The 121,896-nt window shown below is 50.9% G+C and overlaps 4 protein-coding genes and 2 long non-coding RNA genes across 14 annotated transcripts; all 6 read right to left on the minus strand.

Moving 5' to 3' along the window:
* Window positions 1-8,165: 8,165 nt before the first annotated feature.
* On the minus strand, window positions 8,166-35,099 carry LOC114017150 (uncharacterized). 4 transcript variants are annotated; one of them, XR_008734273.1, is made up of 5 exons: window positions 34,419-35,099; window positions 33,812-34,321; window positions 14,838-14,910; window positions 14,280-14,415; window positions 8,166-13,374 (listed from the first exon to the last, which is right to left on the minus strand). It is a non-coding gene; the product is annotated as an uncharacterized LOC114017150 (long non-coding RNA). The 4 variants fall into 4 exon arrangements; XR_008734274.1 differs by having other exon boundaries at window positions 33,812-34,338; XR_008734272.1 differs by having other exon boundaries at window positions 33,812-33,916; window positions 34,026-35,096.
* A 2,255-nt stretch (window positions 35,100-37,354) lies between these two features.
* On the minus strand, window positions 37,355-47,139 carry LOC129736990 (uncharacterized). Its single transcript, XR_008734275.1, has 3 exons — window positions 46,762-47,139; window positions 40,198-40,245; window positions 37,355-37,468 (listed from the first exon to the last, which is right to left on the minus strand). It is a non-coding gene; the product is annotated as an uncharacterized LOC129736990 (long non-coding RNA).
* A 12,171-nt stretch (window positions 47,140-59,310) lies between these two features.
* Window positions 59,311-79,602, minus strand: MYBL2 (MYB proto-oncogene like 2). 3 transcript variants are annotated; one of them, XM_055722315.1, is made up of 15 exons: window positions 78,951-79,602; window positions 78,308-78,386; window positions 73,039-73,132; window positions 71,802-71,873; window positions 71,326-71,418; window positions 69,384-69,604; window positions 69,067-69,223; window positions 68,025-68,291; window positions 66,372-66,758; window positions 64,608-64,747; window positions 63,538-63,637; window positions 62,800-62,913; window positions 62,118-62,234; window positions 61,747-61,893; window positions 59,311-60,078 (listed from the first exon to the last, which is right to left on the minus strand). In XM_055722315.1, the coding sequence occupies exons 4-15, from the start codon at window positions 71,856-71,858 to the stop codon at window positions 59,950-59,952; spliced, it is 1,929 nt and encodes a 642-aa protein (XP_055578290.1). In that variant the 5' UTR covers window positions 71,859-71,873; window positions 73,039-73,132; window positions 78,308-78,386; window positions 78,951-79,602; the 3' UTR covers window positions 59,311-59,949. The 3 variants fall into 3 exon arrangements, with proteins under 3 accessions (XP_055578290.1, XP_055578288.1, XP_055578289.1); XM_055722313.1 differs by lacking the exons at window positions 78,308-78,386; window positions 78,951-79,602 and adding an exon at window positions 77,273-77,865; XM_055722314.1 differs by lacking the exons at window positions 78,308-78,386; window positions 78,951-79,602 and adding an exon at window positions 73,799-73,936.
* Window positions 79,603-79,740: 138 nt separating this feature from the next.
* Window positions 79,741-90,345, minus strand: IFT52 (intraflagellar transport 52). Of its 3 annotated transcripts, XM_055722316.1 has the most exons (13): window positions 90,092-90,345; window positions 88,652-88,739; window positions 88,260-88,389; window positions 87,295-87,370; window positions 87,135-87,206; window positions 86,141-86,267; window positions 85,119-85,205; window positions 84,359-84,427; window positions 83,468-83,622; window positions 82,348-82,435; window positions 81,088-81,196; window positions 80,441-80,586; window positions 79,741-79,852 (listed from the first exon to the last, which is right to left on the minus strand). In XM_055722316.1, exons 1-13 carry the CDS (start codon window positions 90,208-90,210, stop codon window positions 79,805-79,807), a joined length of 1,314 nt encoding a protein of 437 aa, XP_055578291.1. In that variant the 5' UTR covers window positions 90,211-90,345; the 3' UTR covers window positions 79,741-79,804. The 3 variants fall into 3 exon arrangements, with proteins under 3 accessions (XP_055578291.1, XP_055578292.1, XP_027667815.1); XM_055722317.1 differs by lacking the exon at window positions 88,652-88,739 and having other exon boundaries at window positions 90,092-90,333; XM_027812014.2 differs by lacking the exons at window positions 86,141-86,267; window positions 88,260-88,389; window positions 88,652-88,739; window positions 90,092-90,345 and having other exon boundaries at window positions 87,295-87,361.
* A 367-nt stretch (window positions 90,346-90,712) lies between these two features.
* On the minus strand, window positions 90,713-110,187 carry SGK2 (serum/glucocorticoid regulated kinase 2). 2 transcript variants are annotated; one of them, XM_005443801.4, is made up of 15 exons: window positions 109,911-110,187; window positions 106,092-106,245; window positions 100,498-100,567; window positions 99,164-99,221; window positions 98,708-98,757; window positions 98,051-98,108; window positions 97,375-97,458; window positions 96,925-97,056; window positions 95,936-96,048; window positions 95,365-95,401; window positions 94,729-94,815; window positions 93,260-93,355; window positions 92,834-92,989; window positions 92,346-92,435; window positions 90,713-92,123 (listed from the first exon to the last, which is right to left on the minus strand). In XM_005443801.4, exons 2-15 carry the CDS (start codon window positions 106,141-106,143, stop codon window positions 91,968-91,970), a joined length of 1,239 nt encoding a protein of 412 aa, XP_005443858.2. In that variant the 5' UTR covers window positions 106,144-106,245; window positions 109,911-110,187; the 3' UTR covers window positions 90,713-91,967. The 2 variants fall into 2 exon arrangements, with proteins under 2 accessions (XP_005443858.2, XP_027667816.1); XM_027812015.2 differs by lacking the exons at window positions 100,498-100,567; window positions 106,092-106,245; window positions 109,911-110,187 and adding an exon at window positions 100,265-100,467.
* Window positions 110,188-114,533: 4,346 nt separating this feature from the next.
* On the minus strand, window positions 114,534-121,292 carry SLC32A1 (solute carrier family 32 member 1). Its single transcript, XM_055723070.1, has 3 exons — window positions 121,222-121,292; window positions 117,519-118,303; window positions 114,534-116,700 (listed from the first exon to the last, which is right to left on the minus strand). The coding sequence occupies exons 2-3, from the start codon at window positions 117,894-117,896 to the stop codon at window positions 115,513-115,515; spliced, it is 1,566 nt and encodes a 521-aa protein (XP_055579045.1). The 5' UTR covers window positions 117,897-118,303; window positions 121,222-121,292; the 3' UTR covers window positions 114,534-115,512.
* Window positions 121,293-121,896: the final 604 nt, after the last annotated feature.

Below are 121,896 nucleotides of genomic sequence, written 5' to 3' on the forward strand. Positions count from 1 at the left end.
AGGATTGAATCGGCCCTCAAATACTTTTCCTTTTTTTTATTTTTAATTAGGATTATTCTGTCCTGTGGTTACCTGGTGTGCAATGCACTTCCCCAGCTGGAGCATGGCTAACCAGGGCACTGAGCTCTTTTGTAGTCCCTCAGCAAGTGCCACCTGAGGAAGCCCAGCAAGGAGAGGGCTGGGGGGCACCTGAGCTTCCTTGGTGATGCAGTAGGGACATTTGCTGAAGCCTGGGCAGAGCAGGGAGTCTTCCCCTGCTCACACTGGTGAGTCCAAGAGCAGCAGGTACCGTGACTAGCCTGCCGTGCTGAGAGCTGCAGCACACCTTCAGAATGGTGCAGGTGGATATTTAATGCTCTTTCTTGCAGTCATATTACTCCACACCATCATTAGGATGGATGGGGACTGGGAGAAAGTCAGAGAAGGTTGCATCTTTTTGCTCCCCTGTGTGCTGAAGATTAATTTAGAACATATTAATTACATTTGCATATGCCTGAAGGCTAGCAGAGGAGTGAGCAAGTGTCCTGAAGGTACTTGACAGCACTACAAGGAAGTTACTTCAGCAGATTTTTCTTTGCAGGGATTTGCATGGGGTTCAGGTGCTGCAGCAAAGGGACCCATCCAACCCAGCACAGCGATCTGCCTTCTGAAGGGCTGACACGGGAATGCCTGCGAGTGCACTAACAAGGACATCCATCCTCAGGCGTCCTCTATCAAAACATGCATGTCACTCATACAACTGCTCTCCTTATTACATTACTACTGCTTCCCTTTCGCTTTCAAAGGATCCCGAGATCAAGAAAACCTGGTGAAAAACCTCATCTAAACCCAGCTGAGGCTATTGCTGAGACTAGGTCAAGTCTACATCCCATTTCAAAGCAATTCACCTTCTCACCCACCTCTATGTATTTAATTCCCCCAACCCAGTCCTCAAACACTTCCCATGGAGCAGAAACATATGATAGAAGAATAAACTAGATTTTGTATCTGTATCCACCAGGTGATTTTTTTCTACATCATCAACCATCTCACAGGTTTGGTGCACCCTGAGGTGCTCTGCAGAAGGGAAGACCGTACCAGCCTCTTAAGTCTTACAACATTCAACCCTCCCAGCAGCCTTTCTGCTAAGCAGGGTCCGAGGTGAGACTTCAGTGCTTCTCTGCCCTGGGTATCCCTTGGCACATCTCTCGTTTAACTCTGCTGGGTGTTTCAAACACTGCAGCAAACAGCTGCCACATACTCCAAGTAATAATACGTTGAAAAAAAGATATCAAGCCTAGTTCCACTCTAGGGAGCTTTTTTTTTTTCCTCTAAGTGCAGGTTAAATTATAACTTCTATAGCAGCTATAATAAGGAACATAACACTTCTGCGTACTGGGAAGGCTGCTCTTCTCCCTTAACCATTGAATAGCTGCTTGGATTGAGCAACCCTCCCAGCCCAACCGCTCAGGGGATCCATTTGTCCAGGAGCAATTTTAGCTCCTGACCTCTGCAGAAGAGCCAGAAACACACAAATCGGCATCTTCTCCTTAAAAAGATCTCTCTGTCACGATAGATACAGAACCCATAGTATCTCATCAGAGGCATCAAACAGTTGATTATAGTAAAAGTTTAGCAGAATTAAGCCAGGCTCGCTGAGATCCATCTAGCGGTCTCTCTCTCCCCTGTGTCAGAGGACTGTCCTGCCCAGTCTGTACACTCCTGCGGTGCTGAGCAAGCCCGAGATAATTTTTCAGGAGCAATCGGTGCCTTTGGTCAAACTACTTTACCGAACACTGTGTCCACAGGCTGAAGAGGAGGTCAACGTTTCAGCTGCATTTTTTAACTCTGCAAATTAAGGTATTGCTGGTAGAAACTACTTCCTTGTCTGCCTGGAAGGAAAGGCTCGAGGAGGGATTTCCACAGCTCCCTGTGGCAGAGGGGTTCTTGCTCCTCAGACACTGTCAGCGCTTCCTTCTCCCAGCCCCAGCTCTGGAGCCCAGTCTCCTGGGACACCCAGCACTGATGCTCAGAGAGAGCTTCAGCGGAAGAAAACTGCAACTAGGGTGTGAAAACAGAGGGCAGCTCCCAGCTTTGGCAAGAGCAAACTGGTCCAGAAAAAAAAACTAATAATCATGGAGTAAATTGATGTCTCTGCTCTCACTTCCTCCAAAGAGTCAACAAACCCAGTGCTTCAGTCCTGCTAATTTTCAAAGAAATGCACCAAAAAACAAATTCCCCCATTAGGCAATGTAGTGAGGTGTCCGCAGCCCTTAAAGCCAACCCCCAGCACCTCGTTATACTAAAATCTAAAATCATCTGGGTGCCCTTCTGGGGGGCCGAGGGTGACTGGGCAGGGCTGCTCACCCCAGCCCTCCGCCCGAGCAGGCACAGGAACCTGGGAACCTGCCCTTGCACCAGGGCACAGGCCTTCAGGTAACATTTAATTAATTGTTGCAACAAAGTAGCAACATTTACCAAAACAAAATTAATTCACCCCAGCTTGCTATGCAACAAAGTAGCAACATTTACGAAAACAAAGTTAATTTCCCCTGTCCACCAAGCAAGGACCCTGCTCTTCAGGCAGAAACAAGCTTTGTGTTTGGCAGCTACTTAGTCCTTTCCTGAGCTGCTCCAGTTTTCCAAAATTTTCTTGAATTTTGTACAAAAGAAAAAGTTCAAACTCTCCCCCTCCCCCTCATTTTTTGACCTAAATTCATTTATCAAATTGTGACTAAAAATAGAGCAAACTATGCAGAAATGGCTTGAATCATTTTTGCACTTTTTCTCTTTTACCATCTATTTTAAGGCTGCTCTGGCGCTTTTCAAAGCTGTGGGTAAAACAGATGAGGGGGTTGTGGGGGATGGAAGACAGCATGGCCACCACACCGGTGAGGCCACTGGTGGCCCATACCACAGCCGCTCCCCCAGCAAGAATTGGACCAACACGACTCCTGCTCACATCCCAGAGACGTGCTGGAGGCCAGCAGCTGCAGTTTGGAAGTGCTCGTGTTTGGCTTAGGTGGTGGCTCTGCCTCTCCCCAGGTGCAGCTTGGGCAGAAGCAGCCCTCCACCCCTGCTGCACCAGGGGCAGTCTGTTGGCACCTCGGTGCTCACTTGTGGCAACCTCGAGCAAGCAACATTTCTCTGTTGCCGCCTCTTTCAGTGTCACGGGGCTTCCACAGCCACCAACAAGCAATGGGGAGCAGGAATCTCCCTGGCAAAGCAGTGCTCAGCCCCAACAACTTCTTAACATCACGGCCCACACCCTGGACATCTCCTCATAGAAGTCCTTTTCCAGTGCAGAAATGAGTGTAACACAAGCTTTCATCCACACTTAGTGAAATTATGGGTGAAGCCATAAGCATTTATCTGGATTTTAGATGAAGGAGGAACAGTTTATGGTGCCTGCCCAGGTCTCAGAGGCCAATCCACAGCGCATTTGCAACCTGTGAATGAGTCAGCTTGCCAACCATTCTCTGACAGCAGAAACCTGTATTATTTTCCTGGAGTGCTAATTTTTTGTGTGGAAAGCAGAAACAGGAGGATTGCCACTGACCTTGCTCAGGGAAGCAAAACCAGTGAGCATCTGACCACAAAGGCTAGAGGGAAACTATTGGAAAAACACGTTAAAAACAAGCACGTTGCATGGAAAGAATTGCAGACAGTAAAGCTGAGCTGCTTCACAGTAAAGCAGCTGCTGACCTGAAGCAGAGGAGCTCCAACTAGCCCATTACTGGTCTCCCAGCTCTTCTCACCCCTTTTGCAGTTGGTTTTTCAGCTGGTGAGAGAGCACAGCAGGAGGATATCAGCTGCAACAAGGCCTGGAGGAGCAATAAAGTCTGGAATGATCTTACACTTACACTGCAGCAAAGTGCTCAGTGCTCCTGTTATCAAAGCTGTGCAGCTGGGACTTTTAACCTTTTCCTTTGGTTTCAATCACCTGGCCACTGTTCCCAATTCTTCACATTCCTTGAGAGCTCTGGGCTGTTCCAGAGATGCAGAGGGAATCTGCCAATCTGCTGCGTCTTGCAGGACGGAATTTGCCCTGCCACTAAGCACAGCTGCTTTAGCCAGTCTCAAGGATGGTTGCAAGGACTAGTCAGCACCTTGGTACAGCCATAAAAACACAGCAGATTTCACCAAAAAGCACCTCAGCTAAAGGTTGAAACATGCGTTAGAGCAGTATTAGCCTTGTTGCACACTCAGCCCCACTGGGTTTGATTGCAAACACCCACAGCCCTGCCCACCAAACCTTCATTTCACCCTGTCCAAGCCCAGACCCTCTCCAGGCTGGCAAGAGCAGCCTCCCAGGTGCTCAGCCAGCAAAGAAAGCAGCCAGAGCAGCAGCCAGATTTGGTAACCGATTACCAGGCCAGCACGGGAGAGAGGGAATTAAAGTCAATTTCAGAGTCAGCTTGAAGCTGATACAAGCAGCTGTGGGTATTGTTCAAGGCTATGTGCACCTGAGACCAGCCAGTGGAGGGACACCCATGGCTCTAGCCAGGAGAGAGGGGCTCACAGAGGTGCAGCAGCCCAAATGTCTGCGCAGGGTCCCTGCCCAGCATACCTAACCTGGCTGAGATGTGTCCAAGCAGCCTGCCCAAACCTCCCCGCTTTAGGCCATAGGGCATCTCCACCAGAGCAGGCAGGACCAGTGCTCCCAGCATCACTGGGGAAGCAGACACCACCATCCAGCCTGAGCCTCCCACGCTCGCCTTGGAGTGCAGCTGCTCACAGAAGTGTCCGCAGCACGTAAAAAAAGGGCAAGTTCAATAAAGCACTGTCAGACAAAAAAGGAAAGCTGGGGGGACCGAGCACCCTGTCAGAGCAGTCTCCCACATATTATTATAATATTTATTTAAAGAAACCAACCCATTCAGTTAGCAGCAGGCAGCGTCTCATTAAATGTGTTGGGTTACCCAGTGCACCAAGCAGCTGCTGAAGTGTTAGCTTCTTGTCACTTTATTACAGCCCTCTGCCAGCTGCTTCCAGTTCTCCTTCCCTCCCCTCAGTTCATCTTTATTTTCTCACTCCGTGCTCAGCTCTTTTCCCTAGTTGTACCCATCCCTCAGTGCCCCCCATCAGTAGCTGTGCTGCAGAATGTATCACAGGCAGCCTCTGGTGCTTTAAAACTCTGCCAGCTGCTGGGAACAGAGGGGGATCTTGCTCTGAGCCCTTAAAATCAGCTCCTAAATCCTGCAGCAGCCTGGCACAGCCAGCCCCTCTGCCTTCAGAGGTTGCGAACAGCCAGAAGAAAATATGGGGGAAAAGCTGAGCAAAAAACTTTCTTTACTCTGGGCAACTTCTGCCTCCCACGCAGCAGGATCTGCACAGCATCAGCAAGCATTGCTCACCTGGAAATGGCCCTAAGGGCACAGGCAGCTGCCAGTGTTGTGGCAGTAACACACGGACATTGCAACAAACCCCCCTGCGCAAACCCCCACACCTGCCCCCTCCCCAAGATCTGCATGGACATTTTTACTGCTGGGGGTGGTTGCTCATCTGTCCCAGCAGTAGATGACACAATTTCAGAGAAAAACTGCACTGCATCTTCATATCTGCTCTTCCATTAATAAAAAAGGTTACACAAAAATAAAATAGAACAAAAGCTGACTTACCTGGGAATAAAGTGCTATGAAGCGGTAAGAGGGGGCTGCTCTGCAGAGGAAGATGAGCCAAGGAGCCCAGGGGGACAGCAACCTCACCAAAAGGGGCTCAGTATCAGGGCAAGGAGAGCCAGTTTTGGGGCAGCGATTGTCATCATGCAGATCTGCGGCAATGAAGAAGGTCCAAGGGCAGCCCTGAAGCCAGGGCCCAGGAGCAAGGCAGGGTACAGCACCCACACGGCCCACCCAAAGGAAGGGAACAGGCTAAGAGCCTGAGCTTAAACACAGCCCCGGGCTAAGGGCTGGAGGTGGGTATGTGGGTGGGATCAGGTCCCAGGTGAGGCTGGTCAGGGTGATTGGGTCCTGGAGAGGCATGCAGACCTCCAGGAGAGCTTTTCTTCTTGGTGCTAGGGGCCTGACCCTACCCCAGTAACACTGATGCTGGGACTTTACAGACCAGCACAGGGCACCCACCATGTAGTGCATAACCTCACCTGTCCCGTCTTTGACCCTCTCTGTAAAAAGCATTTAAAGGTGATTTTACAGAGATCCCCCACAGCTACATAGACAAGATGCAGTTTTACACCCATGCCCTCTCCCAGGAGCCAAGGTACCACAGCCACCACTGTGGAAGGCTCCGGGAGACCATTAAGCTCTTCTTATACTTTGAGAGTTGGTGTGCTCAACCCCTGTGGTTAATTACAGCCTACTTGCCCTAATTACACACCCAAATTCCAGGGTTAGGAGTTGAGAAATTATCAGTGTAATCTTTGCAAGGCTGTCCACAGAGTCCTGCATGGACAGGAGCACATTGCTCCCCAGCCAGTGCTGTCAACCCGCAGCCACCAGCTTTTCCCAGCCAGGAGCCATGGGCCAGGGCTGCTTTTAAATGCAACACGCCACAAGCGGAGGGGATGGTCCCTGGGCACATTTTTAGTCCCTCTGCTGCCCGTGCATTGTTGGAGCAATTGCTCTCTGTGCCCATGCATGGGCAGATGCAAAGCCCCGCTTCTCCCAAACACAAATGTTCTCTCCCAACCCAGTCAGGAGAGAGCACAGACCCATGGGTGGTGTGAGGGGGGCGAGGGCTCCAGCAGAGCGTCCCTGGCACTGGCAGCGGCCTCAGCCCCCAGCAAATCTCTAAGTGCCCCATCAGCACAGCTGGCCCAGCATGGCGGGGGAGGGGGCAGAGTGAGGACCCTCATCGCCCCTTCACCATGGTCATTCATGTCACTCCGCAGGGCTCTGCCCGCAGTGGCACGCTGCTGAACCCCCTTTCCCATGGACCCCTCTCCTCTGGCCGGTTTGTATTCATGCTGATCATTCCCACTTGTGCCAAACTTTGCTTCTTTACATCTTTTCTCTCCTTTGCTTTCTGGGCCCCATGAAACATCCATAATAAGCAGCTGTTGTTTTTCAAGCTGCACATTTGAAATAAAAACAGTCCAAACTCTCCCTCCTCCTGGAACAGAAAATAAATAAATAAAGGGAAACAAAACCCTCCGAGCACAGAACAAAATAGTTTTAATGGGAACAGCAGGTTTCAAGCAGACTCATAGAAACCACTCCAATTTCTCGGGGTTGGGAAACAGGTCAGGAGGGAGTTCGGGCTGGGGTCCCCGCACTTCCACCAACCACCCTCCAAAGGATCCTGCAGCTCTTAATGACAGTATGAGAACATGAGGCTTTGTGTTTAGAGAACTGTTTCTTTTCAAACCCTTCAGGCGCTTTTAAGGGCTCTAATTCATTAACCTTTCCTTGGCTGAGACCAGCAAATGGATATCCAGAAATACAAAAAGCAATTAGACAAATTCATGGGGAAAAAAGTCCATCAACATTATTAAACATAGCCCCTCAGGAGCTGCAGGCAAGGCGAGTGGCTGCGGGCTGGGGAAGTGCAGATGCTCTTTTCCCTAAATTCAGCCCATTCCCTTGGCCACTTGTGGAGGTGAGGGTGCTGGGGTAGGTGGATCTTTGCTCTGACAGGTAACCATCCCCAAATGAATCTCTTATTGGTGGAAAAGTCCAGGGATGGCTGACCTTTCAGATCCCTCAATCTATAAAGAAAATCTTAAAATTTTCTTAGGGCCACAAGACAGGTCCCATCGAGAGGGAGACCTGCCAGAGAAGGTCACTTCTGGGGTGGCTGGTCCAGCTCCTGCAGCAACTCTGCAATGCACAGCCTGCATGTGGGCATTGTGTGTGGGCAGGGATGCCTTCTGTGCTCACTCAGACATACCTGACAGGCATCTTCAGGCTGGGCCTCTGTCTTCCTCAATACAGGAGAAATTTACATCCACAAAAGTGGTGTGAGCTGGAAACTCTGAGATAATGCAGGTAATGGTGACAGCACTAATCCTATCTGAATGAGCTCTCTCTAATGCACAGCACCTCTCCAAGGAGACCCTTTAAAAAGCAATTCATTCATGGAAATGGGAACAAATGAGCAACGCTGAACATGAACATGAGCCCTCAGCCCTGACTCAGGGAATGAGGCAGCACCAGGTTTGTGTGAATTCTCTTTCTGTATGTATGTCTTTCCAGGACAAAATAAACCACCTGCAAATGCAGAGGACAAAATAAACCACCTGCAAATGCACAGCCTGCTCTGCCTAAGAAACTCAACCGTGATGGACCTGGGATGTGTGAAGAGGAGGGGGACTGAAAATCAGGGGGATTTCTAAGGTCCTTTATGAGCCTTTTTTGAAGCTTGTCTACATGTGATGGTCTCCGGGGAGACCAAGCTATTATTAAACCAGAACATGGCCTCCTTCTTCCAGGATGCCCAAACTGGAATTCCAGATTTAATGTGCCAGGTACCCGGTCACTGTGCTGTGACCTGTCTCCTCTGGCAGTCAGTGCAATGTGGAGGGCATGAACGTGGCAATCACAAACACTGGAGCCATGAAAGCTCCATCTTTAGCCAGCGAGAGATGGAGATCCCAGCTAAGGTTTCTGGGCTGGCACCTACCAAATTGTGTCAGCTCCCTTGCACGGTGGGCACAGATTCCTGCCAGCCAGGGCTACGTGATCCAGCCTCCCTGAGGAGGGGCTGGCCAGATGCTTCCTGAGACCTCCTCCTTCACTCCATGTTTCTATACTCCCCATTTATTTTGCATTGCTCAGCAGTTTTTGGCCGGTAATACCAGATATTCATCTGCTTCATCCAAATCTTTACTCAGATGGTGAACAGATAAGCATGCATGGAGGTGAGTGGGAAACTACATCACTGGAGGCTATTCCGGAGGTTGCTAAAAGCTGGTCAAGAGATGTGGATCTCTGCCAAGGGATTTCTTGGGCAAACACAATAATTAATAGCCAGCTGGGAAAGAACTGACTGGGTCCTTCAGATGAGTTACATCCCTGTGATGCTTTAGAGAGACCTATGTAATCATACCAGGGAGGCTGATGGCCACTAAAGGCTGGGGCTGTGGGAGAAGTCTTCTGATTGTAGGTGAAAGGGACTAAAATTGGAGAAATACAGATCTGTGGATTTGTGGAGGAAAGGCTGTAAGGAAGGAGCTGCTCCTACCAGGATACAGCTGCAGAGTGGTAGGCACTGGTAGGGTGGCAGGAGTGGAGCGAGATGCAATGACCTGCAGTCGGTCCATGGGGTACGTGGCAGATGTGGCCACAGCTGGAGGGAGGCTTTCAGCCAGCAGCTCTGCACCCCAGACAAATTCTCTGCCCCAGCTGCCCAGCCTGGCAGGAGCACAAGAAGGAGGGAGATGTCCACCTTCTCCTGGCTGCAGCCACCGCCTGGGCAGGGGCTGCAGGGACCGAGAGGAGAAGGAGGAGGAGGGCTGATTACAGTCCAAACCCAAGCAGTTAGAGAGTATCAGAAGGGCATTTTCTGAAAATGCTTGTGTCGTTATTTAGCAGACACAGAAGAAATGAAATCAATCAAACTGAAAGCCCAAATTAAAATGCGCTTTGATGTTGAAATGAATTTTTTACAGTTGTATCAAAAAGGCTTTCTGGGAAGAGGTACACGGCAGTGTCAGCCCCTGCTGTCTCTTTCCCTGGTCAGGACGCATGTCCCCAGCAGCAGTCCTGCTCTCACCCCAGCCAGGCTCAGGAAGGCAGGGCACAGGGTCACATCGCCGCCTGCCAGCTGCACTCCAGCTTCGCTCACAGCTCGCTGTCAAAGCGTTTAACAGTGTGGCTCAGCTCTGCTGCACCCTCATGATTGTTTTTCCCTCTTCCTTCCCCATTCCCCACTTTACATTTCCCCACTTCATATCATTCTTCCCCCCATTTCTTATAAAAAATGTATGAGTTTAATTTCCCTCAGATGCCCTTTTTGTATCACTTCAAGATTTCTTATTAGGCATTCGGCATCATGTGTATCTCAGCGCTGCTCCGGAGCCGACCTCCCTTGGTGCTCTCAGCAGCTGTTCTATCTAGATACTTTTTTCCAAGTTGAGGTACAAGCACATACTGGGTGGGCTGGTGTTGTGGTTGTTGGGGGTTTTTAATCATAGTTTATGAAACATCTGCTGTTTATAAATTATTTCTTTTGAATGTCATAATCTTTTCAGTTGCATGAGCCAACAAACACCTCTGAGCAGCAGAACGGCGCTGCTAGCACTTGGAGTTGGCTTCTATTACAAACGCTGCGCTCGGATGAGATGTGCAGACCCCAGTCCCCAAGCATGCACGGTGCACACACACGTGCGCACCCCTTCTCCCTGCCACGGGAAACTTGTCAGGGTCACCTCCAATCTGCAAGAAGCCCCAGAGACAACCGCCCCATGGGCACAAACTCCAGCCTCCAGCGGTCCTGACACCCAGGTCCAGCACAGACATACACAGTGAGCCAATGCACACACACACACACGCACACACATTTTGGGAACTCATCAAAACATCGCAAAGACTTTATCAGACAGACTTGACCCAGAGGAATGACCCCCAAAGCAGATCCCCAAAAGCCTCTGGACATAAGCACCCAGCCAAGAAACAAAACCCCCATGCCCAGCCCAGCTCGTGCTCCTCCGTGCAGGGCTGGGAATGCCCACGAACTGTCGTGGAGCCGTGCCTCTTACTGAAATCCTGCCTATGAAAAGTTGGGAAAGTGCATACAGGAAAATTATAAGGAAAAGAACCGAATCAAGTAACTGATGCATTTGAACATCAAAGCACTCTCAGCCAGCTCTACCCCATTATTTACGGTTTACTCATGGGCTTAATTTTTCTGCTTTGTTTTTTTTTTGTTTATTTGTTGTTGTTATTTCCTTGAGAGCACGAGAGGAACAAGAGAACCCTCTGGGGGATCAGAAGATTTTCTCATTCTGCTTAGTGAAAATTCTCAAATGATTGTAAAAACAAGTCAAAATCAATAGAGGACCATTATCTGCAGCGATTCAGCCGCTCCCTGCCTGAGTGACGGTGGCAGCTTTGCCAGACTGTCCCCCCCCCCGACGTTGGCTTCTAGCTCCAATACCCAAGTGGAGAGAAAAGAGCGAGCACTCCTTTTGCACCAAAGAAAGCATATTTTAACTCTCTTTTAACTCTGGACACAACCAGGAGTATTTCAGCCCCAGATCACAATTTAGACCAGCTGTCCGCACATCACCGCAGGTGAAGGATGTAAAAGCCAGCTGGAGCTTACACCAGCTGGTAAGAGCTGGCTGAAGTTAACTGGCTGGATCTTACACCAGCTAGTAAGGCCCAGGGTGTGAGGGTCCTGTAGAGGAGTCAGTAATTCGGCTACTTCTTTTAAAGGGCCTCTAAGTTCCTCTGCAAAGGCAGCTGGAATGGGGGATGGAGAATCCATCCCTGCACTTCCAAACATCCCCGCTCCCAGTCACACAGGCTGCTCTGTGGGTGATCTCCTCGTTTTGTTTGCTTTTCTGGGGGGTGACCATTTGTGCCTTGTGAACAAAGACCAAGGTGTCAACAGGCAATTGCTTCTGGGAGGCAAGAGCAGATTCTGCTAATGCAGGTGGATTCTTTAGGGGCAAGGACAAACTCAAGTAGTTAAACACCTACTGAAGGAGCAAAATCACATTTATGCCCTAACCCTAAAACTCCTGTCAAGGAGTTGTCTAGAGCATGTTCTCTAGACACACATCCCTTTTGCAGTGTAATACTGTCTCAGGAGCCAGTCAGACAGGGTGAACACAAGAACAAAAGCAGATTAGAGGACTTCCCTGTGGGCAGGGGGGGAAATTTCACACTCTAAAGGCCAGACCCCCCAGTCCTTGCTCCCAGGGAGGCTGAGGAGATGTTTGTATCAGCAAGGACTCTTCAGAAAAGAAATGTATGCAAAAAAACCCAAACAAACCACCAAACCCAAAACAAGTCTCCTGAATGCTTTCAAATAAAAGAGACTAAAGATATTTTACAAATAAAACAATGAATGAGAAGCGGGAGGAGAGGTGATATAACAAATAATTAGACAATTAGGTTAATCCTCAGGAAACAGCTAATTCCCAGGCAAATAGCAGCTGGGGATTGATTAATTGTTCTGCCCCAGGAGGTACCACACAAGAGACAAGACCTGCTTCAGAATTCCTGGCCATGGGCTGTGGAAAGTACATCCTGGGGGCTTGTCCTCTCCTATTGTCTCCTGGGAACTGGGGGGCCCTGGGAGTCCTGCCAGACCTCAACCCTCCTGCACCGGTGGGATGATGGAGGGGACGATGCTGCAGGAGGTCACTGCATGCCTCTGGAGCCAACAGGAGCAGGCAGCAGGGTGCGAGCAGTCCCTCCGCTTAAATGAATACTCTGTGCAGCCAGGGTTATAGGACCAGAAAGCACGTGTCCAGCAGGGATGAGGCAACGCTTCCCCTGGACTAATGGCCACAAAAAACAGTGGCAGCACCGTCTTATTATGGACATAATAAAAGTGGAGCCTGGCAGTCAGGTATGAATTCACCACGTCAGAACTATGCTGTGTTATTCTTTATTGACTTCTTGCATGTCATGATTAAGCAACATTATTTTAGTCTTTTACCCTGAACACCATCTCTGAGACAGATTCTTTGAGCTCTTGTGATTTTGTTTCAGTTGATTTCTGAGGGTCAGCGCAGATACACAAGGAATAGGCTGCCCAACTCACTGGGAAATCTGCCAGCTGGGTCTTTTTCTCCATTAGTCCAATCATGAACTACTGATTAGGGCCCCAGCCCACCCAGCTAGACAGTTTGGATAAACAAAGAGACAGCCAAGTATCTAGAGCAATTCCTGCTAGAGCTGGCAGACATTCCTCTGCTCCCCTGTGGAGGTCCCAAAGCACACAGGGAAGCAGCAAAACGCATGATACAACCACCAGGGTGAGGTTTTCTGTCCCTTCAGGCAGCCAACAGCTGCCAGCCGAGGTGGCTCCTTGTTAAATTGCTCATTAACATGCCAGGTCTGTGCACTGCTCTGACTCCTGCTCACGCTGGGGCCATAGCACCCTCCTTACCTGCTCCAGCGAGACCTCCTGGCTCTGCACACCTGGACAGCAATTTTTAACCTTTTTTAACTTACCCATCACTACTTTTCCCCACAGACGGAGATCTCTGTAAGCAAACTGAAGCTCCTGGTGGTGATTCTGCTTTGCTGCAGCTCTCAGCACGCTCAGCTGCCTGCAGACTAGAGCACAGGCTCAAAAGTGGAGCTCCAGCGAGGGTTTGCTGTGACAGCGATGCCAGGTGTCACCATGCTGGTGGCATCAGACACAGCCGAAAGTTTGGCCAAGGTTGGCCACGCAGCTGCAGCCGACAAAACCTGTGTGGCGAGATGTGCTCATTGCAAACCCATCCTCTGCGGGAGCTGCCAACAGTTCGGCTCCTCACTAATGCAGAGAAGAAAAGGCGAATATTTCTTTGCCCCATCACAAGGCTGAGAATTAATTCTAAGTACGATATAAACTACAAAAAAACCCTGTAAAATGGCTGTTTGGAGGAGAGGGAAGGCTAAGGCCAAAGACACATTAGCTCATTGCACCTGCTTTGGGTATGTGCTGTGCTGCTGGCCATGGGCACAAGCATCCCTACATGAGCTCTTGTGTTTGATACAGCCATAATGGTCTGAGAGATAACGAACACATCTTTTCCAGAACATGGGCTCCTACATATTTGATAGTGATGTTGTAATATTGATTATTTTCCTTTTTTCCCTCTCTCCCATTTGAATAGCTTTCCCTTGCACAGCTGCTGAAAGTCTATCTTGGAAATCTCCAGACACTGTGTCGAGAAGTGTGATAGAAATTGGTTTGAGTTAACACCTGACACAGCAGCCGATCCCATCGGTATGTCAATGGGGTAGGTCTTGTTGTATTTACATTCATTTGCATAAGGTCACCCAGAATGCCAAGCATAGGGTGATGTTGCAGTTACCCCACAACACCAACCAACAGAAACCAGGTACCACGCTTAAGGCAGCCTGGGAGATGCACGGGCAGGGCTGCACAGCCAGCCTGCTCCAAACCAGCGAGTGGGAGGCCACCAAGCCTCCCTGGGCCTCTGCTGCTGGCTCGTATGCCCATGAAAACAGCTCTGGTTGCTGCCGATGGGTGCAGAGCTGATGCAGAGAAGGTTTTCACAGACTCCGGCAGCTTTGCAAAGGAGCCAGGATGGAAGGATGCGGGGGCAGGAGAAGGATCTGGGATTTTGACATGGTTGCTGGTGTAAAAAGACCTGCTTAGAGGTGTAGGCAGCTCTTCCACTTTGCATTCCAATCCAGAAACAGAAGTCTTACCTGAGCTTTTCTGCCTCAAATCAAACTGCATCCAGGCTTGCAACACAAGCAGGTGATTCCCCAGGCCTTCAGCTGCACCCTGGGACCACCAAATTCACCTGTGCGTGGTCTCAGCTTGACAAGAGACAATACAGCGCTGGGAAGGAAAATCCACTTGTTCTTCAAATATGCAAAGACAGCAGCACACCCCCTCCAGCAGCAGTGCCACCAGCTGTACTACTTGAGGCCATTATAGATAACAGTTTGATTAAGAATTTATACATGTGTTTTACCTTGTTTCTATTGCTGCTGGCAGAAGCAGCCCTTAGCTGAGAGCTAAAACCTCACAGCAGAGAAAATTCACGTTTTAGCTGAAGGTAAACTCACTTTGGTTAGAAATCCCTCCAGGATGGAGGCTCTGGATTGTCTTTCCAAGGGGAAGGGAGGTCTGCACCACAGCCCTGGTGATCCAGGCGGGCAGCAGATGTGGAATGTCCTTCTCCAGGGGTTGTGGGGGATCCCAGAGCCTCCCTGTCTCACCCCCCACCCCATCTGGGCAGGGGAAAACCTGGCCCTTACCTGTGCCTGGATGCAGCAAGGATGCAACTGGAGAATCGAGAAGCCAAATAGGTGGTTTGACAGAGTGCTTTGTCTTGCCAAGATGAAAAGAAAAAAAACAAACACAGACACACACAAGAAAATTCAATAATGTTTTTTTTCTAATGAATGCCAGTAGGCTTGCTTTTATTTGGTACTTTAGGCATTTACATATAAATTGCTCTGTAATGGCTCTGCCCTCCTTCTCTTCAGCATTTGTTGTTAATGAGCTGTACAAAAGGTCAGGGGGCTGAGCTGAATGCTGCTGTGGGGCTGGGGGTAATCCTGTCCTTCAAACTGAGCTGAGTTGCGGGTCCCATCCCCCATCCCTCCCCACTGCCTGCTGGCTTTCTGGGCACCCAGGCTACCAGGCACCCAAAAAAGCAACCAGTCACCTCAAAGATGGAAGTCTTTTCCCAGTAGTGGTGCGTTTTGCATCCCACACCCAGTGAGATTTGGTCCCACCTTGTAGATAACCGTTATAGTGGCATAGCTGGTAAAGGGGCTTGGGCTTTGCTGCCATGAGTGGCAAGGGGATTCATTCAGTTTTTTAAAAAACTCCTAAAGCCCAGCATGCTCATTGCTGACAGCCTGATGAACCCCATCCTGACAGCATCGCAGAGACCAGTGCCCCCCTGAATGAAGATATTTGCCCCAAGATGGCTCGGGTCACCCTGAGATAAGAGGGAATGAGCTGCTGGCTGTGCTCAGCACTGGAGGATGCAGGAGGCTGCTGGGTCAAAGACAGGCTGCTCCCCCGGGCTGGGGGGGACCCCAACTGCCTGCAAGTAGAGCCTTGCACCCAGGGCTCCCCACAGGCAGGAGCAGGGTGGCCGGCAGCCCCCCACGGGCAGGGGAGGCGGGAGGCAGCCCCGTCTGCCCGATGCCGAGCACCACAGAGCTGACCTAATTTCTGCCATCTCCCTGGGATGCACTTGTCTCTGGGACTGGATAAGGCTCCCTTTGATCAAAGGAAACTTGTGCTAAAGTCAGCTTTTGTCCATAAAGAATTAAGGCGGCGGGTGCAGGAGGGAGGGGGGGTGCACTGCAGTGGGAGAAGCGGGTGGGAACTGGCTGGAGAGAAATACCATTAAGGGCGACAAGCTTTGAAGTGACAGAGCCAGAAGGCCTGTGACACTCCCCAAATGCAGAAATGCCTCCAATGACAAGGAAAAAAGAAATAAAAGGAAAAAAAGAAATAGCAGAGCAGCTTCATCCTGGAGCCTAAGCTGGAGATCACCTCGGGGGGGCGGGCTGCCATCTGCAGCAATGGGGCACCCCCGCTTCGCCAGCATCTCCTCAACAAGGGTGAGCTGGTGCCTACAGCACATGGAGCCCCGACGCCTTCATCATCCAAAGGCTCATGGCAAAGCTCCTTCTCTGCACCATTTCTGTGTGCTTAAAAAGGGGAATAAATCCCTAGTGGGCTGGAGAGGAGGGAAGGTATTGAGGTTTGATGGCATGGGACAGGGTAAGGGTGTATTAGGAAAAGGCTGTGTTGCTAGCCAGTGGCTCCAGAACCCTGGGGCACTGGTACTTGTCACATGTTAGGTCTTGCAGATGACCCGTAACTTCAAAAGGAGGCAAGAGGCGGTGATCGCAAAACCCAGGGTTTCAGCATTACTCTCAAACTCCAGCCAGCTTTACCATCTTGCCACCCAACCACACCTGCATGGCTGACATGGTCAGCACAACTCCATCACTCAGCCAGGAGTCCCTGCCCAGCCCAGGGAGGACCAGGAAACACAAACAACCCCTCTGCCATCAGATGAGGAGGTTTCCGGGAAACTCCTGCGTGGACAGACAAGTCCGACAGTTCACATGCTTAGTTGTGTCCCTTGAACACAAGGTGCTGCAATGCTCACGAGATACATAACTGCAGAGTATTGAAAATTCTTGCAGAGAATAAAGATATTTTTTTTAATTGCAACACTGGTTTAATCTAACACCTGTATTTGGTCAAAAACACATACCCTGTCCATTTAGATGAGTAAGTCTGAACTGAAGACAAAACCCCTAACAGCAAAGCAGCAAAGGAGAATATCCCTTATCCTCCAGAGGGAGTGTTTGGCCAAACAAAAAAAAAAGTGAAAAAAGGCAGAAAATATCTTTTTTCTTCTGCTCTAAGCCTAACTTAAGCCCCTGGGGGGATTGTGTAGGTGTTCCTGTAAAAACACATGCCAAAATGCTACTGGCCTCTGCTAGGAAGGCTGTCTGCAACACAGCCAACGCTCTTTCCTCACACTGCGAAGGTTTATAGCAGATGAGTGTGATGGTCTGTGAATCCCAGGTTTAAGATCAGAACTTTTAAGAGTGAGCAGGACTGCTATGGAAAAATTTAGCTGTCACCCTAGTATTTTCTCCAGCTCACCTGCACTGGTCCCATTTTCCCAAATGGAAAGATTTTTGCTTAGAGATATGCCCCTGTAGCTAATCAAGAAAAAATATATTCTGAATTCTTCCATACCAGAATACCCAGCTTCAATACTTACTGGCAAGAAAAAAGAAACAAACTCGGACTAAAAATAAAATGCTGGCATTATAATAACAAAAAGACTGTCATCCCCCAAACTGAACAGACTGAACAAGGACATGAAAATTTTCATTATCTTTTAACAAGAAGATGGAACTAAAACTTCCACCTGAAGAGGTGAAAAATAAAAGAGTGTTTTCTTTTGTTTTCAGAGAGGAGACATAAAGCTGGGATAAAATTACTATAATAACTTGAAACTTCAGCTGAGAACTGCAAAAAAGACAAATGGCCAGCAGGAAAAAGGCCCATGTCAGTGCTGAAGGCCCACACTGCTTCAAGGTTCTACTGCTCATTCCTAGTGAGAGAAACCTGCTGGGGTGGTCAAGGGCGAGACCTTGTCCCTGTCCCCCGGCACAGCACAGGCTGCACAATTCCTGGGCTCTCCCTCCCACATGGATGTACCATGCACGGGGCTTCTTGCTCCTGATAGCTGCCTACAGCTGCCCAGAGGGCAGTTTCAAAGATGATTCTTCACTGTAGTGGCAGACTGTAAATATCGATATATAAAATATAATGTCGGGCTAAAATCTAGGGAAAAAAGGTCCTGTGGGAGACTGGTGTAGCTCTGGGACGGGTCACCAGAGCCGGTGATGTCTCTACCCTTGGAGGTTTCCAGGATTTGGCCACACAGAGCAACATCTGCCCAGATGTGGTAGTAGTGGTGACAGTCCTTCTTCAAGTGGGAGACTGGGCTAGAGAATTCTAGGTGATGCTTTATAGAACCATAGTTCTATAAAGTTCTATAGAATCACAGAATCTTTCGGGTTGGAAAAGACCTTTAAGATCATCAAGTTCAGCAGTTAACCCAGCACTGCCAAGCCCACCACTAACCCATGTCCCTGAGTGCCACAGCTACACATCTTTCAAACACCTCCAGGGATGGGGGCTCCACCACCTCCCTGGGCAGCCTGTGCCAGTGCTTGGCCACCCTTTTGGTGAAGAAGTTTTTCCTCGGATCCAGTCCAAGCCTCCCCTGGAGCAACTGGAGGCTGTTTCCTCTGGTCCTGTCGCTTGTTACCTGGGAGCAGAGACTGACACACACACACACCCCCGCCCCAAGCCCCTTTCAGGTGGTCATAGAGAGCAATAAGGTACCCCCTGAGCCCTCTCCTCCCCAGGCTGAGCCCCCCCAGGTGCCTCAGCTGCTCCTCATAGGACTTGGGCTCCAGACCCTTCACCAGCTTCATTGCTCTTCTTCGGACAAAAATTTCGTTATGTTTTAATTTACCATTTTTTTTAATCTTTCACCCAACACATCCATGAAATAAGTGAACCAGAAGGTTGGTTAAAAAGTCTGAAAAAATTAATTGCTGCAGTATTTAAACCAGGCAGTACAGGAGGTATCTCAGAGATGCAGCGCTTACGCAGTGCCTTGTAACTCTGCTACGGGTAACTTCTGAGTTTAGGAAAATAGGGCAGAGGCAGGCAGGAAAAAGAAAACGTGTAAGAGATACCTGCTCCTTCTTCCTTGCCAATAAAATAGAGATGCCAGAAATAGAAGCTCCCCAAGACGTGCCAGGGAACCAAACACACTGGAGAACAACAAGGGGACAGCAAAGGCCAGGTCCTGGGATCCCAACCACCTTGGGGTGCAGAGCTGTGGTTTGGGGGTGGCTCTCGTCCTCCAGGACTGCTCAGCCACGGAGCTGAGCATCCCCAAAAGCAGTGTCTGGCAGAAGGATCTGTAGACAGCAGATTGCTACTGTATGAAGTGAGAAATATTACATAAATTACTACCAATTTAGTATAATTTAGAGGACAACCTTGTCCAAGGAGACAATTAATCATTCCTCAGAACAAAAAAGGGAGGTAAACAGCCTGAACAATAGATTCCCAAAGCTGGTGAGAGTGTGAAATCCCTCTTTTTATTAGTAATATCACAGTATTAATTAAAATAGTTGCCTGAAGGAAGGAAAGGGAAGTTTGAACCCAGCCCATTGGATGATGCTACCACAGCTCCGGCAGGACACAGGGTCTCACTGGAAATCCAGACCCTCAAAAAGGCACCAAGTGACCCCAAGTGATGGTGATTTTCACCACAGGCAACGTGGCCAAGGCGGTTACGCAAGACCCCAGGAGAAGCCGCCTGCGATGGCCATGGACACCTCAGCCCACCCTGACAGCAGGCAGCCTGGGCCAGCTAGGGACCCATGAGCACCCAAGGCAAAGGGGTGCTTTGGATGACCAGGGACATACCAGTTACAGGCTGGTGAAGGATGCTCACCTCTCATTATCAGTCTCCCAAACCCTCCCACCTCTCAGCTGATTAGCAGAAAGCTCCTTTGAGAGGATCAGGGCTTCTCCCTCCCTCCCCCTGCACCCTCGCAGGAAGCAAACCCTCTTTGCTATAATCGAGGGACACAATTCACTGCAATTAGTATTTCAGCAGCAAGTAGTTAACCCTCAGGGCAGAGCGTGGTTGTCTCTATTTGACTTGCTCTGCCTGGCTGTGAATTTAGAGCAAGCTCTTTAGATTAGTGTTTGCTTGCTGAGCCATCAGAGCAGGCAGCCCTCTCTGCCCTTCCATCCAAAGCAAGCTCACTGCTCAGGGCAGCAAAATCCCTCAGTCCCCCTTGGCTGCAGCAGCCAGCCCAGAAAAAACCCTGGACCATGATTGCCTGCCTGCTCCTGTAACAAGGCTGAGGCTCTTTCCCTGCTAAAAGGAACTGATACAGGTCATAAATGCAGGCACTAATGCAAAACGCCTTAATGGCCCCAGCATCCAGGCTGATATTTAGACAAAAAGTGATCTATTTGTCCTTTAAATTCCCAATAATCTGCATTTATTTTAATTGGCACTCATGGCAAGAGCATTTATGGACAGCAGCTGGGAAGGTATAATCATGTTACTATCTTAGGCATACGTACAACCTGAGTGTTGTCTGCTCACAGACAAAAAAGAAAAAAGACAAAAAATCAAACCAGAGACAGAAGATGGACAGCCATGCACTTCTCGTGATTGGGACCGGACCCAGGCCAGCGTGGAGGGCTCTGCACATTGCAAAGACAGAGTTCCCAGTGCTGGAAAGGGATTGACATCTGCACGGGAGGTGACAGTGTGGCAGAGAACCTTGCAGGGATTAAGAAATGCAGGGATTTCCCTGGAAATGGTAAACATCTTGGGGGCTTCTTGAGGAATCTGGAACAGAACCAAAGGCAGTGGAGAGCTCAATCACACATTGCAGGATTACAGCAAGGAAGCAAAGTTTTGAAGGCAAAAGGTTGGGTCTGGGGGCTTTGCAGTCCCCTCTCTACCATGCGCCCCCACCCACATGATGCTGTTCTACAAGATCTCTCACTCCCTGAGACTGGGAGCACAGCATCGACTCAAGCACTGTCTGGCTCTGGAGAAAAGTGGCGGTCGGGGGAGAAAAACCGCTAGCCATGCATCTGCAGATGCAGCTAACTCCCCCACCGCTTCGAACCCTAGTCCTGCTCTCCAAGACCCCTGCAACCCTCCCCGGCTTTGCCTCTCCTGCCTGTTAGTGGCAGCTCTTGCTGCCCACGCTGCCCCAAGCCACCCGCAGGATTTCATCACGGACACGCAGCCCAGACCGGCACTGCTCGCCTGTGATTCCCGCAGCTGCACAGCCAGTTCACAAGTCAGGGTGAAAGCACCAGCACCACATCCAGCCTCACGGCCCCCCACTGTGTGCAGGGCACAGAACCAGCCCTGCTCTTCTGCCAGAGGTGCAGGAAAATACCAGTATCTCCAACTTCTACCTCTAAAGTGTGGCTGTACGCTGCTGGCTAGACAACCTCCTGCTCTCCTACAGAAACCACGCAAGCCATGGTCCTCCCCGCCGTACAGACACTGTTCTGGTGGCAAAGCAAAACTGCCCGTAGGGAATGTGTAGCTCAGAGGTGCTGCTGCCTACCACCACCCTGCGCTCCTCCCTGCAGAGCTGTGCTGTGGCGTTTTTCCGGTTATTTGACTGGAAAAAGAATCTTCAAGCTTTCCAACTCATATTTTCCGAGACCTTCTGCATTGGGTGGGATGCCTGACGGCATGCAAACACATTGTGGCATTTCAGTGGGCTGCTCTTCGTCAGTTGATTTCTCTTGCTCCAAATACAAGGGAAAATGTATTGACTTTAAACTTTAGGGAAGGCAACTTAAGCCAAGACCTTGTTTTTTGCAGCTGGGTTGGTCCAAGAGCACGCACAGAGCCCACGTGGCAGCTCAGCACCATGAGTGGCAGCTCACTGAGCTGCTGTTGCCCAAACCGCGTTTAATTGCATTCATACTTCTCATATTCTAGTAAGAGCTTGGTATTCTCCCCCTGACCCCGCATCCCCTCAGAAAATAATTGGCCTGCCTTTACCAGCTGAACTCTGTCCTAGAAAACTTTTTGCTTGTGAATAATAATTTATTTCCACAGGTTGTTTTTAACAGTATCACAACACGCCTCAACAGCTGTCTTAAGTCCTCTCAGTCCTGGATATGATGCAGCTGAAAGCCAGCCTGGCCAGGATATTTAAAACTCCAGCGGAAAAAAGCCCCAGGTAAAAAAAGATCACCCTGGACAAAAGTCATGGACCAAAAATAAACCACCACTTGCCCAAATAAATGAGAAGCAAGTGCCAGAAAATAAATGGGAGGGGATTACCTGCACAAATTGCCTCTAGCTCCACCATAACAGGGCAAAGGCAGCCCCGAAGCTCGAGGCTGGCACAGTGCAGCACCGAATACTGGGGCCAGCCTGCTCCAGGGGGGCAGCAGTGATGCCCCGTGTTCCCAGCCTCCCCCTCCCGCCAGCTCAGGCATCCTTGTGCCACTGTCGAGATGCCAGCCGGGCTCAATGGAGCTGACTTTTAAAGTGTAATTTGTTATTCTGTTACGGTCATTTTCTATATTAATGTTATGCGGCATCAAAAGCCCTTTCATATGTTAAACTCTAATTCATATGCTAATACCCAATTTATGGCAAGGTAATTATTTTTCGTCAAATTTATTATTCGGCATTCATTGAGGAAGGGAGAGGCTGGCAGCGGGTGAGTTTTGGCACTGCAGTGTGGATGGGCAGGACTGAGCCAGGTAACACCCTCCCGCTTCCCCAGTGTAACTGGGGTAGGCACCCCCCCCCATTGCCTCCTGCCGAAACCCACTGCTGTCTGACATGGGCATCCCAAGGCTGCCTACTTATTTCCTTTTTGGTGGCATCTCCGGCAGAGAGATGTTGGAAAAGTCTGCTCTGAAGCTTTGAAAAGGCACCACTGAGCCCACCAAAGCTGTCCCCCTCAGGCCTTGGGCTAGGGACTTGTCTGACCACACCAGAGTATGTGCCGGGGAGGCAGGGATGGGAGATTCACTGAGAGGGTGGGATTTTCAGAAGAGGAAGTGGGGAGTAGCAAAGTGACCCAGGTAGAAATCAGACAAAAATGAAACAGGCACCCACCTTTGCTCACAACAGCCACATTTTAGCAGCTTTGTACAATAGCTATGGAGCAGTAGCTGCAGATTCCCTGGAACAACTGGCTTTCAGCTGCCCATGACAGGCAGGAGGGGATGGGGACAGCCCAGGATGCCCCAGTCCCTGACTCGAGCACACAGCCTAGGTGTGGCACATTGCTTTACCCTCTCTCCCACCCCAGGAAGAGTTTTGCGCATCAGCAAGAGCACCAACAGCTCCTCCACGAGCGTGTGATCAGAGCTGCGTTCAGGCGGGCACGGGGGAGAGGCTCCCATTGCAGCTTGCCCCCGTTTCACAGCCCCCCATCGCCGCGACCCGCCCCGGGTGGCATCACCCACCCCGGCACCACGGCAAGGGGCCTGCGGGAGCCGAGTGAGGAGCTGCGCGGAAGGGGCAGTGGAGCAGGGATGGGGAGCATATGCTAAACATAAAAAACACGATAGCGGTTTAGCCTTCACTGATTTTTTTTAACAGTCTATTTTCTGCTTGAGGAAGCAGGTGCATTTCCCATCCTTGCAGCATCAACAGCCGACAGGCTGTCGGAGGTGTGATGGCTCCAGGACAGTTACGCTGCCTTGGATTTCACATTCCTGACACATCCAATAATTATGCCAAATGAGCTCACCTCATCTTCAGCCTTCTGAGCTGCACATATTAAATTAAGTGAAAGCTGTTAGCACCGCAGTCAAGAATGGCAGGAGGGAGAAGCACGACACACCGTGCAATGGGGACAGGACGCAGTCCCCACCATGGCTGCCTTGGCACATGACCCACCTAAAAGAGCGAAGACCAACGCTCTCCTTCCCCCAGCTCAAACCGCCACCTCATCCCCATCAACACTGCCCATGGGAGAGACCCTGCAAAGTGCGAGAGCACCAACCCCGCCGCTCTCCCCAGGAGCCAGGCATCGGCTTCTCCCCATCTCCCCATCTTTCTTTTCAATTAACCCTTTTTCTCAAATCCTGCACTTAATACCCCAGCCCATCCAGGGGATTTTGCACATATATATATTTTTGGCTCTCCATCTTACATTTTTAGCATAAAAAACCCCTACGATTTATTCCAACGATACGAACGCACTGCACTAGGCAAAATGAAGCTGTAACTCCCTCAAGCTAAACTCCAAATTCATTTCATAATCCTTAGATAAAAAGCTTAGGAGCCAGAATATTCATTACCAACTTAGGCTTCATGAGCAGCTGGGGTAGTAATGGAATGGAGCAGATTTGACACAGGGGATGTTGCTACAGAAATTAGCCTGTCATAAGATTACAGGGACTAAGTGTTATTGGGTGATAAGGTGTGATGTGTTAATATTAAATTATCTTGCCAGTTAAAAAAAAAAAAAGAAAAAAAAAAGAAAAAGAAAAAAAGGCACTGATGAAATTCACATTTATTAAAAGCACCGAATATGATATTAAAAGATCTCAGATAAGCCAGTTTATTTCTGTGCTGGAGACCAAATTGAAAGAATTCTCCAGAAGGGATTTCTTTGAATGGAGCATTACAACGATAAAACAAAAAAAGAACCTTCAATAAATGTTGCAAGACTAAAGAAGCCTTAAAAATTCCAGACTAATCTCTCTGGGGAGGGTTCATTAACCCTTCATGCTCTTTCTTGTTGCATCTAAACAGGGATTAACTAGAGAGTGTTTCCATACCAAATAAAGCTCCTTACATCCCATCTTCTCTCTCTATAGCAAGAGGAGATTAACTCCGCCACTCCATGCGACACAAGGCTGGGACAGGATGGTAACAAGGGTTTCTCTCTCAAAAAAAAAAACAAAAACAACAAAAAAAAAACCACAACAACAACAAAACCAACAAGAAACAAAACCACACAAACACAAAGCTGAAGTGATTTGTCCAAGTCACCAGGACCAGCAAGATAACCATAGGGCCATATAGTATCTAGTTTGCTTAAAATTTTGATTTGTTGCCATCAGAGAGCAACAAATATCACCGACACAAAACGCTCATCTGTTCCAAAGCCACGTGGCTACATCCATCACGCACCATCCATACTTGAGCGCCCGCCACTTTATGCCAACACTGTGAAGCCCAGAGTGAAAGGACAAGAGCTAAAGCACAGCAGCATTAACGGGGGCACGAGGGACGGGAGGGATTTACGAGGCAGCTACAGAGCAGACGGGCTGCTACGAGGGGACGGTGGCAGCGAGCCTGGGCAGTGCTCCGGGGAGCATGGGTGGCAGGTTCTAACCCAGATAACCCATATATACACATGGCAGCGAGGGCTGCCGGGCTCTGCGGGGGCACCCCCTGCCCTGCACATCATGCAGGGAGCTCCCGTGGGCACTGGGGGGCACGGGCCTTGCTTTGCTGGGGGCATTTGGCTGGAGTTACATCTAGGTCAGAAATTAGTAGAGGTTCTGTAATCTCTTGGAGTAATAGAGCGAGAAATATAATTAGCTTTAAAAGGCTGCTAAGTTCATTAAAATAAAACATGAGCCAGTACATTCAAGTAGAGGATGGAAGCTCCACTGGTGAGGTCCCCAGGTCCCCAGTCCCCACAGGCACTTCCCTGTCTCTTCTGCTACCAGCAAGCTGTCATCCCCCAGGGCAGCTGAGGGATCTCTGGGAAGGGGTCTCTAAAGGGGGTCCTTAGTCTAGATGCCTAAAGGGTACCTCTAGGAAGGGGTCTATAAAGTCCTGAATGGCAAATCCCAGCTGATTTGCTTCTTCCCCAGCATGGGTTTCCCCCGATGCTTGAGGAGGGAGGTGATGGTGCTGGGCGTGGTGGAGGTCGCTTTCGTGAGGGGCACCCAGAGCCGCTCCCTCCCTGCCCACCATAAGCTGTTCCCACCAGTGCAGGGTGCCCAGAGGCAGCTGGGTTTTCAGGTGGGCATGCAAATTATTGCATCTACTTCAGTTCCTGAACCATTAAGTATTTTGTCCTGCTGTCACCACCACCTGGTCTCTCTGCCCCATCTTGTTGCCCTCTTTTTTTTTAATCCCTTGCCATTGTACAGAGTCACACTGAAGGCACAGACCTCTCTCTCCTGAGAGCTGAACCCCCCTCGGTGGCACCTCTCCCCCCACCCACACCCACTGCAGGCTGCCAGTAGGGACCACACGTACCAGTATCCCTCTGCACAGCCAAAGGAAAGCCAAGGACCTTCCCCCACCTCCTGCCCCGGGGTGAATCGCAGCCCTCAGGCATTAACACAACTTCAGAGGTACCACAAGTAGCACGTTCTGCCTGTGACCCAGCCAACTAAATTATTCAAATCTTTTTAAAATCCAGCTGCATTACATCTCACTTCTCTTTGCTCTGATGCACTCAGCACAGCTCCGGCTTCATGTGAAGCAAGGAAGCTGCAGAAATGAACTTGCACTACTCCTTTACCGACTTCTGACCCATGGATTATGCCATCCTGAACTGTCCAAGAGCTGTCCTGAAATCAAACTACTAGGAAAAAGAAGAGAAATTTTCTCCCTAGTTACAGCAAATTTTACAGCAGTGGGATGTTTCTGTTCTCTCTGTACAAAGTATCACACTTCTTTAAAATATTCTTTCTGTGAAATCTTTTGTGACCTACAAGCAGTATAAAAATACAACTCAGGGACGCCGAAGAAGGCTATACATCCACTGGGGGATCTGGAAGCGAACACAGTGTCGGCACTTAACAAATAATAAATAACCATCATTAATTATTGATCACAACCCCAGCTAATCAAGTTTCACCCCTGTGGTTACCATGATATCAACAGACCCTTTGATACAGCCTGTGAACAGCCTTGCCATGCAGCTCTCCTCCCCTCTGCCCCGGGAGCCTGCCGGCTGCTGAGCCGGGATTTGGGGAGGGGGTGCGAGCTGTGCCCCCCCACTGACAGCCCGCCTGCCACCGGGCTCCAGAGGATGTCTGCACATCCAGAGCATGCAGAGTTTCCAGGGAAGCAGAGCCATCTGCAATAGCATCCTGGGGCACGGCGGGGCTGCCATGCGGTGGGAAACCTGGAATCACGGGAGATGGGCTGTGCTGCCGAGCTGAGCGCCCAGCCAGCACCGCTCCGGCTGGGCAGGGGTCTGTGGCTGTGCAGCCTGGGAACGCGTCCGAGAGCATCCCCACGAGAGCAGCACCGTCACCTCGAGGGTGCACAGCGCAGCCCCAGCGAGGCTCTGCTTCACGGCCAGAGCCTGCCCCGGAGCCCCAGCCACACCATCCAACACATTGCTTTTGGGTCAGGGCAATGCCCCACCACGAGGTCAGAGAGGGATTTTGGCCCCCAACACCTGCCACAGCCAGGCGAAGCCACTTGCCCTCCGCACATCCGTGGCAGCCAGGGAGCAGGAAGGGACGGCGTCCCACTCCACCACTGCCTGCCCTTATTTCACAAGCAATTTGTGAAAGTGTAATACAAGAAAACTACCTCACAGTCCTGACAACAGATGACTGCCTGCTCCCTTTACGGGGGTGTTAAATCCTGTTATTAAATGCAAGCCATTATCAGGATGTCACCAGCACCTCTTGATGAAGCTGTATACCTACGTAGACAGCTAGCCCATGTTAGCTTATTTACTATTCATTATAAATTCTCTGGATTGATTTTCCTCATCTTTATCTCCCTGTGGCTAGAGGATTTATTTTCTCTGTGTGAGTCCAGGGCACTAGACCTTGCTCCCTCCTCCCCAGGGACGTGTAGGAATGCAAAGCCTTGCCATTGCCATCCTGCCCCAAAACTGCCCACTGTTTGGGCAGCTTGGAGAACCCCGTTGCTTCTGCTGTTTCCCTGAACCCTTGGTTGTGCAGAATTATGAGTTAACCATAGATCCCGGGTTGCTTCCAACCGGTATTTAAAGCTAATTCTCACACTCTGTCCTGCAAGTAACCAAGCAGCTGCTGCCGTGTCAAGGGGGTGGTGGGACCACACAGAGGACACTCACCGTTTATGACAGGGGCAATAAAAAAAGAAAATCTGAGGGTTTTTTTTCTCCTGAAACCTTACGTCCATGTGTTTTCTTCAGGGACAAGAAAAACCTTGAAAAAAAATCAGAGCTGGAAGTCAGGAGAGCAAACAGGGTCTTACCAGGACCAGAACGGGGACCTGAGCAACAGGACATGCAGCAAGTCCACCCCTTTTCTTCGAGCTTCCCAAGCATGCCAACTATTTAGCAAATAAGAACAAAAGCCAGAAACGTTTGCTGAAGGAAGAGTTAAATACATACTGCAAGTCCTAAAAGCAACATTTCTGGAAGCTTTGATAACTCTGCAAATAGAAGATTGTGCGAATGTCTTACCCACATCCGTATTTCCCAGTAGAAGCACCCATCCCCCAGCCAATTTATGAGCCCTCATCCAAACCAAACATTCATCTTTCTTTCAATGACATTATGACCCTTCCCAAAATCTCTTTGAAAATGTGCATTTCAGTGACTCTTCCTCGCTGGAAGCAATAACGCCAGTTCCAAGAGCTAAAATCCCATCAGACCTTCCCAAAGTGCACGGGATGGGGTTTAAAACCAAGAGGCTTTCACATAACTTGCACAGATCTTCCCCTTCAGGACACCATGGGATTGGTAGCAACCCATTCCTAAGTGGGGATTTAACCTCAATCAGTGCTCCCCACTGCCACCCCAGCCCCAGCCCCCCTCCCACAGGAGCAGCCAGGGCCCCCCTCGCCCCAGCTCTGCCCATCCTTACTGCAGTGCTGGCAGGAGGCAGCAGGGGAGACCAGAAGGTGCCCGTCCTCTTCTTTCCCTCTTACAGGAAAGGGCAAAGGCACCTTGCAAGCCACACGTAGTTTTTAACCCTCCTCTACTCATTTTTTAAGCACCCACTACTGCTTCTCTCTCTGGGGAGCCCTCCCAACACAACACCAACTACAAGCGTGGCCACAGGTTTAAATTTGCTTTTTCCCAGGCATTTTGGGAAGCTGCTTCAGGGGTACATCCCAGCAAGGGACCCAGATGTAGTGACACAGGCACCTCCAAGAAATCAGGGCAGCGAGGATGGCTGTCTCTGGGAGAAGACCTGCTTCCTACATTATACAAGTTTCCCAACCAAACTTATTCCCTCCTGCTCAGGCAACACACATTTGCTAATTTGTGCTGGAAAGGAGGGAATTAACTATTCTCCTCCCTCGCTGCGTGGGGAATAGCCCAAATTTCCCAGAAATCTCCCCTGACTTGTCCTTTAAATAAAGCTTAAATAATGCCACACTGTCCTTTAGGCAGCTTATGGCAAAATATTAAGAAATATGAACAAATATGTACTCATACAGACAAATATATAGATATAAAATACACTCCTTCAAGCTGCCCAGCAAACATAGTAGGAAATCACACCGGTCTTCAAATACCTACAAAGGCATATTGTGGGACAGGCCATTAACCCTTCTTTACCCCCACAGGATCCCAGACAGACACTCTGGAGAGATGCTCCATTGCCACATTCCGGCCCTGAGCAGCCCCATCCCCACTCTGCCTCTCCGCACATTTTTATCCACAAGGTCAGGCAAAACGTTATCAAAAATGTTCTGATTATTTCCTGGGAGGGAGTGTAAGCAGCCTTTCAGCCAGGGTGACCTTGGGGGCTTTATCTTCCATCAGATAAGTAATCCCCCTGGCTGAAGCAGCGTTCAGTCCCACAGGGGAGGGAGGCTGCAAGGGACCAAGACCCTCCTGCTCTACAGAGGGGCCCGTGGTGACCCCCCACCACCCTCCAGTCTTTGCAGCTGTGACCCTCCTTTCTGATAGCTGCCAGTGGTTAAAGTCCCTGTAGCACCCCACACCTCTGGGTCTCCTTGTAAAGTCTTCCCCAGCGTTTAACCCCATGGTGGGAAAAGCGCATCCCCATCCCTGCAGGGGAGGAGGAGGATGCTGGGGGCATGGATGCCTCAGGGCGGAAACAGGATGGGGCTGCTCAGGGACCAGGCACCATTATGCACCACATTCCCACCCAAACTGGAGCATTTTATCCTCCGTAGCTGGCCAAGCAGGACTGGGAATTTTCCCTCTCCTCACGCCTTTGGTCCATGGTGCATCCCTGAGCTCCACAGATCTCACATCGCTCCAGGGTTTAAGGCAGATTCTTGCTGCCTGACTCAAGGGATGTAGAAATAAGCACAAAATGGGATTTAGAGAGCAAAGCTGTTACTAGGAATAACTGAGAGCAGAACAGGGCTTCTCTTGAAGCCAAGGACCCTGCCAGGGTGTGCACTGTGCTGCTGCCTTCTTATACAGGGCATTTCACACCGGTGTGACAGGGATGGAGAGAAGGAAGAAGGCATCCAGGAGAACATTTTCCCCCAGCCCATGGGGCTGAGCATCCCTTCTGCCCTGGTGTCCCCTCTCAGCTCTCCCCTGGGGGCCAGGGACCCCAGCCATGGCTCCCGCAGGAGGAAAGCAGGGAAGAACCTGGCACAGACAGGCTCTTTTCTCTCAATGGCATCGATTATTTCTGTAATCAGCACCTCGTTGCCGAAACTGAACATCCATTATTACAGAATTCTAAAACAAAAATAACCCAAGGGAGTGAAAAAGATATAATTCAGAAGCTGTCCTGCTCCCGAGCCATGCGCGTTGGGTCAGTGCCATCTAGAGGCTGCAAACCAGCCAAAAGCACCCAAAGCACCCACAGCCCGGGGTTCACCCAGTGCCCGGAGGCCGTGTGGCACCGGCACCTCAGGGACCGACACCCCAGAGGGGATGCTGTGTCTTGCCCCAGCGATGCGGAGCCACCAGCCCTGCTGGCCGCTGCCCCAAGGGCCGAGCAGGCAGGGAGGCACGCCACAGCCTGGCAGCATCGCACCCCTCATCCCTGCCTGGCACGGGCACCCACGGCCCCACACCACCAGCGCGGGATCCAGGCGTAGCTGAACGCCCTCCCCACTCACCAGCAGCCCGGCTATTAATATGCATGCAGCTGTATTAATAGAGCTGGCTAAACACCGCCTCAGGCCAGAGGAATATTTCAGCATTTCGTTTTCATCCCAAATTAGACTGAAACGGCTAAACAGGAGCTGGTGGTTGTTTTTTTTTTTCACTGATAGAAAGTTCAGGAAAAATACCAAATGAGAAAATGAGAGACTAGCAAATACCACATCTCTCCCGTTGGTGGGGTCCAGGCTGTGCCACCCTGCCCAGTGGACACCATCAGCTCCTGTCTTGTGCTCGCACACCTTTATGGCTGGTGCCCTTATTTCAGTGTGACAAGTCTGCCCATGGGACCAAACCAGCTCCCCCAGCCTGGCAATCACCCCCGAGATGGCTACAGCCACCCCTGGGGTTTATAGCCAAGGCTGGGACAAAGCTGGCACGAAACCCAGCTGCAGCTGGGAAGGGTGACACCAGCTCCAAAACTGGGAACAAACCCTGCGCCATCACCAAGCCCAGAGGAGCCTCCAGCACAGCCCCATGGCCCCTGCCTCCATCCCCCCAGGAGCAGTGAGGGTCCCCGAAAGCATCTCTGTGGTACAAACCTTTGCATTCACTTTTGTTTGCTGCTTTTTTTTATATTAAAAAAAATATACAAATTTATCTTCAACATATTTAAGAGCAAGTAGCCTGCATAATGAAAGAATAAAATTGCCTTCCATCCCTGGAAACCCTGCCCTATTTTGCAATGATTAACTAACTGTATTTGCATACTGTCCATTCCTGGTTAAAGACTCAGGGGGACAATTTCCAAACACTTTCTAATCTTGCACAGAGCCTGCACGCAGTGTTGTCATTTCCTGACAACCCCCAGCGTGGCTGCATCTGGCAAGCTCCACTTCTGCTTCCTTTTATTAATATTATTTCACATTTCCTTTGCCAGCTTACCCACAGCCAGGGCCCCACCGTGCTGGGTGCTGCACTAATGAGAAGGATGATGCCTTCCTCACGTGGAACATTGCTGCATAAATCAAGTGGTGTTTACACAAGCAGTGGGCTAAGACCTGTGCCCACACAGGCACATGAGGGCATCATGGGTTTTGCTGAGGTTTTATGCCCATGCTCCCAGCTGGGGTATTAGCGTCACCGGGAATTGCTGCCACTTTTCTACCTCTGGGGTTTGCATGCAAATGTTTCCCAGGACAAGGTCTCCCTGCACACACCAATGCCAATGGGCTCTTCAAACCACCCAGGCATCCCAAAATAGCACCTGCTACTGGTACCTATCAATGAAGTAGCAATGGGTCAGCCCATACAACCCCAAATTACACGATAGAAACCCTAGACTGTTCTTCAGGGGAAATGCAGAAACTCTGGTGGCTTTGGGCCTGGGAATGCAATTGGAAATCAAAAGGTGTGGGGACTCAGTAATTACCATAGCAGGGTTTTATTAAGCAAATTATTACTGAGCAAGTAAATAAAGCAGCGGGAATCAAAGTGGCAATCAATAGTGGTTTGATCCAGGGCAGCCTGAGCATGGCCTCGCGTGCCATCCTACAGAGCTGCCAAAGCCGGGTGCCGCAGCCAGCGCTGAGCGGGGGCGCACCCCGTCACATGGGGGTTTGAATGGGAGCCAAATCCAGATTAAAAAAAATAAACACCCCAAACAACAGCTAGATGAGCGCAGGCTGGGATAGGAGTGTCTCAGGGGTCTTTGCTGTCTTTTACAACCCACTTGTACGCTGGCCCCATCACTGCCTTTCCCGCGATACACCCCCGCGTCGTGGCAGTGACACGGGGCAGCACGTGCACGCTGCAAGCCCTTGTCTGCTCACAAAAGCACCAGCAGCACTGATTAGCTGTCCTCTGCTACAGCCCCCCTTGGCACCGTGCCGATCCCTCCCAGCATAAAGGGAAGGAGCCACACTGCAATTTGCAGAGCTTGTAATCTCCCGCAAAGGTTCACGTGTTGCACGATCTCCCCCGTGCAGATGCAGCAGCCAGCACGGAGCACTCAAAAAGGCTCCTGCGGGGGAGAAAAGTGCCCAGCGAGCACCCGAGGGAAACTTTCCATCTCTGCACTGGGTTCATCCTGTTTGCCATGGTCAAACTGGGCTACAGCATCCTCGCATGGTTGGACCACAGCATGGGGCTGGGCACAGCGCATTGCTTCATGCGTGAATGGTTTCCCCACGGACAAAAAGCATCCCACAGTCACAGCCCACTTCTGTCCAGTGGCCCCAGTGCTGACCCAAACCCTTCTGCCGAGGACAGCACCAATGCAACTCCCCTTGGCATTTATTTATGGAACTGAATAAATGCCTAATATTTGTTAATAAAGCACGACAGAAGCGAGACGTCTCTCTGCCCCAGTGGGGATACATCATCGCTCCCTCTGACACCTGGAATTTATGTGCTTGATTTGCACAGGCTGTATTACTCATCAGGGGCAACACAAAAGTGTGGCCAAGCCCAAGGACATAAATCCAGACACTTGGGAAGGCTGCATGGCACTGACCTGTGCCCATGGGGAGCAGCCCTGGACAGGGACTGTGCTATGGCAGGGGAGCACGAGCGCTTGCTGGGGACATGTTCACCCTTACGGCCACGTACCCACCACAGCCCAGCGAGCAAGTCCAGTGCTTTCCACCTCCTTGTCTTTTTTTTTTTCCTAGCTTTTTTTCCCCCCATCTCTTTTGGCTGAGACCAGCAGCCATGATCTCAAAGGAAAAGGGTCACTGTCTCACTCTGTGCATGCACAGAGAGCCCTCCTGGCCCCGACACGCACAGACGGCCCCATGCTGCTTGATGCTGCTGGAAAGTGTCGGTGTCCAATATGTCCCAAATTTCCCGCTGCACCAGCCCAGCTGTAATCAGCTTTGGATTACCATAGCCTTCTAAAGTACCAGACTCTGATAACATCCCTTCTGTTACTGACTCTAAATCTCCCCAGTCACACAGATGGTTTTCCCCCAGCAACCCAGCATCAATTACCAGGAAGTGAAAAGAACCCCAAAATAGATCAAAAAAAAAAGTTAATAATCAGGTGAAAGCCAGACTCTGTTGCAATGAGCAGCCAGTGGCTGGTTATTTGCAGCAGCACAAAGACAAGAGGATATAGAGCAAGATCAGACAGCAGTGAATTTAAAACTGACCACTTTCCCATAACATACCATTAACCTCTGGTTTTGCTGCTGCAAATTGTCTCTGAGGTTTCAGTGGTGCAGGGCTTGCGCTGATCGGATGTTCAGATTGATGGCAAGAAAAGCCACGGCCACCTGAAACACAAGAGAAAAAATGCCATAGGAGTTACTGAGGTTTATCCTTCAGGACATAGCCCAAGTGTTGTCTGAGCACATGAAGAATTCCCCTTTTATCAACAGTCACCATTCTTTCCCATCCTTCCCTTGAAGCTGCTGGCATGTGTGGCAGAAGGCACATCTTCCTCGGCAGCTGGTCCTGCCCCAGTGTTTTGAGCTGCCTGGTGCGTGCTTCTCATAACTGATTTTCCAACAAGTCCCCGGAGGCTCCTCACACATCAGGATGCCCTTTTGCCTCCAGCTTTCCCAAAGGTGCCATTTTCTAAGCAGAGACACGCTTTGGTGAGGAGCCCATTGCACCCGCAGGGTCACAGCACACAGGGGCCGGCTCTTCTTCCCATCACGCATTGGAAAGTGGAGATCCTGAAAATCAGAGATTGCTGTTCTTCAACAGTTCTCATTCCACTTAATTTTGGGTTTAAACAACCTTTTGCAGAAGGGTTTTCATCAATCTAATTACCTCGAGTGGTAAAACTCAGGTCATGCGGGAACGCGATGGGGCCCAAAAATAATTGCAGCAGCCAGGAAACAGAAATAGGTTAGCAAATTTTTTTTTTCCAAGTTTCCATCTTGCTGTCAGCGTGGTGCCCAGGGCATATCCCACAGCGCAGCCAGGGGCAGGGGCAGCTCCATGCTGTGGCAGCCCCAGGGTCAAACAGTCCCAGCAGAGAGCGGCACAAAATCAAAGCCTGCCACCTCCCACCGACCCAGAACAAGGGTAGCGACAACCGCTTGTTGTCCCCAGTGACCACTTTTTGCAGCACTAACTGGTATCCAAAAGCCCCCGTGTGCCTGTATCCCCCTGCAATGCTTTGGGAGCCCAGACCCTCAAGGTGCTGGTCCGGCTTGTTGTCTCCTTAGCACAGCACAGTCACACTGCGGACACTTCGGTACCCAGCACTGCAGAAAAGCTTCGCCTCCCACGTCGCTCCGGTGCCCGTGCAGACACAGCGAGCAGCACGGCCTGCGGGGAGGGCCACGTGGCAGGGTCACCACTAACAAAGCGCAGCACGTCCCGGGAATGCTCCGCCAGTGACCCCGCGCTGGCCATTTGGCATCTTTGCTGAGCACCGAGGGCAGAGGGCAGCCGGGAACAGAGAGGACTTTACAGCCCAGCCAAGTGCAAAGGAAATAAAGGAGGGAAAAAAAAAAAAAAAAGAGCTGACAGAATGTAGCGAGAGAAACTTTATAGGTTCTTGCTTTCATCCCTTTCCTCTCGCTGTACCGTGAATGGGAAAGGACAAAAAGAAAAGCTTGGTGCCTCTGCAGGGATGCTGTGTGCTGGCTCTCGCCGTGACACACAGGCATCGGCATTGCTGCCACACATCATTTTCCCCCGGCTAAGTCAGCTGGTGGCTTTAAACTCTTCAACGTTTTCAAAAGACCGATGAGGTAAATCCTCCAGGCCCCGAGCAAGGCTCTCACTGGACCCCACAGGAGTTTTGCCTGCATACTGCAGGATTATTATAGCCAAAATGTTTCTGTGGATTCAAATCAAGCCCTTTCATACACAGCCTGTAGCTGCAAGTTTTGTTAGCGCGTGGCCCTGGTAAAGCCTTCCTGATTTTACCCCATTTTAATGTAATTGGTATTTCTGTCCCTGTAACCCAGACAACTCCTTTTCTATGCCATTTCACACCAGCACTGAGGATTTACTTTTTTCTCACAAAAGGGAAAAATCAGTTTCTCCCCCCTGTGCCCCAAATGCTCCTTCTCTACCTGAACAAGTCCCACTGCTCTCAAGGAGCTGAGACAGATCCAGGAACCCCAAAGCTGAGCTGGGAACAGACCAGTGACCTGAGTCCCGCTGCATCCCATCCCATCTGCCCTGCTCCCAACAGGCTGGGAAGCACCTCCGGAAAATCAGGAGAGACTTTTGTATGCACCATCCACAGGTTAAACTGCTGCCCAGCAGAGCCTGGCCATGGCGCTGGAGGCACGGGGCAGCCCACGATGGGGCTGGGAGCCTGGGGAGACCCCAGGAGCTGCGGCGCTGGGTGAAGCACCCCGTCCCCCGAGGCTCGGGGGCAGCACGGTGACAAGCCAGCCCTGTCTGGGAGGACAGGGCAGAGGACAGGGGCTCGCCACAGTCAGCAGTCACACGCTGCCACAGCTGCCGTGGGTTTTGCAGCCAGCAGAATTAAGTCTGTCCATGCAGCTTAGTGCCCTGAGCAGCTCAGCGGCTTCACCAGCTCTTTGTGCCGGGCAAGAGGTGAGGGCTGGGGAGATTACTGCCCAGCAAGAGATGCTGAAGCAGCGTCTGGAGGAAGGAATTTCTTGGTGGTGGCATCTTTCAGGTCATCAGCATTCACGACACCTTCTCTTCATGAAGTCCTGAGAGATGCCATCACCCAGCAAAGAGGGGAAGTGTGGAAGTTTCTTTAAAAAATTGCCACCTCCTTCAAATCCCTGCTTTCTCTGTGTATGACTGCCAGGTGATACTTCAGAGAGGTTTCAGCGGGCGCACTCTGTCTCCTACGGATCACCACAGCGGAAAATTGAGCCTGAAAGGAGGAAAATAAATTTCTTTGCTGGGACAGTGCTGTGCTGCACCAAGCTCCATGAATGAGCTTTGTCCTGAAGTTCTGAGCCCGGCAGGGGATCACGCTGCAGCCTGCCAGTGCTACCCAGCTCCCCTTCCCGGGGCAACGGGGAAGTGGCTTCTGTCAATAGAGCCAGCATAGCCCCAGAGCAAACAGAAAGGAAGAGGAGTGAGGCTGCAAACCCCAGGTAAATATCTAAATCAATAGCACAGCAGCTCAATAGCGTTTCCCTACAAATCCAGCAAGCCACGCTTACAAATGCCTCCAATTTAAAGGCGGATTTCTCATCAGCTCAGCAAACCAGCACTCCTGAAGGTACAGGTTTGTCCTGAATGGCCTGTGCCTGCTCGGGTTGGGAGAGAAATAGCAGCCGTGGCCACAGAGATGGTCTCAGCAGTCCCCAAAGCTACCGAAGTACAAAACTGGAGGCAATCCTAATGTTCCTGCCCATCTGTACTTCGGTGCTTGGCCCTCGCTTCTGCCCACATTGCACAGGGCCATCTGGAGACTGCCTGTGTTAGCTCTAGAGAAGGAAAAAAAAGAACTAAAAAAAAAAAAAAAAAAAAAGACTATCCATAAAGGAAATAGCAGTTTGGCTAGTTAGTAGTTTCAGCCAGGCTGCTGCTCAGCAGGGCACATTAGCCCAGACCCACGGGGCTGCGCAGCATCCAGTCCCCACGCTTGGTCTGCAGCGGGGTGAGGTACCACCCAGCATCGCGCCGAGCAGCACAGCGCGTCCCAGGGAGCCAGGGTCTGGCACACAGACCCCTTGTGTCTGCGGCAAGGGGAGTCAGGGCCAGTCCCCGGTGCCCTCCTGGGGCAGCCGGCACGCCATCCCTCCCCTCCCACTGACCGTGCCTCCTCACCAGGTCTTCCCAGCTTGTGGCAACCAGATTCAGCTTCTTGGTTCAGTTTAGTTTCAGCCCTTCTGTGGCTAGTGGTAAGAAATACAATGCTCTCCTTCCACCTGTTAAAAAAAACCAACATAAAAATCAAACTCCAGCTATCACTTAGATTTTTATATTCCCCCACATTTCCGAGATGATGAAATACAGCCACCGCATGCCAATCCCCATGGAGTGGGTGCCATGCTGGATGCAGCATCATCCCTTTGCCCATGAGGAGCATTTGCTTCCACTGTCCAGGGAGCCATGGCTGTGAATGAAAGCTCCTTGAACTTAACAACGTGTTTCAGCCTTACATGTATTACTGCTATGCTTTTACAGTGAAGAGGTGCTACAAAAACAAAAGTGCTGCGTGCTCCAGGGCCCTGCCTCTGTGCCTGAGATCCCACCCCCTGGTTTCCACCCATGTCCCACAGGACATACCTGCAGTCTCCTTCCCACTACCTACGTTTGCACTGAAGAGCCTCCCAGAAAGACACACGGGATTTGATGTCGTATAGTTGGAAAAAATTATTTGAAAAATTGGAAATAAGCAACAACAGGTGCCGCAAAGGGCTGCAGAACCCGGTGTGCTCCAGAGGCTGTGTGCATGGTCACCAGACCACCGAGTCCCTCCTTGGTGGGCAACTTTGCACCCAAGAGATGAGCTATGACCACCAAAACAGTTGAGGACATAACATCTAGAAAGCTTGAAGTTTACTGGCTGTAAAATGACTCCACACTTGTCTAAAGAATCTATGCACAGCTTTGCTTTCCCTCAGTAGGATGGGAAATCTGCGGTTAATGACCCCCTGCAGCAGAAGGTCCTTCTGTTGATCTGTCCTAAAACTGCCCATTTGCTCACTCAGTTTGCACATGTGCCCACTGGAAGGGACCAACAAGAACAACCGGGGAGCCCCACCGGGTGCTGGCTCCTTCCTGGCAGGCGGATGGGAGGGGAACACACGCTAATTATTTGCTACATCTGCAAATGCACCTCAGGGCCATGAGGTCAGGGACCCCACACACGAAGCAGCACAGTCCCACCCCGAGGAGCTGGCTGGTGCACTGTCAGCGACCATCTCTGCTGAACAGAATTCATTTTTTATTTGGTTTTATTAATCTTCACATGTTTAGACACAAGGGCTACGATTTATAGCTCACACACAGGAAAATATGAAATTTTTTCCACATCTCCCTGTTTAAGATATTTGCAATCATGATGTGCAATCTATCCCATTATTAAATGCTGGTCCCAAACCCACCGATACAGAGGAAGCAATTCCCTAGAATGTGGGAGAGCCCAGCTAACCTTCCACTTCAGCATCCAACACACCACCCTCAGCCTGTCTGCAACACCTCTGTGCATCACCCTGCTCAGCTGTCTCACCACCCTGGGACATAATCTTATTCATGATCTTGTTCCTGGTGCAGGAAGCCATCACATCTGATTTATTGCATTCAATAAGGAGAAGGAATTTAAAACAGAAGGTCTGTCCAGATCTAAGTTTTGAAATTATTCTGCGCCTCTACCTTTGCCCCTACCATCCCAAAAGCCTGTAACTTGTTTCGAGTGGAAGAGGTGATTCGGGGCAGTTTGCAGCTATCCCTGGGGTGCAGCAGAAGCCAAGAAGCTAAGCCAAAATGCACCTTAACGATGCAGCCTCATGCAGACTTTTCAAACACCTGCATCTTAATTACTCCAGAGAACAAATTTCTGACACTGGAAATGCAGCTGCACTAGCTGCGGTGCCTGTCCTGCCTTCCTAGCTCATTTTGCCACTGCTTCCTTCAAAGCAAGCCGTAAAGCCAAAACCATTTCCTTTAATGCACTTGATAGAGGTTTGATGTGAGTGGTGGGCTCTCATCAGCTGCTTCTTCAAAAAAGGATGTAGATAAAAAGATGAGAGAAAAAGGAAGCCCTGTGTACATAAGTATTGCTCCAAGACGCTCCGCGCTTGCCCCATCAGCACAGCCCTGGCGCTCACCCACCGCGGCTCCAGCTCACGCTCCAGGCAGGGGGAGCCTGTCTGGGCGGCCTTTCCCATGGGACAGGGCTCCTCTGCCACAGCTGCCTGGGACATCAAAAGTAGAGCCAGGATGAGGATAGGGCCAGCAGGACAGGTCCCCAAGCACCTCTCCACTGCAGCTTGCCGCAGTAATACAGCAGAGCTATGGGGGCGGGGGGGGGGGGGGAAGGTTGGGCACCATGGGCCCACCCCAAGCAGCTTGGGCATTTCCACAGCCCCTCAGCACCCTGCTCGCCCGGACCATGACAGCACAGCTGGCAGAGCGGGGACCCCCAGTCCCTGATCCCCTCCACCTTCCCCCACAGCCTCGCAGGATTTCATTTGCAGTTTACCCCCACTTCCCTCGCGGTCTAAAGGTTCAGCCGAGGTGGCAGGAGCAGTGCAGGCAGCTGGGCATTGGAAGGGGGCTCTTTCCTCCCTCTCCTGCCACGGAGCCAAGCGAGCAGGGCCAGACAGCACGAGGAGACAGGGCAGGGCACCATCCCTGCTCCAAAGTCTCGCTGCAAGGGCTGAAGCATCCTCTCACGCCTCCCTGCGCGCCCAGGGCTGGTGTCCCCACCTCCCCACCATGCACACCATGTGCACCAGGCAAATTCTTCGAGCGTGCACACAGCAAATTCATCCTCACCGTGGCTTTCGAGCAACACCCTGGGCTGTGTGCATGCCACCTGAGCCCAGCAAAGGCTACAGAAAAAGGGGCTGCTTGTTTTCTCCAGCCTGTCTGAGCATTACCCAGCCACCAGGGAGCTGCCATCTACCCACTCACACTTGTGGGTACCCACCTGCTGCAAAGAGAGCATCAGCCAGGGCCAGGTACACGTCTCTCCTTCCTAGGAGCAAAACAGGGGAGGGAGAGGAACAAGTAGGAGAGGAAAGATCAGGGTGAGAAGATATGAGAGTTGACAGCACTCTCATCTACGACCACAGATGTTAGCCTCAGTGCTCATTAAAGGCCTGGGTCTTCAAGTCCTGCAAATTAGAATTGGTTAAAAAAAAAAACAAAACAAAACAAAACCAATTTCTAATGGAATGGTATCTTGTAGAACAAAGAAACAGCAGTTCTGTCAAAAAGAAAAGAAAAAAAATATCTGTTTTGAGTTGAAAATCTTCTGCTATTTTAAGTGAAACAGAGAGGTAAATACATTTCATTTGGGTTTTATCACTACAACTCATTCTGACATTTACATTGTATTAAAGTTTTAATATTAATACTGTGCTGCTATATAATATTTAATACAAAAATTAAATATATATATTTAAGTTAATATTTCATATGCTAAAAATCCAAATGGCAAAATCCCTTTGCTCCATCAAAGATAAAAGCACCCAGCACTAATTAAAACCTCTCTGATGCTACTGAGGCTCAGGACCAAAAGCAGCACCAAATAAATCCCCTGGAAACAAGTCGCAATGATGCCAGTAATGTTTGCAAGAACAACTCAGGGGCTCCTCACTGACCTTTATGATGTGGGGACTGAGTAGAAAATGACCCTGTGTTGTAGTTTAACCCCAGCTGCCGACTGAGCCTCTAAAGCTCCCCCCTGGCAGGGTGGGATGGGGGAGAGGGTGGGAAGGGTGGAAGTGAGACAGCTGACGGGCTGAGCTAAAGGCAGTTTAACAGCTGCAGCAAAAGCCGCACAGGCAAGCGGGGCACAGCAAGGCGTTCATTCCCCGCTCCCACCGCAGCCCGGGGCTCAGCCACCCCCGGGACAGCCGGGCTCCATCGTAACGGGGGCTGGGGGGCCGACGGCATCACTCCGAGCGTCCCCCCCTTCCTCCGCCTTCCCCCAGTCTACGTGCTGAGCGTGATGCCACACGGTCTGGGATGTCCCTGGGCTCAGTGGGGGTCAGCTGTCCCGGCCGTGCCCCCTCCCAGCTCCTTGTGCCCCCAGCCTGCTGGCTGTGGGGTGGGCGAGGAGCAGCAAAGCCCTTGGCCCTGTGCGAGCGCTGCCGAGTGGTAGCGAAACACCCCTGGGTCATCAAGGGGGGTTTCAGCACAAATCCAGAACGCAGCCCATCCCGGCTACTAGGAAGACAATTCACCCTGTCCCAGCACACCCTTCTCGCTTTTCACACTTTAGTGCATCACACACCATGAAAGCAGAGAAGGAACAGTGCTGCAATGAAGATGTGGAGAAGCAGGATGAGGAGGGATGGTAGATGTTATTTTGCGGGAAAAGCATTAGCATGTCTCCTCCAGCCATTGCTCAGCAGCTCTGGGCTATTCATGCAGAGGGTCAGGGCCCCAGAGAAGGGAGTGCTGCCTTGGGGCAGCGGGTTTGGACCAGACACCACCACTGTCCCCATTGTCTCCCCCAAGCCATCACTGAGACGTATTTCTTAACCATACCCATTAATAAGGTGAGCAGCCATGGAGCCCACACAAGAAATCAAGAGGGGAACGGGGCAGTCCCACAGTAAATACATTGCTGGGCCCCAGGCCAGCCGGTCCGCCCCATGCACCATCGTGGCCAGCAGAAAGGGAGGCTGGTGCTCAGAGTGGGGGTCTCAAACACCCAAACCACAGACCCCAAGCCAAGCCATGCACGGATCTTTGGGTCTTAGAAGACAGGTGAGCACCCACATTTCCTTGTAATCCACAGCTTGTTCGATACTCAAACACCTTGGGGCCATCCAGGACTTACCCACCATGTATACAACTGTCCCACCCATGGCACAGCCCTTGGTCCTATCCAGGTCCAAAGAGTTCGGTAGTTACAGCCCACTGACACATCTCAAAGTCAGAGAAAACTGAGGGGGATGCAGGGTACCCTTTTATTGCCCCAATTTCTCAAGCCCCTGATCCAGTCGGCAACATTCCCCAAGTCATAGAACTATTCAGGTTAGAAAAGACCCTTGAGATCATCAAGTCCCACCATTAACCCAGCACTGCCAAGCCCACCCCTGACCCATGTCCCCAGGCACCGCATCTGCACATTTTTTAAACACCTCCAGGGATGGTGACCCACCACCTCCCTGGGCAGCCTGTTCCAGTGCTTGACCACCCTTTCAATGAAAAATTTTGTCCTCATATCCGACCTAAACCTCCTCTGGAGCAACTTGAGGCTGTTTCCTCTTTTCCTGTTACTTGTTATCTGGGGGAAGAGACCAACCCCCCAAACTTGTCCCCACCAGTAAGCATCACCTCACAACCTCTCCTGAAGCCCCCAGCCTCTGGTCTCCACCAGCCTGGAGACCACCCTAGCTTCCTTCACGCTGAAGCATCAATTTGGGGTAACTTGCCACGTGCAGGCAGGGCCACGAGCACCCTGCCCATGGCTGGCCAGGGGCTTGGTCCCACCAGTGAGGAACTGCAGATGCACGGAGCTGCTCCACAGGTTCCCCTTCTTCCCCTCCAGCTCTGGTTCCCCAACTGCCTTTGCATAACTGGAGACCAGATTTCAACTGCCTGTGTTTTACCAGGCCTAATCTTCAAACTGAATATATTTAATAGGGCCTGATCTTCATAATGGCTCTGTCTGAGGCTCTGGATTTCAAAGCAGCTTCACTTAACAGGACTTTGTCTGGAAGCTGCAACCACATAATAGGGCCTGGTTTTAAACCAGGAGTGTTTAATAGGATCTGATGTTTAAAGTGCACGTATCTAATTGGACCTAATCTTTACAATCCTCTTTTCCTTCCCCCTTTTCTGGCATTTCTTCTCCTTTGCTGCTCTCCCTCCCTCCAGCACTAAGACCCCCATCCCTGCCATGGCAGACCCCTGCCTCCGCCAGCAGCCCTGCCAGGGCCACGAGCTGCTCTCACAGGGACCATCCCAAAGCCTTTGAAAACCCTCCAGGGTCTCCCAGGGCAGCTCCTAATTCCCACTGCACCTCCTCTGCTCTCACCAGCTCCTCCTCAGGAGCTCACCCAGAGCCGACCGGTCCCAGGGATACAGGCACAAGCCCATCATTAAAGGCTTGTTTTAATGGGAATACAAAAAGCAGCAAAAACACCCAACACCTGATTTGGTGAATGGAAAACATGTGGGTTTTTTCCATTCCATTCTGCAAGAATCACCAGCCTTGGACTACTTTCTTTCAGTATTGCCTTCCCCACTGCCATGAGTAAGTTGCGCTCTTTGGAAGGAAAGCCCTCTCCCAGGAGTAGCCAAAGATGTTCCATTTTAGAGAACTGTAACTAATTGGCTGAAGCAACAATTTCTTTTGCCCCATCAGTTGTGAAATGGGACTATTTTTTTCCCCAAAAAAGTTCAGGCACGAGGAACGAGCATCTCGGAATTCCAAGCAAAGAAGCCATAAATAGACACACACAGGGTTTCTGCAGCAGCTCTGAACAGTCCCATGCCCATCTACATCCAAGTCTTAATGTGCCCACCCCTCTAAGGGCAGCAAACCGCTCACGCTGCCGGACACCGCACCTGCCAGGACCTGAAGTCATGCAAGTTGCCCCGTACCCATCCATGCAGTTTCCATCATACACAAATATTTCAAAGCACTCTCCTTCCACGTGCTTAGAGTCCAAGCCCTCAAAATAACAAACCACGGGGCCACACTGTGATTTCTTCACACTGACAGGTGGGATGGGCTGTGCTCTTGGTGGGTACAAATCGAAGGGTCACAGGCACGGTGCCCTCACATCGCCTTTGTGCTGCTGGCATCCAATTCCAAAATACCTCTGGGGTTACAAAAGCTTCAGCAGTCAATTTTAATACCTGTGTTGATCGTGCCTTAAAGTTGTACTGTCTGCAGGGCAAGAATTTTTTTTAAGTATATCTCACATCTAAGGAATGACAATGTAACCAAGCCATAAAGTTTGCTGTCCCCAGAGCTCTCAGCCAGCTGTGGATCACAGCTGGAGAACAAGGAACAAAGTTTGATGGGTTTTGCCCCCTGCCCAGCCTGATCTCTGCCACTAACACGCCTGGACCCACGCCTCAGTTTCCCCTGCAGTGCTGGGAGGGGACAAGAACAGGAGGAATTCTTGCCCTTCTTCACAGCCCGTTGCTGCAGGATGTTTCAGCAATGCTCCTCAGAGCCACCTACCCGCAATGCAAAAGAAACAAAGAAAAATATTCTTGACCCCAGCTTACCAAGAGAAATTAAAGCAGAGATGAACCAGGAGGTTCGAAGGGCAAGGAAGGATGGAGCGCGCAGCAGAACCGACATGGGGCAGCTCTCCTCCAGCACCTGCACAGCCTCAGCGTGAGGACATCTCACATCTACAGTCTTTCAGATGACCAACAAACCCTTCCCTAGAAGCATGCGTTTCTCCTACCTCCCGCTGCCAGCCCCAGCACCTCCCTGGATGGGGCAGCCCAGCTCGAGCCACACCACAGGGTTAGGCACCCGCATCTGCCCCGTGCTCGCATCTCCGCCGTCGTTCACCACCCGCTGGCTACTCCTGCGGAATTAATTTGCCACGTTTGATTTGCAGTTGCATCAGGCTCTGGCACTGCCCTAAAATTTATGCTCTATACAAGCCTTACTGACAGACAGCAGGGTTGGGAGGTTAGGGAAGCAATATTTCCAGAATTTGCATAAAACAAGGGCATTTCATAATTTAGCTGATGTAGATTTGGATAAGATGAAATTGTTGGCCATTTTATAATTAGATGGCTAATCATAAAATAACCTTTGCGAGTCATCAAAAACCATTATTATACAAATGAATTCCTGCTTGGTACTAAACTTACTTTACCCTTGTCCTTGAGGATCAGAGACAGTAAAAAAAAGACCTTTTTGGTAGAATTCATTCTGCAGCCAGCCCCACGTTGTTACTATGTTTTATGGATCACAAATGCTTAATCAATAATGCAGTGCTTTCGGGAATGATGTTCTTTCTTATGTCTTTCTGTGGCTGGAATTGTTTGGCTGGCTGCTCACAAATCTTTTGACGTGGATTCATCGTTTTGGAGATACCCTTCTCTGCATCTCAGGGCAGATTCATCAGCTGAGTGAGAAGAGGTGGGAAAGTTTATTGGGGTAAAAAGAGACGTCCTGGCAAGAGCAAGAATCATTGCTCTGGGTTCACTGGTCGACTTGTCAGGTTAATGAATGGCCCTAGGAAACCATTAAGTATGCAGCAGCTGGAAGATCCCTTCCTCAGCAAATAAAAACAAAGCCAAAGAGCCTCTTCCCACATGCCATGCTGCTTTTTGCAGGAAGCCAGGCTAGGAAAGGCAATTGATGCAAAGGGACCCCCTCTGAGCTGGGGACCCCTGGGCATGCCTCGCTCCCTGCCCAGCCCATCAGGAATGCTGCTTTCCCTGCAGCAGATATCCCTGCCTGCCCCAGCAGAGACCCCATGCCAGTGCCTGGATGAGAAAATGATGTTTTCCAGAAATTCAAGTTTGCCTCCCCCCAGGGTTTTCCCCGAGCTCGATTTTCTGCCCCATTACAGAGGGCTGGTGTGTTGCTCCATAGCTAGAGCTGAAGAACAGGGGTCCAGGCTCCCACACACCTCATGTCCCCTCATACCATAGTATTTCTCCACCTCCTACAGCTGACGTGATAACGACTCCATTAAGCAGCTGACAAAAAAACCCTGTGCCAGCACTGGGGGCTTTCCTCAGCTCCAGGCCAGCCCTGGCCCAAAAGTCCCACTGAGCTCCAGCAGCACCCTGGGCTCCTGCTGCCACGCTCAGCCCTGCACCAGCATCTTCTGCCACTCAGACTTTGCTGCAGGATCAAAGCTTGGGGGAATGTGGCACTTTGCTCAGGCACAACTGCTTGGGCGGTGGGAGAAAGATCAGTGGAAAATGCTGGATGTTTATGCATCTGGAGGCAAAGCAACTGCTGTGGCTTGCAGGGCACCCCCTGCCCAGCACAGGTGGTAAGAAACTTCCTTGGGAACAGTCTCTGTAAAACAGAGAGCCACCTAACTCCTGTCTGCTCTGTTTAATTTTCCATGCTCATTAAGGGTGAACTACAATAGAAAATTCCTCTTATAATTTGTGTGCCAGTCTGTTTAACAGGTGTACTGACCATGTTTGACTTTGCCACCTGAGTAAATGTTGAATCTGCTCAGACCTCATGGACAGACAAGAACGAGAGAAGAGTGAATTGGGGTCTGGCTCATTACACAGATCATCGAAGACTACATCTTTCCTCCAACGATCTCAAAGCACTTTGGCAAACAGTGATTAAATCGAAGCCCCCCAGACCTCCGGCATGCAGACGGGGGCAAGCAAACAGCCAGCTTGGTACCGCAGGAGGGGCATCGCCAAGGAGCATGAGAGGCTGAGCCCCCCGGCCACCCCCTGCCACCACCAGCTCACAGCCCGGCCACTGCCCCCCGAGCCAGTCACCCCTCTCCTCCCTCCCCAGGCACCACAACCAGCACCTTTAGACACCGTTTCAGTAGGATGCGAACCAAGACCTTACCCCTACTCTGCCACAAGGGCTGCGGCTGCTGGGAAGAAGCCAGGTAGGAGCCCAGGGCTTCCTCCGGGGCTGCACAAGGAGCACCAGGTCGGGGAGCCAGCAGCAGCAGGGCAGCCCCGTGGGCTTCCACATGTGCCACGCAGAGTTACTGTAGAGCATTAACTGCCTCTCATCAACTATGCAAACAGTGCATTTCAAGGTCCATTGCACAAGCACCTTCTCAGAGCAGTATACTTATATTTTAATTAGCAGCTTATGTGCTGATTACCCTATTGGTATCCAGCACACCATGCAACGTGGCTGGCTCGCTCCCAGCAGGCAGGCAGGCTGCCCGTGCTCACTGCACCCCTCGCCATGCATCGCCTGCTGCTCTGGGGTCTTCCCTGAAGGTGCAGGTAAGCTGTGGTACAAGACAGGCAGCCAGTCTTTGCTGGGGATGCAGGAAGGAGCTTTCTCAGAGAGGTCGAGCTGGCTGAGCTCCTGTCTGAAGGATTATCCTTATGCTGCTGAGGTTAACAGTATTCACAGGAAAAGAAAGAAGCAGCTGGGAAGGATAGGGGGAAAGGAAAAGGTGATGACAGTGACCAGGAGATGAAGGGGGTAGGAAAGGCTTCATGACACAGCTACACAGAGGGAAGCGGGATGTCACCATCTTTCTGTTATGACAAGTGGCTTCAATTGCAGCAATGTGAGGAGACTCCTTGACCTCCACCCACAGCCCACCAACGGAGCAGTGGCTTGCATTGCATTAGCCGTGTCAGCTCAGGCAGCAGGATGAGAGCAATTACCCATGCCCAACGTAGGTTGGCAAAACTTTGCAGTGTTGGGAAATGATCAGGTAAGCCAGGCTGGAGGTGTCTCATCCAATCTCCTGTTCATCGCAGCATTAGCACTGGCGTCAGACCAGGTCAGGCTGGTGTAAGCATCAGACAGGTTAGGAAGGCGCTGTGCCAGCCACAAGGTGTTCTACCCTTACACAAACACCATCTGCAGAGCCCAGCACTTACAGCAAGCATCTTGCTGTGTGCTACGAGACAGGAGGAAGACATGTACACCCTGGTTCAGTAATTAGATGCAGACTCCCAGCCAACTCATCCAGATGATTTGTCCCCACATCCAACCACCTTCAGAAAGGACAACACATTTAAAGCCAGTCCTGCTCCATCAGTTGCCTGCAAGGAGGCCACCTGAGACCAAGGGGCTCTCCAGGCCTGACTCTGCAGGTCCTTCTCTCGGCCTCTGCCATGGCAGATACTCCAGCTGTCTTCTCCATGGCTGCTACAGGGCTGGGACCCTGGGCTGAAAAGCAAACTGAGGGGTGCTACTATTATTTGGAACTGTATGGTCTTACCCTAAGTTTGTAGGGAATGCAAGGCTTTGAGAACCTTCCCTTCCTCCAGCCCTGCAGTGAGGTCACTGCAAAACAGCCTTCAGGTACAACCTTGACAGCAGCAAGAGCCCAAGGTGGGCCAGTGCCCACGAGGGTATCACAGCTGCCTCTGCAAAACAGGACATCATGGGTTTCCTGAACCGCAGCTCACACATGGGATTCCACTGACCTCCGAGCCTCAGCAGCCCTCTGTGGATCTGCTGGGACGTGAGGTGTCACCAGCACCTCAGCTGCCAATTCATTCCTGAAACACATCAAGGAAGCAATTCATAAAATAATGTGAACTTCAGGGGGCTGGGCCATCTCACCCAAAAGCTATCATTTACCCGATGAAACAAAAGTCTTTTTTTTTTTTTTTTTTTTCATCCTAAATAAGAGGGATTTAATAAGTTGGGGCAGGTAGAGGAAAAGAATTAAGTCTGTAGCCTCTTTTAAAAAACAAAACAACTTTAAGATGTGGGCCATATATCATTTATCGCAACTTACTGCCTACGGCTGCGCATTGCAGCTCAGACATGCACGTGATCCTCCTCGAAACCTGGTGCTAATCCTAAAAGCCTAAAAACAGTTGACCCATCATTATTAATTAGCTTGCTGTTACCAAAATACACAGGATAGATGATGATGTTATTAATTTCTGTGCAACCTGCCGTGATGCCTTCTCAGGCGGGGGAGCCTGACAGAAAGACTACCGAAGGATTTCCCTCCCACGGTCCACCAGCACCTCGGGAATCAGCTGCTCGCCCGGAGCAGGATTTCAGCTTGGCTACAGTCTCATCCACAGCGCGGGATAGTGTGTCACCACAGCAAGTGTGTAATAAACATAATTATAGAAGAAACTTATGATTATTCAGAAGTGTGTGTGGGCAGAAGCAAGCACTAAGTGATGTAAAAGCATTTCAGTAAGCACAGCCGCTCTTTCAAAATTTCCCAGTTCCATATTTTATCAGCAGAACAGGGGAAGACATCGGCGGAAGATCTAACAGACCTCCCCCTTTAACCTCGATGCTGCCAGCAAAAGCTCAGGCTAAGCAGGGTTTACTCGCACCTCCTGATGGCACTCAACTGCTTAACCCAGGTTTGCTTCCAGAAACTGGGTTACTTCTTTCTGAGAAAAAGATGCACTGATCCCTTTCCACTTTGCTTTGCCTCTCCCACCACCCAAGAGCGAATTGCCGATGGAGAGCAGGACAAGCAGCCCGCAGATGTCCTAGTAAAGCTCCTCAGGGAGGGTCTCCTGCCTGTAGGAACACCAGGCTCTGTCACACAGCCCCAGTCCTCGCTGGAGCCCACCCAGGCACACTGGACCACTTTTTGGCCCGTGGCCTAAGGCTGCCTGTGAGCCCAGGCAGGCTAATGTTGTGTTTGATTCACATTATTTATGGCTTGGGTGATACGAAGCATTACCAGACATATCCTCTGCGACATCAAGAGCTGATGTGCAACGCCTGGGGCGTGTTTCCTAACAGAGCTATTACGGATTTAAATGATAGCATTTTCCAAGCACTTGCACCAAGACGCTTTCAAAAGCCCCATGTGCTAAGCCTTAGCTGAATAGCTGAACGATCTCTTGCAGAGATGGGGACAGAGAAAGGAGGAATTTAGTTGATTCCTTATCAGCAACACCCAAAATGGCTTTTTTTTTTTTTTTTTTTTTTTTTTTTTTTCAGGAGGAGGACTTATCTTTAGAAACAGCAGCTTTGCTTTCCTTGCTTTTGCTGGCTAATGCAGAGTTGCAGCTCTTTGTCCTTATGGAGTTATTCTGCTGTGTTCTCACCAGATTCCCACCCTGACCTGGCTCCTGGTCATCTCCATCTCCCAAAGTCATTCTGATGCCCTGGCACCACCCTTGTTCCAGGGATGTGGCCCCAGGGGCAGGAAGAGAAAGCAGCCAGCCCAGAGCCAGATAGATGGGCACCACTAAAACTCTCAACTAGAGTCTTAAGTAAAATAAGGGAGAGAGATGGTGAAAGTTTTGTATCACATCCTGGCTTGTTCCTGATAAAAGGAGACTCAGCAGGTCTCCAGCCAGCCACAGAATACTCCAAAACACCCACAACAGACATAGTACGGCTTTTTATCAAGCAGAAAGAGTTCTTCTTCCTTCACTTCATCTTAAAAGATACCTCTCGATGTCACTTACTCAGAAAAAGCAACAGAAGGAATAACACAAACATTTTATGCTTAAGCATGCTTTTTCTAACACAAATACGGTGCACGAATCCCTGCCTGACACAAAACTAGGGCAAATTTCTCAGTGATGATTGGCACAGAGCACCCAGAGAGCATCTCCTGGGCCATTGACATTTGCAGCCCAACATCTCAAGGCAAACCAAAACCAGCACGTGGGGAGCCAGCTAGCCTGCCGCCCTGGCACAAGCCACCCTCTCTCAGGTCACAGCCTCTGCTGGGGCAGGCCAAGAGCCAGCATCGCACCAGATCAGGCCTTTCTCCTTGGGATTTCACAGCCCTCCCTCCTGTCGCCTGTAGGTGGGGAGGAGGAGGACGGGGAAGATATAGGATCTCACTGCCTTTTCCTGTGCATCACACAAAATGAATCCAAGATGGATTGGTGACCTACTTCGTCTGAGAGGCAGTAAATAATATTAGTGCAGCTGATCACCTTTCAGACCCACCAGCCACGTGTAACAGATAAATCTACCTGGGCAAAGGAAGGTTTCCCACAGCACACCATGGCCAGAGCACAGCCCTGGTCTCAGAAAGCCCCGAAGAATGGACCGATCAGAGGCACGTGGCAGAGACACGCAAAGCTGGGGATGCTCAGCAGGTCCGGGGTTGACTGATGTGAGCCAGGAAAAGGGAGGGGGGGCCGAAGGCAGGCATCTGCCCCGCAGGCACAGAACCAGCTCACAGGGAAGCTCAGCCGATCTGGCATGTTGTCACAACTGCTGTGCTTGTACATAATGGCCTGACACTTAAATAAGGTTCGTCAACATAAAAGAGCTTTTGGCAGAGGATGTATGGTACCCACATGTAACATAGCTCACACTGTCTGGGTAACGCAGAGGAAGGCACCGACACAAAGCTGCTCGTGAGTTCACTGGGCCTCCAGAAAGGCTCTGTGGGATGCACTCACAGGGGTTTGAGAAAATCAGAGGTAGTCCCTAGAGAGATTGCCTTGGTGACTCCTCTCCGGACACACCACAGCATTACCAAATCACTGCACAGCCAAGAACCAGACATGACCAAGCTGGGTGGGCAAGACAGAGGGGCTCAAAAGTCATCCACAGATATGAAGCCTCTTCAGGGAGCTCATCCTGCTGCCACCAGCCAAAGCGGGGCCCTGCAAAGCCCAGCAGGTCCCAGCACAGTGCAGCACCCTTGGCCACAGCACCATCCCTGGTCTTCTACCTCCCGCAGCGAGGTGCCACCACCCTGGCTCGTACCAGCCCAAGCTGCTGCCCAGCACCACGTGCAGCTCCATTGCAGTGGCTGCCCCAAGCCCCACACCCCAGCACAGCAGCCGAAGGGCTGCTGAAGCCAACCAAAGCCTTTTCGGGTCAGATCAGCCCCTTGTCACCTGCATGATGCTGCTCCGTGACTGGAGCCACAGGGACTGGGCATCTCCCCCACCTACAGCCAGCAACTGCACTTTGAAGATCTGCCTGGGGTTATCCCAGCTCCCAGACCTGTGCTTAGGGAACGTCCTGATCTCCGGCTGCCTCTCCTGCCTATCTAGGGCAAACGCACAGGAGCTGCCGCTATCCTCCCACTCAGACGCATCATGTCTGCGCTGAACTGCAGGTCCTGACATTTTTTGCAGAGATGAGTGGATGTGCGTGCGTGGCAGAGGGAGACTGGTTTCCACAGCAGAATGAACATGATTCAGCCACTCTTTTACAGCGTGGGAGAGGCAGAGTGGGCATGGAGAGCCCCAGGCCTTCAGCAGACCAGCTGGGGCAGCCACTGAGCTCCAAGAACCAAGATCTCTGGGGCTGGAGGAGCTCCCTGCTGTGCAACAAGAGGTGCTGGGCTATAGGACTCTTTTGCCAAGCTGCAAGGCAAAATCCTTGTGCAAAAACGGGTGCGGGCCCTTGCCAAGCAACCTCACACCTTCCACAAAACCCTTTCTTTGGGTTAAGCTCAAGGCAAACACAGCTGGAGCAGCTTCTTAAATAGGGCCTCAGGGACAGGACCAAGGCTGAGGACCCCTCCTGAGCAGTCACTGCTGCTCCCGGTGCCAGAGGGGGGGTTGGGTGAAGAAGGGTGAGATAGGTGGGATCTGGCTGGGTTTGGCCTGCAAAGTACTGGTCATACCAGCCTGGAGGAAAGTGCTTTGTAAGAGTATCATTGCTGTGATGGCACAAACAAGCCATAAATGCCAGCCCAGACACAGGACGAGGGCTGGAAGCAACCAGACCCAAGTCTTTGGCCAGTGGGTCCCCAGGTGGCATGAAGGGGGAGGCAAGCCAGAGCCCTGCCAGGTCTGCTCCCCAAATCACAACCGTTAAGAAGCCTCTGGGTGCTCAGACCCAAAAGCAAGCCAGATGCAGCCAGCTGACCCCTGAACACCAGCAACCCCAGGGCAAAACCCAACACAGAAACCCAACCAAGGTTGATGAGGTCTCCTATTCATGCAGAGCAGCAGCAATCATCATAGCCCTTCATTTTACACCAACACTGGAAGCACCAGGAGGCTGTGCTTGAAGGCAGAATGGGATTATGGCCCTTTCTCCCTCCTCCTCCTCACTTCACCTTCCCCAGGAGCTGGAGGTTTCTGCCAATGCCACTGCTTACATGTCAGCTTTGAAACAACCCCTGGCAGAGCTCGCCTGTCCAGTTTACACGGGGAGGAAGCAACAGAAACATGTTTCACAAAGAGCTGGCAGATTTTCTAACCTGCTGTATTTTCCTGCCCTCAGGCTGTGCTCCCATTTACCCACTGGTGAGATGGATACGGCAGCTCCTTCCCATGCAGCCGCCCAGCACGGTGGGATGAGCTTTCAGTTTCACGGACGGGTATTTATAAGATGTTCATGGTGGAGCCTGTGCTTCACCTACCTGTTTTATTTTTAACCTTCATTTCATAGAGCTCAGACAATTCTTTCAAGGTTCCCATGAATGATCTTTATCCCTTTTGCAGCTCATTCCAATTCTGTGAATAAAATCCCTGGGTGTCCCTAGAATAAGAGAGAAAGGATGACATTTGAAATGAAATAAGAAACTGAAAACAGAGCATATTTTCAAAGAAAACTCTCAGTTCTAACCTCAGCAAGCCATAAACAAGCATGTTTGGCATCTGTAGATCCAAAAACCCTTTGCAGGGAAAGGTAAAAAACCTAAACTAGATGACTAGGATCATATGCATTTCATAGGCAAAGGGACTGGGGTCCTAATGAGAAAAAGGGTTGAACTGCACATACATATACAGTGTGTCCCACAGGGCAGGGGAAAAACCTTGAGGTCAACTTGAGCACGTAACTTATGACATGAGCATCAGACCAGTGCCTACAAGCAGAGATCCTGAACTACCCTACCCTAAGGAGCCACTGAGCCCCATTTTTAGCTCTTCTGCAGGTGGGGAGGGACCACTTCCAGAGCAGGCTTTGGAGCATTTTTTTCTCTTCTTGATCCTCTCGTTCCTGCAGCAGGAAAGGTCGTTTCACCAGACCACCAAAAGTTCATCCACCCACCTGCATCCTCACCGTGCCTTCCCAGCTCTTCATCAGCATCCATCCCCCTCGGGCTTTGAAGTGCATCGTGATCAACCAGCCTCCCTCACCCCACGTTATCAAACCCATCAGGCTGCAAGGGTAGGATGACATTTGCCCTTATTGTTCAAGACAGGTCTGAAATTTGGGTCAGCTCCCTACTTGTCAAACAGGAGGGGACTTGCCCTCCCCTGGGTGATGCTGTGGCCAGCCCTTCCCTGCTGCCCACCCCCGGCTCCTGGAGGACGGAGCGGCTGGTCCTCCGGTCCCACGGCCGCGCTGCGGCGGGGCAACACTCCCCCTTAGCGGCAGGAGCCGAGAACAAGCCTTCAGACCAGGCAGCACTCTACATGCGGGATAAAATGATCTGGCTCAACACGGGTCCGGCGTGTAAACCCGGGCATCAATCCGGCTGCGTTTCCACCGCGCGGTACGTATCGCAGGATGCCGGGCATCGGGGCAGGGGGAAACATTTTCTTCCCTGGAGGGAAGGATGCTGTGCGCTGCCCCGGCGGCGGGCAGGGCTGGTTTTGCAGGAAGGATTCAAGCTGCAGCCCAGCAGCCCCAGCCCTGGGGTAAGGCTGGCTTTTCACACCTTCCCCCTGCCACGGCAGCCCAGCATCACCAAGCCGGGGGGAGCGTGGGGCGGGATGCGGCCCCAGGGCAGGGAGGTCTCTGCAGAGCCGCAGCTGCGGGGATTGTTAGGCAGAAATTAATCTGTAAAGAAAACTTAGCAACAGTTAGAGCAAGTATCGATTTTGTGTTTGTCTGCTTCTGCAGGGCCTGAGAAATGGCAGATTTAGACATTAACTGGGCTGGTTTGGCTTTATTCAAACCTCGATTTACACTAACCCTGGGAATAGATGAGTACATCTGTGGAATTCAATCTAAAATTATTATTAATTTTTTTTCCTCCTTATCTAGTCCTTTTGAGCAGATCTGACACCAGTTTTGGCACCTGTTGCCTGCTGCACAATTAGAGATAACGGGCTGTATTTTTACAGGGCTGCAGATTCTAATTTGATAGCGGAGTTTTTAGACCAGCAATCTCCCTGGATGGAGGCACTTGGCAGCACCATCCCTAGACACTTGCGCCAGCACCGCCGCTGTGACAGCTTTGCAAACACAGGATGGTAAAAACACAGTTTTATGCACCAGACTTTGCACTTGAGCTCTGGCTGCTGTAGCGAAGTGGAAAGCAGCGGGCAGGGAGCAGCTTTGCTCGCCTACAGCGTGATGGTGAACATCAGCACGAAGTGCTGGAGCATCTGCCCATCCAAAGCGAGACACTGCCCTGGGTCTTTGCCCAAAGCACTTCCAGGCAATGGGCTTTCCCTTCCCCAATGCACAGACTCCAGTGCTTTCAGCAGCTCAGGGCCCCTGGCCGACAAAAGAAAATTGCACCTTACAAAGCATTACGTAACAACAGTGATGCCAGGCATCCCTTCTCCTGGGCTGGCTACCTCACTCAAAGCTGAAGCTTTGGGTGAGATTTCCAAAACTGAACAAAAAAACCCCAGGGGAATTAGGAGTGCAATTCCTATTTGTTTAGTATTTTGAAAAGAAAAAGAAAATCCTAATGCATTTACGAATCAAAACCCCTATAAAGTATTAATTTTGCCTTTCACAAGCTATTAGGTCACGTATGATCCAGGTGATGGCTTTGACCACTGCCAGCTCTGCACGTACAAGCCAGACGCTGCCCGTGGCAAGGGGAGACGAGCCTGCGCTTCTCCCCCAGGCTTTCTGCTGAGTCTTCACAATGGGGGTTTTAACTCCCTGAAACCTCTAACATTTTCCAAATGGAAACATTCATTTCCTCACTCTGAACCCCTTGGTTTTCACAGCAAAATGTTTTCCCTGACCTTGTACCATATTTTAGTCTTTTATTCTTCTCTACTGGTGGAGACGAAGAATTGCAGTTTCCTCACTCCAGAAGCAGGGAAGGATTTTAAGTTTCTAAAGCACAATTAGTTTCCTGTCCAGCTGCAGCCAGCTCTTAACACAAGCTGTCTCCATCTCTTGCAAAATCCAGGAGCTACTCAGCTAATCCTTGGCATGTATCTACCAGGCTAAAATTGTCCTTTTAATTTCCTAAACCTCTAAACACACAGGTTAGAGTGTCAAAAGAAGCACATGGGAAATTTTACAAGGTTATTGCTTAGCAACTGCTCAATAAATACTATAAGCAAAGGCAAGAGAGGCAGCACTTTGCTGCTTTGAGTAATCCCCAAGGTCAAAGCACTTTTTGGCAAAACAGAAGCCCCAGACACCCACTCCGACCTCAGCACGCCCTCGCACCCATCACAGGGTCCAACACAGAATCTAAGGCAGCCTCCTCTCCTGCACCAAGCTGCAATAAAGCTCATCAAACTTCGAGGTGTAACCAACTCAAATTTAGCCACCAGTGGGATTTTTTTTTTTTTTTTTTTTTTTTGTTACCCCAACACAGCACACCCACAGCCCCAGTGGATGCACAGCTCATGCGACCCCGCTGCCCTGTGCGGGAAGGCAGGGGAGTAGGGACGGAGCAGCACGCCTGCACACCAGGGAGCGGGGACAGCTCCTAAGCGGAGCTGAATGCTCCTGGTGCAGCCAACAGCCCTGCTGTAACGCGGGATCACACCGCTGCTCCGGAGGGCAAACCTGCCAGACACCCTCCATGCACGCTGCAGCCTTGCCGTGCTTCTGTGGCAACACCAGGCAGTGGCAGGTTACGCTACAGCTCAAACCTTCATAGCACTGCTAAGCAATTATTCACCGTTTCACACTGCAATTTATTTCACTCCATGCCATCACAGCACAGTGTACCGCACGTTAGCGAGGTCAGGGGGCCAGTCTGTGTTACGCCAGCAGTTGCACCCAGGTCAGCAGCTCCTGCCGCAGCTGCGGGACTTGGCAGTGCCACCCCGGCCAACCCAGCCGCAGCTGCAGAAAGCCTCGGCGCGGGAGCAGGCACAGCCCTCACTTTACCAGGGCTGGTACAAGGGTACTTCAATTTCCTTTTTCTTTTCTTTCCTTTAACTACAGGAAATACCCAAAATTGGAAAAACTACTTGATTTGCTGTTCACATCCCTCCACGGCTGCACGCAGGGACAGCTCTCCCCGTGGGTGCCATGCCAAAAAGCCCTCTGCGAGCAACCTGCTGTTTGCACAGCGCTTTAGCAGATTTAGCTGTGAAAACAAGATAAAAAGGCTGTGAAATCCCTCCAACCAGCAGGAACAAGCCCAGCAGCCCAGAGCCCTTTGAGGGACACACAGCAGCTCCCACGCTGCTGGCCGGCCATAGAGCTGTGTGAGCTCAGCACTGCTTTATGTCACCCAGCCCCATCCTAAAAGAAGCTTGCCAATAAAAAACCCTAGCGTTCCTCTCTTTTTTTCCTCCTTACCCCAATATTTTTGCTCTCCCCAGCTTTTCCAAGGCCTGTCCCAACTGGAAGCAATATCCTGCTTGCAGTCAGGGCACCACCATGACCCAGGAGCTCCAGCTTTGCTCTTTCCCTCCCATCCCTGATATAAATCAATCTTTTTTTTGTGTGTGTGTGTGTGTGTGTCTGGGTTCAAACAAAGGGCCATCTGCTCTGTTGAGGAATGCAAAATACCAAAAGCAAATACAAAGTTTAAAATAAAGCAGCAACCCAGGGTTTCTGCAGCTTTCCAGCAAGCTGGGCCACAGAAAGGCATTCCTCTCCCACACGGCAGAGGCTCCTGGGACTCTTTCATCCTGCTCTTTCATTTAAAGCTAGATTAAATTTCCAGGTTTCTCTTTGTGCGTGAGGGTTGTGCAGCCTGAGAAGGCTGAGTTACTGCAGAGGCTTCTAAGGGACAACAGCCAGGGACATGGAGCCCCAGACTGAGAGGGGTCTCCAGCAAAACTCCTTCCTGGGGCCTCTAGTCCAGGGGCTCCACCGCCAGCCTGAAGCCCAACCTCTACGAGATTTTTATTGGAAATAAAGCAGAGCACCCGAATCAACAGAAAAATGAAGGAAGCAGGGCCTTTTCTCTCCACCTGCAGAGCACTGCCTATTCCCGAGCCCTGAGACAGGCAAACTGGGCTGAGCTGGTAACATCCACACCAGAAGGAACATTTTCCAATTAAAAGCCAATTGCCTTTTTACTCATTAACTATGCTAGGCCTTGCTCATTTTCCTCGGTATTTTGCTGCCCCTCAATCTTTCTTAATAAGCACTGTGCCATGCAGGACACCCAGCCCTGCCTGGATTTACAGCATCAGAGCAGCAGTTAATGCTTCTCAGCCCCATAACCCTTTAACTTCGGGGCAGCCCCCAAACACAGGTGCCAGGCTCACGCACGGACCTACCCTCCGTCAGACCCTGCCTCCCTGGGCTCCAGCTCACCCAGCTCTGGGAAGGAAATGCAGGTCTCTGCTTGGGCTGTTTTAAAGGCACCTGGCGCGGGAATAGCCAAGCCCACTAAAGCCCGAGCGGAGAGGGATGGGTTTATGACAATTTCCCTTAAAATAACAACAGAATGGAAGCAGCTAAAGCCAGGCCTTCAGACAAGCGGGCCCAGCCATCTTTCCAAAGCAAACATTGCAGTACTGAGAAATAAAAATTATTTCATAGATTTGCTTTGGCCCTGAGCCTGTAGAAATGAAAAATGAGCTGGGTTTCTAAAACTCATAAAACTCCCTCATTTCCCAGGATCCAAGGTTTTATTAACAAATTTGTCAGTAAGGCTTTTTTGACTCTATTGCCAACGTTAAGTCACAACCTGAAATGAGATTTATACGGCCCTGTTCTGTTCTTCCACCCTGCAATGGGACTGGGGACAGTGACCCTGTTGAGAAGCATGGGAGTGAACAGAACCCTCTCCCCACATCTTTGCTGTGCAGCCACCCCCAGCCAGAGGCAGATCTGCCATGGTGGCTTTGGTGGCTTGCAAAGGACAGCCCAGCCTAGCCCCAGACAGCTCACCAAAGAGCTGTTCATGCACTGGTCTAACTGGCAAGTTGCTCTTCAGTTTTCTCAGCACCTTTCCAGTTGCTGCGAGTTAACACAGGGCTACAATTGCTACATTTCATCCTTGGCTACATCAAAACAGGACACCCTACTACTGTTACTGCAGCAGAACAGCTACACAGATGCAGCTTTGGCCTCCAAAGGAAGAGCAGAAGAGGTTCTGCTACATCACACACTCCTGGTGCTCTTCTCCAGCCCACTGCTCTCCACATCCATCCACTCCTGCAGCTTTGCAGAGATCCCAGCCACACTAAGCTCAAAGACACTGGCACTTTCCCATGAAGTAGCCAAAATAATTTCTAAACAGCTGATGAAACTGTTAAGGGTTGAAGCGAAACAGTCCCTTCTCCCCATGCTGAGAGGCTAACAGGAATCCAGCAACTTGCCAGGAAAGAAGAGATCCCACATGAAAACCAGTGCTTTGGGGCATCGCCGACCCCAGCACGGCACTGCCTCCCTCCAAGCATTGAGGCCCTGGGCAGAGTCAGAGTCTGAGTGAGAGGGTGATGTTAGCACCATTGTTTATTTGAAAAGGGAGCACAGTCCTGGGGAGAGCACCTGCTGCTCCCCTTCTGCGGCACAGCAGTATAGAACAGCCCCACAGGGAGCAAGGGGCCAGCGCTGACACAGGTCACCCCCCAAAGCACATTTCCCATGAGTGTGCAACACCATCCCTCCTCCTAGAGTGAAGGGGGGCCACTCCACCCCCCAGGGAAAACCTGGAGACACAAGACATGCAGGAACTTTCACAAAAGCCATTCCTGAGGTACCAGAGCAGCCAACATGAAATCCAGGCAGGCTGCAAAGCCAGTCTCCACTGCATGCTGCACATGCTGCTCTGAGGTGGAACACGGCTACACGCTTCTACTTTTGCAGAACTCAGGTCTTTCAGAGAGAGGTCTTGCTGTTAACTCTCCGCCCCTCCCTCATTTGCCTTTCCATAATGATCCCAAAGCTTGCATTCCACACATTAGCCAGCAGTTAGCCCAATTTATTACAATATAGATCTACCTGGGAAGAAAAGGGAAAAAAAATCCACTTCCACACACTAAGGCCTGGCAGAGGATATTTTTTCCTGTGGTTCTCCCTCCCCTGCACTTATAAAAAAATTAAAAAAATAAAATAAACAAGCAGAACAATCCTTCATGATAAGATTAAGGTCCTTGATGTGTGACTCTGTTTCAACAGGCCCAAAAACTGTCGAGCTTTCTCCTGCATGAAGAGTTGGTCTCGGGTTCCACCACAGGCTACCACTTTCCAAGCCCTGGTCATCTACAGAGGGAAAAGAAAGTACACACACAACACAGTTAACTGGAGGACAAACACAATGTCAACATGCAATTTTAAAAGACTGCAAAAATAAATAAAACTAACAACTATCTGCGACCCAAGGGAAATAAAATTTCAGACTTTGGAGCACCCATCTTGCAATCAGGAGGAACTTGCACACCACCAGTTACTCATCACAGCTGAGAATCTTTTCTAGCAAAGAGGGATTACACTCAGCAGTATCCCAGGTGAGTGCCCCATTTCAGGATGACCCACATGCCCTCCCAGGGCTTTCCCTTACTTGGCTCGAGGCAAAAACCCCAAAGCACAAATCCACTAAGGCTCCTTGTGCTCTAGAGGGATGAAAGAGATTCAGGAATAGCTCTGGAGTTTATTCCCATCCAGTTTAATTCCTGAGCTGCTCCACCCCACGTCTAGACTGGCCAAAGACCATCCTTAACAGCAACCTGGTGCCTTCAGTTTCAGCAGGGCCCCACAGCACACAGGAAGAGCTGAAAGTCAGGTGTGGTTCAGTCACCATGCACAGAAAGAGCACCCACAAGGTGTTTTTGCACTTAAGGAAAACCCCTGTGAATCCTCTGAAATGCAGCCAAGAGATACGTAGTGTCTTGAGCGGGAAATACCCACTTACACGCACTGTAAAGAACCACAGCTCGAGCTTCAGCTTTTGCTTACAGTAACAACGTCCCACGCAGCCACAGCACGGCTTTGGGGCTGATTTAGGTTCAGCCCACAGCTAGGTGAGCTCCTTAATAAATAACTGTCACTGCTAGAAACAGCAGTCCAGCACAATAAATCCCAAGAGCCCAGCAACACCACAGACAGCTCTGCTGTCTTTGGGCAATGGGATTTCATTGCGCACCTGTACTCTGTCACCACCCAAGCTGTCTTACTGTCACCTTCAACTCACTCCTAAAGCTTTATTTATATGGATCTATTAGCTCTCAGAGCAATACGACCCTGTCTAGGACAAGAGGAGAAATGGAAGTGCTTAAGTAGGGTTTATTTTGAGAAGGGGAAGGAATTACTCTGGCTAAGGAGTACTTATTTGTCAGAAGCAAGAGCTTTCACAACAGACAACTCTAATCCAGGGACAGATGCAACCCCCCTTGCTGCAATGTTTCATGAAGACTGAGCCAAGGCTGCTCAGCGAAGACAACGCTGCATCTGGGCTCTTCCTGGGAAGAGTAGCTACCCCCACCAGCTGCAGTTTCACCCCCCACTGAGGAAAGCATTTATTTCCATCCTCATTCAAGCTACGAGAGCTCCCATGACTCAGCCCAAGCAAATGCCTGCAAAATCATGGTCCAAATCCCCCCCTCTAGGCCACACTGCCTAACAAAGCAAGGGTACCTCCTCTACTAACACACTCTGCCTGTAAATATACCATTTTTTTGAAATGCGAAGATTTTAAAGAGAGCATTACAGCCCAGCAGAAAGGGAGGTTTTCCAAGAGACAGAAAGAAGCTGCAGTGTGACACTGCTGGATCAGCATCTCCAAACCTTTGTACAAAGACAGCCCTGACAGTGTATGTATGCCTATGCAGGAGCGCACACAGCTTCATCCCCTCACTCCTCCTCCCAAGGAGGGACAAGGACTGCACTACCAGCTAACCTCCTAAATGGGAGAGCAGTGGCTGCAGGACTTACTGGTGCTGGTGGTCTGAAATGGCTTGGCATTTTCCTGTAGGACATTTTCTCTGGCTGCACTTGCACAAAGGCTCTGTTGAGTAAACCGCTGTCGTTCTTCCTGCTGGAGGAGGAAAGATTCAAGGATCTTGACAGGAAATTCACAGGCTGTAAAGTAGGAAAAGAAAAGCATAAGGAAACAAGCTGTTTTGCCCTAACAGTACTGATACTTGGCCTGACCAAAAGGCCAGCTACAAATCCAGCCCTTCAACCACATTCACATGTCCTGTTCAAAGGCAGCTGCAGGTGGCAAAGCTCCCACCGCTGCTTGCACAGGGTTTCTTCAGAGCAGAAGGCAGCTCTACCCCTGCTCCGCACACAGTACCCCTCACCTGGGCTCTTTTGAAACAGACAGTCTTGGGGAAGGCAGGCATATTCTGTGTCGTATCTTCATCCACAATATCCAGTGCCAGAGACTTCCGGACCTTCTTGATTGGACTTCTGCGCAACTGGGGGACAGAGAAAAACAAGTATCATCATGAATCAAGCCAGTGAAGTGCCATCTTAAAGACCCCAGGGTGCACACCAAACCACATCACCCCAGGTCTGTATTGCACCAGCACCTCAGGAAGAAGGCATGCTACAGCCTTCCCCACCACAAGGCACAGCAGCTTCTAGTGCTCTCCTCCTGGCTCCAAGAGCCACCAGTTTAGAAGAGGAAGCCCCCTTCAGTAGGAAAGGAAGGCCACCACAGAACTGAGCCAACAGACTTTACATGCCAGCCCACAGGCTTCTGGGAGCCCAACTTGCCATAGATGCTCCAAGTGTGCCATGGGTCTCTCCTGTAGGTTAGGGACACAGCACCTCCTAGCATGTCCTGCATTCAGCATGAGCCAGGACACAGCTGGCAGTATTTTAAGCAGGCCTTAACCTCAAGCACCTCTTGCTGATTAAAAGACAGCAGCCATAGGCCAAAAAACTTTTTTGCATCAACAGTAGGGTGATCAAAACCAGAACACCCCTTAACAGCACAGGGTAGCTCAGCAGCAGGTACTAGATGCAAAAATAGCTCACCCCTTGTTTCCTCTTCTGTTTCTCAGGTTTCACATCATCCTCTATGATAAGTTCGATGCCAGCTTCACTTCGAAGTACCTCTTTCAGGTCTTCTTCCAGGTGAGGAGTCTGGGGCTGGTGTGAAAAGGTAGAGAGAGCACAAGACAGTCAGAATCTGTATGCTGTGCAGGCTCATGAGATTCTCTCTTAAGGGATAATGGCATCAGGGCAGCCCACACACAAAGACAACTTATTTACCTCCCAGCTGCAAAAGATAAGACAAGATTTCTGCTAGCCTGACAGATTTACAGGATCTCCAGGCCTAAGAGAATCTTACCAGCTGAACCCCAAATGTGCCACCAAGAGACCGGTATGCACAGAAGGCCTGGGATACTGGAAGCCACCATTCCCACAACACGCACATTAAGAGACCCAGTTCTTCAGGATCTAGGTAGATTTCTTGCTCTTCCTCAAGGTCACCAGTAGCCAAGCACTACAACCCAATTCAAAGGCAGGTTTTGGCACTTTTAGCCTCTGGTTTACAGAGGAGCTAGAAGTCCTGTGGCTACCTATCATGACATGTTCATCACGACAAGGTCCCCTTCAATCCTCCTCATTCCCAGCCTGGCATTATCAAACTGTACTTTGTTATGGTACAGATAACAGTTGGCTGACAACTCTGCTGCAACCCACCCCTTGTCCCATTTGCATTCATTATGCTTCTGCCACAGGCAAGTGGCAGACCTGCCCAATAATTACCAGAGGCCTAATTGGTCCATACTTTTCCAGAGCATTTTTAAAGGGCGTGGGAGTGTGAGGTGTGTTGTCCACCACATACTTCTGATCTGGTGTGACAAACCTGGAAGCAGAGAGCAGGAAAGACCAAGGATCATACACGCTGTAACACACACAACGTAACCCCTGTCCTTCCAAAGCCCTCTCATAGCATGAGCCACCTGCAGAGTCTCACATGGCAGCAAGCAGAAGCACCTCCTGGCTGGACTATTCCTGGGGTGCAAGCAGGGCAAACAGGCACGGAGGAGCCTTTAGTGGGGATACCTTTCCCATGTGCCAGCTATGCTGCTCTACCCTGCCAGCTACAAGCACCCTTGTCAGAAAGCAGCACAGCACCCTGACGCAGGCCACATGCAGCTCTGCAGGGGCCAGCTCTGCAATGCTTCTGCTGGCAGATCTGCTCAGGCCCAGCCTGGGCTTGTGACAGTCACAGCTGGACCAGCAGAAGTCCTGGGTGCAAATGCACTTCGAGCAGCCAAGCCAGCTCACACCACCCGGACAGAGAAGCTGCTCTGGGCTAGGCTGACAACAGAGCAGTTTTGCTAACACAGCCAGCACCCCCTTACACTGTGCTGCTTCAGTCTGCCAGCAAAACACTCCCTGTGCAGAGCATCCCCGCTCGCCTGCCTGGTACAGCGCCTTGGGTAATCACTGGGGTCAGGCAAAGCAGAGGGTGCAGAGCTAAAGGGATGGATCCGAATAGCTCTTGTGGAAGAAGTCAAATCCCTGCCCTGCTGGCACAGGGCTCACAGCACAGCAATGTTTCCCAGACAAAGATGTGCACAGAAGGCAAAGCCCACCCAGCAGGTGAGCACAATAGTGGTCACTTGGCTGCAGCCCCAGTCAGCCTGGACACTTGTTCCCTGCAGCTCATGGAGGAGCTGTCTTTGGAAGGAAACTGATTTAAGGAAAGCCCCAGCCTGCCCTGCCTCTCACTAGTGCCAGTACTGGTACTGGGGGAGGTATGACTGAAATGGACCGGACTCCTGTGCAGAAAAGGACACTGCTCAGGGGAGAAGGAAGAAAAGACTTACGCCGAGCTCTTCTGGAGCAGAGGGGTTTTGTCCCTGTGCAGAGGAGTGGTGACAATCACCTTCTGACTGCACACAGGCGTGGAGGTCAGAGACGGGTTCTCCAGTTCTAGTGTATCCTGTTTGGTCCAAAAGTTTAAGAACTGCACAGCAAAGAAAGAAAAGACACTTCAGTCTCAAGCATCTCAGCACAGTGTCGTAAGTCACTGCTTTTTCCTAAATATGAGGAGAAAACCTGAGGTAGAGACAATCCTCCCATACCAAGCAGCACCAGAGGGATCTGTCCCAGTATAAACCAGGATGACTTACAGAATCATGCAGTCCTGTACATGGACACACATGTGAAAGTTGCCAGAAGGTGCCTCATACCTATAAACATTATTCACTTCCCATAGGGATAAGCTAATATGACTACAGGCAGCTACAGAGTGGGACAGAGAAGTCTCTCCTTGCACTGGTCCAGATAGGGCCAAGCAAAATGGTAAAGGAGAGATAATCCTAGCCCAAAGGTTTATTCCAAACTCACAATGGCAAATGTGAGGGAAGTCCATGTAACACAGCAGCATACAAGTTAGCAGATTTTGTATTGAGCTGTCTTCAGCCTGAACTGTGAGAAAACAACAAACCGTCCCATCTCTGCTAGGATTTTTCCTCACAACAGCTAGTGACAACTTTACTCCCATAAGGAACAAAGTTTGTACCCAAAAACCTATCAGGAAAGAAAAGCCCATCTGTGTTATATTCACTAATGGTCGAAGCTCAACACTAGAGGCAGGACATCCCTTTTGCCTTTGCAAATTTACTCCAGGCCTTCCAGCATTTTACAATCTGCAGAGCTGCACATTTCAGGTCCTGCTCTGATTTCCCAGTTCTTGCTGGCCTTGTATTTGAGGTCTGCCTGAACCTGAGTGTCAGACTGTCCTGTGGCGCACTCCCATGGGCCACCCCAGGCTGCAGAAACAGCAGAAATAAAAGCCTGGAAGGCATGGGTAGGCAGGGTCTGAACAGAGCAGCTGTGGAACTGTGATGGAAAGCACAGCAACATAGCAGTCTTTACTCTGTTTTACAGACAGAGCTCCACAGCAATATACGAGACACCAGCAGGTTTGACCACCACAGCGCTCCCAGATGATGTACGCTAGAGATCATTTGTGCACATGTGTGTGAACACTTCAGGAGTCACAAGGCTTGAAAGATCCCAAATCCCTTTTGCAACAAAGACAAGTTCAGGACAATTTTCCTAAGCACAAGCACCTCAGAGATCCGCAGAAGGCGTGTGCTGCCAAGCCTGCCTGCTCAACTTCACTGGAAACAAACAGGGAAAGCCCCTTTTCACTATTGCCACTCTGCTACCCACAGCTGGGTCAGCATTTCCTCGGTGACAGAAGCATTATGCTCTCCAGCAATCCTGCAGCACACAGGCAAGTAGATCTGCACAGTGGTGCTCCTTCCTCATAGTGGGCAAGTGCCCACCCCATCACATAGCATAGCTGGGCTCCCCTGACACTACAAGCACTCCCACAGGCAGACACAGGAAGGGCAGCACTGCAGAACAGCAGGGCCAGAACCCAGCTCTGCACCTTGTTAGCAAAGACACACACCTTGAACACTGGCACCACCTCATTCAAGGGAGGAAAACCACAAAGCTGGCAGAGCTCATGGGATTACATAGCATTAAGGCAAGTAGACAGAGCACTAACATGCTTATTAGCTCACAACCCAGCCCAAGCAGAGGTGCACAGACTGGGCTCTGTCACTGCTCCATACCTGAGATGGAGAGAAGGGCAGTGTCTTGACAGGAGTGCTCTTGGGCGTCATGCTGTTGCAGGAGTCAAGGAAGGAAAGGCTGGTGCTCGTGGCATTCTCTGTGACAGGGGAAAGGGAGATCTTCCTCTTCTTCTGCCTTTTCAGCACTGAGGGTGGCGTGCCAAAGCTGACCTCTGCGTGCGGAGAGATGGGGATGAGCTCTCCTTTGCTGCTCTTGCTTAGGTCAGAGATGGTGTGGCCATCCAGGCGGTACTCCGTCACGTTGGGCAGGGATTGTGTTGCCTTGCTGGGGGTTTGCCTCACCGGGCTGTTGCTGCTGCTGCTGCTGCCGGCAGAAGGTTCCTCAGGCAGGTCAAACTGGGTCAGATCACACCACCCATCTGGGTCCTGCACACAAGGGAAACCATCAGAAGCAGCTCAGGAAGGAAAGTTGAGTAGCCAACTGGTGCAGATGCAGATATGAACTGGGAGGTGAAGTAAGTTGGGGTGTGATTGCACCTGCTTCTGCAAGGAGCCTGGCTAAAGAACAGCTCAAACCCTCCTCTCCTCTGCTGCCAGCACAGTGGAGAACCAGACCAGGGAACCTAACCAGCTGAAAGCTGCTGCCTGCACATAGGGCAGATTTTTCTATTTACGCAAGGGTGGTTTCCCAGTTCAGCTCACAGCACAGCTGCACAAACAGCTGCACCCCACACAGCAGGGACAAAACAAGCAGCTGGGCGTAGGTCTGGGGACTGAATGAAGCAAATGTCACCCAACACCAAACCAGTCTTGGGCACATCGATACAGCCGGACACAGGGCTCTGCTGTACCACACACTGCTGAAAGCAGATTAAACATAACTAGACCAGTTCAGAGATCAGCTGCTTCACAGCTCAACCCCACCAATACACAAAGCACCATACAAGCAGGCCGCTAAGGACCCGTGGATGGGCCGTTGAGCCTTGGGCACAGACTCTCTGTTCTCCTATACACATACAAAGTGGATCATTCACAGATAATCCGCTCATAAGCTTCTGAGTCAGGCTAGGGGTTGCCAAGACATTTCCCTCTACTGGTAGCAAATGGTTCTGTCGATTCTAGTCAGCCTCCTACCCTGGTGTGCCTCCATCACCCTGGGGATGTCAGTGCTACTTGACTGGCCCAAAATTACTAGTTCCAGTGAAGCTACCGCCACTGAAAGCAAATAGCAGTATTTATCCCAGTGTGAAGGGGTCTGTCCTGCATACTACAAGTGGGCCTGGCCTATTCCCGGTCTGTCCTATCCTATCCCACCCTGTAACAGGAGGGAAAGGAAAGCTCATGAGCATGGGCCTCAATAGTTACAAAAAGGAGAGAGCCGGGGCCAGGGTGGCTGATAAAGGAAGGTGTGAGATCAGGTTTGCCAGCATCTACAACCTCCCACACCCGCAGAGCCTATGCACAAGGACAACCACCTCGGGGAATCTGCAAGCCCAGAGTAATACTGGCAGAGCTGTAAAGGCCTAATCCAGCCCTGGAAGAGACTGTGGGAAGCCACAAGTCAGCGACAGACCCAGCCTTCCTCAGGATACCCATGGTGATGAGCAAGGGGACACAGTAAGTTCACTCAAGGGAAAAGGGTGGGGGTCAGTCTCCCTACATTACCTGGAGGATCAAGGGTTTTTTACTTACGGATTCAATCATGTCCAGAGCTTCATTGAAGGCTGGCCCAGATGTCAGGTACAAATAGTTGGCAGCTTCGACGACCCATTTGTATGGTGATGTAACGAGCGAGGCATCCTCAGGCACCGCAACATCCGGAGTACCCTCAGCGTTATGCTCTGCCAGTTCAGCAGCTGGCAGCTCTGAGGGTAGCTCCTGTACACCCGTAACCTCCTCGTCACTGACATCCTCTTCTTTTATTTCAGAGATATCAACTGGCCAGTTCGGCAGGACATTCTTTGTGCATACAACAAAGAAAGTCCAGCCATTAGTAGAAACCCAGGGAACAATGTCAAGTCCTGGAGACAAAGAGCAAGAGTCCCTGGACACATTCAGCTCTGCCTGCTCTCCTACCTGCCATTCAGTTTGTTTCACATCCCTGTTCTCCCTCACTGCTCTGTCCCAGACACCATCTGAACAGAAAGAAATCCATGCAACATAACAAGCACAGGAATGCTTAACTGGAGATTTCACTTAATATCCCAGGAGAAAGTTGAACAAGGGCTGAGCAGGTAGCACTAATTCTGCATTCCCCACTTTCCAAGAGCTTGCCTTTGACAACTACATGCTTTCTTCATGAAAAAAATAATAGGCTGTACTTGCCCTGCTTCCTTTTTTAGAGGAAAGGAACGCAATACCTCTTCACCATGCCCCCCCACACGGTCTGGAGCAGCCTCCTCCTCCCACCAGCAACAGCACAAGAGCAAAAAAACCCTTCAGTTTCCAAGACAGACCTGATGCTGGGACTGGCAAGATAACACCACAAGCAGACTGCTGCCCCCCACCTGGATAGCGCACTGGAGCTCACATTAAACCTCTAGCTCCTGGAGGGAGAGATCTCTCAAGAGTCAGCCTCAGAAGGCTGGGGGGAGGCACAGACTGGCTATGTAGACACCAGGCTGTGGCAAAGGCAGCATGAGAGGCAGCAGAAGGGTGGATGAACAGCTCTGATACGCATTAGCAGAACAGGGGACTGACCCAACTACCTGCTGCAAATGTGCCGATGCAGTACCTGGCTCTCAGCTCTAGTCTGACTTTGGCTCTCCTTGTCATCCACCTCCACAAGCAAGTACAGTGACTTGGACTCCTTAGTTTCATTAAGGAAGCCTCCTGTGTCCACCTTCCGCTTGATGGTGGAGTTCCAGTGATTCTTCACGGCATTGTCAGTCCTGCAGAGAAAGCAGAAAGAAACAGAAATGACCATTTACAGCAGCTCCAAAGCACAGCTAACAGCTCCTACACAGCCTCCAGTCCCATCCTGTGAGCACAACACATGGATTTCCATGGGCCACCCAGAAGTGAAGGCACCAGTGAGCAAAGAGGTCCTACCTCCCAGGCAGCAGCTTGGCAATCTCTGCCCAACGATTCCCCAGGACCTTGTGGGCCTCAAAAATGATGCGATCCTCCTCCTCTGTCCACGACGACTTCTTCACCTCAGGGTTCAGATGGTTATGCCAGCGTTCCCGGCACTGCTTCCCTAACCGCCCTTTCAGGTGCTTGGCTATCAGGGTCCATTGTTTGGTGCCGTATTTTTTAACCAGTTCAATTACCTTTGAAGAGAGCAGGAGTGAAATAAGGAAATGGAATAAAGAAGGGGAAGGTCAATACAGTTATCTTCAGGCTTTGCTCTTCACCCGTCTTGGGACCAGGTAAGGGCAGATAGAAAAAGGCTCATTAGGAGAAAAAGCTGGAGGGATCCAGCACTGACAATCAGGCGTACCAACACTTGCAAGAGCAAGCTGAATTTCTGAAAGAGGCTGTTTCCACACAGACATTTTGCCACGTGACACCTGTGAATGCTGATGGGTGCTCACAGAAGATGGGGTGGAGACTGGCAGGTGCACCAGGGGCAGACGGGTCCAGATTGAGAAACACATGCCCATTTCTGAACAAGGGCCAAGTGCCACATGCTCCAAGGCTTCTCTCTGCCCGCCCTCCTACCGAGGACCTAACCACATGAGACCAGTCCCCATTAGCTCTGCACTGGTCTGCCCACTGGGCACAGCCTCCCTTTAACAGGGTGTCACACCAAGACTAAGCCAGGGCTGCAGCTCCATGCCCTGCTAGCACCAGGACACACAGAGAGAGCACCACAGCAGAAACAAGCCATATTCACTCAAGAGCCACCCACTCTGCCAATTCCCTTTCACCCAGGGCTTTGTCACTTCTGTTTGAGGCTCAAGGCAAATGCTTCTGTTCTGAGCCTGTGTTATGTCCACACCACAGTCAGGACAAGAACAATCCACTGCACACAATGTCCAGTGCTCCAAAATCTTAAGAGAGGAGGCTAAAGGGTTCTCAAAGAGCATTTCTACCCTGGCCAGTTGAAACATGTGGGTACATAGGTGATGCTCGGTGCTCTTGGCCCTTAACAAATGTCCCTGCTGCAGAAACTTGACTACCAAGCCCAAATGGACCAAAGACATCAAACTGAGGCACAGGCCAAGCAGCTGGAGCACTTGCTGGGCAAAGCAACATGCAGTGCCAGGAAGAAAAAGCTGGAGCTCAGCCTGGCCAGGATGGGTAGGCTGGCAGCATCAGGTCATTCAAAGGGAAGGGGAAAGCAGGCAGCAACTGCTCTGCTGTAGGAAAGCAAAAGGGCATAATGAAAAGCTTCTTTAGGACATGCTTGATATAACATAGATGGAAGGCAAAAAGTCAACTGTTAACAGCCTGTAATGGGACCAAAAGAGAAAGAAATGGGGGAGCAGAAGTGTTACAGAGATTCTGAAGAACTAGGACTTTTTGCAGCAGAAAACCTTGATAAAAGCTGCAACGAATTCCAGCTTTTAAGCACGTCAAGATGAGTGTCTGAGCTGGCTCCTCTAAGCTCACTCTGGAATCAGCAGAGAAAGAGGCTCACAGAAGTCGTGATTCACCTAGCTGACCTCAGACATCCACTTCAGTCTGTCTATTGTGGCACAGGAAATGACAGGTTTATTTTCTCTTAGGTCAAACACAGCCAGGTCATGTAGAGATCTGCCAGCAGGCAGATGAATTAATTCCCTTTTCTGCTCTCTCCCTTGGCAGCCTTCTGTAGCAGTACTGTGTGAAAGGGAGAAGCTGTTCAGCTGAAGAGGCCTAGACCTGCTGCTGCACTTCACAACCACGGCTGCATCAGGCTGCTCAGGACAGGTCAGAGTGCCACTCTCGTGGCCGTCTACCACTGGAAAGAATTACCCACAGCTGACAACAGACCCAAGGGTCTGACACTTCCATGCTCTCTACAGACAGTCACAGTCCAAGACTCAGACTCTCAGCCCCAACTTACTTTTTGGTCCTCCTCTTTGGTCCAAGGGCCCTTAACCAAGTCTGGATTCAACACTCTCAGCCACCGGTACTGACACTGCTGATCGCTGCGGTTCTAGGAAGAAGGAATGAGAATAGCCACGTGTTAGACCAGAGCCTCCAAAAGCCCCTATAGCAAGGGCAGTCCCCACACACAAAGGCTGGCCCACGGAAAACCTGCAGAAGCACACGGACAACACATACTATGACGAGGGTACCAAGCACAGGACAGGAACCTCCATTTCTCACCCCAGCTCCAACAGACTCACCCTTGAAAGTCCTCTATACAAGAAGGATGTCTCCCTGCCCTGAAGGAGCACCATTTTACAGCCTGAAGCTGCAGTCACAGAACAGATTCCCACTGTGCAAGGTGCTGCACAAACACAGAGAACCAGCGCAATGAGCACAAGAAGCAACATGCAAACACTATGATTCCCAAGTGGGCAAGGGGTCACTTACAGGAAAGTGACTGGCCAGGAACTTCCAGTCATTCTGCCCGTAATGCCTTACTAACATCTTCAGCTGCTCATCCTGCAAAGAACAAAGACATCCACTTTCACATACACTGAGGCAACACACAGCACAGGCACCCCTGGGTTGACAGCATCAAGAGAACAAGCTAGATACTTTGAACTATCAAGAAGATTTTTTGGGCATTCTGTGTTCAGGGGAGGAAAGTAGCTCACACAGCCCTTCAGCAGTGCTCCAGTACCTGGAGCTCCACTGGAACAGAACACCTGGTTCTGGGCTCTGTAATAGGACAAGCTCATACAGAGAGTACAAAACAAGAGCTCAGCTCTGTTCTAGTATAGTCTGGTTCAAACCCTGTGGCCAAGGCTACCTGCTTATGCAGCCCCAGTACACCTCGACCAGACAGTCCATCTCCCAGCTCAGCCACTGATTCTGCCCAGCCAAGAGAGGTGACTGGTTTAAGTGCATCAGCACTGGCCTGGTGGTCTGCTGTGTTTCAGTGCTACAGGGCTCTACAGCAGCTTTCTTGAACCCTGCTATAGCCCAGGTGTGCCTACTCTTACAGCTCACAAAAAGCTTGCTATAGGTGTCCCTGCCTGCGTGCTCTGGCTGGGCAAACAGAGGCATGAAGCAGTTCCCTGCCCAACATGAGCCCAAGGCTTTCATCCTTGCACAAAGACAACCTTACTTGGTGTTCAGATCCCAAGGGAGACAGGACATCTTGTAGTTTTCACACAGAACAAAGATGACTGAGGAACTGGGAGGACAGAAGAGAATACCCCAACTAACTTTAGGCTCTCCACCAGGATGATCAAGCTACAATCCCAACAGCCTAGCTCCCTGCTTTTGATAAAGAAAAGGAAGGATGTTTCCACTGCACAATTCAGCTAGCTAGAGGCCTCACCCATCCTCTGGAACCCCTCTTTGCTCAGAAGAGCACTGCAGGCAGCAGATGCCTCGCTCAGGGCTCACATCCTTAAACTAAAGTGGCTGGAGCTGTCGCTGTCCATGCTCCACTTCAAAATCCCCTGAACCTCCCAGCCTCATCAAGGCCCCAGCTCACATCAGGAAAACCAGACACATGGTCTTCTCCATAGCAAGGCAGCAGGAGGTGGTGTCATGGCCAGCAGGTGAGGACTGAGGTAAAGGTACCCAAGCCCCTAGTGCCGTGCCAGATGCCTACACCAAAGCATCTGCTCTCAGCCAGTGCTGGGCTCTCACTCACCTCTTCTTGCGTCCACTTGACTTTGCACCTGCCATCCCGCTGCTCTGGCACATCCAGGTCGGTATCCTGGTAATGCAGCTCATCCTGGTCCTCACTAGAAATGAGTAAATTAAGATTATAATTTCCACCTCTGACAAAAACACAGCAAAGGGAGCAACTTCAAGCATGCAGAGCAGAGCTCCAGATCTCCTCTCTTCCAGCACCAAGCCCCAACACCTCACAGACGTTAACTCAGCCACCCCAGGTCTGACTGGTCCCCAGGTCTGAGTGGTCCCTCAGCTTCGGGCTCATGGCCCGTGCCAGCAATTTTGATGTTACCCAGAGGAGGGGAAGGAGCGTCTCGACTGCTGCTCCCTTCTGCCCCTCTGGGAGGGCTTTGCACCTACGGACTGGAACCATTTCCCCTCCTTACAGCGCACCAGCCTCCCGGATTGCTGGAGCACAAAAAAGGGATGCGAGGAGCAGCCGAAGGGCTCTGCCATCACCCCCCCGGCCCGCCCTGTCACCCCCCTGCCCCGAGCAGGCAGAGCCAGCCCCTGGCCCGGCTCCCGGGTGGGAGCAAGAGGAGCCCTCGGCGCGGGGCCCGCGCAGCCCGGGGCCGCGGCCCTGCCCGCAGCGCAGCCGGAGAGCGGGAACGGGCCATCCGGGGGGTGGCGAGGGGCGAAGCGGAGCCCGGAGCCGCCACCCCCCCCCCCCCAGCAGCCCGCCGGGAAGGCGCGGGGCCGGCACACGCAGCCCCGGCGGGGGGGGCCGCACTCACCCGCGGCTGCGGCGCGTCATGGCGGGCCCGGCCCGGGCGGCAGCGGCGGCACTTTCCTATCTCGCGCCAACGGCGCCCCCCTCCCGCGCGGGGCCGGGCCGCGCATGCGCGCTGCCGCCTCCCGCCTGCACAAAGAGGCGCGCGCGGGAGGGCGCCCGCCCGCCCCGTCCCCGGGGGCGGCCCCGGCCCCCACCCCCTCCCCCCACACCGAGCCCCCCTCCGCCCCGAGCCCCCGCCCCACCGAACCCCACCTTTGCCCCAAGCTCCCATCGGCCCCCCCCCCTCCACACCGAGACCCCCAAAGTGAGCCGCAGCGGGCAGCCCTGGGCGCAGGGCAGGAGGGTCCCACCCCGGGTCCCCCTCACGCTGCAGCCCCCCGGGAACGTGGCTCCGGGCGGGTCTGGGGCGCACAGCTTGGCTTAGCTCTAGAAAGCGGGCTTGCTCCTGCAAGGCACAGCAATGGTCACAAGCCACAGGACCCCCAGCAGCTGCCTCCCATCCAAATGGGCAAAAAAAAGCAAATTAAAATGAAGCACCTTCCCCGCGTTGCTTTAGCAGCACCTCACGCCAGGGGTGCACTCCGGGGTCCCGGGGCTGCGCGCAGCTCCCACGCTTCCCACCAGAGGTGGCTGCCATGGAAAAGCTCAGCTCTTCCCTGCGTCCGGGCAGCAGCACTGTCACAACGCGCACGGAAAGCGGGTCCGAAAAAGCAGCAGGAGCATCTACCCCGGTGACAGCCAGTCCCAGACACACTGGGACTCTGCACACACCATCCTGCAGTGCTGCTGTTTTCACGGTGCATGCTGCCTGTGCACACAAAGCACGCGCACCTGCTGGTGCCCACACATCTGTGTTCCACCTATGCCCACAGATGTTCCTGGCCTGTTTTAGAGCAGGCAAGACAAAAACTTAAGCAAGATGCTACCTTGTGGGGACCCCACCTGAGGGGCTCCAGGCAGGAAGGCTCCACGCGTCCCCTTCCTCCTGCATTAGGGGAGCACAGCCCCTGCAAAGACCCCTGTGCTCTCCAGGCTACCTGCTGACAGGGTCCTAACAGCCAAGCCCCCACAGAACCCCCCCTGGCCTTCAGCAGCTAGCCACAGCCCACAATCACTGCCCCGTGCTTAAAAAGAAGCAAACAAAAGCCCCTCCCCCTCCCAAACTAGCTTAAATAGGAAATTAGCTTGTTAATGAATTACCAGAACTATAAAACTGCTACAAGCATCACTGGCAAAAAAAAAAAACCAGTGGGACTTCTAAAGAGAGTTTCTATAGAAGCTAAAGGTAAAGAATGTTTCTTAGTCTATTCTCTTAACATGTACTTCATATTTCTCACATACCAATATGCTTAAATTGTGTTTAAGGAAAAGGTAATTTAGTCTCTTAAAGAAGACTTTTGTTTTAAACTGACCATATAGTCCTCTATTGCAGTAAATTCAGGAGTTTTTTTTTTTTCTCTACTTGTAATGTATTTGCTCTAAAAATGGTTTTAGGTCACAGCAGTTCTCCTTTCCCTGTGGGGGTGGCTGGAAGGCAGCTGCTGACTGAGCTAGTGGTGAGAGCTTCCCTCCCAGCTAGAAGGGGAGCACGAAGGAAGCTCCTGCCCATGGAGGAGAAGGCCACGGTGTGTCATATGCAACCTGCTGGGGGGCCTGTCCCCAGGGACCTTCTCTGGCGCCCTGTGAGGGCTGCAGGACACCACAGGTCTGCAGGTGGAGGTTACCATGTGTGGAACTAAACATAAGATGAGAGCTGTTTCTCAGTCTCTCCTATCCTAACCAGATCAGGTTTATCCTCAAAGGAACTCAACTCTAACTGGGGTTAATAGTCCTCTGACTTGAGGAATGAAGATAAAGTGTCTCATCTCTAGGGAAAACAAGCACTATCTTAGTACCACTAACTGCTGGAAAGGTTTACTGAGACTCTCTATACCCCATACAAAGTTAAGAGTAGTGGTATACAGGCTGAGGCTGAATAAATATAGCTATAGAGAGACTCCATGATGACCTCCAAGCAATGAACTGCCTGTGGTACAGTGGTGCTCTAGAAGATAATGACAGGCTGGATGCTCACCTACTTGTCCTAGATCCTGCTCAGCTCTTCATTCTCCCAAGTAAGACTAAGCCAGGATTTTGCAGAGAGCAGTCTTGCTACTTTAGGTGCACAATTTGCTAGTGAACAGTAATAAACAGAAACATGTTTATTCTGACAGGGGTGTTCTGGTTTCCATAGGCCTGACAGTGGTGGAATTCTGCACCATGTCTACCAAGAGGGACAGTACCAGCATCCCAATCATAAAGGATATCCTAGAAAAGGGATTTATGGCTGGGGCCTCCAGCCATTCCCATTCTTCTCCTGTCCACGCTTACTATGTGGACTCAGACACCTGGGAGCTTCTCATGGACTTGGAGAACGCAACAAAAAGCAGCTCTCTGTGTGCTGTCAAGCAGTCAGAATCTCCAAATAGCTGTGTGAAGACCAACCTGCACAACCTGACCCAGGGCATCTCTGACCCCAGTCTTGTCTGCTTCTGCAAGAACCACCGTGACCTGGCTGCCTTTGACCTGTCTGGTTTGCCCTGTGAGCACCCCAGCAGAGCCGGCTGCCTGATGGATATGGTGTCACGTAACACCTCCACACCATGCAAGAAGGAGCACCCCAAAGAGCTGTAGAGCCTGCTCTCCAAGAGCACCGACCTTGCTGGTGACCTCTCAACCCTTGGGAAGATACCAGCACCCGGATGGGAGATCTCAGCAATAAAAGCCCCGCTGGATACCAGCCTGTCCCTTGATGCAAGCACCGAGGAGTTACGGTTACAGGACATGCCAGCCCTGGAGACCTCTGTAGTAGCTCCTCTGGCTTGGCCTGGTGCCTTGAAGCAGCACCCTGCGCTGCTGCACAGGCCTGCCACCCTGGACACCCAGCCGGGTGACCCTGAGCCCACCCCTGGGTGTCTGCACCAGGCTCCGTGAGGCCTGGCTCGGCGCGGCGGGGCTGCCAGCCATGCTGCGGCACCGCTGCTGGGGCCCCCTGCCCTGCCCGGGGCCGCTGGCATCACCCGCCGAAAGGCTCAGCCTCCCACCCTGACCCTGCCAACTGCTGCGGGGCAGCCCAGGCTGGCGATGGCCGCCCCTTCCCCCAGCACCGTATTTTTGTAGTAACGCAATAAAGGTACGCGTGGCGCTCCATGTGCAGGCTCGGCTGCGCCCTGCCCGGCCTGCGGCTCGGCTCCGCGGGCGCGGGGCCCGGGCCGAGGCCGCAGCTGCCGGCAACACCCCGCCGCGGGCGGCCGGCGCCTTCCCCGCCCGCGGAGAGAGCCCCCGGCGGCCCACGGCGCCCCGCCGCCCCGCTCCACCCGCCGCGGCCGGCTGAGGAGGGGCGAGCCGCCGCCGCAAGATGGCCGGGCGGGGAGCCCCGCGGCAGCCGCCCGCCCGGCCCCGCTCCCGGGTGCGCGGCCCCACCCGCCCCCGTTACCTGGCAGAGGGGCCCGGGGAGGCGCCGGTGGAGGAGTGGCGGCGGAGCGCGGCCCCGGCCCTCGCCGCCGGGCCATGGCGGTGGAGGCTGCCGGGGCCCGCCGCTGCCCACGGGGAGCGCGGGCAGGGAGGCGGCGGCCGGGGCTGGGGATCCCTCTTCTGGCACGCAGGGAGAAACACAGCCGGGGCGGCGGGGCGGCTCCGCGCCCTCACCGGGCCTGCCCCGCCGCGAGCTGGGCGCGCAGGGCCGCCACGGCCGCAGCCTGGCCCCCGCGCCGGGGGAGAGGGACGAGCCCCCCAGCCGCCGCCCCCCCGGCACGGCTCCGTGAGAGCGTCCCACCTCCCACCGGCACTCGCTCTTCCTCCTCTCCCATCACCGCCTACAGCCCTCGCAAAATCAGGGAGAATTGCCGGCCAAAACCACCTTCCAGAGCATCGCTGACAAAGCAACGCACACTCCTCGCCTTTTAGGGACAGATTAAGGGGTGAGCAGTCATGTTGCGTGAGAATAGAGACAATAAAAGAAAGCAGCAAGGGTTGCCTGGAACCAACTTTTGTGAAGCACAGCAGTAATTTCATGAATATATAAACTCCACGGTAGCTGCGTGCCTAACCTTGCAGTGGGCTAGCCTCACTTCTTGAAAGCCCTCAACCACTCATACTGCTTCAAAATTCTGTCAATCAGCCATAAACTATATGTGTATCATATTCCCACAACCAAAACAAGCACTTCTGTTTACAAAACAACAGTTTAAATACTTCCAGAGGGTGAGGGGACAGCCTTGAAAGATACGAGCCTCCATGTGTGTTTCACACCAGAGCTGGGCAAAAAAACCCATCCATTCAGCAAAAAATGTTCTTCAGTTGTCAGAGAGGCACCTCAAACAGGGAGCTGCTTGTACTCTTGGGCTGCTCAGATGACTTTTTTTCTAAAGCATGTTACAACATCAGCAACAGGTGACAAAACTCAGAAAAAGGGCCTGGAAACAGAAAGTGTTTACAGTTTTAAGTATAAACACCACAAAACAGTACAAACCAGATCTGTAACTAGCAAGAGGACCACGGGGTTGTTTGGTTCAGCCGCGTCTGTGCTGGTTGACTGCTCGGTATTGATACTGCAGAGGAAAGATTAAGCTTATTGTGTAAACCTGTAGCTGGAACATACAAAGTACTCTGTGTGACAAACACAACCACATCCTTAAATAAAAATAAATGAAAGAGGAAGAAATGAAAAATTTCAAACATGCTGCTGTGAAAAAAGAACGTCTGCAGTGCAAGAAGAGATACAACCATTTCTGCTAGCATGATTTTAGCACATCTCAACTGGTCAGTAACTTCACAGGCACTTTGGGGCACCTCCGTTAGAAAAACCTGTGCCAAGCTGACAGGCGAAACATGAAGCAACATTAAAATGAAAACATTTTTTGTGGGAAGAAAGTAAATCAGATCTTTTGCAAAAAGCAGATTTGGTGTTAAAAAACATGGCAGAGCAGGACAGAGCATAGGCGTCATAAAGGCTGCATAGAAGCCTTGAGTGGAGGAAGAATTTGTTTTAACAGTTGTGAATGTCAGACTGATATCCAAAAAACGTATTTAAAGTGCAATATCAGTGTTGATATAAAAAATGTCCTTGCAAATAAGACACGTGGTGTTAATGGTATCGACAAATCTCTTCTCACCACTCATATCCTTGGTTTTGCTGTGTATTGAGCTTCAACATTTCACGGTCAATGAAATTCACTTGGATTTCCATTCTTGTGCAACACCTGGCTCACTATCGCTGGGAATGGGCTAGATATCAAATAACTGTAAGTAAAACTATTCCTGAGTTTCTGCACAGTATCACATTTTCTTAATAATGATCCATTAAAGCTTAAAGTCTTTTTCGTCCAAATGCTGTCCCTTCTTTTCAAAATTATGTATTTCCAGTCTTACATGAGGCAGCTTTCTGCAACAATGCCATTATTGCTTAATTTCAATTCTTCCACTCCCTTGGAAGAAATGTTTTCCTTCTACAGTAACAAACCCACCTCTGCTTGGTTCACTTTGGCAGAGAGACCAAAGGAGGCTGCCTCGGGGTGACAGACTAGCGTATTTTCAGCAGCTCCTGCATTTATAGCTGTATTTTATTTTCCACAGTTCACAAACCAAAGTAACAATCTTTCCCACAGTGCAATTAAGGACTATGTATGCACCAGGAGAACCCACAATAAGCTTTACTACAAGAAAATAAATACTAGAGCCAGAAAGAAGGACCCAAACCACATTTTCTTAGTACAAGTTTTTTTTCCATATATAAAAAGAATTACAGTTTCAATAAAAAAGTAGAAAAATAGGAAATTATTGGAAAGTGCTTGCAAAATACAAGCGCTTCCTCAAAAGGCATTAATTATCCAAAATGACATGTAAATGATCCAAACATTCAGTGAACTACTGAGACATTCCCAATCAATATACTGAACACAGAGGTTGAAAAAAATGGAAAAGTATGTTTTTATTAAAACATCTGTCTCGAACTGAGAATAGCCAGGTCTCAGTTACCATTCTGGAATCCAACTTCACTTGTGTCAGTATCATGTTCCTTAGGCAAGGGGAGGAGGGGGAGGGGAAAGGGAAAAAAAAAAAAAAAAAAGGACTTTAGCAATAGGGTAAAAATGTCCAATTTTTGTCTTAACTACACTATTTCAGAAACAGACAATACTCATTAGCAGAATCAATTCATCTGCCAAAATGCTCCAAACAGATTCTGAAATATCAAATTTACTATGAAGAATTATTACAGCACAGTACTGCTTGCGGGTAACAATGCTGGTTTCACATCTACATTGTAGCACCAGTGAGCACTGTGAACATTCAAGAGGGCACGCTGCTTTTACTCAGTGCACCATTAATGAACTCTGTTTAGCTGAAATTACCAAAACCACACTTGCACACATTAGTCCCCCCAATTAAAATAATGAGACAGTAAATGGAGCACTACACATTCTATAGAGATTAACAGTCATAGGTGGTCTGGATCACACTTCACTGGTCTAACTTAATTTACAACAAATGTCTTAACTTATCACTGTACCTCTTGTCTGTGACAACTGTCGCTGCTACAAAGACACATCAGCCTCAGTGCTGATAAAACCAAACTAATCACCTGTAATTCTCTTATTACAAATACCTGATTCAGTTTCTTAAATTCAACCACTTGGAAGAAGATGTGCTCCAGGATATGTTTGGCATCTTGCTTCTCCTTTGGGAGTTTACTTGTTACTCCTAGGATATCGCCGCATTTTCGTACGTAAAACTCCAGGTCATCATCAGTACCTAAACAAGCATCCCAGGGAAGAAGGCAGTTGAACATCACACATATCCATATCAGCTGGGCAAAAACTTTAATCTCCATTTGTTGTTGGCATTCTGGGACTCCTGTAACTAAGTTCAGTGGACTAACCATGACATATTCCTGCAGCTTGTACTTTCTCATCTTGTTTAGACTTGAAGTGTGTTTAGAATAATCTTAACAACTTAACTTCAAAGCACAAAAAGATGCGAAATCAATCAAGAGTGCATAAAGCAACTTATGCACGATATAGGAAACAACAGGTAAAAACATAATAAAATGTCACGTTAACAAACAAAACAAAATTTCACGGTACATAATGTCATGTTATCAGTTTCCAAGGCCTTCCAGTTTCTTGGCCTAGGGCGACAGCAGTGGATTTTCATAAATGAAGTCCATTTTTTAACACTAAATATAATAAAATTTTCCTCCAAAAACTGGGACTTTATATATAAATGTGTGAACAATCAGTCTGCTCCACTTACATTTATTTGTGATCTCTGCAAGACGAGCTTTCTCAGAGGAAAAAGTTTCATCCAAGTCAAACAGCTCCAGAGGGGGAGGAGGCAATTCTCTGAAAGCAGGTGGAAAAACCTTGAAGAGAAGAATTAGCATGGTTTATCACCACGTATTTTTCTTACACTTTACAGATCTTTAAGATGATAGCTTTGGACTTAGATCGGACTTAAAGAAACCTTTTATAAAGTCAAATGCAACTCCACAGCCCACAGTACAAAGGTATACCTTTTTAAAAATTCCACTTAGATTTTGTAAAAATAACTGAATATTCCAAAAGAGTTTAGTCACAAGTATGCCAAAACTATCACCTAGCATCACAACTAGACATACTGCATTTACAGTTTGTTTTCAGTTTTGCTCCGTGAGATCCAGGTGATGGTTGAGATAGCTGAGGTATTAAGCTCACTGTAACAGCTCACCTTGGAAACATATTCACATCAAATCTAGTAAAAGTATTTTCTTTTTCATGCAGGCATCATTTATGTCACAAGTTGGACTTGTGTTTTTAAAAAAGCAGCACATGAAAAAGTACTTTCAGTTGCACCCCTGCAGCTAATAAGCATCCCAGTAACGTTTCCTCAGTGGCCAAGGTAAAGAAGGATGGAGCCACAATGGCAAAACTCAAAGATACTCAAAGATACTTGCTTTGCAAAGTAAGTTTGACACCACCATAGCTCATGTTGTTGCTGCCAGCCCAAATCTCTGCTGGTAAAATTTTGGCCAGCCCTTGTGGTAAAAGACCAATATTCTACCTTCTGCCTCCCCAGAGGCTGTGGGAGATGTAAGAGGGGTGGGACAGACTGGCTCCTCCCCTGGCAGCAGTCAGGATGTTACTTACACCCCCACTGCTTTCTGAAATACCACATTCTGTTTCCACAGCAAAGGCTGAACCAGCACCTCACAGGGCTGGGAGCAGCCACTCAGCTGAAGGATTCCATACACACAGCGTTCCTATGGTGCCAGATAATACATTCTCAAGCTCTGTTGATAAAATTCAGAAGTGTAAATAAGTGCTCTTTCCTAAAAGACAGTTGCTGCAATGTATTCAACTCCCAAGTGATCAATTATTACTACAGCATTTCTCACTTTTCTCTTTTTGTTATTTTGTTTTGGTTGGTTGGTTTTGGTGGAGATTTTTTGTTTTAAAGAACTATGGAAATGACACACAGGTTTTACATGAAACAAAAGGGTTCTCCATGTGCTGTATTAGCAAGGGGATCACTCACGGCTGGCTGGAGAACAGGTAGTGGAGTCTCAAATTGAGGCTGAATGAGTTGGAGGGGTTCATGTTTCACATTCAGCTGTTCATAAGCTCTGCAGCACAGAAGACAGCAAAGTACGAGAGAAGAAATGATATAACATCCATTTCTACTTGCAAGCTATAGAGATGACTTTTTATGAAGACACCAGGGTCAACATTATGCACAGGCATAGCATTAAAAAAAAAAAGGGATGTCTAATTTTAGAAGGACCCTAGAGAACTACATTATCAGTAATAACTGATTTCTACAGCAAGCAAATTAGTTAAATTATGACAGAGAAGAATATAACAATAGTTGGGTATATATGATAAAAAAGAAAGAAATCACACTTAATTCTTCAAGCAACTTTTAAAGGGATGAACATGCATGAAGAAAAAGTGATCGAGTTCAAAAAGAGCAAACTTGGGATTTCAGAAAGGTTTTTCAGCAAGTCCATAAGCACGAGGTATTTAAAAAAATTATTATGGGATCAGAAGGGAGATCTCACTATGAATTCACATCTAGTGAAAATAACAAGAAATGTAGAGTAAGAAGAGACAGTGTCTGCAACAGAGGGGAGTTTTATGGAATCTGTGTTAAGCCTGCCACTATTCAACATGTCCATACATGATGTGGGTAACAAATGAGTTAGGGACAAAGCTGCTAGTGATACAAAACTGGTAAAACTGAGCAGCAGATAAATCTCAAGACACAATTATTGGGAAATGCAAAGATGAATGAAATGCACCTTCAGCAAAGGCCAAGCAATTCAAATGTGGAACCACCACCAGGCTCTCAGTTATCACTCCAGGAAGTACCCAACATCACTGCAGAGAGTTCTACTAAATGTATCAGTTCCCTGAATCAGCAGTAGTCATGAAAAAGGAAAAAAACAATGCCAGAAACTACAGCTAAGACAAGAAGAGGAGAAAATGTCACTGTCACACTGTACAAATCAATCTTCCGGTAGGTCCGTATTCAGAATGCTGCCTACAGACAATTCCTTCTGCTCTTAAGTAGACACAGTTAAGCACAAAGAGAAAATGCAGAATATGGAATGGAATATATGAATAATAATAATAATAAAAAAATCACAGCTGCTGACTTGATAACTGAAGGGAGGGCAGTTGTATCCAGCTGATAGAGGGATGTATCAAACAGCTTTGTGAAGTCTCTTGGGTTCTCATCTCCTTCTTGCAGGCAGACTCGCAGTTGCTCAGACAGTGCAGCTGTATCTGGTAGCATGGTATAGTCTGAAATCTGAATAGACACACACAGAGCTATGCACACCTATGGTTTAAAAAGACCAACCCATTTACATAGGCTCTTTTTGGTTTAAATCTCACCTAAAATCTCATCTAGAAATAATTATGCCACTCTTTAACAGGTATGACCCTTTGCAGTACAGCTTATTAGATTAGTAAACTGCAAACTATTCTCTTAGCTGTAAAGCTACTTGCCAAATGAACGTTGTATCCGGATTTCTGTTAATTCTTTAAAATTCTAAGAGACTGCTTACTAGTCAACTGTGCAAGACTGTTGCTCTTTTTATGCACACAGAGTATATAGTTTTATCACATATGATATTTCCAAATAGAAATAGCGTTTGCATACACTAGTTAAAAAAACTAAAATTGATACACAGGTTGATCCCTACTCATATACAAAACATCTGTCTTCATGCACATTCCCCTTGTCTGAGGGCTCAGTGAAGGGCAAAGTTATTACACTGGAGCAGCAAATGATCTCATAAACATCAGCAAAGGGGAAAGAGACTTTGACAAATTAAATCTGATAATGAATAGCAATCTAAGTCTGAGAGCTACAATACTATTACTTTTCATGCCTAATCCATCTATCTACTCAATCTGAGACCCTGAAAAAATAAACAGCACCCATCTAGCTGTTAACCATTTTGTGCTAAATACACAGTTTGCAAAAACTGGTGCTGCTAGATCATGCTATTATTTTCCTCTTTGTGATGGATCTCTCTTACCTCAGGGTCCTCCATATCCATCTGGTTTAAATGGATATCCGATGTTGTGAGCCACTGAAAAAGCACATCCTGGAGAAGGGCAAAACTTAATTAACTTCAGGAGGGTCCAAGTAATCTTATATTATGCTTAAACATTCATATTAAATCTATTCAGTAGCATACCATGAAAAAAAAGGGGAAAATGGGTAATAAATCAAAGAATATCTATGAAGAAAATGCCAACTTGATTTGTATTTACATATGGAAGCAATGAATCATGGCAACGAGCATCTTTGTATGAGGTACATACTTTCAGAAACACCTCAGCAGGGAACTCGCTTTCTTACACATAATGTTACATACCCTGCCTTGAAAGTGCATTACAGTCTCCAGGTACCAGGAGCTATATATGCAAAGGTTTATTATTAATCATAGCCATAACCAAGCGCTGAAGAAACTAAGAAAAATTAATAAACAAAAAACCCGCTATACTTAATATTTAAATGTTAATAACAACAAAGTGGTGAACAAAAGTAGAAGTTTTTCAGAGTCCTATCATAAATAATAAACCATATCTTTAAAACTCCTTCTTGCTAGCTGTGCTGTAACAAATTCCTCAGGATGTTATTAATGGGTTAGAATCTCCATACTGAGCCTGCTTCATAGCTGTCTTGCTCTAAGATGTATGCTCAAAGTTCGCATTGCTTACTAAGTGCTGTGAAGATCCACTAAGGTGTTTTGTGGGTTTTGTTTTTTTAAAAAGCAAACAAACAAAACTTACCATGATCTTACCGTTTTCTTCTTTATCTAGATACTGATCACTGAACATATGGGAAGATCCCAGCGCTGCCATCTTTCCACCTTGACTCTATCAACAAAGAATAAAGCAAAATATCCTTCCAAATTACAGTTTGAGAGGCAATTGTTAATGCCATCTAATTACAAAGTGATTTAAAGAAACAGCAAACTATGGAATACATAGTGACAAAAGCAGTTTCACATTTGGTAAGCTCACAAGAGCATAGCAGCATTCAAGCGTATATGCTTTCAAGGCTCATAGATTTATCAAAAATACTGATCTGCATTTCATAAGAGTAGACAGACAATTGGCTGGCAATCAAAGAAAAAAACCCACCAGAGAATATCAACAATAGCTGCACTTAGGTTATTTTTGCAGAACACTTTTTCAATCAAGTAAAAAATCAATTAAATTAAATGAATGCATTATTAACTTTCTGGGACCTGTTCTTCAATGTTCAGAACACAAGCCTAGAAGCCAGCGACATGCACACATGTCACAATAGCACATATCCATGTCAGCTAATGAGAGAAGAGTTCGGTAATTCCATTAGTTGTAAGATGAAATGCAAAACGTGTAGGTTATTATATTTTGATTTAGCTACATTAGACATGCATGAAAATGCATTCATGAACCATCTTTGGAATTCTTCTCTAAAAGTACTCCTTAATCCTTCCACAAGGACTGACATAAGAAACAGTAAGTTCTCAACAGAACCAGAAAGCCTCTAACGTTCCCTGCACCAACTGTGAAACTCCTAGCGTAATGTAACCATGAATACTGCTGTTTCGAAGATACATCAAACAGCTCCAGTTTAACAAACCTCTGATGTTTCATACCCCATGTTTTATGAGGTTTTAACCTGAATTCCACATGCTTCACCCACAACAGGATAACTGGATAGCATCCTCTGCTCTTATTTTCCATTTCTTCACCTTCTTTTCTTTTTTTTTTTGGTGTGGGGTAGGAAGAGAACGCATGGTTTTTTACATGCAGAATCATACCTCATGCTGATAGAAAGCAAGAACAGGCCTGTTGAGCGGGAAGCAGACAGATCCTGTTGACAGAATAGCCACTGCTGGTTTCATCACATTCAGGGTGGCACCAAAAGGATACACGAAAGTGAGAGTTCTGCAGGAAACACAGAAACTCCCTAAGTACCTGCATGTATCAGGTGTGCTGGACATATTTATAAAACTCAGTCTGTCTGCCTAAACTGTGAACTGTATTTGTGCACTGGTGGTGGTGCCAAGAGGCATGCTTTTGCACATTCAGATCATTAAAACATTTTGGTCTCTTTCTACCAGTCTTTCCAGGTTGACAATTTCTCTTAAATACAGAACAAAGAACACTCAAAATTACTGTTTGCATGTTGCTGTACCTGAGAGAAGGGTAGGGATGTTTAATTCCCAGATGAATATATATTCTGGAACAAAACTATGTAAGATATTCTTAACATTTTTCCTTGTAATCAACCACGTGGTCATTTATTAGCCTACAAAGTATCTGCAAGGAGGAATTCAAACATTTATATTTATTTACAGAAAAGCTGTATTCTTCCCAATGCCTTTTCACTCCTCTGCAGCACAGAGGGATGGAAAACTAAAAATTGCAATAATTTGTATAATCTTATCTTGAATTAAGACTTGTTAAAAGATGTAGGGCTGATCATGCCTGCAGCCAGACCACTCGCTATCTAGCGAATATTCATATTTACAGTTTCATAAAATTCAAATCCACAGACTAGGGGCAAAAGAGATCTGGTCAGGAGAGTAGTAATTCTCTTCAGAACTGTACCTCCTGCCCCTTCATCGGTTATCAAGTACTACTAAAGAGATTCTCCTTTCCAGATATAACCTTGAGGGGCAAGAAACTGACACAAGAAATACATTAGAAAACCTCAACACAAGCACAAAACACTCCTGCTAGATACAAACCTGCTAATTCTGAGTTATTCTAAATATTTTCACATCAGCTTCCTCAAAGGAAAACACTTACTGTGAGTCATGTTCACTTCCATCTTCATCTGTTGTCTCAAGCACTGTTTTTCTTACAGCTTCACTGATTCCCCTACAAGATGTTGAAAAGCAAAACTTACCGAAAACAACATAGATTATAACGAGTTTACTGTAAAGACTTATATACCCCAAATATTTACCTATTCAAAACTCCATCAGAGATCAGTGCTTCTTTTGGGTGGTGGTACTTGTAATACACATTTCGTACTACAGCATCTTGAAGACAGAACAAAAAAAAAAAAGAAATTTACATCTTAGCTGAGCAGTGTGCTAGATGTATCAAAGAAAAATGAGTTTAGCTCTTGGATTCCTTGGGTACTTGCTTCTAACACCACAAAGCCAGCATGTGGCTCCCAAAAGAATTCAAATCAGCCTTTGCTACCATTTCCTTTTGGACATACAGATTTAGAAGAGGAATATATTTGCAAGTTCAAATAAAAATACGAAAAATAAGCACATCTCCATGTCTTCTGCAAAGTGGAATAGGCAAAAGGATGATCCAGTTAAGAGAATACGTATCAAGTTTTACAAATTCTAATTTTCTTTATACATCTTCCAAACACATGATGAATCAGACACTGTTGATGCAAAAAAAGGCATAGTCTAGAAATGCCACCAAAGACCCTAAAAATATTTTATGGACACTGAGACACAAATGGTTTGTTGTGTTTCTTTCACATTTGTAGTACAAAACCTAATGAATGGCATTTTATTGGTCTGCTAAAGAAAAGTGCCACTGTTTATTCAGGGTGAGTATGAAGTGATTCAATCCATTAAAACGCATAGAAAATTGTTTTAAATGAAAGGCTTTTTAACCAAGAAATGTCACTAGAATTAATTTTTGTTAGTAAATACCATCAAAACTAACAACTACAGCAAAGTAATGGAGATAGCTAAGCTGTTATCAAGGCACCCTGCCCATGGAAAGCCCTTAGTGTGCTCCAGTATCACATTATGTACACGTAGATTTCAAGAAAAAAAAATCTCTTAGACCAAAAGGTACTCGGTGAGAGGGATCTGCTTGGCTTGTATTTACAAAGGCTGAAACTGCTTTTTAGATTTTGCTGAAAATGGATGAATAAAAGGTACCAGTGAGCCTCATTACCATTATTGAAAATGATCCCATATTCTTCTAACAAAAAATTAATATTTGTTCCGTATCGGGACTCTCCGCCTTCTCTTAGCATCACCAGAATGGCTCCACCATCCTCCAGGAATTTCTTCAGAACCAAAAACTAGAAGATAACAAAAATTAAAAAAAAATACATGTAAAGGAAGCTACACACAAGACTGCAAGAAGATATACCGAGATGAAGGAAGGTAAATGATTGACTGCTTACAATTAACTTGATCCTATGACAAAAGCATTCAGATTTCAATTTGTGTAACTTCATTTAAAGCAGTACTATTGCAAAGTCATCTATGTTGTTCTTTTCTATTTCACATTAAGCAAATCTTAAAACATAACAAATCTGCAAACAATTACTGACTTCTTACCTCAGCAGCACTGAACTTTTCTCTTGGCCCTGCTGTAATCCACAATTTTACCCCAAAAAGTTTCTCAGATGTGATCTCATCTTTTAAGCTACAAACAGATTAATAATGATATATGTTATTCTTGGATATAGTGCTGAACCACAACATTAGAAGGATCGCATTGCATCCTTTTATCTGGGTTTGAAGCTGCCAACTTGAGCAAAAATAATCCTTACAAATTTAAACCCACTAAATAGTAGCCCCTCTAACAAGGTACTATGGCAGATGCAGGAGTGCTATAAACTGTCATAGCTGCTATTAAACTTGCAGCTGATGAGCTTCCTCTCAGTCTTTTCTTATTTTTTCTCTGGGCACATTTTGTAGTGGACAGACAGGCAACATCATATGCACAAGGGCTGTTTTCTTTTTATCCCAAGCTCTGAATCATGTTAAGATTCAAAAACCTGTATAAGAAGTTTCATCCTTGTAACTTATGCTTTATCTCTTCCACTGATAAGACGGTTAGAAGCTCCGAAGACAATGGTGCATAGCATCCAACAGTGAAATTACAGCTAATCCACAGAGGGCAATCAATGCAAAAGAGATCTTAGCTTAAGATATACGTTCCCAAAGACTACTGAGTTATTCAGTGTGGACCACACACCAATTTCAGGCTATCTCTACAGATGCAGGTGCCACGACCCCCATCCCGGGGGCTGCACGGGGTGAGGGTGCAGTAGCCTAGCCTCTCCGTTCAGGGGTGGCCAACCTCCCCCTCGGAGATGAGGTGGATCCACACAGCCAGGGCAGACTGAGGGAAGACTCTTCTCCACTAGCTCCAAGAAAACTAAGTGTGCCTTCGACCCTGCCTATAAAGGATTCATAGAACATTTTAGGTTGGAAAAGACCTTTACGATCATTGAGTCCAACCGTTACCCCAGCACTGCCAAGCCCACTGCTGACCCATGTCCCCAGGCACTGCTGGGGGGATGGGGGCTCCACCACCTCCCTGGGCAGCCTGTGCCAGTGCTTGGCCACCCTTTTGGTGAAGAAGTTTTTCCTCAGATTCAGTCTAAGCCTCCCCTGGAGCGACTGGAGGCTGTTTCCTCTGGTCCTGCCGCTTGTTACCTGGGAGCAGAGACCGACCCCCCTGCCCACAGCCCCTTTCAGGTGGTTGTAGGGAGCGATCAGCTCCCCCCTGAGCCCCCCCAGCCGCCCCCATCAGCCTTGTGCCCCAGCCCCCGCCCGTCCCTGGACACGCTCAGGCCCCCCCCGCCCCCCCCTGGAGCGAGGGGCCCGATCCTGCACACAGGGCTGGTGGTGCGGCCGCACCAGTGCGAGCACAGGGGGCCGGGCACTGCCCTGGCCCTGCTGGCCCCTCAGGCCACAGAAACGCGGCTCCTCTCCACGCCAGCGCTCCACAAAAACGCTGCCCAGCGCCGCCCCGAAGGCCGCCCCCACCTCTGTATCTTCCAGTTACCGCGGAGCCTTTTGCGCAGGGATTTGTAGCCGCTGGCGAGAGTGAAAGTCTCCCCTTTGGACGCATTGAAGACTATGGCATTCCGCAGGCCCCTCTCCATAGGGTCACCCGGGGCTACCGCCGGGGACCCCGAAGGAGACGAAGCTGCGGGCCCGGGCCGGGGGTCCCCGCCGCGCGGGCGGGCAGCGCGGAGAGGCGGCCGTTACTAGGGCCCGCTCCGCCTAGCAACGCGGCGCATGCGCGGAGGCCGCCGCCCCCGGTGTCGCTGCGGTGGTTTGCTCCATTCCCCGGGAGGGAAGGGGGTCGGGACGGTACCACTGCGGCGGGTTGGTGGGGGAACGGGGCCTGGACGCCACGGCCCGCGGAGCCGCCCCCTCGGCTTCCTGGGCAAGGCCGGCCCTCGGCCTGGGACCCGCCCCACCGCCCCTCAGGGCCCAGGCTGCTGCGCCTTGGGCCCGCCTGACAGCCCTCCCTTGGCCTAGAGCGGGGAATGTATTGGTTTTAATTAAACTTTTAGTGACTTTCTGTATGAAGCCACCACCCACCTCCCGGCTTTCCTCACGCGCCCGCACCCTTAGACAGAGGGCAGAGAGGGAAGCACATCGGTGTATGCACTTTAATATAAACCATAGCAGATTCAGCATGTACAAGAGAAAAGTCTGATAAAAAAAAACAACCACAAACCAACATTGTTCCAGCGCAAGCTTCCCAACAGCGTGAGCACCACAACTTCTAGAAAGCCCCTTCTTTATCCCCGTGTTGCAGTTAGCCCCCTTTCTCCTCCTTGCAGCAACAAAACAGCTTTAAAAAGACAAAAAAGGGGGCAGTGACATACAACGAATACATCAGCATTTAAATTAAGGCAGAATAAATAACTTGTACATCAGTGATGCATTTTCAGGCAGGCGCTGGGGCGTGGAGCGCCGCTGCTGCTCTCCTCACACTCACACTGCGAGGGGCCGGTGCTGCCCGGCCTGCCCTGCCGCGGGTCCTGCTGGCACTGCCCTGCGCATCACCGCTGCCTGCTGCCCCGTGCTCCACATCATGCTCCTCACGTTACTGTTGGCGTGCCTCAGGCAAGTCACACACATGCTGTGAAAGGATCCCCCAGCCCAAGCAAGGTTTAGCCATAAGGTATTTTCCAACAATTCAACCTCTTCCCCACCCATTTTATCCAGGATTTTTCTCCCACACAGTGGCTCTTCCGTAACAGCTTCCTTGTTGCTTCAGCAGCATCCCAATCCTGGACCAGAGAGATGATCCGCTCACAAGCACAGCTTGGGATTTACAGCCCTGCAGCTGCCCTTGGAGCAACAACCAGATAGTTTCTCAGCCCAGGATGAGTAGCTTAAATGGCACCGTCCACTTCAAGGACAAAAGCTATTGCTCTTGGAAGTGTGAAGAGTTTCCCTCTCTTAGTGGGAAGGCAAAGCAGTTGGACGTAGCTGGGTAGTTAGCTCCACCAAAAAAAAAAAAAAGTGGCCAGTTACAGGGACATGGCTGTTAATGTGAATGATGGTACATACCGCAACCATAAATACAACCACAGAGTGAATACAATTCTGCCAAGTAGCACAAGACACTCGGGGGCGCTGGGGATAGTGGTGGGGGTGGTGTGGAAATCATAATTGGTGTCCCACTTTCCCTGCCAGTGGAACAGTCCTTTAGAGGGACATCCACCAAACAGCAAGTTAAGAGCTTTGTTCCATTCCAGCCAGTTAGTATATTAGTCCCAATTTCATTAAACCATGAGCAAAAGGACATTACCAATCCTTTCCAAAAAAAAAAAAAAAAAAAAAGAAAAACAAACATAAAACCGTTTAGTTAAAATCTGGCTTCTGAAAGCCTTTATAAAACCTAGATGCCCTCTTCAGCTGGTGCATAAGAAAATCCTAAAAATGCATCTGAGGCACTGGAGCTGCTGGCTGCTAGGTCAGGCGTGTGGGTGATGGAGGCGGAGATCGCTTCTTGGGTGAACTCTGGATCAAAGTGTCGCAGATCAGCTGGACCAGCCTAAGCCAAAGAGCATACGCATGGTCACGTGGAGTGAGCAGACCCCAACCAACTGCTTATGTTCAGGTATTCTAACACAGCTGCTCTTCCAACAGAGTTCTCACCGCTGCGTTTGCAGTTCCTAACCTGCACTGCAGCAATGCCCAGTGCCCACACAAGACATCTGGAGAGCATTCCTTTTGTAACGCTGTAAACCAGATACCAACAGAAATACCCACTTACCACATTGGGGTTGAATGGAGGAGTAATCCTCTTGTGGTACAAGTCATCCCAGTTTATTGGGCTGAAGAATACATGGTTCTTTATCTCAAGCTGCATAGAAAGCAGGGGGAGAAAGAGTCAGTCTTCTGCCAACCCTCCTTTTCCAGCACCTGCCAGCTGGTTTCATACCATTAGGTGTTTGGAGCAAGACTTAGAGCTACTGCATGTTCATATAGGGGCCATGTAGCAAATCTTTAATACATGAGGGTCACAGTCCAGTAATCCCTTGAAGGGACATGAAACCATCACGCATTGCTGTCCTAACTTGTCACCACACCTTTCCCTTTGGAAATTCAGGTCAACTCTATATGCCTCTTTTAGGAGATTGGAGAGACATCAAATTGCATGCAAAGCTTTTTCACAGGGCATGCTGTTATCATGAAAGAAAGGCCCTGAACAGAAAAGTTTCCTATCCCTCCTCCCTCCTGATTGTAAGGGGGGCCACCTACAAAGTCTGTCTTGGCCCCCAGCCTCCTCTTCTGGTCCTTGTGGAGGAGTCCCTGGAGGATGTCACAAGCTGCCACAGTCTTGCTTCCTTGGATCTGGAGTGGCTTGTGCAGAATGTTGTCATACATCTGAGAGACATCCCGGCTGTAAAAAGGAGGCTATTTTGAAAGAGAGAAGAAACAGCCAAGTAAGACATGAGCTACCATAAGGAACCTCACATCACAGGTCAAAACGAGTCCTGCAGTGAGCAGATGAGGGAGACCTGCTATATTGCTGTGTTCAAAAGGGCGATGGTATGACTTAACCAGGTCATCCGATTCAGGATTCAGTGGTCTGTCAGGTACCACGTGAACACCCAACCAACCTCACACCACAACTTTTGAAAATTCTCCACCATGTAAAGCAAACCAGACTGCTTCCAAACTTACCAGTCCAAACAGCATTTCATAGAGGACAGCTCCTAGGCACCACCAGTCTACTGTCCTGTCATATGGCTGCTTCTTTAGCACCTCAGGAGCCAGGTACTGGGAAGAGCCAGAAGCAAATAATTGAGTCAAATTACAAAAGGAAGGGCTCTGCCCTCATAAGTATGCAAAGCTGGCTGTAGTTCAAGCTGAGCAAACGCATTAGGAAGCACACAGATGCATTTTGACTGTTCTTTTATAGACTTTCCACTTGCTTCAGAGCTATGGGTTTGAAAGACACCTACTGAAACCCCCAACATGTTTTTCTGGGCTACAGAAGTTTCTCCTCTTACAGAGGACTTGTACAAGGATCTGCCACCCACAACAACTCAACCAGCACACCTGTCCTGCATTGACACGTTACACCTCTAAAAGGCTTCTGTGGTTTTAAGAAAGCTGCAGTTTTTCATCCCACTAAGTCTGTTCAAAGCAGCAAAACTACCAATAACCACCACTAAGGAGCAACACACAAGAACTCAAGCAGCCTGCAGAACAAGCAGCACATCAAGCCTGGTCTCCCACAGGATTGTCTCTGTGTGCTGTCAGGCTCCCTTGTCTAGGGCAGGGGAAACAAAAAAACCACAAAAAACAGACACTCACCAAAACCCACAAAACAAAGCTCAAACATTCCTGCTTGGTTCATGCTGTACTGTTGCAATAAGTAGGTCCCCACTGAAAGCAAAGGGCTACCCCCAGGGAATTCCTGCACACTTCTACTGTGCTTGAATACTAAGAGGAATATACAGACCCTTCTCCAAGCTGTCCGAGGAAGGGCAGCAGAACAGCTGCATTACTAAGGCCACAGTGCTACCAAGATCCCCAGCTCAGTAAGAAGCAAGAAGAAAGCCTCCAAGGCAGCAGATTGGAGATGGGTTTTAGCAACACCCAGCTGAGGTGCATTGGAAAGAAGGCATTTCCTCCCCTCTGAGCAGTGCTCACATTCCAAAGGAGAGCCTGGTGCTCTCCTCCACACAGCGTGCTACACAGGAGCTGCAAAACAAGTACACAGAAGAGCCCAGCAAGGTCCCATGTATGTCAGTACCAGCAGGCTCCCTGTTCTGCAGCTCCAAGGTATCAGAGCAGGTAAACAGCCTGCTCATGGGCTGCCAGGGTCAAGGTTGTCTCCATAGTCACCTGGAACAGTCCCAGCTTCACAAGACTGGCCATTTCCAAGCACAGGGATCCCTGCCCCTCATAGCACAACAAATTTAGAGTACTAATCAGTTGCTACAGGTAAAATTCTCTCTCCTAGGTAGGGTAGGCCTTATCTGAACCCCAGCTTTAGGCTGACAGCCTCAAAGAGCCCGAGACGGTCTAATTCACAAAGCCTGTATTTTGAGATGCTGAGCACCCATGTAAGTGAGATCCAGGGCTGCAAGTTTCTGAAGGCTTTCAGTCCCCAGATCACAGTGAAACCCCAGCACATGCCGTACCTCTGGAGTGCCACAAAAAGTAGAAGTTGTCTCCTCTTGCTCCATTCCTTCTTTGCAGAGTCCAAAGTCTGTCAATACTATGTGTCCCTAAAGAAGAGGGAGAAATTTCAGCTTGGCCTGCTCCTAGAGGAGACAGCATTTCCCTTCACATTGCATCTCATATAGTGTTTAGTTCCCCACTGCTCATCTGTTTCCCCTCCCTCACCTTCTAGGCATCCTATAGTACAAGTACAGGAGCTATAGAGAAAGAGTCTAGATTTTTTTTAATTTGTCTACAACTGCATAGCAATTAAGAGATTCAGCACTGCTGTGCTTTGCCACTGCATTGTCCCAGAGCCAGTTGATACAGCAGTCACTATCAGAGTACCAGCAGTGACTTGCTTTTAGCACCCCTGATCCCTGACCACAAGTCAGGTCCCAGCTTTTGGGAATGAGGTGAGAGGGCTTCAAGCATGCAGTTCTGCAGAGGAACAGCTCACTCCCTCTTGCAGTACCTGCATGGAAATGCAGTGGTGCATACATACAAAATCTATGCAAGGAAATGAGCTATAGCCCAGCTTGCAGGACCATAGCCCTCTGTTTGTGGTCTTGATGCTTTTAAAGGCAGAAAGAAGACAGCAGGAGTTGTGAATATACCTGGCAATCCAGGAGAATGTTCTCAGGTTTTAAGTCCCTGCAAGACAAAGAGTGCTGTTTGAGCAGGTTTGGCCAGATATTTAGAAAAGCCAGATCGGAAACACCAGCAGCTAAGAACAGGAGCTAACAAAGCTTCCCAATCCAGTTCACCAAGACTTTCCCAAAGTGCAGGTTCCCATCACTGTGGGGTATCAATATACACACATGCAAACACAGAAAGGCTGCTCATACAGATCAGGTGTTAGCCTGCATTTCTATGCATAAATTGTTACTGAGAAAATTTCTTACCTATTGAGCTAGATTTATTTTTGGTATTTGCACTTAACCATTCTCTGTCCTTCCCACTATCAGGCTGGAAGTATTTACTGCCCATCAGGTCCCGTGCAGACCGTATCCCTCTTGCAGGATAAAGTGCCAGCAGCACATTGTCTTGTCTGGACTAGGATGTTCTTCAGCTACTCCAGTCCTACATTTTGCAGGGCCCTGGTGAAGCCCTTTCCCTCCCCAGCACTGCACACAGCCTGGCTGGGCAGGCTACATGCCCCTGCTCTCCCCAGCAGATGTACCTTACCTGTAAATGATGTTTAAAGAATGCAGGTACCCAATTGCACTAGCAACTTCTGCAGCATAGAATCTGGCCCGGGGTTCACGGAAACAGCGCTCCCTTTGCAAGTGGAAGAAGAGCTACAGGCAGATGAGAAGGTTGATCATTTCTTCTCTAAAAAACTGAAGGATATCTGGAGCAAGCCTGAAGGCCAGCTACTCAAGCACAAACCAATTTGCAGCAAGTGACACATGAACAGCACCAAATAAGCCCTAACCACGTTACCTTGAGCAATCTAAACACATTTGTAGAAGTTGCTTCATTTGTCCTCCTCTTACATCACAATCTCACTTAAGAATTCATTCCCCAGAACACTGTTATCTGCTGATCTAGTTAAAAAAAAATCCTAAAAAGAAGTTTATTAGAACTATTATAAAATTAGGATTGCTACATCCCACAAGCTGATTATAGTGGTAGTATGGCCATGACAAGTGGCATGCAGAGATCTGAACCCACTAAGATCCCCAATATAAAATCTCTTTAGGCAAGACATTCATGTTAACAGTATCTCCCAGCCAGTTTCAGAGAGCACAGAAAAAGACAGCTGAAAAAAGTGAGCATCTACAGGACAGAAAGTTGTTTAGCAAACTGCAATGACCTCACCCAAGCACTGGACTAGGACCCAGAGCTGCCTCACTAGTGGGTTTTCCCTAAGACTCACCAACATCTGTATTTCCCATATTCTCCATAGGATTTTAAGATTCCCCTAACACACACTTTTCTCAGCATCCTTGCCTTGGGAATCATCTGACTCTGGTCAGCCAGCAAGATCTTCATTCAATTTACAGGTGAGATAGCATGCCAGCCACTCCTGGCTGGTCTTTCCCAGCAGTCAAAACAGCATTATACTTCAACATCATTATCTTCTGACAAGAAACAATTTTTGGCAATAAAAGCAGCATGTGTGGGAAGGACCAAACAGAGGATTGAAATAAAGCCTGTAAGTGTGCACTCACCTCCCCTCCATTTACATAGTCAAGCACAAAGTAAAGCTTCTCTGAGGTCTGAAAGGAGTAATGGAGTCCCACAAGGAAAGGGTGCTTGACATTTTTCAGGAGCACGTTGCGTTCTGCCATGATGTGGTTTTGCTATCAAAAAGCAGGCAAGGTGTTAACATTTCTGGCAAGGGTCCAGTCCAGCCTCCTGTAGGGGCTCACTGCTGTTTTCAAAATGGGTGGCAGCTGGGAGCCCAAGAGGGTTATCTCCAGCCCCTGAAAGGGAAACACTCTCCTCTCTGACCAGATTCATCTCATTTCTTCTCCATGTTCCCATGGCAAGAGAAATCCATGTTTAACATGTGAGATGTCTACATGAATACCAGCCACAAGATACCTTGATTGTATTACCAGGATACCTTATACACGCTGACCACTATTCACAGAAGTAGCCAAGGAGAGCAGACATACCTCCTTTTTCTTCAGGATAGTTTTCTTATGCAAGACTTTCACTGCATAAAAAGTCCCATCACACTTGCGTTTGGCCAGGAGAACCTGCAACAGAAGGCCCTGGTCATGGGTTTCAGTCTCACCTTCTGCTCATGGTTGGCGTTTCCTCACAGAAGCTCAACACTCTTGTGAGTGATTATACAGAGTGTACAGCTACACAGGGTCAGGTACAAAGTTTTAAAGACCAAGCTCCAGCCCTCTTACTTCCCAGAACTTTCTCATTGCTGGAAAGAAGCACACAGCATCTCCACATCCATCCCTTACACACCCAATAGAAAATAGTTTTGGAGCATTTGGGGACAGTCCCATTTAAAGTGAATCCTTGCTATTTCACAAGATACAGATTTATCTCAAGATCTTTTGCCAGCTGAACAAGCCTGAAACTTATTTTGAATCAAGTACTTCTCCTTACCATCCCCACCCTGAACATAAAACACCTTACACTTCTGTCCTTAGAGAGACTGCAGGACAGCTCAAAGGACAGATGATGAAAACCCTATCTCAGGCTTCATCTGGTCTCAGCCCCACTGAGGCCAAACTCCCCAGGAAAGGTGCAAGCAAAGGACGCAGCTAGGCATGCTTTCTCTTTCCAAGCTGCCTCTGAAGAGCTACAGCCCACCTGTACAAGCCCACTTACTTTTCCAAAGCTTCCTTTGCCAATAACCTTCAGGAAGTCAAAGTCTGTTGGCTTGGCACTGTTGAGCAAGAATGGAACAAGTTAATGTTTCTGGGAGAAACACACACAACAGCAATGCTGCCATCAAAGCTGAGTTCCTTCTTGGAAACACAAGTGTTTGTGAAAGCGATTAGAGGGCACTGGACGGGTGACCCTCGCTCCCAGCCAGCTCGGGATTCGCACTGCACATGTCAGTGCGCCCAGCAGAGGAGGAGCAGTCCCTCAGCAACCCACCCGCTGAACACTGTGGCAAGTGAAAGCACCTGTCAGGACCAAGCAGCACCTTTGCAGGGAACAGTTTATCCCCATTTCCAGAGAAAGACAGTCAGGGAGCCAGCAGGGATGAGGAAGATCTTCCCTTACTACCTTTCAAGAGAGCTGTGACACAGCGCTGCAGGCATGGACAGGAGAGGATTGCTACCACAACAGGGATCAGCTCTAGCTGAATGTCTTGAAAACTATGCACCGGTGATACACATTGTATTAAAGGACAAGTAATGTAATTGTTGGGACTTTCACAGACACCACCCATGTGAGACACAGGGACCAACTGCATTCCCCTACCAGATCCCTTCAATGCGTGCTCCACACCCTACCTGGCTTTTGCAGGGAGCTTACTTTGGGTTTGCAGAAGGTCCAAGGTTGATGTTGTCAGTTGTGGCTGGAGGCTAGGGAAGATAACAATGTTAGTCACAAGGACCACGCTGCAGGTTGTGCTTTCCTTTCCTCAATACAGCATCACTTGCACAGAGCCATTGGTAAGCACCCATGAGCAAGAGACACAATGGATGCTTTGGCAAACTTTTAACTGATGGTGGAATAGTTTGGGTTGGAAGCAACCTTGAAGATTATCTTCCCCTCCCCAGACTCCGGGAGCATTATGCCTCTTCCAAAAGGCTATGTTGGGCCTCTCTGCTCTCCTTTTTCTTCTCCCAGCATCACCCACAGGGACAAGGCAGCAGTAAGACTCCCAGCAGGCTAACACAGGATCTCCTCCTTGCTTTTTCTCCTACAGGCACCAGCCCCTCTCCATCCCAAAGGTAAGAACTTGCTGGCTCAGAGCCATGGTCTCACCTGGGTGCTTTTGTCTGGGCTCCGGGAACGATCCATTAGAAGAGCAACTCGTTCAGCACTTGGGAAAAGAAGAGTAAGCCAGTATTGAAAACAAAATCCAAGAGAGAAACAGCTTCACACCATAACTCAGCAGGGACCAGTGCAGACCCCAGTGTGTGCTCTCCTCCATCACGGCAAGCCTCAGCTGAATTCCCCAGCTACCCCCTTGGTAGCACTGCTACTCCCAAGGGGTGGGGGTGCACATGCTCTGGGGGAGGCAGGGGACAGCAGGTGCATACTGACAGATGGAGGGGGAAAACGTTCATGGGTGCACAAGTGATTCAAAGAAGCACAAGCAGATTAAATGGTACAGTTAGCCCTTGATTTGCAATAGCAGAAACTAGGCAGGGCACCAACATGTGAAGACCAGTACAGCCCCAGCAGCAGCACAGCATCAGGGCCAGACAAGATTGCAGCCCTCCTGGCTATGGCCAGCCCCCTCTCCAGGCAGATGCAGCCCCCAGCCCATTGCATAGGGATGCTGCAGCCCAGCAAGTGTCCCCACAGGGAGCCAGGGGAGTCCAGCTGGGTCTGACCACCACATGCCTTCCAGGCTGGCAGCAGACAGAGGCCATTCCCCCAGGCCAGGGCAGATCAGGGCAGTTTGGGGCTGTTGATGTTGCAGAGGAAAGGGGCTGGCCCGTACTCTGTGGGCAGAGGCATTAACACACAGGGCTCTCATCCAGGCAGCACAGCTGCTGCTGGGACTGGAGGTGCTGGACTTGAACATCAACACTTGTTGGTTCAGATCCACCCTGCTTGGGCATCACTGGGGAGGGATGGGTCCTGCCACCCCAGGGATTCCTCCCTTTGGTTTTAAAGGCTCCCCCACTCTCCTTGCAAAAGTTGGGATTAAAAAGATGACAGAAGGTGGAGTGGGGGGAGGCAGCTCTGTTCCCTTCTTCCCAGTCCCAGAGAGCTTCTTCCATTCCCCCCTCAGCCCCACCAAGCTCTCACACACCACAGGGAGGCTCCGAAGGCTCTCATCCCCCCAGCCACCCTCTGCTGTGCCCCTTCCAAAAAGGGGGCCCGAAGTTCCCACTGGCCTCCCACACATCTCACCTGCGGGTGCTCCCTCTCTCCGCCCCCACACACTGTCAGGCACAGACCCCCGGCCATCCCGGAGCCGCCCATGGCAGGAGATGCTGGGAGGCAGCGGGTGCTGGCAGCTCTCCCTGGGGACTGCCCACATCTGGCCGGTGCCAGCCAGCTCCATTCACCGCCGGGCCAGCACGGGGGTTATCAGGCTGAGCTTTTAAAGGGCTCTCATCCCACTGGGAGGTTTTCATACTCACTACGAGCAGAGCCTGGAGCCGGACGCCTTGAAGGTTTGTCCTATCCTCTCACGGCCGTGCTTGATGAGTTCTGCAAGGAAAGTTGGAGCACCGAAGCAGATTAGCTGGCAGCATGATTTCAAGTGCACAGAGGCACGTTTGTTCTTCACTGACCTTGCTCTTCTCTCCACAGCTGCCCTCCTCCCACTTCCACCCACGTACAAAAATAACCAGGAAATTATAGGAACCAGGACAGCTCCCCTCCCAGCCCTGCCAGGAGCCCTCAATAGCTCACAGGATGGGGATGAGTGCCACAAAACAGACACTCTCTCCCATGGCAGAGGGGACTCAGGCTAAAGCAACCCCGTCAAGCCTCCCTGAGCCACCCCTTGGTCCCCAGGAGGGACAAGGAGTGTGCTCATAAGGACGATGTTGTACTGGAATACGTCACACACTTGGCACATCCACTGCCCCTTTCATTCAGGACTCTGAGTAATTAGGGACATGAATGAAACCTTTCAGGGCCCTGCAGGAGGTAAGCCAGCACACACACATCGCAGCAAGTAAGTGACTTGCCCAAGGACACAGCCAGTGCCAGAAGCTGGGATTCCCACCACAGAGCATCCCTCATGCTCAGCTGTGCAGGCAGTTGCCACCACCCATCATCATCACCACCTCTCCCTTCACAAAGAGGCAAAGTCCTGAGCCTGCTCCCTAGCGCACAGGCCGAGCAAAAGAAAACCCTGGGAAGGCAACGTCTATGGAGGAGTTCCTTGTTTTGCTTAGGAGTAAATAACAAAAATATTTGAAGACTCAGTTTTACTCCCTGGCTCTGCCCTAGTTTTACTACTGGAGGGAAATAAAGAATTAAAACAGTCACAAAAACATACACTTTCCACTGCTTTCCCTAAAAAAAGAAAGGGGGCCTTTGTAGACACAAGCAAGTTGTCATCCTGGAATAGCTCTTCTACAGACCAAGGAATTGGCAGCACCAACTGCCAGAGCCCAGGCAAGGAGTTTGTAGGACAACAACAAGTTTTGAGGTAAACACAAGCCCATTTAGAGAACCCTTCCTGCATGGGTCTTCAGATCTGCCAGGTGGAGGGACCTGCACGCTCAGGAGAGCCACTGAACCAGGCTCCACCAGTGATCCTGGGATCTGGGTGCGTATCTGATGAGGACCCGAAAAAACAGGCTGTGGTTTCAGAGTCTCCGAACAGATAAGAAAGGAAAAACAGAAATTTAAAGCGAAACCCACAAACCACTCAGTGAGAGAGCTTACAACATCAGGCTGGTCCGAGACCCTGACCTTGTCCGATACTTTGCTCTGCAGCAGGTACAGAGCCTGTCCCAGCAGGCACCCACCGGCAGGGACAGCACGCAGGCAGCACCCAGACGGATCAATCCCCATCCCCTCCCACTGGGCATAGTCCTTATTTCCCTGACAGTCTGGCTCTCCCTGGCTCACTGAGGTCTACTGAAGGTCATCCAACACCTGCCTTGGGGCTGCACCTGTCCCACAGGCTGCTAGACAGGCTGGCCAGGTACCACGGTCACAGCAGAGGGATGTCAGCCCTGCTGCCTTGGCACAGGCGACACTCACGGCTCAGGGCAAGGGAGGAGGTTGGCACAGGGGATGGTGAGAGCTCACAGGTATGTGTAACAGGCCCCAGGCTGCAAATGGCAGCAGCAGATAGAGGAGCCAGGGCTCCCACCCCTTACCACAGCAACCCAACCAAGCCCACACAGTTACCACCTCGCTCCTGCTCCAAACAGGTGACACAGCCTGTTCCCTACAAACCTGAACCCCCACAAGCTTGGGTTTGGCCCCACGGTCTGTCAGTGGCAGCATACACTGTTCTGATCTCAGACTCGGGGAGGGGGTATAACAACTCGGGCACAGGTGGACATGTCACAGCTTGGGCACCTTGGAGCACACAGGCCAGCCACAGACACACCTCCACCTGGCCTGGAGGCATTTGCTGGCAGCGCAGGATGCAGGACAAGTCCCTGACTTGCTCTGAGGGGCTTGGACAAGGCTGCTTTAGCAAGGTCTCCACAGCCTGCAGTTAGGCAGCAGCCTCTTCCAGGGCCACAGCCTGTTCATGCTTCCCCCCACCAGCCCCGTTCTGCTCCACTGCTTCTTTGCTGGAAGTGAAGCTACGCAACAAGTCCCTGCTGACCAAGGGCAGTGCTTTCCAACAAAGCTATTGCATTTAATGTATTTGCTCTGAGGCAAGAGTCTCTCTCATCGCACTGAAGTACCACACACGTTTGTAGAATACATACGTCCTCATCCTGTATCCTTTTCTATTCAGGCTCAGAGCCACCTTGCCCAGCCTCAGTCCACCTTCAAAGCCAGGTTAGTTTTTGGTTTAAATCTCCTGATCAGTCAAACTGGCTTTTCCTTATCACTAACAAACCCTACTCCCCCTAAAGCACAAAGATTTCTGAGTGCACACATGCTGAACAACAGAATCAGAAATAGGTCACGAAAATACGCTGGAATCCTTGGTTATACATGCCCGGCTGCATCCCTCCTTGTGCCTGCTGGGGCAGCAGGAACGCTCTAGGCTTGGCCAGGGCCACAGAGAGCATCAGCAAGCAAGTCTAGGAGTTTCCTGATACGATGTGACTATCACACACTCAGAACACAACACACTGCACCGTATCACCACCACCACTGCCCCCCTCCCCAAAGACCATTTCACCCCCAACGCGCAGGCCAGAGGCATCCCTCAGGCAGCACGCACCCACTTGGCCAACACAAAGCTACTACTTACAAGTTGGAGCAGTTCATACAGCTAAATCTCCCCCCACCAAACATCCCTCGGTAACATACATTTTCTTCCCAGCACAGCACAAGCAGCTCCTTCTTCCTTCAACAGTTCTGCCAGCGGTGACCCACATTCCCATGCTAGCCCAGCGTTATTTGCTACAAACACATTACTAATGCAACGCATACCTTGCACGGAAAGGCAACCTCATAGACTCGTCATCTGCAAGCTGCCTCCCACCCTCTTCCCTGATGTCACCGCTCTCAGCATCGTTCCCTACCTAACCTAGATTGCAAACCCCTCCGAGCAAGTGCCTCGTCCTCTCCTGCTCTAGGAAGGGCTAGTTGCCAGCATGCGGAGGCAAGGAGGCCTGGCAGGCTGTCACTGGGATAGCAGGTGATGTTTTGGAGGCAGCACAGGGTTTGGAGGGGCAAGGTTGAGAGAGGGGCACCTAAGGCAGCCCACAGCTTTTGTCCCTCGCAGGGGCTGCACAGGGTGTAAGGGGGAGATGCCCCAGTTTCAGCTCAGAGAAGGAGCATAGGGAGGGGCAGGAAGGAGTATTCCTGCAAACACATGCTTTTCCTCAATAAAGGAGGAAAAAAAATCCAATAAAAACCCACGGAACTCAAGCTTTCCTCTGCTACAGATGCAAGAGAGAGCTCCAGGCCAGCACTGAACTCCACTTTCATTCCCATTGAGACATTATAGCATGCAGCTAATCCAGGAAGAGGTTAGGAACGACTTTAAAAGACTTCTTCACTTGGGGAAGCTTTCTTAGCTACCCTCTGCAGAGCTTCTGCTTTGCCCAATTTTCTCTTGCAGACCCTTTTCCCTACACCCCAGAGAGACTGCATAGCAAGGCAGGAGCCCCAGCCAAGCAGCCCTGGCTCTGAGCAAGCTGGAACCCACATTACAAACAACCCTTTGGATTTTGGGGGAAAAACTACATGCAAGGCTGAAAGAAAACAGCAGGTGGCTAAAAGCTTGCAGCATTTTTTGCAAAAAATAACCCCATGAAAATAGAGAACAAAGCATTAAACACACCTGGGAGCACCTCTACAAGCAGAGGCTGCGTCCTGATGCATGGGAAGCAGCCCACAGCCAGCGAGCACAGAGACCCCTCGGTCCCCATCCCCACACCAGCCCCCTCTGCCTCTGGCTGTCCTGGCAGAGCAGAAGCCCCAGGCGCTTTCCTAAATCTCAGAGGGGAATAGCTTTGCTTCCTGCAGCACTTCATTTAGCCTGTGAACACAAACACCCCCACCCTCCCAAGGTAACCATCCCACTGCTGGCTCACTTACAGCCCTTTAAAGAGAGCAGGAAAAGCTGATCAGCTGCAAAAAATGAAGAGACACCTGCTAGATATACCCAAGGAGTGAGAATTTAGGTAGGGGTGGTAGTTTTGGATGAGGAGGGAGCGGTCTGGGTGGTGGGTTGGAGCAAATTATACCCTGGCAGGCATCTCAGGTGTTCAGAACAACTTTTTACACATTAGTAAGCTGAAAATTTGTCTCCTGTCCTGTGGTGGGGAGGAAGGTCATGGCTGTCATTTCGTTCAGGTCAAACCCAGAAGAAGTTGCTCCTTCCCATGTCCTCCACTAACCCAGGAAGACTGCAGCCCAGGGTAGCCAGACTGGTGCTTTGCAGCAGTATTAAATGCAAACATAAACGTACATGGACAGGAAAACCTGGCATTGCAAGCATGCAATGATTTGAGAGAACAAAGCTAAGCTCTGAGAAAAGGGAAACATTGGAGAAGGGCTCTCTCTTCACTGAAAATAAAGCAATCGCTTTTTGCTTCCACTATAATTTCCTATAAAATCTCCCTGTGTGCAGCTGCAACAGGAGAAAAGCCATCTTACGGTGCAAGCTAAGGAGTAAGTGCAAGGCAGTAAAGGCAGAGGTCTGGGCAGCCTTCCCCAGGGGGAGCAGAGGGGCTGATCGCTGTGGGACAGGTCCCTAACCCCAGACTACAGCCACCCAGAGAAATGATCTGAAACACCTGATGTGCTCATTGCCATGTGTGATGAGAGGGGAAGCAGCATGTTGCTTGAAGTACTGTTCTGTCTCAGGTCAAAGCCTGAATTTTTTTGCTCAGCCAAAATCCTCAAGCTATTGGCATCATCAGCTTTTAAAAATATCTCCTATTATGTTTTGATTTTCTCCAGTTTTGCCTCTACTTGCATTGTAATGGTCAAGTTTCAAAATACTTTCAGCAGCTAATTTACATTTTCAAATCAATATCTCCTGCTTTTGTTCCTTTCAATAAAAAACTTGGTATTATCAACAAAATCTGCTTGATTTTATTTTCCATATAAAGGCATCTTTAATTAAAAACCCATTTTCTATTCAAAGGAGAGGAAGCAGAAGGATCCTGGAGGGAAAAGTTTTTACCAGCTAGAATGCATAAAATATCTAATCTGGAGTGCAGCCAGGAACAACAATAGATACCGACGGACAAAGCGAAGGTTGGGTTGGTTTTGCCCATCATGCCCCCTCCATCTGTAAGGGCTGCTGACACTCCAGGGCTGTGCACGCGCCAGGTGTAACTCAGGGCCAGGCGTGCAGCGTGAAGCTGCCGTCACCCCTGCACACAGCCACCTCCTGGGTCCTCTGTGGGTCCCACGGGAGCCGGGCTCTGTGCAGCCCTTGCTGGGAAGGGCAAGCCCTGGCTGTGGCATGAGCCAGGCTGGACCCCACCTGGAAGGTGTGCAGTGGGGCTCTGCCCTCTGCCAGCTGCCCAGCCGGTGGGAGACCTCCCTCTGTGGGGAAGCTTCCTCCGTGCCCTCGCCATCCCCAGGGGGTTAATGACACAGTGCCAGTCGGTGGGAGCATTACCCTTCGTCTTCCCAAGGGCGGTAGAGGAGGGCTCCATCCAGGCCATGTACATAAAAGCCAGACGAAGTAGTCCCTTCTCCTTAGGGCTGGGGCGAGAGCTCAGCGATGGGCAGCAGGCATCCTCGGGAAGCAGAGCGTGCAGATGTTTCTCCAGCTGCAAAGGTGAAGGGCACAGGAATCAGGCTAGAAACAAGCCCTCAGGCGCAGCGCTGGCTGCCTGCCAGCCAGGCATGGCTCTGGGATGTGGGGCTGGCTCCCTTTGTGGCACCTACCCAGTGCTCGGTCTGGCGGGGATCATTAGGGTGCTCTGCCACCATGCTAGTGTCCCTGGCTTTGCTTTGGGACACGCCTCTAAAGAGGGTTGGGACTGGCAGGTGGGGGGACACTGGAAGAGAGCTGAGTGGCACTGGTTGGCTGTTTGACTTCTGTACAGCAGAAGAAATTTACCCTACAACTGTAAAATTCACAGATTTCTGCTCTCGGGAAAGGATTTGGGTTTTGATGCTTTTGAGCACCTGAGACCCTATTCGTTGTCCCTGTACCCAGGGTGACTGCCCTGGCACTAGTGGCTCCCTGGCACAGGAGGAGACATTCCCTGGAAGCACAGGGACACATGGACCCCCAGTAAGTCCCCAGCATAGTGCAGATCCTCACTTGGGGGTTCAACAGCAGATGCCAGCGGGTGCCTGGGGAAGCTGCCGAGGGCTTTGCCCTGGCGACCCCCATGCATCTCCCTGGAGAGGTGTCCTGGGCCAGCGGTTGTCCCCGTGATGGAGGACATGAGTGGGACAGGTAGATGTGAGCAGGGTCAGGCTGCAGCGTGCTGCCCACCCAGGCTGCCCTCCCCTTGTGCCAGGGGTGAGGGTTTCCCCTTGCCCTGCCCCTGTGCACCCACAGTCATGGCCAGCAGCAGCTCCTGCCCCTTGCCCAGCACTGCCCCTGCCCCACGACAGGACACGTTAGTGCCATGTTGGAGGGGCTGCTGGATGTGGGAGCCCTTGCAGGGCACGTACATTAGATAGGCACACATCCCTGTGGCCACTGCAGGTGTGGCCATGCACCTCTTACACCCTTGGCCCATTCCCCTGCCCAGCACCCGCACACTCCTAAACACAATTTAAAATTTTAGTGAGGCTGGAGTCCTGCTGGTGTCAGGGTTGTGTTCTGCCAGCGTTGCTGGTCTTCCGTGCTGGGGCAGTGTTTCCCTGCCCTCCAGAGAGCACTTCTGTGCCAGGCAAACCTCTGGCTAGACCTGGGGGCAGAGGTGATGGGCAGCTGTTGGCCAATTTAACCCCTTCTGTGCACATCTCCTGACTGGGATGGACTTGGTCAGCTCATGGTAGGAGCAAGCCCTGGCCAGAAAAGGTGATTTTTTTCAGCTGCACTCGCACAGCTCAGAGCCTCCAGACATTGGCAGTGCTTGGAAGCATTTTCCTTTCCCTCCCGGGGGAGGAAAGCTGCCTTCACTCGCACAAGCCCTGTAGGGGGTCGAGGGCTGTGTGGTCCAGCTGAGCCTGGTCCCTGCCAGCAGAGCCAGCCCTGGCCAGTGCCACTCACCCCGGGAAAGCCACATTTGCACAGGTCCAGCCCGTTGTCTCTACATGCAGAGAGTACCCCTGTCTCTCCCTATTAAAATGTTTTATATGCAATGCATATATGCTATTTTATAGGGAAAGGTGTACTATTTTAATCTCCCCATCTGGCAATATCTGTAACCGTAATCATAAAAGTATTGCTGCAGTGGAAACACACAGTCCTGAGCAATTGTAATTGCAAGGAAGGGTCCAGATAAGATTAAAACAAATATTTCTCTAGAGAGCACAAAGCAAGTTTCCATCAACCTGCAGTGAAAGGTGACCTAAAATGTTTGACTATTCAGTTATCTCTGCTGGGTAAGGAATAGGATAGGATAGGATAGGATAGGATAGGATAGGATAGGATAGGATAGGATAAAAGCCTATTTCTTCATCTTAAGAGGATTCATGAAAGACTAAATAGACCACTGGTGACCACTGGGTTTGTTTAAATTATTTTTTTCTCTCTACATTTTTCTTTTAGCTTTAAAAAGCCAGGGCTCTGCCTCAGGCATTGCCTTTGATTTTGCCAAGGAGTCCCACATGGGTGCTGGGAAGTTTTGGTCAAAAAAGCCAAGAGGAGGCCACTTGGGGGCAAGTTTTTATTCCAAAGCACAGCTAAAGTGGGTTTGAGCAAATCTCGAGCGTTCTGTGCCTCCATATCTACAAATACGAACATGACAGAATGCTACTGGTCTCTTGTAAAGCCTCTATATCTGCAGAGGAATAAATGACTGGTCTTCCTATTGCCATTAAATTAGTTGGCTGGGACTTTTTTGCTTCCAAGTGCTTTTTAAGTGTAGGCACAGTCTCTGAATAAATAGCACAAAGCTGGAAGCAGTCTGACTCTAAGCAACCCTTCCTCTCCTGGCTGGCCAGCCTTGTCCTTGGGGAAGGTGCAATTTTCCTGCTTCCTCTCCTCCCCAGCAGGACTTCAGGATACATTACAGCCTATGTTTTAGAGCCTTTCTTAAAAGAAACCAGCTGTTTTTGGGGATGAGCACCTCTTTTCTCCTGCAGTGCAAGTCAGTCTGACATAGGGTGCACACTCAGGGCCACCACCCACGGCTCAAGCCCCAAGTGTGACCAGCCTGGCAGGGACAAGGGCAGAGAGGCAGTTTCCCAGCCGGATTGAGCAGGGCTTAACAGCTTGGAGACGGCTTGGAGAGCTGCACTGCCCGAAACCAGGCCCCTCACTGCTGGCACAGTGCTGGGTTCGTTAGGAAAGCTTGTCTCCCCTCTGCCCTGCTCCACCCCCATCCCATCCCTGAGAGCCGCCGACTCCAGCTCCACCGTATGGGATATATGTTTTTACCCCTTTTTATCTACATGCATGGGAAGCAACTGGGGCTGGCGCAGCTGGGGATAGTCTCTCCAGCACAGCTATATGTACTGGATGCAGTGGGCAGCCCAGTCCAAATTGGGCCAAGCACTGCTCCAGGCATTGTCAGGACCAGTGAGCCCCTGTGCAAGAGCGGCAGCTCTGCACTGAAATCTGCTGAGCCCGTCTCTGCTCCCCTGCTCTGGCACTGAGCAGGAACAACCCTCCCTGTCCTGCCAGCGAGGAGGTCAGGGATGCCCCGTTAGAGGGATGCTAGCACCCCTGAGCTTTGCCAGGCCAGCCTGGCTGCAGAGACACAGCCCAGAAGACCACAGCCAAAATGACCTGAAATTTCTGGTGCAAACCTCACCCTTCTGGTGCTGGCTGCAAAAGGCCAGTGCAGTCCAAGCCTCCTTTCCCTGTGCAGGTAGCTCAGGGACATGGACACACACATGGCTGGTCACCAGTTGCCTCTGCTGATCTGCCAGCTCCTGAAATTACCCAAGGTCAGAAACACTTGTGGCTGCTCCTAATGGGACCTAACCCAGGGAGGTGAGGGGCTGCGGACACAGCAGGGTGATGGAAGTTCCTTGTGATGGAAGTTTCCTGGGGAAGGCACAGTTAATGCAAGAAACCTTTCCACCTAGTACAGCATTTCCAGAGGGAGCAAGGAACTGTTCGTCTCCTCTCTGGATTCCTCCACAGGTGGGAAACAAACCCACTGCTGGAACTCAAATCCCCTCCACTTCTCGCTGCTGACCCTGAGCCAGATGCCTGGGGAGCAGCTCTCCTACGGGCCAGCCGGGTCCCTGGCAGCAAGGGACGAGTCCTTCACAAAACCCCCTGCTTTTCCCAAAGGGGTTCAGGACCTCATTAAGAGAAGGGAAGGTTGTGATCATCCCAGAGAAAGCAAATCGGCATTACCTGCACAGCGCGAGGCGTGGGGAGCTGGGCTCCTGGGCTCCGGCAGCAGAGCCGGCGGGCACTGCCCCACTCCAGCTGCGGGAAGCAGCATGTACCACTGTCCCTCCAGTTGTTTTTATTTTGACGATTCTGTCTGAAGGTCGAAGGAAAAGTCCGAAGGAGGAGCTTGTGGCAGGAAGTAAATGATTACCCTGCCAGCGCTCCCGAGGGGACCAAGGCACAGGGAGCTGGGGTGGGAGAGGAAAATCCCTCCTTGGGGGGATTAGAGGGCAGCTCACCGGCAGGGAAGTGCAAAGGGTCAGAACAAAGTGCTTTGTTCGCTGGAGGCTGTGCCAGGTCACATGCTGGGTCCTAGCAGAGGTAGTGAGGCATGGGTCACCTCCCAAACGCCAGCAAGACCTCCTGGATGTGGACACAACCCATTGCCCATCCACCACCAATCTGCGGAGCTTGCCAGCAAGGAAGGAGCTGGGCGATGTGGAGCCTTGTCCCCTGGCAGCACTGTGTCCGGGGCAACAGATCCAGGGACTTTTACATGTTTGAACTGTGCAGGCGTGACAGTCCTACAACCCCACTTCTGCCTCCTGTGTGACCCTCCCCTGGCTCCATCCTGGGCCACATGTACGTACAACAAGCACCTGAGCAGCCGGCAAGGACTGAACCCCATGGGCACATCAAAACTGAGGCCAGAGCAGCCCTCTGGGAGCCAAAATCGACTGCCCTCCATTCATGCCATCCCCTATTTGCTCCCTGTTCCTATCCCTAGGTGCCCAGCACCACTGATCACCACATCCCTGTGTGGGTGCCCAGATAAGGCTTTGATGGGTGTGTTGGTGGAGTCACTGGTGGACCCTCAAGCTCCTCACCTGAAATACAAACTTCATGCATGGGAGGTATTTTCTGATTGTGCAGGAAGATTCCTTTTACCCTCAGAAGCCCTTTTGCACCTGCCCCTCTCGTGGGAGTTGACCATGATGTAGTTGGCTGATAGATCCCACAGCTCTGAGAAAACCTGAATGGCAGCACCATTCCTTGAGTGTTTGTCAAGCTACTGACCTCTTGCCATTGGCACATGCCTGTTCCAGCTAGGCCTGTGAATCCCAAAGCAGAGAAAGAAAAAGGACCACTGCACAAGGAGGCCATTAAGAAAGCAAAAGTGTGAGCTGAGGCAGGATTTGAATACACAGATGGGTACAAAGATGTATAAAATCAGATGATGGAGAACACTGGTGCCCCCATCAAAATAAGCGTTTTCTGAAACAGTCTGGAATATGTGGTTTGGAGCATCCAAGGTTCGTGAGGCCACGACAGCCAGCTGCCACTGCAGCCAAGGTCTCCAGCTCCGTGTGTGTGGGGAGACGGCAGAGCCATACCTGCCCCGCAGTGAGCTCCAGCACCAGTGGCAGCGCGCAGAGAGGAGCAGGCTCAGCCCTCACCTTGCTCCAGCTCCCACCCACAGTCCCACCAGGTGGCATGGCCGTGCAGATGTGTGAGGGTAACAGAGGTTTGATATCACGCTCATGTCTCAGGGAACAAATGCAAATAGAGGTCCCTATTGTACTTCAGGAACCATAAAGACACAGAGGGAGAAATAAATAGATTCCCTGCTAGCGCAGAGAGGGCCTTTGTTTGTCTCATTTTCAGAATCAGAAGGTTTAGAGGATTGCTGCAGCACATGACCAGAAGCTACGAAGCTGCAGACAAAAGGCATTTGGAACAGAGATCAGACTTTGCCATCATGCTGGCTTTTCAGATTCCTGCTTTGTCCAAGTTAAACCTGCTGCTATTTTGGGGTTTCTTTTGCTCACTCCACTGCATCCCCTACGTTAAAGGCTGCACATCTCCCACAACACTGCGTTCACATACACTTTCACTCACATCAGCACAGCATCAGAATGTCTGCTGCGGCAGGTTGGAGGGGGCTGCCTGTATTTCAAGCCCAAGTCACGAGGGTTGCACCCACAGCCTCACTCATTGCAGCCATGGACAAGTTTAGAGGACAAAGCCTCAGCTTATCGCTCTGGCCTGCTGAGCAGGCTCATTTCGCAAGCTCGTCGCACGTCAGCCACGAGCGTGCGTCGACACCCAGCAGAAACACGGAGGAAAGTGCTTGAGCAGAACTGACAGCGAGACAAAGCCTGCCGGGGCTCTCTGGATAATTGCTGGCTTTACCGCAGCTGAAAACTACAGTGAGCCAGACGCTGAGATGCCCTGTCATCCCTGGGACCCACGCAGCCTCTGCCAGGCATCACGCGGGAGGCAGAAATGCCTCGCAGAGTCCCTCCAGCCGGGCGGTATCTGCTCCCTGGGGCGCAGGGGCCTGGGGGGGCTGTGCCTGGGCAGGACCTAGGGGTTGAGCTGCCCTTGCAGGGGCTGGGGGACTTTCTGCTCGTGCTCCACTGTTCTGCTCCCTGAGGGATAGGAGCAAGGAGCCCTCAGCTGCCCTGAATTTCCCCACCGTCACAAAAAAGGCACAACTCATCTTACAACCCCAAATACACTCCAAGACGGAGCCATTTCTGTTTCCAAGGGGGGGGGGGGGGAAAGCGCTGAATTAGATTGAAAACCTCTATAAAGTTAAAGCTTCATAGAATGGTTTCCATCCTCATGTACCCTGAAGCGGAGAACCTTTGACCTCTGAAAAACACAAAGACACAGGACAGGTTAGTGTGTGAGCGCCCAGCAGCCCCGCACGGGCCACTGCCCGCAAGGAGAGGCGAGTAAGCTGTGCAGCCGCTGCAGCATGGCAGCTGTCCTGGCTGCATCCCTCCGCTCCCTGCGGTCCCAGGGGAACACGGGGAGACAAGCACCCCAAAACCACCACGCACACAGCCGATGCCAACGACAGATGTGCAGAGGAGCATGTTAACCTGCCAGAGCTCCTCAGCTCTCCACATCCAAGATCCGAGGGGTTAGCTCAGCCCTGCTGCTGATGGTTCCGACCAGAAGATGGGCTGGTTCTCCCATGCCCGTCCCCTGTCAGCACCCCAGGGAGAAACCGCAGTTGGAGCGGAACGTTCCCGGCAGGAGCCGCACCAGCCGGCGCCTGTGAAGGGGGAGCGGCTCGCCCAGACCCTCCGGCCGGGCTCGGTGCCCGCACCCCGCCGGGCCGCGCCGTCGGGCGAGGGCGCTGCGCCGCCGGGCTGCGGGCGGGGGGAGCCCCGGGGCGGGCTGGGGGAGACCCCCGGGGCGGGCAGGGGGAGCCCTGGGCTGTGAGCAGGGGGGAGAGCCGGGGCGAGCAGGGGGGAGCCCCGGGAGTGGGGCAGGGGGAGACCGGGGAGACCTCCGAGGGCGGGCAGAGGGAGCCCCGGGGGTGGGCAGGGGGAGAGCCCCGGGGGTGGGCAGGGGGAGACCCCCGGGGGCGGGCAGGGGGAGCCCCGGGGAGGGCAGGGGGTGCCCCGGGCTCTGAGCAGGGGGGAGCCCCGGGGGCAAGCAGGGGGAGACCCCCGCGGCGGGCAGTGGGACCTCTGGGGAGGGCAGGGGGAGCCCCGGGGGCGGGCAGGGGGAAACCCCCGGGGAGGGCAGGGGAAGCCCCGGGGACGGGTAATCACGGATCAGCTGCGTCGGGATGGGGCGGAGGGTGAGGAGCGGATGAGAAAGATGAGGATGGGGATGAGGTTGAGAATGGTGATGGGACACAGCTGGACACCCCCAGGAAAGGGGGCCAGCAAGGAGGGAAACGTGGCTACTCCGGGGGCCAGGCGCCCCACCGCGAGGCCCCCACACACCCCCACGGTGCCACACATCCCTGTCCCCACGCGGAATAACCCCCCCAGCTGCCCTGCGCTTGCCTTTCGGAGGCTGCCCGCGAAACGGCCCGAAACGCTGGTTTTCCCGGGAAGGAACATCACCCCGTCCTGCCCGCAGCCCCGTTCCCCGGCTTGTGCCACCGCCCGCACCCCGGTACCGCATTGCGGAGCTGCCCGCTGCCGTCGGGGACAGCTCGGACCGGGCGGGGGGGACCCCAGCCGCCACCCGGGGCTTGACACCATTTGGGGGGTAAACGGAGCCCTACGGGGACCCCCCTCTGCTGTGCCCAGGCTGCGGGGATGCTGCCCGTGGGTCCCGTCCATCCTCATCCCCACTGTGCGGCGGCAACGGGCGGACAACGAATTAGCTGTTGCGGGTTTTAAATCGCTGTAAATCGAGGTGTTTTCGGGAATGGGTGCGGAGCGGGGGTCAGCAGGCAGGGCAGGGCAGAGTTTGGTTCAATCGGGGGTACCCCCAGCCCATTATTTCGTTTATTTCCCTCCTCCACTGCATTTGCTTGTTTGTGAGGCTGGGGGTTTTTTTCCCCCTCCTTCACAAGAGCAAAAATCTCGGGGTACATCTGCAAATTCCATCCAACCCCAGAGTCTGAGCACTACGGGGTAAAGCAAAACTGAGGGGGTGGGGTGGGGTGTGAAAGCAGCCCCTTTCCCCAGCTGTAGGATGGCCCCTTCTTGAAATACGTGTCCTACTTCTTGAAAACAGTTTAATCCCACCGTCGGTGACAACCCAGCACTGCCTCTCCGTTACCACCGAGGATGTGCGGTACCCCCTGACACAAGTGGGCACAGGCAGGATGAACCCTCTGCCCCTGCCCTGCTCCTCCAAGCCCCCCCACAAACCAGGCCAGCCTCATCGACTATGTTTTCTCTTTATTGTTCGATATATTTATGTACCACATTATATGTTAAAGATAGATTATTTTTTTTTTCTGATATACATTTTTCATCTTATTTACCACAATGACACCACACGTACATTGGAAACAGCTCCACGGATCTGGTAGATTGCACAGAATGAATTGTGTCGTAGTTTTGTTCCTGTATCCTGAACAACGTCAAATCCAACAATATATTATTTTTTTTTAAAACTTTCCATAATTTAGAAATAACAATTGTTAAAATAAAACAAAACAAAAGTCACCGAGAAGCAGACTCCGGGTCTGTGATTTCAGCCAGAGGCAAAACATTGTAACCGATGGGAAGCACGGTTCCTCGGTGTGAATTCGGATGGAAGAATTAAGCAGTCCTGACATCTATGTGACTACGGTGTAAACATTGCAGGTAACTGGCATTGCTGGTCATCAGCCGCTGCTTGGACTTGTTGGGCTGGTCATACAATCTAGGTCTCATCTACATCCATCTCACGTAGCGTAAACTGAAGGTCCTTGCTCCCAGCACCCACGGCTGGTTTGCTTCCCTCTGTGAGCGCAGTAACACAATCCCACAGGATCGGCACCTGTGTTTCAGCTCCTGAAACACTGAATTGCATATCTGTAAGGAGTATTGAAAACTGCAACTGTTTCCCAACAGGTCATTTGTGGGGGGGCAAGCCTCAGGCAACGAGTGAGGAGATAAAGGTGGGGCACTGGATAATTCCTTCAAAAAATTCTAAACAACAAAAAAATATATTTAGATTTTAGCTTATTTAAAAAGAGAGCAGGGCACACACTTTCATCTCTTGTTATTTCCTTTAATTTTCAGATTCTATGACGTAGAATTTGTTGGATGCACGTAACGAAAATAATGACTCTTTCCATTAAAAGGATGCAGAATTATTTGGCTATGCGGATGTTTGATGCAATTCTCTTACTGCAGCTGACTCTGGCCCCTCCTTAGTCTTCAGCATTGGTTCTGAAGGCCTCTATGAGGCCTTCTAAAGAGTGGATGAACCCAGAGACACTGCAGATACCACCTATAACGAAAATGGCGACATCAAAGAAGACATGGTGCCATAAGAGCTTCCGCCACAAGAGTTTGAGGTGGAAAAGACTGGGGAGCAGGAAACAGAGCCCTGCGCCTGTGAGGCTCCCAGTAAGACCCATCAGGAGGGCAAAATGTGGGACATAGATAGCCATGAGCAGGGTGAAAACTACCAGGGCACATCTGAGGGTGAGTCCCCAGGACTTGAGCCGCCCATCACCCCCGTAGCAGTTGGGGAAGAACGCCCTGTTTCCATCTTGGAAAAGGGACCGCTCCAGGACTTCCACAGCCGCAAAGAACGGCAAGGGGTACGAGAGCAAGGCTTTGGCCACGAGGAAAATGTTGACTACTGCCCTAATGGTGGGTGGCAGGTTGTCTGTAATGACTTCCTTGGTGTCATCAGCCCAGGTCAGATAGGCGACCAAGGCAAAGAGTCCCTTAAGGATGCAAGCTGCTATGTGAGTCCAGTTCATCATGCAATGGAACTCCTTGGGGTTCTGCATGTTCCCCTCCAAGGAAGGCAGAAAGATCTGAGAGGTGTAGCTGAAGACAATGATGCCAATGGAGATGGGAAACTTCTTTACATCAATGTAAAACTTGACTTTGTCCCAGGCCCAGTCACGTGCCCTGGAGAGGCAGTAGGCGATCACCAAGATGTTGATCACAAAGTGGGCTAATGTGCAGAGCAAGCTGAACTTGGAGACTGCCTTGAGGTTCTTCAAGAACGCACAAGGCAGGAGCACTGCCGTGGCAATGATGGACCACGACTTCTGGGAGACGGGCAGGTTGGGGAAGCTGTTGTACATCAGGTTCCCACTGACCACCACATAGAGGATGCAGGTCATGACCAATTCAATGATCTGAGCCACGTTCACAATTCTGCCTCCGAGAGTGGGGAAGCGGGGCGCACAGCACGCGTTCGCTATGTCCACGTAGGAGTCTCTCACCCTGACTATCTCCCCATCCTCATTCTCTTCATAAAGACAGGCAATAAGGATTTTCCCAGTGTAGCAGCAAACCACTGCAGCGAAAATTATTAAAAAGAGTCCTAGGTATCCACCATGAAGGATGGCATAGGGCAGGCCCAGAACAAACATCCCCTAGAAAGAGACAAAATGGAAACCGTGTTGCTCGTCTCACAGAGGGGACCAGGCAGGCGCCGGTACCCGGGCACACGCAGTCGCACAGTTGCAGTCACATGCACGCTCGCTGTCTCGCTTGCACACCATCACACCCACGCAATCGGTCACACAGTCACACCACGCAGTCATGGTCACACACAATTACAGCTCCCCCCCCCTCGTCTCTGATGTACCACCCCCCCCCCCCATCACACCCACACACTCACGCACACCCACATCATGTCACCCTGAGCACCCACAGCAAGCCAGCACAGTCTCAGCACCCGGGCTTTGCCCCTAACCTCTCTGTCCGCAGCCCCTCTCAGTGCACCGAGACCCCCACAGCCAGGGGACCCCCGCAGGGGTCAGACCAGGCCCACCCCGGCACAAGCCCACCACCGGCCTGGGGTCCCCTCGGGGTCCACCCTCGCCCCTGACCCATGTGCTGGGGCAGCCTGCTGGCCCGGCCCTGTGGGAAGGTGCAGAGGGATGGGGATGGGGCCTGGTGGCCCCCCCAGCTCCATGCCATACTCTGGGGGAGGGAGGCAAAGCAGAGATCCAGGGCTGGACTTTTTCCCTTTCCATTTTTGTATAATTCTTTCTTTTTCTCTTCCCCACCCCACCCCCACCCCCCTTTGCCCTCTATCTTTTCCCCCTATTTTTTCTTTCTTTTTTTCCCCCTTTTTCCCGAAGCGAGTTTGCAGCCAGCCTGGGGCTGCCGGGCCAGCGGGCGCGGGGTGGGCGCGTGGCGGGGAGCGGGGTGCGCTCCCCGGTGCCCGACACGACGGCAGTCGTACCTGGATGGCGTTGGTGACATTCCAGCCCGCCTCCCAGGCCGTGATCTTGGGCTTGCCCTGCCCGGAGAGCTCGGAGCAGACCCCCGCCTCTTTGGAGGCGGAGGGCGGCAGCGGGCCGGTGCCGTCCCGCTGGTAGTGGATGTCCCCTTCCAGGGGCGTCTCGCCGCCCTCCTCGCCGCCCTCGGACTTGAGGATATCCATCTGCAGCCCCTGCCGGTGCTCCATGTCCAGGTCGTCGCAGTGGGCGAACCCCACCGCCTCCTCGTCGGTGGCCGCCTGGAAGCCCATCCTCGCAAACATGCCGCTCATCTTCGCCTGGGACTTGTTGGACACCGAGGTGGCCACGTTGGAAAGCTTGCTGCGGAGAAGGGTGGCCATGGTGGCTGCCCGGGGAGCTCCGCTGCTCGGGGACCCGCGGCGATGGAGAGACCCGACGGGGCGGGGGGGCGGCGGGGCGGCGGACGGGAGCTCGGCGCCCGGCGAGGGGCAGCGGCCGCTGCGGGGGGCTGCTCCGAGCCGCTACCTCCGCGTCCCGGCGCAGTGCGAGCGGCTCCGCGCCGGGGGGCCCAGGGGCATGACACCGCTGCGGGGAGGTGCGGGCCCGCACGCCCCGCCGCCCGCTCCGTCCGCTGCGCGCTGCTCCGCGCCGCTCCGCCGGCCCCCGCGGCGGGATCGGGGGGCGAGCCGGGCGGGGATGGGGGGTTGTCACCAGCCGGCGGCTGTCACCAAGCGGGCAGCGCAAGCCCCTGGCAGAGCGCGCCGCGTCTCCATCGCAGTGCGCCCACCTCGCGGAGAGAAGAGGGAGAGGGGGGAGAATTGCTGCATTTCTGGGGGAGGTACCAGCCTCCCCGGCCAAGCCCAGCCCCCCCGCCCCCGCCCCACCCCCGCCCGCCGGGCCCCGCCGGCAGCGCCGCAGCGCGGACCCCCCCCCTGCTCCGCAGCCCCTGCGCTGCCCGCGCTGCCCCACACCCGCGCCGCGGACCCCCGCCCGCCGGCCCCTTCCCCAGGGCGAAACAAAAGAGCCCCATCGAAGAGGCGGACAAACGGCTGTCGAGGGGCTCTTAACGGAATTTCCCCTCTCGCACCCCCCACCCCTCCTTTTGCTTTTTTCTCCCCTCAGAAACGTGCGGCCCCTTCGGGGGCTGGGGACAGCAGTGGGGGCAGCGCACCCTGCGGCAGCCCCCGCGCAGGAACAAGGGTTTAGCGGGGCGACAACGACCCCCACCAGCTGTTTGCTCCCAACCCAGCGTGGAAGGGGGGTCCCCGCTCCCGGCCGGGGCTCGCAGCCGGCGGCAGCGCCTCTGCCCCGGGGGCCGCTCCGCCACCGCGCTGCAGCGGGGCGCCCGCCTGGGATTTCTCCTCTTGGTCCCCACCACCTCATGTAGCAATTCCGCTTTCTTCTAAAAAAGAAAAAGTCGGTATTTTCATTTTGCTTCTAACTTATTTGTAATTAAAGAGCCTTACGATTTTATTTTTTTCTTTATTAAAAGTATTTGCCAGGTGAGCAGCCAACATAGCAAACAACGGCAACAAGACATCCCTGTGTCCTGTGCTGTGGCCCAGACAATGCGGGGTGGCAGGGGGAGCACTGGGATTTTGGGGTGCTCTGTGTGGGAGCACGTCCGCTCTGCTGCTTTGAAATCGTTGGAATCGTCGTTTTATTAAAAAAAAAAAAAAAAAAAAAAAGAAAAAGAAAAAAAATATTTTCCCTGAAAGGGGGGTGGCGAGGAAATCTGTGTTTCGTTTGCTGCTTTGGAAGGTAAAAAAAAGAATATTTTTTTTACTACAGACGGGTGGAGAAGCCAGTGCTGAATTATTTCCTAATATCGCTGTGAGTGAGTGGGGAGGGAACGCTCGGGCTGCGGTTGCGGGTGGGATGCGACACCCAGCAGAGGTGGGGAATGACCCCCCGGCTCCTAGAAAAAAAACCTTAAACACATTTTTTTTTTTCCCCCTGTTAGAATCCGAAAGGAATTTGGGTGCAAAGTGACTGAAATGCGAAAAAAACCCCAACCCAAAACAAAACAAAACAAAAAATACCCCCGGTGAGGGCTTTCCCCCTAACGGGGTCTCTCGGCCGCTGCTCCCGGCGCGGCGGGGGCTGCTGCAGCAGACAGCCCCCCAAAATGGGGGGGGGGGGGGGGTGTTCTAGCAACCTTTCCCGTGCGAGGGAGGCAGGCGGCTGAGCGAGGCTGTCCTTGGCTTTGCGGGGGAATTATTACATGTCACTGCACAAATGGGTCGAGAAAGCCAAGCGGGGCAGCCGCCGGCCTGGGGTTCGCCACGACCCGTGCGCCCGGGGCGCCGGCCCGGTGGGCTTCACCGGGGCAATGCAAACCAACGGGCGGGGGGCGCGGGGGGCCGGGCCGCTGCCGCTGCCGCCTCTGCACGGTGCTGGAAAACGATGGACACCTCGGGGGACGGGGTTAAGTCAACGATTTCTGTTTTGGGGTTTTTTTTCTTTTTTTTTTTTTTTAAGCCTAAGACAAGTTCATTGTGAAAGAAGACGCGAAGGAAAGCTATTTCTGGAGGCTGCAGGGGGCATCAAGGAAGAAGGAACGAAAATTCACCCAAACCGCTGTCTGGTGCGTGAATATTTCTCAAATTCGCCCTGACACATCCCCTCCCCTGCCCCGACCCCTCCGCCGGGGCACCGCGCCGCACCTCCCCAGCACCCCTCGGTGCCGGGAGGGGCAGGGGGTCCCAGACACCGGCATCACGCCGAGGGTGGAGGAGGCTCATTGAGCATCCAGAGTGTTAGGGAAGTGCCGGGCTCGGGAGAAATCATAAGAAAAAAATTTACAAACAAGCCAAATTTAAACAAAACAAAAAAACCCCACCCAAACCCAACCCAAACAAATAAACAAAAAAACCCCCAACCCACCAGAAACCCAACACAAAACCAAACCAACCAACCAAAAAAAAAACCAACTAAAACCCACAGGGAGCTGGAAAAGCAGCCCCGGCTGGGGGGGCCGGCGTGGAGCCGTGCCCCGAAGCTGGGGGTCCCCTGCGTGGGCCGTGGGACCCTCCGTCCCCGCCCGCGGCCTCGGACCGTTTCTCGGGGTGTGTGTGTGGGGGTGCGTGTGTGCTCTGCGGGCAGGGGATCTTTTTTTTCTTCTGCTGCATGCTGCAACGGACCCTCCTGGCCGGAGGGACCCCCGCCCTGACGTCCCCGGCACAGCCCCAGCTGCCCTCCGAGCCTTGGCGCACCCCGAGGCGGGTAGGACACCGCGGGGTGCGGGGGATGCGCGGGGATGCCGTGGGGATGCTGAGGGGTCCAGAGACAGCAGGGAATCCGAGGGATGGAGGAGCTGGGGGGTGCCGGGGGTGTCTCTGTGCCCACTCGGTTAATACCACAGCTGGTTTTAACGGCGGGGGGCTGAGCCCGCCCCCGCCGCGTCCCCCCGCGCTGGTGGGGCGCAGGTCGGGGCTGCCCCCGGCAGCACCCTGCCTGGCTGCAGACACCCCCCGGGGACCCTCTGCCCCCGCTCGCTCCTGCCCCGTTTCTAGAGAAGGGAGAAAAAGACTTTCTGCAGCAGCTGCTGGAAAAAAAAAGACGCCCTGAACTTCTACCGACGGCTAAAACCGGGGGTAAAGCATACAGAAAGGGGGACGGGGGGTGCGGAGGATAGAAGAAAGAGGCAGAGAAAGAGAGGAAAGCGCACCCCGGGGAGGTGGAGAGGAGGGTCGGGGCAGTTACCTCTGCTGCTCTCCCCATCGCCGCCCGCAGCGCGCCGCTCCGCCGGGGAGAGAGTGGGGGGTGATGGTGGGGTGGGGGGGTGGGTGGATGGAGGCAGCCGCGTCACTCCTGGGCTCCCCCTAACTCCTAATTAACCCAAGCAGGATAACGGTGCCAAACCTTATCCAAAGGTTAGCGGCTCTCCGGGAGGCGTTTCAGCTGTAAATCATTCCACGTGAAGCTAAAGAGGAGAGAGCCAGCCTGCAAACGAGCCATAGCCCTCCCCTCTGCCATGGGCTGATCTTTCTGGCACTAACTGCTTTCTTTGCAGCCACTCCTGGGCTGGGCTGAGGGTCTCCTCCCCACCCTGTTCCTGCGGGGAACAGCTTGCCCAGACCCCCTCCATCCTTCCCAGTCACTGGCAGATCCAGCCAGAGGAGCAACTGCCTTATCTCCACAGAACAGGCTCAGGGGGGAGGAAGGATTGTGGCTGGGTCTTCTGATTAATAGACTGTGGGAAAAGAACTATTCATGCTCAAAAATCATGTAAGGAAAGCAAGAAAGGCCAGCCCCGGGTGGGTTGTCTTTCTGTATACAGCCCTCAGCACAGGCCCTCTCCCAGCTACTGGGCAGCACTGTGCCACGGCAGTTGCATGAAGGTGTGACTATTTGGGAGCGGGACAAGCATCACTCCTA

This window comes from Falco cherrug, chromosome 10 (genome assembly GCF_023634085.1).
Source record: "Falco cherrug isolate bFalChe1 chromosome 10, bFalChe1.pri, whole genome shotgun sequence".
NCBI classification, from domain to species: Eukaryota; Metazoa; Chordata; class Aves; order Falconiformes; family Falconidae; genus Falco; species Falco cherrug.

Coding starts and splice junctions, on each gene's coding strand:
- SLC32A1 (XM_055723070.1), bottom strand. CDS start 117,896: ATGGCCACCCTTCTCCGCAGCAAGCTTTCCAACGTGGCCACCTCGGTG. Junction 116,701..117,518: donor ATGTCACCAACGCCATCCAG/GTACGACTGCCG, acceptor GTCTCTTTCTAG/GGGATGTTTGTTCTGGGCCT.
- IFT52 (XM_055722316.1), bottom strand. CDS start 90,210: ATGGAGAGGGGCCTGCGGAATGCCATAGTCTTCAATGCGTCCAAAGGG. Junction 87,371..88,259: donor TGGGATCATTTTCAATAATG/GTAATGAGGCTC, acceptor TCTGTCTTCAAG/ATGCTGTAGTACGAAATGTG. Junction 83,623..84,358: donor TGGATATGGAGGACCCTGAG/GTAAGAGAGATC, acceptor GTGTCTATTCAG/ATTTCAGACTATACCATGCT.
- MYBL2 (XM_055722313.1), bottom strand. CDS start 77,850: ATGAAATTACTGCTGTGCTTCACAAAAGTTGGTTCCAGGCAACCCTTG. Junction 69,224..69,383: donor GCCAAGCTGCTGCCTGGGAG/GTAGGACCTCTT, acceptor CTTTCTCTGCAG/GACTGACAATGCCGTGAAGA. Junction 63,638..64,607: donor CTGCTCCAGAAGAGCTCGGC/GTAAGTCTTTTC, acceptor CTCTGCTTCCAG/GTTTGTCACACCAGATCAGA.
- SGK2 (XM_005443801.4), bottom strand. CDS start 106,143: ATGTACATGGCCTGGATGGAGCCCTCCTCTACCGCCCTTGGGAAGACG. Junction 97,057..97,374: donor CTATCCTGAAGAAAAAGGAG/GTATGTCTGCTC, acceptor GCTTTTTGATAG/CAAAACCACATCATGGCAGA. Junction 93,356..94,728: donor CTTTTTGTGGCACTCCAGAG/GTACGGCATGTG, acceptor GGCTCTTCCCAG/TACCTGGCTCCTGAGGTGCT.